This window comes from Phyllopteryx taeniolatus, chromosome 14 (assembly GCF_024500385.1).
Source record: "Phyllopteryx taeniolatus isolate TA_2022b chromosome 14, UOR_Ptae_1.2, whole genome shotgun sequence".
NCBI classification, from domain to species: domain Eukaryota; kingdom Metazoa; phylum Chordata; class Actinopteri; order Syngnathiformes; family Syngnathidae; genus Phyllopteryx; species Phyllopteryx taeniolatus.
In genome coordinates this window covers 26481404-26625582 of record NC_084515.1, presented here as the reverse complement: position 1 = coordinate 26625582, position 144179 = coordinate 26481404, and the positions used below count along the sequence as shown (strand labels likewise).

The window sequence follows — 144179 nt, the reverse complement described above, 5'->3', positions numbered from 1 at the left end:
AATTGTTCTGTTGTAAATCACAAAACTGGTTAAAAATACCAGGCACATAGCTTTAAAACACAATCAGCGTTTCGAAAAACTAGTGAAAATGGAGGCTTTTAGATTAATAAGAGCACTTTATCGCAATCGTGGGTTGAGGCGGCTAAGTTAGCCGTGTTCTCGAGAGGTGGTCTTTTACTAGGCGACGTGTGACGCAAGATTGCAAGACGTGTGATGTCAATCGCAGTAGAGCACTTGTGAGAGATCAGTGCACAATGAAGCTTAAAACCAGCAGGAAAAAAAACTGGGCGTGATGTAGGCAAGCTAAAGTTTATTATTTCACCAGCAGTGATCAAGAGGGAACACGTTAGCTGCTCATGACTCTGCATCAGTTTGGTGAGGATTACGGTCGCTAACGAGCTACAAGCGATCACCCCCCCAGACCCTCCGGCTGGAGCTTTGGTGTGGCCAACACAAACTGGAGCTGAACACGCTCATGACGGTAGAGATGATCGTGGACTTGAGGGAACATCTCTCGCCACAGCTGCCGCTCAAGCTGTCCAACTGCTCTGTGTCAACTGTCAAGACATTCAAATTCCTGGGAATTACTGTTTCTCAGGACCTGCTGTGGGAGACCAACATCACCTCCATCCTCTAAAAGGCCCAGCAGAGAATGTACTGACTGTGGCTTCTGAGGAAGCTCGGCCTACTAGTGGAGCTGTTGAGACAGTTCTACACAGCAGTCATTAGGTCGGTTCTGTGTTCATCCATCACAGTCTGGTTTGGTGCTGCCACAAAGAAGGACAAAATAAGACTGCAACGAACAGCCAAGGCTGCCGAAAAAATTATCGGTACCCACCTAGCCACTCTTGAGGACTTGCACAATGCCAGGACTTGCAATCAGGGGCACGCAAAATCCTCTTGGATCCTCCACATTCTGGTCACCACCTATTCCACCTCCTTCCGTCACTAAAACCAGAAGACGACATACAGCTTCTTCCCTCTTGCCATTAAGTTCTTAAACAGTTAACTTACAATTTCATTGCAACATGCTGCCAATTTTGCACCTCTGTCGGGACACTTTTACATTATTTGTACACTCATTGTTTTATCACGCTGCACTATTTGCATACTGTTGTTGGCCAACTGTGTTTGAGAATTCTCTGCACCATTTGCACAATCGTCACTGTACCAGATCAATGCACTATTAGTCACTTTAAATTGTTCTAAATTGCTTTCGCCATTGCCATGATATCAGTATCACTACATGAGTAGTACACTTTCATTGCTCAATGACTCTCCACACGTGGTTTTTAGAGTATGTCATAAATGTATATTTTGTCATAGTGGCTGTTTGTTGTCATACTAGAGTGACTCCGACTACTGGAGACAAATTCCTTGTGTGTCTTGTAACATACTTGGCCGATGAAGCTGATTCTGAATACAGGCATGTCAGAACTCCCATCATCAGAATGGGTTAAGCCTTCAAATCTAAACATCCATCCATCAATCCATTTTCTGAGCCGCTTCTCCTCACTAGGGTCGCAGGCGTGCTGGAGCCTATCCCAGCTATCATCGGGCAGGAGGCGGGGTACACCCTGAACTGATTGCCAGCCAATCGCAGGGCAGCCAATCGCAGGGCACATACACACAACCATTCGCACTCACATTCACACCTACGGGCAATTTAGAGTCACCAATTCATGCATGTTTTTGGGATGTGGGAGGAAACCGCAGTGCCCGAAGAAAACCCACGCAGGCACGGGTAGAACATGCAAACTCCATTGAACCCCGGTCCTCAGAACTGTGAGGCTGACGCGCTATCAAATCTAAACATTTTAACTAAAATTGATCCAATGTGTATTTATGATACATCACACTAAAATGTAAAACTATGATCATTTACAGTGGGTACGGAAAGTTTTGAGACCGCCTTAAATTTTTCACTCTGTTATATTGCAGCCATTTGTTAAAATCATTTAAGTAAATTTTTTTTCCTCATTAATGTTCACACAGCACCCCATATTAACAGAAGAAAATTGAATTGTTGAAATTTTTGCAGATTGATTAAAAAAGAAAAACTGAAATATCACGCAGCCATAAGTATTCAGACCCTTTGTCAGTATTTAGTAGAAGCACCCTTTTGAGCTAATACAGCCATGAGTCTTTTTGGGAATGATGCAACAAGTTTTTCACACCTGGATTTGGGAATCATCTGCCATTCCTCATTGCAGATCCTCTCCAGTTCTGTCAGGTTGGATGGTAAATGTTGGTGGGCAGCCATTTTTCCAAGATGCTCAATTGGGTTTAAGTCAGGGCTCTGGCCGGGCCATTCAAAAACAGTAAGGGAGTTGTTCTGAAGCCACTCCTTCGGTATTTTAGCTCTGTGCTTTGAGTCATTGTCTTTTTTTAAGGTGAACCTTTGGCTCAGTCTGAGGTTCTGAGTACTCTGGAGAAGGTTTTCGTCCATTATATCCTTGTACTTGGCCGCATTCATCTTTTCTTCGATTTCAACCAGTCTCCATGTCCCTGCAGCTGAAAACACACACACACACAGCATGATGCTGCCCCCACCATGCTTTACTGTTTGGGAATGTATTGGACAGGTGATGATCAGTGCCTGGTTTTCTCCACACATGCCACTTAGAATTAATGTCAACAATTTCTATATTGACAGAGAATCTTATTTCTCGCCATCTTGGAGTCCTTCAGGTGTTTTTTTTTTTTTTTAGCAAACTCCATTCGGGCTTTCATGTGTTTCACTGGAGCGGCTTCCATCGGGCCACTCTGCCATAAAGCCCCGACTGGTGGAGGGCTGCAGGGATGGTTGACTTTCTATAATTTCCCGACTGCATCTCTGGAGCTCAGCCACAGTGATCTTTGGGTTCTTCTCTACCTCTCTCACCAAGGCTCTTCTCCCCCAATTGCTCAGTTTGGCCAGACGGCCAGCTCTTGGAAGGGTTCTGGTCGTCCCAAACGTCTTCCATTTAAGGATTATGGAGGCCACTGTGCTCTTAAGTGCAGCAGAAATGTTTTTGTAACCTTGGCCAGATCTGTGCTTTGCCACAATTCTGTCTCTGAGCTCTTCAGGCAGTTCCTTTGACCCCATGATTCTCATTTGCACATGCACTGTGAGCTGTAAGGTCTTATATAAACAGGTGTGTGGCTTTCCTGATCAAGTCCAATCAGTATAATCAAACACAGCTGGACTCCAATGAAGGTGTAGAACCGTCTTAAGGATGATCAGAAGAAATGGACAGCACCCGAGTTAAATATGAGTGTCACAGCAAAGGGTCTGAATACTTGTGGCTGTGTGATATTTCAGTTTAGCTTTTTTAATAAATCAGCAAAAGTTTCAACAATTCAATTTTTTTCTGTCAATATGGGGTGCTGTGTGTACATTAACGAGGAAAAAAATTAACTTAAATGATTGAACAAATGGCTGCAATATAAGAGAGTGAAAAATTTAAGTGGGTCTGAAAGCTTTCCGTACCCACTGTACGTGTGCAAAACGTGGGTGTCTTATGCATCTATGATACTCTAAATACACCTCTGTCCACATTTATTTTGTAGTTTGTTTTCTATTTAAAGTTATATTGATGGAGCAATATTCACATTTTCACACTACCACGATATATCTATTTGACAGAAGTTACAAAGCAGTTACTCATACATGAGTACTTTTTAAAGTATATTTGAAGAAGGATACTTTTACATGGGTCACATTATTCTAAAGTAAGAGTCCATACTCCTAGGAGAGTACAATTCTTGACAGCTTTATTAACAACTTTACCAACAACTTAAACCAAGGTTCAAATTGAAAGTTAGAGCAGAGTTCCTCCATTGTTTTTCCCCAATCGTATTATCAAACCGGTTTAGATTGCTCAATTTTGGGGAGGCCAGTCAGAAGACTATTACAATAGTCAAGTCTACTTAAGATAAAAGTATGGATGAGCTTCTCCTGGTCTGCTTGACACATGCAAGCCTTCACTCTGGATATGTTCTTCAGATGGTAGAAGGCAATTTTAATAATTGATTTGATATGACTGTTGAAAGTCAGGTCGGGACTTCCGGCTACGTCATGGCCGAGTGAGGACAGTAAACCTTTCAGCTCTGACAGAATTATTAAATTAAGCCGTTTTGTGAAGGTTTCTTGATAAATGAACACCAGACTTAGCGAAAGAGATAACGCAAAGAGTATGCTGAATCCCAAAACATCCAAGAACAACGTAAAATAGGGGATGGAAAGCAAGGACTCAAGCAGCTAAAGATAACTGAAGCTACTACTCCATTGAAAACTAATGGGGAAGCTAACACTATGGCTAACTACGGGGCTAACGCTGAAAATAACGTGCTAGCGGAGCTACGAAAACGAAAATACCGAGTTATTCCAAGACTTAAAAACTTCATTCACCAGATTGGAGTATAAACTGACGGATTTTGCAACACGCACAAACAATTTGGACCACAGAATGACTGAAGCGGAATACAGATTGAGTGCCACGGAAGACCGACAAAATAAACACGAGAAGTTGCTAAGTTACCTGTTGCCAACCTTGCCAATAAATGTGACGATCTGAAAAATCGTCTACGTCGTAACAACATACGCTTGTATGGTATACCAGAGCAGTCTGAAAAGGATGACATGATAAACGTGGAAGAGGAAGTAACGCATGCCAACCGAAGATATCATAAATCAGAGGGCTCAATCATGGAAAGGAAATATCAATTCTAAATATGTATGCCCCAAATGAAGATGACGCAGCTTTTTTTTTTTTTTTTTTTTTTTTTTAAAGAAATCTCATAGGTGTTAACCTCATTTGTGGAAGGGACTCTCTTGATAGGTGGGGATTTTAACTCTGTGGTGAATCAACATTTAGATAAACAACCTTCAGATCAGGGCGCAATTTTAAGAAAAACAAGGACGTTGCAGTCTGATGAAAGAGATGGGCTTGGACAATATTATATTTCACCCCAAAGACATTGTTGACGCATTTTCCTCATATTATGAAACTTTATACAACTCACCAGAAGACATCAACAAATCAAACAAGATTCAAAGATTTTTGAAAGAAAAACATTACCCTCATTGACCGAAACCCAATCTAAAGGGTTAATAAAACAAATTTCCAAAAAGGAAATTGAGGAGACTTTTAAAAATTAAAAAAATAAGTCCCCCAGAGTGTAGGGCTACCCGTGTGGGTTTTATAAATACAAAGACGGAATTACCCCTTTATTTTGAAGAGTATTTAATCATGCTCTCTCTGAAAATGATCCAACTAAATCTTGGTCCCAAGCGATCATATGTGATCCACAAAGAGGGCAAAGATTCTGTAAATTTTTCCTCATACAGACCGATAAGTTTGTGTTGCGACATGAAAATTTTAACATCAATATTAGCCAAACGACTTCAGAAATGTATAAAACGTGCTTGGTATTGACCAAACAGGTTTTATTCCTGGACGCTTGGGAATCAATAATATTAGGAGAATATTGAACATAATGACAGCCGCTAAGAAAAAAAACAGACCCATCAATGCTTCTCAGCCTTGACGCTGAGAAGGCCTTTGATAGGGTCGATTGGTTGTTCCTACATCACACTTTGAAGAAATTCTGTTTTGATTCTACATTTATTAGATGGATTGGAACGTTGTACCTTAAGCCTACTTCCAAAGTTCGAGTAAATGGCTATATTTCTGAAGAATTCCAGTTGAAAAGAGGGACCAGACAGGTCTTTCAACTCAGCCCCCTGTGTCTTGTACCTTTATCAAGCATTGCAAATATGGATTCCTCCATCTATGTTTCAAAAATTGGATACAATTATTTCAACATTTGTATGGCAGGGGAAGAAACCTAGGATCCGGAAGAAACTACTATGCGGTTCTAGGAGGGAAGGTGGCCTAGGTTTACCTAATTTTAAATTGTATTTTTGGGCACCTCAGTTACGAGGATTAGTAGAATGGGTGGGGCAAGACGAGGAAACAAATTGGATAGAACTGGAGAACAATTCAAGCCCACTGATTCCCTTAAGAGACAGGAATATTCTTAGAACAAAAGAAATGGAAAGATCTTAAAATTGAAAATGAATGTATTGCCTGCACACTTAGCATATGGTCAATGTAAGGGAAAAAAATGGGAATGCCTTTAACAAGTTCCCGTGCTCTTCAAATTGCTAAATTGACTTCTGTCCAAATAAAATGGATTCCAGCTTTTTAGAACTCCATCTATCACATTTAATTTTGACAAAAATAAATCTAATTTGTGCTGGAGAAATTGCAATTATGTAGGAGACTACTCACATATTTTTTGGGACTGTCCCATTCTGATAACTTTTTGGCGGGGAGTTGTGGGTGAAATCCAAATCATGCTAAAATGCAATGTCATTGGAAATGGTACATTGTATATTGGGGGTTCCACTAAAAGAGGGTTTAAAAAAATAATAAGTTTAATTAATACAAATTCTATTGCTAGTGGCAAGAAAAATGATTACGAAGCATTGGCTCAAAGCTCAACCTCCCACACTTGAGCAATGGCGGGAGGGTTTGAAAAGGGTATATAATATGGAGAAAATTACAGCACAACTACACTTAAATTCTGAGCAATTTACTGACATTTGGGCACCAAAATCCAACCACTTTGGCTGATCAAATTAGATTAGGTGCTCGTGAATATTGAAAAGAAGAAAGAGTAAGGAAAAAAGGGGAAAAGCAGAAAAGAGAGGCAAAAAAGAAGGGAAGGAGAAAAGAAGAAAAGGAAAAAGGGAAGAAAAGAAGGGAAAAAAGAAAAATGGAGATAAAGGAATAAGTGAAAAAAGAAAAGAAGGAAAAAAAAGTGCATGTAAAGTATATAATTTATACGGTATTAGTACTGCAGAGTTTTTTGTTTTGTTTTGTTAATTCTCTTCCAACAGCTGCTTCCCTCTTGCGATCAACTTCTTAAACACCTAACCTATAATTCCATTACAACAAGCTGGCAATTTTTTTGACTTGAGTTCGTTGTCACATTTCTGTGGGGCCAATTATGTATTACTCGTGCACTCACTGTACTTGTCTCGCCATGCTGCACTATTTGCATGTACTGGCCACTCATGCCAGAGTAGCATCTGCTCCATTTGCACACTGTTGGAGGAGTATCTGTAACATTTGCACAACCAACATTGTCCCAGATTATCGCACTACTCGTCACTTTAAACCCCATACACTCCTTGAAGTCTCAGCGCCTCTTGCACAATGGTCATTGCACCGGTCTATTGCAATATTAGTCATTCGAACTGCTCTAAGTGCTAGAGGACTCTGCATCTTTTTACACAATTGTTTTTTGTCAATGTCAACTAGAGTGGCTCCAACTACCGGAGACAAATTCCTTGTGTGTTTTGGACATACTTAGCAAATAAAGATGATTCTGATTCATTCATTCATCCTCCATTCCGCTTACCCTCACTAGAGTCGCGGGCGTGCTGGAGCCTATCCCAGCTATCTTCGGGCGAGAGGCGGGTTACACCCCGAACTGGTCGCCAGCCAAGCGCAGGGCACATATCAACAAACAGCCATTTGCACTCACATTCACACCTATGGGCAATTTAGAGTTTTTTTCAATTAACCTACCATGCATGTTTTTGAGGTGTGTGAGGAAACCGGAGTCCCCGGAAAAAACCCATGCAGGCCCGGGGAGAACATGCAAACTCCACACAGGCCGGGATTTGAACCACGGTCCTCACAACTGTGAGGCAGATATGCTAACCAGTGGTTCACTGTGCTGCCGTCTCTTACATGTTCTGAAAAACTGAAATAAACATTGATTCAATAAATTTGTTCAAAAAAGAAAGGCAGGTCGCAATCTATCAGTCCACTAAGGTTTCAGACTTGGTCTGTGGTTTTTAAAGAAAGTAACTCCAGATATTTACCAAAAGGTCATTGCCATTCGATGATATTGAACACTTCCAATGGTTACAAAATAACTCCTTTCTTCCAGGTAGGACCTGAACCATTTAAGGACTGTTCTATTTAGTCCTACCCACATTTTCAACATGTTAAGCAGTGTATTATGATCTACCATATGAAAAGCCGCACTGAGATCCAACAAGACCAGAATTGACACCTTTCCCGAGTCAGTATTCAACCTTATCATTTAGCACTTTGATAAGAGCAGATTCTGTACTGTGATGAGTTCGAATACTTTGATTGAAATTTGTCAAAAAGTCCATTTAATTTCAAGAAATTGCTGAGTTGATGAAAAATAACTTCCTCAACAATCTTGACTATGGAAGGGAGATTTGAGATGGGTCTATAGCTTGCTAACATGGATGTGTCCAGCGTTCTATTTTTTAAAAGAGGCTTAATGGGAGTTACTTTAAGAGCTTTAGGAAAGTTGCTTGACTGAAGTGAGCAATTGATTATTTGCTGCAAATCAGCTAGCACAGACTTCACAATAACTTTGAAAAAGTCAGATGGTATTGAGTCAAGACAGCTTGTCGATGGTTTCAACTGCTGAACCGTTTTCTCTACAGTTTTTTGGTCAACTTTATCAAATTCTGACATGGTACTAGAGTTTTTCCTGGGTGGTTCAGATGTAGTATAATTTTATCATTTTGCTGATTTGTGCTGATATTTAACCTGATGGATTTTATTTTTTTATGAAAATAAGCAAATTCATTGCATTTATCTGCTGTTAAGAGTTCTGGAGCTATCTATTTTGGGGGGGTTGTGAGCTTGTCAACCACATCAAACAGTGTGTGAGTATTGTTGTTTTTACTGATCATTTTAGAAAAGTGTTGCTGTCTAGCCCTGACTAACTCTTGGTTAAAATTACAAAGACTTTGTCTGTAGAGCTCATAGTCAATTTGGAGTTTGGTTTTTCTCCACTTACGTTCTGCTTTCCTACACTTTCATTTTGAGGTATTTACCATCATTGTGCTCCTCCACAGCTAGGTCGCCTCAATATTGTCTTAATTTTAATAGGAGCAACAGCATTCATGACATTTAAAGATTTTCCAGGTGAAATTATCCAAAAGTTCAATTGTCTCAACATTCACAGTTTGTGGCACAGTTATGGTCTCCATAAACCTAGTGGCTGTACTCTCATTTATGTACCTTATCTTAATAGATAGAGAGGTTGTCTGAACTTTTGGAAGAATCTGTAAATAAAAAAATACACAAAAATGATCAGAAATAGCCATATCTTTAATGTCAACTGATAGAATTTCAACATCCTTAGAGATGACCATAAATCCATCTGCGCCTCGTGTCACCTTATCTCTTGTCCTCCGATTGTTTGGGAACAGCTACATCTTTTTGTCCTTCAGCCAGGTCAACAAAGCCAGTGTTTTCCTTTCGGGCCAACAACTTAACTCTTGTCTATTTAGACAGAAACCGTCTGCCTTGTAAAAATATGTCTGCGCTCCCAAAAATGATGGCAATTGTCAATGAAATTCACAGATAATGCAGTACAGCCATTTACTTAATTGACTGAGCCTACTGAAACGTTCATCTCCAACTCGTACCGTTGGGAGAGGTCCACTTACGAAAACCTCAGCATCCAAACATTGCACTTTTGTTAGGAGATCAGTGAAATCTCGCTTCAGTACCTCTTATTTGTTGCTTGACAACATCCAGGGCCCCTGTGTGTATAATGACATATTTCACAGTTGGGTGCCCATTAGTGATCTACAGGATTTTTTAGGGATATCTGACACCATGTCATTGGTAAAACACAGTACCATATTTTCACGACCATAAGGCGCACTTAAAAGTCTTGAATTTTCTCCAAAATGGACGGGGCACCTTATAATGTGGCGCGTCTTATGTGTGCACTGAGTTCCAAAATCTATAAATGTTGTGTGATGAGCACTCCGCTTGACTGACTGGGAGCATTTTCTGCCGACACGCTGCTTATATAGAGGAAAGGCGGACGTCACTGAGTACAGAATGCGGACGTAAAGTGGGAAGGGTGAGCGTAAAGCTGCAAGCTGTCAGTTACGCGGAGGAACATGGGGATCAAGCAGCTGCGAGAGAATTCAAGATCAACAAATCCATGGTTCGCAAGTGGAGGAAGCAGGAAAAAGAGCTTCGCCAAGTCAAGAAGACGAAGCTGAGTTTCCGCAGAAACAAGGCGAGAAGACCAACTCGAGCAATGGATTAATGAGCAAAGAACAGCCGGGAGAAGCTACTGTCACCATTCGACTGAGGGCAATAACTCTTGCAGAAGAAATGAAAATCGAACATTTTCAAGGAGGGCTGTCTTGGTGCTTTCGTTTTATGAAACGGCGTAATCTATCCATCCGGGCAAGGACTACCCTGGCGCAGCAACTTCCGGCGGATTACAAGGAAAAGCTGGCCATCTTCCGCTCCCACTGCAGTAAAAAGATTGCCCAACCACATCACCAACATGGACGAGGTGCCGCTCACTTTCGACATCCCAGTGAACCACACTGTAGAAGGGGACGACCATGGTAGAGATACGCACAACGAGGCACGAAAAGTCGGCTTTTACTGTTGTCAGGGTAATGGACAGAAATTGCCCCCTATGGTGATTTGTAAGAGGAAGACGCTGCCTAAAGAAATGTTTCCAGCCAAAGTCATCGTTAAGGCCAATCAAAAGGGCTGGATGGACGAGGAGAAAATGAGAGAGTGGATGAGTGAGGTGTGCGTAAAGAGACCGGATGTTTTTTCCACGCGTCACCGTCCCTGTTGACTCCATACGCCCCCATCTCACAGCCACTGAAAAACCAAGTGCAACTAAGACTGGGAGGCAACGCCAAGTGCGTTACGCCACCATATGTGAATGGATTGTGGCTGCTTGGGCTAAGGTATCTGCTTTGACTGTTGTCCGAGCTTTCAGCCCCCCGGCAACGAGACTGACTGCGACAATGACGAGAGGGAACCTGGCCCTATGGTCGTGAAAATACGGTACTTTGGTGGTGTTCTCACTGCAAAAACGTTTCACATCCTTGAGCGCTCCATCACCAACTATTAACGTTTTTTTCTTGTATGATTTAGTTTCATACCTTTCAGTGGTGGTCGAGGATCCTCTTTGTTGCACAAGTGGCTGTCTGTTAGGCACATTTCTCCTCACCATTTTGAGACATCGGTAGAGTGGTTTCATTACCGATTGTTCATTTACATCCACATACACATCAAGACAGTGGATTTTCGTTTCGAGGACCGACGCCCTCTGTAGCAGTATATGATAGTCCTCAGTGGGATAGAGAGGCATCTTGTTGCTGGTCTCATTGCTAATAGCAGGCCTGTGCTAACTAGCAGGCCACGCTCACGCATAAGGGGGTAAAAAAATAAATAATTGGATCATGGCAACAACTGACTCCATCGACAAAAAAAGTACATTCCCACAAGTTTAAAAATATCTAGGAGTCACTTCTTCCAGTTTCCTTGGAAGAAGAAATAGAAACAGAGGCGAAAGAAGCAGCAGCAAGGAGAAAAGCGTCTGCACTGTACGAGAGCAGGAAGAAAGAATGTACCATATTTGTAGTTTACAGTATTCTGCAGGCAATCCTTAAAATCTCTTTTGTACGTCCTCATCATATGTCCTGCCAGTTATGCCTTGTGTTTCTCACTCCATGTCTATTCTTTAGCTGCTACAGTCCCAGAGCAGAAGACAGTCACTCTGGATGTTGATGCTAATAATCGCCGGGGTCGAACTGAATGGTGCACCTGTTATTACCATGGCAACTTCTCCCTAAATTCTGCCTTTGAGATCAAACTTCATTGGATGGCTGTCACTGCTGCAGCCCTCTTTGAGATGGTAACTATGTTTTCTTCATGATGTTCTCTAGCATTTTCTATATTGTTGCTGTCCAATGTTTTTTTTTGTCCCCCACACTCCCCCCCCAAGAGCTGGACCTTTATCTGCTCAAACCATCACATTCATTATTATTATTATTATGCTTGATGTTTCTTTTCACAAAAAAACTTGTTTTCTCTTCTGTTTGTTTAAAAAAAAAAAAAAAAAAAAAAAAAAAGATTTTGGAGAAACCAACCCATATTCTATTGCCCATTACTAAGGAACGGAAAACAATAGAAACAAACTTTTTCCCCTGGTAAAAGAAGAGAGTGTACTCTTTCTTTTGGTAGTTTTGGTGCGTATATTGTACCAGAACACAACATTCTGTGGCACTTGAAAGTCACAATGCTCTGAAATGACTGGCAATATGGGGGAACTCCGGACAGTGAATGAGTTAATGATGGGAAAACAAGCATCTATTAACTTGATTATTGGAACCTGCCTTTGCATTATTTTCATTTACAGTATTTACTCAACTACTGGCTACCTGTGGGCATTCATTTACCGAACATTCAAGTACCTGATGTTTATTTGAAAGGAGGTGTTGCCTTTTATTTGTACAAATGCTTGAGTGTCAGCTAGACATGCTGATGTCCACACCCTAAAAACAAAGCCTGTAAAAGCCTCTATATTTGCGGAAACATGAACAAAACATAACACCATAATACACTTGAGGAAATTACAATGACTTCAATTCAATTAAACTGAAACACCACATCAAAATTATATTGTATTGCTAAAATGTAATCATAAGCAGTAGTTGTAATTAGAACTATTTCATGCACATCAGTGTTTTCAGACATCGATGCGGCACAACAATATTATTCAGCACCTGGATCATATACAAGTGTTTCAGTCTCTCAAATTGTACATTCTGTCATGGGTGTGTGTTCCAATTTTTGTCTTCCCCCTGTTTCATACACACCTGCTCCTGAGAGCATCTTCACCACCTGTGCCTCGTTTACCCTAATTACCCCTTGCATTTAACCTCGTGTCTCATTCTTTCTCGTCGCCAGTTCGTTGTACCTTTTCGTCGCGTTCCAGCATTCCTTGTTTCCACGTCAAAGACTCACAGTAAGACTAGACCCTGTTCCAATTATCAACCTCGCCTTTTTGCCTCACGTTTTTGGATACTGTTGCCTTTTTTGGATTGTCTGCCTGTGTACCGACCTCTGCCCGTATATTAAACCTCTCTTTTTGAAACTGTCCATTTGTTTTGGAGTTGTGCATTTTTTGGTCCTATCCTCTGTTCCGTTCATGACACATTCTACCATATCTTTGGCAGCTGGCAAGCATACTGTAGGTATTCAGCTAATCGTTAGCGGTAACAATGATACTTTTATACAGAGACCAGCCACAACATTGTGATGACCTGTACAGTATAATTTAATATAAGAGCTGTCTCAAAAAAAATTCCTTTGCAAAGGTAATGCTTTTAGAGAAGTATGAATTTAACAACATGTTTATAATTGAGGTTGTAGTTTGCAGTGGTCTAAAGTAGTTCTGCATCATTATGACAACTGTCTAATATTTTGGTTTCTCTAAATTCTAAGCTAGTTTGCTTCGTACCGGCTAATCCTCAGCTCCATCACAGCAAATAAACTACACTTGTTAGAAGTAACATTCTAAAAGAGGTTGAGGAGTAAATAAACATCTGTCATACTGAGCAAGTGAGAGTAGGACAGCTCCACTCCCCTCCGCAGTGGAACAGTGAGGCATGTTTCTTTGCAGACAATGCTCACAATTTTTTAAAGGCGAACTAAAAAGCCTTCTTTTTTTTTTGTTTTTTGCAGAATACGTTGTTTGTGCCAACACTAGTCTAAAGTATTCTGATTAATATTGCATTCATGGAATAAGAATTAAAACAGAATAATGTATCAATTTTTATCCAACTCAGGGAGCCGCCAGGTTGGGCTACATCCCCCCCTGTTGTTGAGTGAAATTAACGTCACTACTACCCTTGTGCATTGCGTCAGTTATATTCTGAACGTCACTTCACTAAACCCAGAAAACAGCTTAGTAGCTTATATACAGGGAGTTCCCGTTTATGTTGCGATAACTAGCATAACTAAAGGTTGACGATAGGGATGCACCCGAGTCCGAGTCTTTCAATTTAAGGATCTACTGATACGAGCCCCTATCTGATACAATCCATTAAAAAAAGAGTGTGCATCCAAATTTTCTCAAATTAATATTATCTGTAGCCTATGTCCATCCATCCATTTTCTTCCACTTATCCGAGGTCGGGTCGCGGGGGCAGTAGCTTTAGCAGGGACACCCAGACTTCCCTCTCCCCAGCCACTACATCCAGCTCTTCCGGGGGGATCCCTAGGCGTTCCCAGGCCAGCCGAAGGATGTAGTCTCTCCAGTGTGTCCTGGGTCGTCCCCGGGGTCTCCTCCCGGTGGGACGTGCTCGGAACACCTCACCGGGGAGGCGTCCGGGAGGCATCCGAATCAGATGACCCAGCCACCTCATCTGGCTCCTCTCGATGTGGAGGAGCAGCGGCTGTACTCTGAGATCCTCCCGGATGACTGAGCTTCTCAACCTATCTCTAAGGGAGAGCCCGGACACCCTGCGGTGGAAACTAATTTCAGCCACTTGTATCCGGGATCTTGTTCTTTCAGTCACGACCCACAGCTTGTGACGATAGGTGAGGGTAGGAACGTAGATCGACCGGTAAATCGAGAGTTTCGCCTTCCGGCTTAGCTCCTTCTTTACCACAACGGATCGATACAAAGTCTGCATCACTGCAGATGTTGCACCGATCCGTCTGTCGATCTCCCGTTCCATTCTTCCCTCATTCGTGAACAAGACCCCCAAGATACTTGAACTCCTCCACTTGGGGCAGGATCTCATCCCCGACCTGGAGAGGGCATGTGACCCTTTTCCGACTGAGGACCATGGTCTCAGATTTGGAGGTGCTGATTCTCATCCCAGCCGCTTCACACTCAGCTGTGAACTGCTCCAGTGAGAGTTGGAGGTCACGGCTTGATGAAGCCAACAGAACCACATCATCTGCAAAAAGCAGAGATGCAATACTGAGGCCACCAAACCGGACCCCCTCTATGCCTCGGCTGCACCGAGAAATTCTGTCCATAAAAGTTATGAAGAGAATCGGTGACAAAGGGCAGCCTTGGCGGAGTCCAACCCTCACCGGAAACGAGTCCGACTTACTACCGGATATGCGGACCAAACTCTGACTCCGGTCGTACAGGGACCGAATAGCCTGTATCAGGGGGTTCGGTACCCCATACTCCCGAAGCACCCCCCACAGGACACCCCAAGGGACACGGTCGAACGCCGTGTCCAAGTCCACAAAACACATGTAGACTGGTTGGGCGAACTGTGTAGAGCTGGTCCACTGTTCCACGGCCAGGATGAAAACCACACTGCTCCTCCTGAATCTGAGATTCAACTTCCCGACGGACCCTCCTCTCCAGCACTCCTGAAGAGACCTTACCAGGGAGGCTGAGGAGTGTGATCCCCCTGTAGTTGGAACACACCCTCCGGTCCCCCTTCTTAAAAAGGGGGACCACCACCCCAGTCTGCCAATCCAGAGGCACTGTCCCTGATGTTGCAGAGGTGTGTTAACCAGGACAGCCCTACAACATCCAGAGCCTTTAGGAACTCCGGGCGAATCTCATCCACTCCCGGGGCCTTGCCACCAAGGAGCTTTTTAACCACCTCGGTGACCTCAACCCCAGAGAGAGGAGAGCCCGCCTCAGAGAACCCAGATTCTACTCCCTCATGGGAAGAAGGCGTGTCGGTGGAATTGAGGAGGTCTTCGAAGTATTCTTCCCACCGGCTCACAACGTCCCGAGTCGAGGTCATCAGCGCCCCATCCCCACTATACACAGTGTTGATGGTGCACTGCTTCCCCCTCCTGAGACGCCGGATGGTGGACCAGAATTTCCTCGAAGCCATCCGGAAGTCTTTCTCCATGGCCTCACCGAACTCCTCCCAAGCCCGAGTTTTTGCTTCAGCGACCACCAAAGCTGCATTCCGCTTGGCCAGCCGGTACCCATCAGCTGCCTCAGGAGTCCCACAGGCCAAAAAGGCCCGATAGGACTCATTCTTCCGCTTGACGGCATGCCTCACTGTTGGTGTCCACCAACGGGTTCGGGGATAGCCGCCATGACAGACACCGACCACCTTACGGCCACAGTTCCGGTCGGCCGTCTCAGCAATGGAGGCGCGGAACATGGTCCACTCGGACTCGATGTCCCCTGCCTCCCTCGGAACATGAGCAAAGTTCTGTCGGAGGTGGGAGTTGAAACTCCTTCTCACGGGGGATTCGACCAGACGTTCCCAGCAGACCCTCACAATACGTTTGGGCCTGCCACGTCGGACCGGCTTCCCCCACCATCGGAGCCAACTCACCACCAGGTGGTGATCAGTTGACAACTCCGCCCCTCTCTTCACCCGAGTGTCCAAGACATGCGGTCGCAAGTCCGATGACACGACCACAAAATTGATCATCGAACTGCGACCTAGGGTGTCCTGGTGCCAAGTGCACGTGTGGACACCCATATGCTTGAACATGGTGTTCATTATGGACAAGCCGTGATGAGCACAGAAGTCCAATAACAGAACACCGCTTGGGTTCTGATCGGGGGTTCCGTTCCTCCCAATCACGCACTTCCAGGTCTCACTGTCATTGCCCACGTGAGCATTGAAGTCCCCCAGCAGAATGATGGAGTCCCCAGCGGGAGCGCTCTCCAGCACCCCCTCCAAAGACTCCAAAAAGGGTGGGTACTCTGAACTGCTGTTTGGTGCATAGGCACAAACAACAGTTAGGACCCGTCCCCCCACCCGAAGGCGGAGGGAGGCTACCCTCTCGTCCACAGGGGTGAACCCCAACGTACAGGCGCCGAGCCGGGGAGAAATAAGTATACCCACACCTGCTCGCCGCCTCTCACCGTGGGCAACTCCAGAGTGGAAGAGAGTCCAACACCTCTCGAGAGGACTGGTACCAGACCCCAAGCCATGTGTGGTGAGCCTGACTATATCCGGAACTTCTCAACCTCACACACCAGCTTGGGCTCCTTCCCTGCCAGAGAGGTGACATTCCATGTCCCTAGAGTGAGTTTCTGCAGCCCGGGATCGGATCGCCAAGGTCTCTGCCTTCGGCCAGCGCCCAGCTCGCACTGCACCCGACCCCTATGGCCCCTCCCACAGGTGGTGAGCCCATGGGAAGTGGGACCCACGTTACCCTTTAGGGCTGTTCCCGGCCGGGCCCCATGGGTGCAGGCCCGGCCACCAGGCACTCTCCTTCGAGCCCCACCTCCAGGCCTGGCTCCAGAGGGGGGCCCAGGTGACCCGAATCCGGGCAAGGGAAGCCTGAGTCCATAATTTGTCTTATTCATAAGGGGTCTTTGAGCTGTGCTTTGTCTGGTCCCTCACCTGCCATAGGTGACTCTACCAGGGGTGTGTAGCCTATGTATATAGTATATATACATACATATAAAATATATACGAAAAATATAATTTTTATTCAGATAGACAGATAAATAGACAGACACACACACACACGCATGCACGGAGCGTGTGTCTCTTTTAGGAAGACTTATACATGTACGAAAAAAAAACCTGAAAAGTTAAATTGTGTAATATAAAATAAAGCTATTACGGTTCCATTTTAGATCTTTGTACCTTTGGATTTTTTTGTCACTTTGTGACATTTAAAATGTCAGAAAATGAATAAAAACCGATCTTTTTCACACAATTTTGATTAGCTGAAAATCACGTGATTGCCCCAGATTTTTTATCACGTGATCAGACCGGGACAGCCCGAGTTGACGACATGATGCGTAGAACCCAACCTTGCTAAAAACAAATTTGGTTAGCATATAACCTAACAACACCTGAAAGGTGTCAAAATTGTATTTTCTTGGTAGTAGATACTGCAGTTGAGTGGAAGTGAAGTCCTCACAATATATGATCTACACCTAATTTTGTAGGCGTGTTCCTAAAAATATTGTGAAATTGTGGGTATGGCTTTTACAATTCAGAGCTACTAAGAGTTACTCTTTGCTTTCATTATCACTCGGGACCTGGTTTGACTTAAGGAGGCTGTAATGTCTCACATTAGTACTGTACCCTTTCAAGTCTGTTTTAATACTTTTTTTAGGTTCAAGGTTGGCACAGGAAAGCGGCATCCTGTGGTTACTTATTGGTTCCTGTTTTGGAGGGTCCATTCGCTTTGACGTCACACCTGTATGGAGATCCACTGAGAGCCCAACTCTTCATTACCCTTAATATTCAATGTCTGATGAAGAATGGTAGCGAAAACTTGTTCGAAGGTACAAAATCCCAATGTATGTGTTTTTTTTTTTCTTCATATCATTTCTACATCTATCATATTTGCTCATCAAACAGGTTTTGAACCAGAGACCTACTGGGAAAGGATGCAGCTCTTTCAAGAGGCCATATTGAACAGGTTTTTATGGCTATACTGTACTATCCTCCCAAATGTTTTCATGTTTGTTTTTTGTTTTTTCAGTCAAGCAGCAATAGCAGAAATTAACTTGCTACCTGTTCAAAGTCCAAAACCTGTATATGTGAAGGAGAATGTGAAGAACTATTATAAATGTTGGCCAGAACAAAATGGACAGTCAAGGTCCATTGGGTGGCTGTCGCTCAGTAGGAAGAGCAGTTCGTCCAGTGTCCAAAGGGTTGCCAGTTCGAATCTTGGTTCTGAGACGAAATGGTAACAGCGCTTTAGGTTGAATTAACAGTAGGTTTACCTGCTACTTCTAATGTTGTTTTTCAGCGTAGAAATAATACAAATTTTAAACACAAGATGGCGCCTACCAGTGTGGTCGCCTCGGTTATGCACTCGCTAGTATTGTTTTTGTGTTTTTCGTTCGTCTTTGGAAACATTACACGACTCACTCACAGAAGGGGAGACTTGCTAACCATCAAGGAGGCTACTCTGGACTTTCTTTCTCTTTTGCAAATCCGCTCAGTTTCGGGGGGGCCGAGTTACTCACCGGAGCAGTGACCACAGTCTTTGGCGCATGGAGACGAAGGCGACGCCACAGAGGGAAGCGAGCCGGCATCCAGGTGAAACTCCGCAAGAGAGGATACAGATTGGCGTTTCCGTCCATCCACCTCGCGATTGTACGCTCCCTACCCAACAAAATGGATGAGCTTCATCTTCTGATAAAGACCAGTAAAGACTTCGGACGTTCCGCCGCCATGTGCTTTACGGAGACTTGGCTTTGTGAGGCTGTACCCGATGGCACCGTCATGCTTCCAGGCTTTCATCTTCACCTAGCAGACCGCATCACGGAGTTAATGGGGAAAACAAAAGGCGGCGGGATATGCTTCTATATCAATGAAAAATGCTGTACGGACGTCACGTAGCTCAGCACACACTGCAGCGCGCATTTGGAGTCGCTGTTTTTTAACTGTAAGCCATTCTACTCGCCGCGTGAATTTGCATCATTCATTCTGGCTGGCGTGTACATTCCGCCTCAAGCTAACACGAATGCCGCACTGCTAATGCTCGCCGAACAAGAAAACGAAATTGAAAAAAACACCCAGACTCACCCCTCATTATTCTTGGGGTCTTTAACAAAGCTAAACTCAACCACGAACTCCCTAAATACAAGCAGCACATCGACTTTCCTACCAGGGAAAATAACATTTTAGACCACTGCTACACTACAGTAAAAAACACATACCGTGCAAAACCTCGTACAGCCCTGGGCTCGTCTGATCACTGCTTAATTCACTTAATACCGACGTACAGGCAAAAACTTAAATGCGCCAAGCCTACAGTGAAAACAGTGAAAAAGTGGACCAATGAAGCAAAGATGGAACTTCAAAGCTGTTTAGATTGCACAGACTGGAGTGTCTTTGAAAATTCAGCTGGCAACCTGGATGAATATACGGACACTGTTACATCCTATATCAGTTTCTGTGAAGGGGTGTGTGTACCAACAAAGTCATTTCGCACATTCAACAGCAACATGCCGTGGTTCACTGCCAGACTTAAACAGCTTCGCCAAGCTAAGGAGGACGCATATCAAAGCGGGGACAGGGCCCTGTATAATCGAGCTAGAAACCAGCTGACGAAAGAAATTAACATTGCAAAGAGGAACTATGCAGCAAAGTTGGAAAAACAGTTTAGCGCTAACGACTCTAAATCAGTCTGGCATGCATTCCAATCGCTGACAAATTACAAGCGACAATCCCCCCAAACCGAGAACAATAGCATACTGGCCAACGACTTGAACACCTTCTACTGCAGATTTGAAAAGGACACTTTCACACCCTTTTCTGCAGGCACTACGGTTTCCTCCCACATCCCAAAAACATGCATGAATTGGAGACTCTAAAAATTTCCCGTGAGTGTGAGTGCGAATGGTTGTTTGTTTGTATGTGCCCTGCGATTGGCTGGCAATCAGTTCAGGGTATACCCCGCCTCCTGCCCGATGATAGCTGGGATAGGCTCCAGCATTCCCGCGACCCTAGTGAGGAGAAGCGGCTAAGAAAATGGATGGATGGATGAAAACTTTCACACCCCGCACCACCGACCACTATCAGACCACCGACTTCTGCGTTAACCATCCGCGAACAGGATGTGAGACGCATCTTCAAACAACAAAAGATTAACAAAGCGACAGGCCAAGACCACGTGTCCCCATCCTGCCTAAAAGTCTGCGCGGACCAGCTCGCTCCAGTCTTCACACAAATCTTCAATAGATCTCTGGAACTGTGCGAAGTACCATCCTGTTTCAAACGCTCCACCATCATTCCAGTCCCCAAGAAACCTACAATCTCGGGTCTAAATGACTACAGGCCTGTCGCCTTGACATCTGTGCTCATGAAGTCCTTTGAACGTCTCGTGCTGGACCACCTCAAGAGCATCACAGGTCCCCTGCTGGACCCCCTGCAGTTTGCCTACCGAGCGAACAGTTCTGCGGATGATGCAGTCAACATTGGACTGCACTTCATCCTAGAACACCGCGACAGTGCAGGGACCTACGCAAGAATCCTGTTCGTGGACTTCAGCTCAGCGTTCAACACCACCATCCCTGAACTCCTTTCCTCCAAGCTTCTCCAGGTCAGCGTCTCACCTGCCATCTGCCAGTGGATTTACAGCTTGCTGACGAGCAGGACACAGCAGGTAAGGCTGGGGGAGGCCACCTCATCCACATGCAGCATCAGCACTGGGGCGCCCCAAGGTTGTGTTCTCTCTCCGCTGCTCTTCTCTCTCTACATGAACGGCTGCACCTCAACGCACCCTACTGTCAAACTCCTGAAGTTTGCAGATGACACCACTGTCATCGGCCTCATCAAGGATGGTGACGAGTCTACATATCAACAGGAAGTGGAGCGGCTGGAGCACGCTCAAGACTCAAGATGACCGTGGACTTCAGGAGGCATCCTTCGCCACAGCTGCCCCTCACGCTGTCCAGCTGCCTTGTGTCAAATGTCGAGACCTTCAAGTTCCTGGGAATTACAGTCTCTCAGGACCTGAAGTGGGCGATCAACATCAACTCCGTCCTCAAAAAGGCCCAGCAGAGGATGTACTTCCTGCGGCTTCTGAGAAAACACGGCCTGCCACAGGAGCTGCTGAGGCAGTTCTACACAGCGGTCATCGAATCAGTCCTGTGTTCTTCCATCACAGTTTGGTTTGGTGCTGCTACAAAAAAGGACAAACTCCGACTGCAACGGACAATCAAAACTGCTGACAGGATTGTTGGTACCCCCCCCTACCCTTCCTTTGCGCCCTTTGCACAATGGTCATTGCACCGGACTATTGCAATAGTAGTCATTCGAACTGCTCTAAGCGCTAGACGACTCTGCATCTTTTTGCACAAAAAAACAAATGTACCGGCATTACCAGATAACTAGCAACCCTTTATTGGTCAGTGACTGTTTTTTGTCAATGTCTTTGTCTCAAAAGTGTTCTCTGTCAATTGACTGACTGTTGTCGTACTAGAGCGGCTCCAATTACTGGAGACAAATTTCTTGTGTGTTTTTTGGACATACTTGGCAAATAAAGATGATTCTGATTCTGAAGAAACACACTTACTGTAATTGAACACAAAATACGTAATGCTCAAATGTTATCATATTTATTGCTTGCTGTAACAATGTGTGCCGTAGTGGTTACATAGTCTTTTAGTGGAAGTATGTCTGAGATGGAATTTTGTACCTCGGCCCAAGCGTGTTTATCAACCTTTTAGCTCTCGTGCTGTCATGGGAAAAACCTGCTAGAAGTTGTTTGCCTCACTTGCTTCTTGGTTCCTGGTGATTGTACATCAACTTCATGGCTTCAAGTTCTCATATTACTTGTATTCCCTGACTTGTAGATGACGCCAGTCAGAAAACAGTTTTTTGAATGTCCGTCATGATTCATCCTCAATGGTTTTTCATTACTGCAAAACCAAAATGTGTCCATACTTCTAATTTAAGCTTTGCGGGACGTTTTCGTTTCTTTTGCCCTGTCCTTCTGTGCGTAGGGGATCATGGGAGATGTGGTTTCCCACTCAGACCGGCCCACTCAATAGTGCCAGAAAAAAACTACACCGTTTGATACTCCCATGATCGCAGACAGGAAAACTTATTCAAGTAATGCTTAACGTCTTTATCATTAAAAGTGCGAAAAAAGACACGCATCCAAATACAGTAATGCATTCGTAGTTTCGAAACAATCGATTACCTTTTAAAACGATTTCAATCGATATACAGTCATTACAGTCAGTGGATGAGTTGATCGACTTTCCCTCGCTTGAGTTCATGGTTGAGTTTTGCTAAGACTCCCTAATGCTTAGCAAGTCTTCCCTCATGTCAGAAAGTGGCATAGGGTTGCCAAAGCCTGAGGAAAATGACAAAAACAAAGAAAGTAATAGAGAGCACAGAACCGAGGCGACCATCCGCCGCGGTGCCATCTTGGATTGCCAAGGATTACTACGAGAGACTAAAACGCTGGACTTTGTATACGAACATACACAGAGCATACAGAGCCTAGCCCTACTCCCGCCTAGTCTTCTCCCAGACTGCCATGCTCTTGTGAAACAGTCTAGTTCCACAGTTAGTAAACTCACTGTGTGATCCAGTGATGCAGCCTCTGTGACCCTGCAAAGCCGCAGGCCCAGCCAACATCCCAGGGCAGGTACTGAGGGACTGCCACTTCAACTAGGATCTGTCTCAACCTATATCAAGATTGCTCCCATTATCCCCATACCTAAAAGCTCAACGGTGACGGGTCTTAATGACAGTCACCCATCTGCCCATTACACAGAGTAATTCTTTTAAAGGCACTGTTTTTTTTATGTGCGCAATAAAGGCATTCAGATTTTGATGTACAGTGGACTCCTGCATATTTGCGGTACGGCACCCGTGGATTCACCGAGAAGATTTATTTTTTTTTTTTATTTTTTTTTTTGTCCATTTTTTTTGTGGAAAATGCTTGGTGGAGATATGACCCCACTTATTCAAAAATATTTTGGGTTTGAAAAAACAACTTTCTTTTCAATGCAATTGTTATGTTCGTCAATTATTCACAGATTTTCACTATTCGTGGTCAGGCCCGGTCCCTATCCACTGTATAGCCTTGAAACAGAAATCATATAATTTTCGTAACTTCCCAATTAAATGTCTAACATTACAACATAAATACTCTCACAGATTTGGGTTCGTACTCGACAAGTTTTCTGCTTCAGCTTTTAATTTCCCGTCGGAGAACAGACCCCAATACATCCACATAACAGGTTGGTCCCACAACGTAGACATACAGAATTTATGTATTTTCTTGAAAATGCAAAACTTCATTCTGCCCCTTTCAGGCACAGTCCTGCTACAACTGCCATACTTAAAAAAAAAGTATACCAGTGGGCAACAGCGTCGGCGCAGGAACTCCACCACATCCAACAGCCAGAGCTCAATGAGTGGTGAAGATCGGGTTGGCTACTATTGGTCCTACAACACCATGTTGACCAAAGCCTGGAGGACTGGTGTTCTGGGTGATGAGAGGCTGGCTGACCGCCTGCTCAAAGACTTCACAGACTACTGTGCAAATAAAGACAACAGACTGCTGAACTTTTGGAACAGTTGCCTGGAGAAAATTAATACCAGCGCCCCCTAAAGCAACAACTGTTGTTTCATGTTTCAGTGCTTGTGTGTGATATATAAATTTAATGCCTGATTGCTATATTTACTTGAATCACATCCATCTTTTCCAAATAGTCAATTATTTGGAATCACTGACAGATACCATTTGGCAAACATGTTTTCATTGTGGGCCATATTGCATTATGGTTGACCTCACTGACATTCTACCCTCCAATGTTTGCTCACTCAAAAACAAATGTGATGAGCTTTTCCTGCTTAGAAGATCATGCAGAGAATGGAGTTACAGCTCTTTATACATATTTCCGAGTCCTGGCTACATAACTACAAAAGGGTGTGCGGCTAGATAGAACTCTGTTCAGAGCAGACAAATACGACTAGCTAAGCAGCAGGGAAGGTGGACCATCCATCTACAGTGAACCCTGCCACTTTGGGGTTCACTATTTACAAACTCCCCTATTCATGTTTTTGTGATCTTTCTATAACACCCATACGATGCGACAAGTTGGCACCAAAAACCTGGCTATTAGGAAAATAGTAATTGGTGTCAAGGAAGTTTGTTAAAGTCTTCTGATACAGTTAATAGTTGTTGTTTTTTTATATTTTTATTATCAATGTAATCCAAGTACCATAATGTTAATGTCAGTTGGTTACTTTTAGATTACTCCAACACAAAATATGCTAAAAAAAAAAAGACAAAAGAAACTAGCCCCCTCCTTGAGCCGTCACTTTATCGTGGTGGAGGGGTTTGTGTGTGATCCAATGATCCCAGGAGCTAAGTTGTCTGGGACTTTATGCCCTTGGCAGGGTCACCCATGGCAGAAAGGGCCTAGGTGAGGGACCAGACACAGCCCGGCTCCAAAAACCCCAATGATGTTCAAAAATTCAGGAAGACGTTTTCCCTTGCCCAGACGCAGGTCACCGGGGCCCCTCTCTGGAGGCAGGGCTTGAAGGAGAGTGCCAGTGGCCGGGCCTGCACCCATGAGGCTCGGCCGGGCACAGCCAGAAAGGGTAGCGTGGGTCCCCCTTCCCATAGGCTCACCACCTGTGGGAGGGGCCATAGGGGTCGGGTGCAGTGTGACTTGGGCGGTGTACAAAGGCAAGGACCTTGGCGATCCGATCCCTGGCTACAGAAGCTCACTCTAGGGACATGGAATGTCACCTCTCTGGCAGGGAAGGAGCCCAAGCTGGTGTGTGAGGTTGAGAAGTTCCGGATATAGTCAGGCTCACCACACATGGCTTGGGCTCTGGTACCAGTCCTCTTGAGAGGGGTTGGACTCTCTTCCATTCTGGAGTTGCCCACGGTGAAGGGCGCTGAGCAGGTTTGGGTATACTTATTGCCCCCCGGTTCGGCACCTGTACATTGGGGTTCACCCAGGTGGACGAGAGAGTAGCCTCCCTCCGCCTTCGGGTGGTGGGGATGGGTACCGACTGTTGTTTGTGCCTGTGCACGAAACATCAGTTCAGAGTACCCACCCTTTTTGGAGTCCTTGGAGGAGGCGCTGGAGACCGCTCCCGCTGGGGACTCCATCCTTCTGCTGGTGGACTTTAATGCTCATGTGGGCAATGACATTGAGACCTAGTAGGGCATGATTGGGTGGAACGGCCCCCTGATCAGAAGCAGAGTGGTGTTCTGTTATTGGACTTCTGTGCTCACCAACAACATGTTCAAGCATAAGTGTGTCCAAAGGTGCACCGTGCACCAGGACGCCATAGGTTGCAGTTCAATGATCGACTTTGTAGTCGTGTGATCAGACTTGCGGCCGCATGTCTTGGACACTCGGGTAAAGAGAGGGGCGGAACTGTCAACTGATCACCACCTGGTGGTGAGTCGGCTCCGATAGTGGGGGAAGATGCTGGTCTGACCTGGCAGGCCCAAACATATTGTGAGGGTGTGCTGAGAACGTCTGGCAGAATCCCTTGTCAGAAGGAGTTTCAACTCCCACCTCCGGCAGAACTTCACCCACATCCCGGTGGAGGTGGGGGACATTGAGTCCAAGTGTTCCATGCCTCCATTGCTGAGACGGCCGACCGGAACTGTGGCCGTAAGGTGGTCGGTGTCTGTCGTGGCGGCTATCCCCGAACCCGTTGGTGGACAGCGGTGAGGGATGCCGTCAAGCTGAAGAAGGAGTCCTATCGGGCCTTTTTGGCCTGTGGGACTACTGAGGCAGCTGATGGGTAGTGGCTGGCCAAGCGAAATGCAGCTTTGGTGGTCGCTGAGGCAAAAACTCGGGCATGGGAGGAGTTCAGTGAGGTCATGGAGAACGACTTCCGGACGGCTTCGAGGAAATTCTGGTCCATCATCCGGCATCTGAGGAGGGGGAAGGACTGCACCATCAACACTGTGTATAGTGGGGGTGGGGCACTGGTGACCTCGACTCGGGACGTTGTGAGTCGGTGGGGAGAATACTTCAAAGACCTCTGGGATCTCTGAGGCAGGTTCTCCTATCTCTGGGTTTGAGGTCACCGAGGTGGTTAAAAAGCTCCTCGGTGGCAAGGCTCTAGGAGTCGAGATTCGCCCGGAGTTTGTAAAGGCTCTGGATGTTGTCGGGCTGTCCTGGTTGACATGTCTCTGCAACATTGCGTGGACATCGGGGACAGTGCCTCTGGATTGGCATAGTGGAGTGGTGGTCCCCAGGGTGTCTTCCAACTACAGGGGCTCAACACTCCTCAGCCTCCCTGGTAAGGTCTATTCAGAGGTGCCGGAGAGGAGGGTCCGTCGGGAAGTTGAATCTCAGATTCGGGAGGAGCAGTGTTGTTTTCGTCCTGGCCGTGGAACAGTGGACCTGCTCTACACCTTCGGCAGGGTCCTCGAGGGTGCATGGGAGTTTGCCCAACCAGTCTACATGTGTTTGTTGGATTTCGAGAAGGCGTTTGACCTTCCCTCAGGAAGTCCTGTGGGGGGTGCTTCGGGAGTATGGGGTACAGCCTGTATCATGGGGTTTGGTCCCTGTACAACCAGTGTCAGAGTTTGGCAGTAAGTCGGACTCGTTTCCAGTAAGAGTTGGACTCCGGTAAGAGTTGGACTCTGCCAAGGCTGCCCTTTGTCACCGATTCTGTTCATAATTTGTATGGACAATATTTAGGCGCAGCCAAGGCATAGAGGGGGTCCGGTTTGGTGGCCTCAGTTTTGCATCTTTGCTTTTTGCAGATGATGTGGTTCTGTTGGCTTCATCGAACTTTCACTGGAGCTGGTTCGCAGCCGAGTGTGAAGCGGCTGGGATGAGAATCAGCACCTCTATATCTGAAACCATGGTCCTAAGTCGGAAAAGGGTGGAGTGCTCTCTCAAGGTCGGGGATGAGATGCCTCCCCAAGTGGATGAGTTCAAGTATCTTGGGGTCTTGTTCACGAGTGAGGTAAGAATGGAACAGGACAGCGTCTGCAGTGATGCGGACTTTGTATCGATCCGTTGTGGTGAAGAAAGAGCTAAGCCGAAAGGCGAAGCTGTCAATTTCCCGGTCGATCTACGTTCCTACCCTCACCTATGGTCACGAGCTCTGGGTCGTGACCGAAAGAACAAGATCCCAGATACAAGTGGCCGAAATGAGTTTCCTCCGCACGGTCTCTGGACTCTCCCTCAGAGACTCTCCCTTGACAAGATGGCGCCTACCAGTGTGGTCGCCTCGGTTACGCGCTCTCTAGTATTGTTTTTGTTTTTGTGTTTTTCGTTCGTCTTTGGAGACATTACGCGACTCACTTACACAAGGGGAGACTGGCTATCCATCAAGGAGGCTACTCCGTACTTTCTTTCACCAACTTTCGCAAATCCGCTCAGTTTTTTCCCAGAGTTACTCACCAGAGCAGCGACGGCGTTCTTCTGCGCATGGAGGCGGAGGCGACGCCACAGAGGGAAGCGAGCCGGCATCCAGGTGAAGCTCCGCGAGAGAAGATACAGATTGCCGTTTCTGTCCATCCACCTTGCGGGGACAGGGCCTTGTATAATCGCTGACTAAAGAAATTAACATTGCAAAGAGGATCTATGCAGCAAAGTTGGAAAAACAGTTTAGCACTAATGACTCTTAAATCAGTCTGGCATGCATTCCAATCCCATACAAATTACAATCGACGATCCCCCAAGCTGGGAACAATAGCACACTACCCACGACTTTAATACCTCCTACTGCAGATTTGAAAAGGACACTTTAACACCCCACAGCCACCCAGCCGCACCACCGAACACAATCACACCACCGACTTCGGCGTTAACCATCCGCGAACAGGATGTGAAACGTATTTTCAAACAACAAAAGATTAACAAAGCGGCAGGCCCAGACTATGTGCCCCCATCCTGCCAATCGCAGGGCACATACAAACAAACAACCATCCGCACTCACATTCACACCTACGGGCAATTTAGAGTCATCAATTAACCTAACATGCATGTTTTTGGGATTGGGAGGAAACCGGAGTGCCTGGAGAAAACACACACAGGCACGGGGAGAACATGCAAACTCCACACAGGCAGGGACGGGGATTGAACCCCGGTCCTCAGAACTGTGAGGCAGACGCTCTAACCAGACGGTCAGTGCCGCCCAAAAAGATCCAAAATTGTATATTAAAAAAATCTAACGCATTTCCTATGCATTTTAGGATATGCCTTCTACTTAATTTTTGGTATATCTCGGGTTGGTACACATGCCTCCCAACTTTTGTAGTAGTAGGAAAAATCCATCCATCCATTTTATGAGCCGCTTCTCCTCACTAGGGTCGCGGGCGTGGTGGAGCCTATCCCAGCTATCATCGGGCAGGAGGCGGGGTTCACCCTGAACTGGTTGCCAGCCAATCACAGGGCACATACAAACAAACAACCATTCGCACTCACATTCACACCTACGGGCAATTTAGAGTCTCCAATTCATGCATGTTTTTGGGATGTGGGAGGAAACCGGAGTGCCCGGAGAAAACCCACGCAGGCACGGGGAGAACATGCAAACTCCACACAGGCGGGACCGGGGATTGAACACCAGTCCTCAGAACTGTGAGGCAGACGCTCTCTAAGCAATATATATCAAATCCCATTCACCAGCTCAAATAGCAACTTGCACGCCATTTATTCAAACTCCGAAGCGTTTTCTGACACCAAAAACATCCGGTACTGTTTTCAGGCCGTTATCCCGGGCATATAGAGCCGCTCTGGTCAGCTCTGCTGACCCGGAAGTAGAAAGTCACGACGCCACTCTGCCTTGATCACATCCGCCGGGCACACGCGTTAATTTATCTATTACTTAATTTATCTTCCAGAATATCATATGCATACCTATGTATACATACAATACGTATACCTTATATATTTATTTAATAAATATAATGGGTACCCTTTAAAGCGCTTCATAAATATTTACATATATATTCATATTTTGTTCATCAAAGATCTCGGGTTTACTTTATATTGTGTACACAATTTATACAACGTATCACACAGAATATTTATACAATTCACACTTAGTCCACGTTTTTTTCTACGATAGAGGCCTTTTCTATTATACTGGTTTGTCAGGAACCTTGTTCCCATGACTTCCGATTAACACAACAATAACAACACAACGTCCTAATAACTATTGACAATGAAACAACTGTACCACAAGTCTCCCAAATTTCACAATTTCCAATGTGCAGAATTCGTGATTTAATCAAACAAGTTTCTGGTCACCTTTTTCTGTCGGTGCACCGGGGAGATTGCAGTCCAATTGAATCCCTGTCCACTCCTCTGTCTTTTTATCTAATGCCCTTCCAGGATCACGTACGGGGTCACCATTTGAAGGAACGTTAATTTTATAATCACCTATTACTCATCGAGGTTACATGCGTGTTTGTTTTCGTGGAAGAACTACAATTATAACAACGTGTTAAAAGTCAACCAATTTATTCCTGACAGAGGAGTCTATACATTTTTCAGAGCTCTGGCTCAGCAGCTACACTTATCCTAGCCTCAGCAGAGACAGCGCAGACTGAACAAAGCTATCTGTTCTTGCCCCCGACTTATACAATGTTTGAAAAAGGAAGTATGGAATCGCTGTTGTCTGATTGGTCCATGGTCCCATCTGACGTCCTCATTGTCCTGCAAAATGATGGCCATTTGCAGTCTCCACAGTCTTGCATCTCATGTTTACAGTGGCTCCCCGCAGCCATTGTCTTCTCCGACATCTGGTCTCTGCTGGATCAGTATCCACCCTGCTGGGAGCTTTCCTGCATCACACCCCCACACCCTTATCTGATTTACATGTTACCTTCCCTGCAATAAAGTCCCTTGTTCACCCCCAGACTTGTCACACCCTGAAACTCTATATCACCTTCATTGGCAAATAAAGATGATTCTGATAAAAAAAAAAGAATACAATTATTTGCAAAAATATATTTAATTGAATATACACTACAAAGACAAGATATTTAATGTTCAAACTGATAAACTTTATTGTTTTTAGCAACTAATCATTAACTTAGAATTTTATGGCTGCAATATGTTCCAAAAAAGCTGGGACAGGTGGCAAAAAAGACTGAGAAAGTTGAGGAATGCTCATCAAACACCTGTTTGGAACATCCCACAGCTGAACAGGCTAATTGGGAACAGGTGGGTGCCATGATTGGGTATACAAGGAGCTTCCCTGAATTGCTCAGTCATTCACAAGCAAAGATGAGGTGAGGTTCACCTCTTTGTGAACAAGTGTGTGAGGAAAATAGTTGAACAGTTTAAGGACAATGTTCCTCAACGTACAATTGCAAGGAATTTAGGGATTTCATCATTTACGGTCCATAATATCATCAAAAGGTTCAGAGAATCTGGAGAAATCACTGCATGTAAGTGGCAAGGCCAAAAACCAACATCGAATGCTCGTGACCTTCGATCCCTCAGGCGGCACTGCATCAAAAACCGACATCATTGTGTAAAGGATATCACCACATGGGCTCAGGAACACTTCAGAAAACCAATGTCAGTAAATACAGTTCGGTTACAGTTATCAACAACACCCAGAAACGCCGCCGGCTTCTCTGGGTCCGAGCTCATCTAAGATGAACTGATGCAAAGTGGAAATGTGTTCTGTGGTCCAACGAGTCCACATTTCAAATTGTTTTTGGAAATTGTGGACATTGTGTCCTCCGGGCCAAAGAGGAAAAGAAGCATCCGGACTGTTATGGACGTAAAGTTCAAAAGCCAGCATCTCTGATGGTATGGGGCTGTGTTAGTGCCAATGGCATGGGTAACTTACACATCTGTGAAGGCACCATTAATGCTCAAAGGTACATACGGGTTTTGGAGAAACATATGCTGCCATCAAAGCAACGTCTTTTTCATGGACACCCCTGCTTACTTCAGCAAGACAATGCCAAACCACATTCTGCACGTGTTACAAAAGCGTGGCTTCGTAGTAAAAGAGTGCGGGTAGTAGACTGGCCTGACTGCAGTCCAGACCTGTCTCCCCTTGAAAATGTGTGGCGCATTATGAAGCGTAAAATACGGCAACGGAGACCCCGGACTGTTGAACAGTTGAAGCTGTACATGAAGCAAGAATGGGAAAGAATTACACCTACAAAGCTTCAACAATTAGGATCCTCAGTTCCCAAACGTTTATTGAATGTTGTTAAAAGAAAAGGTGATGTAACACAGTGGGAAACAAGACCCTGTCCCAGCTTTTTTGGAACGTGTTGCAGCCATAAAATTCTAAGTTAATGATTTTGCTAAAAACAATCAAGTTTCTCAGTTTGAACATTAAATATCTTGTCTTTGTAGTGTATTCAGTTGAATATAGGTTGAACATGATATGCAAATCATTGTATTCTGTTTTTATGTTTAACACAACATCCCAACTTCATTGGAATTGGGGTTGTAATCATTGAAATTATTCTTCATTATTATTAGGGCCCAAGCAGCGACCGCTGCGAGGTCTGTATTGTAATCGTAGATTATTATTATTATTCTTTTTGTCATTATTCTTACTCTCACAGTCCATCACATTTTTGAGTTCCTAAACATGTCCCGATGTGAACCAAACTTTGCACACACATCGGGCCTGGCGAAAAGTTTATTTTAAAGTTGTTATATGCGATCACTAAAAAATGGCTCTCTAGTGCACCCTAGAAATCTAAAAATCATTGGCCCGCTCATCACGTTTGACTTATGGGTACGAAAATTGGTAGGCACGGGATTTTTTTTTTAAATACCAGTTCGGCCCTTTCTTTTTTTTTTTTTTTTTTTTTCACCATTTTTCCACATTCACAGGGGTATATAAAATTTTAGTACTTGAGTGTCCTCCAAAACCCACTTCCGTTTGGGTTATTCCTCTCAGACCACATTTGCCACATTTTTCACCTACATGACTCAAAGAGTACCCACTTATAGATCAGATGGTAGTATACTGGCCATATGTCACAAGTTAATGATTATTTGCTCAAAACAAAGTTTATCAGTTTGAACATTAAATATCTTGTCTTTGTAGTGTATTCAATTAAATATAGGTTGAAAATGATTTGCAAATCATTGTATTCTGTTTTTATTTATGTTTAACACAACGTCCCAACTTCATTGGAATTGGGGTTGTACATCTCGGGGTGCTACACCTACCTACCAATTTTGGTAGCTGTAGGTGACACGTAGCGCGCGGGCCATTGATTGATTGATTTGTAGGGGCCGCTACAGAGCCATTTTTTAGTGACATAAAACAACTTAAAAATAGCAAATTTTTCGCCAGGGTTGATGTGTGTGCAAAGTTTGGTTCGAATTGTTCGAATGTTTAGACCCTAAAAAATACGATTGTTTGGGAATAATGATCCATCCCATTTTTTTCACCGTTTATCCTCACTAGGGTTGCGGACATGCTGGAGCCTATCCCAGCTATATTCGGGCGAGAGGCGGAGTACACCCTGAGCTGGTTGCCAACCAATTGCAGGGCACATAGAAAAAAACTATCACCCGCGCTCACATTCATACCTATGTGCAATTTAGAGTCTTTAATTAACCGACCATGCATGTTTTTTTTGGATGTGGGAGGAAACTGGAGTACCCAGAGAAAACCCAGGCAGGCACAGGGAGAACATGCAAACTCTACACAGGCGAGGCTGGATTTGAACCCGGGTCCTGAGAAATGTGAGGCTGATGTGCTAAGCAGTCGTTCACCGTGCCGCCCATTATTATTATTATCCATCCATCCATCCATTTTCTGAGCCATTTCTCCTCACTAGGGTCACGCTGGAGCCTATCCCAGCTATCATCGGGCAGGAGGCGAGGTACGCCCTGAACTGGTTGCCAGCCAATCACAGGGCACATACAAACAAACAACCATTCGCACTCACATTCACACCTACGGGCAATTTAGAGTCTTCAATTAACCTAGCATGAATGTTTTTTCTTTGGGATGTGGGAGGAAACCGGAATGCCCAGAGAAAACCCATGTAGGCACGGGGAGAACATGGAAACTCCACACAGGCGGGGCCGGGGATTGAACCCCGGTCCTCAGAACTGTGAGGCAGACGCTCTAACCAGTCGTACACCGTGCAGCCCTGTTGTTATTGTTATTATTATTATTATTATGGCAGCATGGGGGACGACTGGTTAGCTCATCTGCCTCACAGTTCTGTTTTTTAGTGTCTAAACACATGGAAGAACCTTTGAGTCGATATCTTAATCTAACCTGTGTTGTTATTAGTGGTCCCAGCACAAGGAATTAGCCTATAGCTTGTCTATGGAACTTAATAGTGATGGAACATCATATCACATGCATGTTGTTCAACTGATGTACGGAGTTGCTGAGTTAGCAGATTGAGGAAGGGTGGGCCTGGCCCCCTCCACCCGCAAGGGGGTGGGGGCAAGCCAGAGAGACGCCACCCACTCCCCGGGACCCAGGGCGGTCCCCCCACCCTAACCAAAGCGCCCTGACCAGTCCCAGAGGGAGGGGCAAGGGTACCTCACCCAACAACAAAGTATGAAACATGTCCTTTCTTTGTGCCAGTAGGTGGCGCTATTCGTAAGATAAATATTTGTTCCATTGATCCCTTTAAGTGTGGACTGTCATCAAGTGTGTGAAATTTTGAAAAGATATGAGCATCTGGAGTCAAGTTCCAAAAGCTTTTTATCTCACGGCGAATCATCAATATTCGCCACTCCGCTGTGGCCAGGACGAGAAGATGCCAGGGGGTTGCATAATAACATTAAGAGGAAAGCATTATTTCTTTTTGCAAAACAATTTAAATCAGACTTGTTTTTCTTTCAAGAATCTCACTCTACAGTGGATAATATTCACTTCTGGAGAGTACAATGGGGTAACGCCATATGGCTCTCACATGAAACAGAACGTTCAGCTGTGGTAGCAACGTTAAATAATACTTTTAAAGGAAATGTTATGATCACAGAATGTGATCCAAATGGCCACTTCATATGTCAAGAACACCACTCGCGTTCTGATTGGGGGGGCTGTCGTTCCTCCCAATGACGCCCTTCCAGGTGTCACTGTCATTGCCCACGTGAACATTGAAGTCCCTCAGCAGAACGATGGAGTCCCCAGCGGGAGCACTCTCCAGCACCCCCTCCAAAGACTCCAAAAAGGGTGGGTACTCTGAACTGGTGTTTGGTCCATAGGCACAAACAACAGTCAGGACCCGCGCCTCCCCCCGAAGGCGGAGGGAGGCTACCCTCTCATCCACCGGGGTTAACCCCAACATACAGGCGCCGAGCCGGGGGGCAATAAGTATACCCGCACCTGCTCGGCACCTCTCACCATGGGCAACTCCAGTGTGGAAAAGAGTCCAACCCCTCTCAAGAGGAGTGGTACCAGATCCCAAGCCGTGTCTGGAGGCGAGGCTGACTATATCTAGTCGGAACTTCTCAACCTCACACAAAAGCTCTGGCTCCTTCCCTGCCAGAGAGCTGACATTCCATGTCGTAGGGGCAGTTTCTGTAGCCGGGAATCGGATCGCCAAGGTTCCCGCCTTTGGCCACCACCCAGCTCACACTGCACCCGACCTCTATGGCCCCTCCCACAGGTAGTGAGCCCACGTTACCCTTTCGGGCTGTGCCCGGCCAGGCCCCATGGGTGCAGGCCCGGCCACCAGGCGCTCGCCTTCGAGCCCCACCTCCAGGCCTGGCTCCAGAGGGGGGCCCCGGTGACCTGCATCCGGGCAAGGGAAACCTGCATCCATTTGATTTATTCTTCATAGGGGTTTTTGGAGCTGTGTTTTGTCTGGTCCCTCACATAGGACCTGTTTGCCATGGGTGACCCTACCAGGAGCCTAAAGCCCCAGACAACTTAGCTCCTAGAGTCATTGGGACACACAAACCCCTCCACCATGATACGGCCATGTGACGGCTCAAGGAGAGGCTCAAGGAGAGGCTATTACTTCTTTAACCTTGAAAAACATCACTTCACCAACATTTGTAAGTTAAATATCAAGGGAGTTGTAACTGACAACCAGAGTAAAATAGCAGACTTTTGTTCCGAATTTTATAAAGACTTATCCGTCCATCCATCCATCCATTTTCTGAGCCTCTTCTCCTCACTAGGGTCGCGGGCGTGCTGGAGCCTATCCCAGCTATCATCGGGCAGGAGGCGGGGTACACCCTGAACTGGTTGCCAGCCAATCGCAGGGCACATACAAACAAACAACCATTCGCACTCACAGTCACACCTACGGGCAATTTAGAGTCTCCAATTAATGCATGTTTTTGGGATGTGGGAGGAAACCGGAGTGCCCGGAGAAAGCCCACGCAGGCACGGGGAGAACATGCGAACTCCACACAGGCAGGGCCGAGGATTGAACCCGGGTCCTCAGAACTGTGAGGCTGACGCTCTAACCAGTCGTCCACCGTGCCGCTATAAAGACTTATATAGTTCTAAATTTAAACAATCTGCAGCTGACAATTTTTTACGTTCTCTTTTTGTTAAAACACTGAAGAAGATAGAGATTACTGTGATAGACCTATATCTCCACAAGTAGTACAGAAAGCCATCAATCAACTGAAAAATAATAAATTGCCTGAACCTAATGAGCGAGTTGCTGATTTTTACAAATTGTTTGGTATTGAATTGACTCCTTTTTTGCATAAAGTCTTTGTAGAATGTATAACTTCCTACCACTTTAACCACTTTAACCACTTTTAATTACAGTATTAATTCCCAAACCCAACAAGGACAATCTGCTTCTTGACAATTGGCGACCGATCTCACTGTTAAATAATGATTACTAATTATTAGCACATTTATTGGTGACAAGATTCAAAATGGTACTGGTCTCTATTATAGATGAAACCCAATCAGGTTTCATGAACAATAGACATATTGCAAATAATGTCAGACTAGTTTTAGACATTCTGGATTATCCAGAGATGGTGGAGGATGGAAGGATTCATACTTTTTGTGGATTTCTACAAAGCTTTTATATTATCTCAGCTATCAAAAGTTTGTAACACAAAAGTACTAGCTCAGTCAAACTAATGGGTGGTATGTCTGCTAGATTTATTGTATCAAGAGGCATTAGACAAGGGTGCCCTGCGTCACCATACTTGTTTCGATTTGTGCCTCAGATTTTGGCTGTTCACCTTAAAACAAGTAATGCGATCGGCATTAACATTGAAGGCAGAGAAATTACAATTACCCAGCTGGCAGAAGACACCACGCTCTTTTAATAAATGAAAACCAAATTTCTACTGCAATTAATACAATTTCTGAGTTCTCCAACGCTTCGGGCTTAAACCTGAACATTAATAAATGCGAGATTCTAGCTATTAAGGATTGTGGAAAATCCTCAATTTGTGCAATCCCTATTAAGGAAGAGGTTGTTTACTTATCACAATTATCAAAGATCAACAAAGAAGAGTGTCACTTAATTTCAATCCTATTTTTCAAAGAACGGGAATAAATTTAAACTTTCGCTTAGAGGCAGTTTTACTTAGGCAGAAGGAATATCACGCTTAACATATGCATCTTTATCTCTGTATTTAGACAATAAACTTCTTACGCGGATTGACACGCTTCTGCTTAATTTCTTATGGAAAAATAGAACACACCATGTGACGAAATCTGTTTTAATGAATAAATATGAAAATGGTGGGCTTGATTATCTAGATTTCCACACATTAAACAGTACCTTTTAAGATAAACTGGTTAAAATATATTTTTTTTTTAATCCTCAAGCAATTTGGTATGTTATTCCCTTTCATATCCTATCAAAATTGGGTGGATTAATTTCTTTTTGGTCTGTAATTATAATATTGAAAAGATACCTGTAAAAATGTCAGCTTTTCACCGTCAAGCCTTCCTCTCATGGTCCCTGATCTTCAAACACAATTTTTCACCCCATACATATTGTATATGGAACAACAAGGACATTCTGTTTAAACACAAATCCTTCTTTATTAAGGAGTAGTTTAATAATAACATTGTTCATGTGGCTCAACAATTCAACAGGGATGGTCTTCTGTATTCTTATAAAGAGTTCTTAGCTGAATATAATATCCCGGTCACTCCTGTAGTCTTTGCCAGGGTTTTTTGGGAGAAGAAGAAGAAGAAGAAGAATCACCTTTTATTGTCATGAACATGCATGCATGTACATGAAATTTGTTCTCTGCATTTAACCCATCACGGTGAACACATACACGTTAGTGGAACACACTGGAGCAGGGGGCAGCTGAAGCACCCGGGGAACTAGTAATCATAGTAGAAAAAACAAAAGTAATTAGACTCTGGCTGAAAAGGGATATTATTATAGTTCCATATGTGATATTTTACTGGAATACATATATAAACCTCATTGACTGGAAAGAAAAAACTGGCTCTTACCCAGCCGCTCTTTGCTATCCAATAAACTTAAAGAAATCTCATTCAAAATTATTCATAAATTCTATCCATCTAATGATCATATTGTTAAAAGATACAAAATAGATATTAATGTGAAATGTACTTTTTTTCTCTGTACATGTTGAAACAGTTACTCATTTATTTTGGCACTGTCGCATTGTCCGAACAATGTGGATTCAGATCTGTTACTTTATTGCTCTCAATATTTATAATTATTTTAAGTTGTATTGGAGGGATGTAATGTACAGGGCTCACTGATTGTAAGTATAATAACGTGATATCGAACAAAACCTTTATAAATAATCTCATTATACTGATGGCAAAATGTTGCATTCATAAATGTAATTTACTCATAAGAAACAATTTTTTTGGTGCTTTGCACGGTGAGTTTAGGCCAGTGGTTGGCAAACTACGGCCCGCGGGCCACATCCGGCCCGTTGATCATTTCAATCCGGGAAGCCAGATTGGTACAGAATTGCCCAAATCATATCACAATCATGACTTTATTCATTTGATCTTGTCCTGTAATGGCGAGTGGTTCAACCAGGTTGTCCTGTAATGCCCAGTGGTTCCACCAGGTTGTCCTGTTATGCCCAGTGGTTCCACCAGGTAGCGCAGTAGGTGCAGTAATACATTGACTTGACTTTGGCTTTTCTGATTTTACTCTGCTACTGCTCTAAACCCTTCTTCAACCATGAGTGGGCCAAAGAAAATAAACATCGACAGTAAGTGCCGAGTGTTTAATATAGAATGGACTACTAAATACTTTTTCACCGAAGTCTGGTCAAAGGCTGTATGTCTAATTTGTTGAGAAACCACTACGGTTTTAAAGGAATATAACATCTGTCGTCATTTTTCTACCAAGCATGCTGATTATGCTAGCAGCCAATCAACGCAGGAACTGATGGCTACGGCTCAGCGGTTAGAATCAAGCTTGCAGTCTCAGCAAAACACCTTTGTCTGACAAACTGCCATCCAAAATTCAGTCATACAAGATCGTGAAACAGCGCCACAGGAGCTGCAGATGGAACTGATTGATCTCCAATGTGATACTGTCTTAAAAGAGACAGAGTTCAACTCTCAAACTGGATGAGTTTTATGCTTCATTGAGCACCGACAAATTTCCAAAAATCCGGAAGATGGTACAGAGGATGCTGGTGGTGTTTGGCTCTACATAAGTGTGTGCACAGACTTTTTGTAAGCATCTGGTCCTGGCTTGGCCCGCCTGTCAAATGTTAAAAGTCAATGTGGCTCCTGAGCGAAAACGCTTGTCCACCCCTGGCTTAGGCTGTATATCCTTTCTCTTAAATCCTCTCATACCCAAACAGCTATTCAGATTGTAAATATTTGTGACAGTTTAATATACTTGTATAAGATCCCTCTGGTGTACAATGTAAGTATGATGCACGGATTTGCTTGGGTACGTTGATGTGACCCCATTTGTTACTGAAATAAAGTTTGAAAAAAGGAGGAGAAGAAGAAAAAGAAGAAAAAAAAGAAGTAGACGAAGAAGAAGAAAAAGAAGACGCAAAAGAAGAAGAAGAAGAAGAAAAAGACGAAGAAGAAGAAGAAACAAAAGATGAAGAAAAAAGAAGAAGAATAGGAGCCAGTAGCTGTCTCCTTGACGGCCATATTTTCAGGGGCAGCGGTCCAATCAAAGACAATAGATGCACATTGAAATTGAATAGTCCATCCATCCATTTTTCGTACCACTTATCCTCACGTGGGTCGTAAATCGTAACTTGCTAATTTCTCAACCGATTTTCGTGGCGTTTACGTTTTTGTAATTGTCAAAGCGTGTGCTATCAATGCTGAACATTAAAAAAGCCAATAAAACATTTGTTTTTTGTTTACCGGTAAAACGTTACTCCCCAGTTCCCTTTTCATAATTCTACGGCCTTGTACGCAACGCAGCACGGTGTGCCGGCATCGTTGGTCTTTTCGTTTTCTTGCCGTCCACACATGGAATTCGCTGACGTATTTGACCTTCCTAGCTTAGTGTCGCCGGAGGCACGAAATTGCAAAGGGGCTTGTCGTTTCTATCTATGTTCATATCTATGAAGGCATGCCTTGGATTTTATTTTGCAGCCGCTAACCAAGAGATTTCCGCGGGTTTGCCGTGTTCAACAGAGAGAAACGAATACATTCATGGTCCATTGGAACCGTTTAGTCTCACACTTTCGAAACAGGTAGGCATTAGACGCAATTTATATTGATCCTCCATACGTAGAGTACCGTGTGGTTTGACTTGCCGTTGAGCTCTGCTAACGCTGTCATATTAGTTACACTTACGTTTAGAGCACAGTAAATACGAATGTTGCTAAATCCAGAAAAACGGCCGTCATTTCCCCCCCCCTATTATTTTTTTTAACCCGAAAATAGGGTACGTGAATTTAGCGGAGGTCAACCAAAATCGCTTTTTCTCTTTGTTTAGTGCAAGGTAAATACTTATTTTCAAAGTACGTTGTTGGGGAATCCCTTTACGACCTCGTTTTTTCATTTTTCAATTCGGTTTGGATTTTCTGTCATTCTGACAAAGATGAAAATGTTGAAAATCACACGTTCAGAGGATTCGGGGGTGATAAAAAGCTATTATTAGTCTTGTTTTCTGTTACGTTTGAAGTAATGACCATCGTTTGGCTCTCAGTTTGATCATAAAAATACGATGCTCAGAACCGCCACCGAAAACATGACATTTATAGTAAGAAACATCCGGGCATTTTCCTACCAAAGATTCAAAGTTTCGCTCTCACATTTCCTGATGATTTACATTGATTTCTAGGCAGGAAAAAATGGCACATTTTCGACGTAAAAAGTGGCATATAATCCTTGCCTATCCGATTCTAACAAACTAGGGCTCATTTTATGTGTGTAATACTCCTCTTTCCAATGACATAGTCTATTTGGATGTAAAGGTATTTAGAAAATTTTAGTAACATATGTTAGGTGTTGTTTCACTTGACTGTATGCCACACACAACTGTTGGACGGACTCAAAGCCAGCTTCATTTGTGATCCATCAAAAAAAAAAAAAAAAGGCAAAATAACTTAATTCTTCACAAGGATATGGGAGCATTCGCAAAGCGTCATCGCGACATAATTCTGCCGCAAGCTGCATTAACATTGGTTGGTAGAAGTTCCATTCACTTCTTTAAAATTGGGTAAGAAACCTCGTTTTCGTGGGTTTGAGTTAGTTAAGTTAGTTTAATATTTACCACCAAAGATTCAGAATATTAATGTTTATCTTCAACTAAAAAGCTTGAATTTGAGAAAATTGTATAGTTATAAAGTCCTTAAGATTCTTCCTGAGATTATCAAATAAGTGACTCAATTTAACATTTACTGTAATTGATAAGAACAATCAATGTTTAACTATAGTTTACCATTTAATCTACTTTTATACTCTCATTTTAGTGATGAAAAGTTACTCGTGTCACTCTCCACTTTATCTCTATACTCAGCTGACAGCGGTGCTACAGCTTCTACGTTATACACCATTCTTAAAAGATGTGAAGTTATATCAATGTCAACATTCTATTGTGATTGAAGGTTTTTTCTTTTTACAATTAATCCATCCATCCATTTTGTGAGCCGCTTATCCTCACAAGGGTCGCGGGAGTGGAGTGCTGGAGCCTATCCCAGCTATCATCGGGCAGGAGGTGGGGTACACCCTGAACTGGTTGCCAGCCAATCGCAGGGCACATAGAAACAAACAACCATTCACACTCTCACCTACGGGAAATTCATAGTAAAATAAAGATTTGTTCATATCAATTCATCATAAGATTAAAGGTTTCTTTATACTCGCGCGGGGGGTGACTGCGCTGACGTCATTGCGGCTATCCCGTGCGCAATTTGCCTTTATACTTGTGCGTAACCCACGTGCGCAGTTTTGAAAATGTACTGCTGTTCTCCTCCAAGTCGGGGGTTTCGCTAGTGCTGGTATTGCTGAGGACACCACAGGGTGGCGTTTCCTCTGCATTTTTTGGCTATTTCCGGGAGCTGCTTTTACTTTCCGGAACAAGGAACAAAGCAACAACAATGGCGACCGTGGAACAGTGTCTGCTATAACAAATGGACCTACATGACCAGATGATACGTTTAATTATACTGCAAAAGAAAGAAGATCAAGAAGGCGGTGGTGTAGGTGGTATGTGGAACCAAGGGGAACGCTGAGTACGTCATCACAACATGTGACTAAAACGGACCAATCACGAGAGATGATCTCCGCTGCATTCTACGCGCAGCAACTATTTTTGCCGTGTGCACGTCAAGTGGCGCATAGGGGCTGCGTGGCCCAATGCGTCAGTCATGTGATGCAATGCGGGCGCCTTTGGCCGCGCGGGAGTACAAAGAGGCCTTTAGGGAGAGGAAGTGGAGGAGTTATTTGTTGGCTATATCCAATATTCTGTTGGTCATGCTATAGAATAATGAGTTTGTCTTTAATAAATAATACTGGAAAAAATCTTACTTTCGAAAAATTGGATGCTAAATAGCCATTGCAATATTTGTTTAAAAGAAGAAAAAAAAACCTCACAAGATTTCTCCCACCCCCTACCCCCTCATATTGTTCTGCCCTACTCCTGATTGATGACTGGGATGTTTTAATGGGCCCACATCATTAAGGCTTATTGGTTTCCCTCCCAGTAGCGAGGACCGGCTAAGCATGGCTAAAGGTTTAGCCACATTAACACGTGATGTTGTGGCTAACTACACACAAGTGTTGCTAGGAGGTTTTTATACTGTTTACCCACATAGGCTAAGAGGTTTCATGACCCAGTGCCAACCCTGCAAATCCGTCCACTGGGCTGACAAAGGGGATGCTTTTGATCAACAACTTTTAATTTCGGTCCACACAAAAGATTTAATGAAAGTCTACAAGTCTTGTGACGTAAAGGAGTGTGAGTCATTCAATTGCTGATGAGAAAATGATCACACAGCGGATCTTCATATGTGACGTGTAATTGCATATTTTAAGGCTCATATCCATTTGTAAATTTTATACGATAGTAGGCTTACTTAAGCGGTAAAAAGTCACCAAAAGTATCAGAGGCATCAAGTAATTAAAAGAGATGGAAGTTATTAGCTAATGTGAGATTTATCTTTCGTTTGTGCCAAATCTAATTAAATATGAACAATGTGACATCTAATATAACAATATTACAGTCCCCTCCAAATGTATTGGAACGGCAAGGTCAATGCCTTTGTTTTTGTTGTATATTGAAGACATTTGGGTTTTGGATCAAAAGATGAATAAGAAACAAGAGTTCAGAATTCCAGCTTTCATTTCATGGTATGTACATCTAGATGTGAGAAACAACTCAGGACGGCGCACCGTTTGTTTGAAGCCACCCACTTTTCTAGTCAGCAAAACTATTGGAACAGACATTATGAAATTAACTTAAAGTGAATAACAATATTTGGTGGCATAACACTCACTTGCAGTAACTGCATCAAGCCTGCGACCCATTGACTTCACCAGACTGGTGGATTCTTCATTTGTAATGCTTTTCCAGGCCTTTACTGCAGCCTCTTTCAGTTCTTCTTTGTTTCTGAGGGTTTCTCCCTTCAGTCTCCTCTTCAGGAGGTAAAATGCATGCTCTATTGCAGGGGTGTCAAACTCATTTTTGTCACGGGCCACATCATAGTTATCACTTCCCTCGGAGGGGAGGCGTCCGGGAGGCATCCGAATCAGATGCCCCAGCCACCTCATCTGGCTCCTCGGTGTGAAGGAGCAACGGCTCTACTCTGAGATCCTCCCGGATAACCGAGCTTCTCACCCTATCTCTTAAGAGAGAGCCCGGACACCCTGTGGAGGAAACTCATTTCGGCCGCTTGTATCCGGGATCTCGTTCTTTCGGTCACGACCCACAGCTCGTGACCATAGGTGAGGGTAGGAACGTAGATCGACCGGTAAATCGAGAGCTTCGCCTTTCGGCTTAGCTCCTTCTTTACCACAACGGATCGATACAAAGTCCGCATCACTGCAGACGCTGCACCGATCCGCTTGTCGATCTCCCGTTCTGTTCTTCCCTCACTCGTGAACAAGACCCCAAGATACTTGAACTCCTCCACGTGGGGCAGGATCTCATCCCCGACCTGGAGAGGGCACGCCACCCTTTTGCGACTGAGGACCATGGTCTCAGATTTGGAGGTGCTGATTCTCATCCCAGCCGCTTCACACTCGGCTGCGAACTGCTCCAATGAGAGTTGGAGGTCTCTTGAGTTGGAGCTTGATGAAGCCAACAGAACCACATCATCTGCAAAAAGCAGAGATGCAATACTGAGGCCACCAAACCGGACCCCCTCTACGCCTCGGCTGCGCCTAGAAATTCTGTCCATAAAAGTTATGAACAGAATCAATGACAAAGGGCAGCCTTGGCGGAGTCCAACCCTCACCGGAAACGAGTCTGACTTACTACCGGATATGTGGACCGAACAGCCCGTTTCAGGGGGTTCGGTACCCCATACTCCCGAAGCACCCCCCACAGGACCACCCGAGGGACACGGTCGAACGCCTTCTCCAAGTCCATGTAGACTGGTTGGGCGAACTCCCATGCACCCTCGAGGACCCTCCCAAGGGTGTAGAGCTGGTCCACTGTTCCACGGCCAGGACGAAAACCACACTGCTCCTCCTGAATCTGGGATTCAACTTCCCGACGGACCCTCCTCTCCAGCACCCCTGAATAGACCTTACCAGGGAGGCTGAGGAGTGTGATCCCCCTGAAGTTGGAACACACCCACCCTCAACCCCAGAGATAGGAGAGCCCACCTCAGAGAACCCAGACTCTGCTCCCTCATGAGAAGGCGTGTCGGTGGAATTGAGGAGGTCTTCGAAGTATTCTCCCCACCGGCTCACAACGTCCCGAGTCGAGGTCAGCAGCGCCCCATCTCCACTATACACAGTGTTGATGGTGCACTGCTTTCCCCTCCTGAGACGTCGGATGGTGGACCAGAATTTCCTCGAAGCCGTCCGGAAGTCTTTCTCCATGGCCTCACCAAACTCCTCCCATGCCCGAGTTTTTGCTTCAGCGACCACCAAAGCTGCATTCCGCTTGGCCAGCCGGTACCCATCAGCTGCCTCAGGAGTCCCACAGGCCAAAAAGGCCCGATAGGACTCCTTCTTCAGCTTGACGGCATCCCTCACCACTGGTGTCCACCAACGGGTTCGGGGATTGCCGCCACGACAGGCACCGACCACCTTACGGCCACAACTCCGGTCAGCCGCCTCAGCAATGGAGGCGCGGAACATGGTCCACTCGGACTCGATGTCCCCCGCCTCCCTCGGAACATGAGAAAAGTTTTGTCGGAAGTGGGAGTTGAAACTCCTTCTCACGGGGGATTCCACCAGACGTTCCCAGCAGACCCTCACAATACATTTGGGCCTGCCACGACGGACCGGCATCTTCCCCCACCATCGGAGCTAACTCACCACCAGGTGGTGATCAGTTGACAGCTCCGCCCCTCTCTCTACCCGAGTGTCCAAGACATGCGGCCGCAAGTCCGATGACACGACCACAAAGTCGATCATCGAACATGGTGTTCGTTATGGACAATCCGTGACGAAGTCCAATAACAGAACACCGCTCAGTTGATCTGTAGCCGGGTATCAGATCGCCAAGGTCCCCGCCTTCGGCTACCGCCCAGCTCGCATTGCACCCGACCCCTATGGCCCCTCCCACAGGTGGTGAGCCCATGGGAAGGGGGACCCACATTACCCTTTCGGGCTGTGCCCGGCCGGGCCCCATGGGTGCAGGCCTGGCGCTCGCCTTCGAGCCCCACCTCCAGGCCTGGCTCCAGAGGGGGGACCCAGTGACCCGCGTCCGTGCAAGGGAAAACGTAATCCAATCATTTTACTCATCATAGGGGTCTTTGGAGCCGTGCTTTGTCTGGTCCCTCACCTAGGACCTGTTTGCCATGGGTGACCCTGCCAGGGGCGTGAAGCCCCAGACAACTTAACTCCTAGGATCATTGGGACACATAAACCCCTCCACCACGATAAGGTGACGGCTCAAGGAGGGGACATGTTTTTCAACTATTATAATTCTTTTAAAAGGGGGATTGGTAACAAAAAAATGCTTGCACATATCTCAATGGTATTACACCAGAACACAAGCAATTTTGATTTGCTTTCGCGGGCCACATAAAACGATGTGGCGGGCCGGATCTGGCCCCCGGGCCACCAGTTTGACACCTGTGCTATTGGGTTAAGGTGCGGCGATTAACTTGGCCAGTCTAAGACCTTCCAATTTTTCCCCCTGAAGTCCTTTGTTGTGTTGCCAGTGTGTTTTGGGTCATTGTCTTGATGCATGATGAAGCGTCTCCCAATTCGTTTGGATGCATTTTTCTGTAAACTGCCAGACAAAATGGTATAGTAGACTTCAGAATTCATTCTGCTGCTACCATTCTGAGTTTGATCATCAATAAAGACTAGTAAGCTCGTTCCAGAAGCAGCCATACATTGACATTACCTCCATCCATGCTTTACAGATGAGTTTGTGTGTTTTGGATCATAAGCAGATCCTTTCTTTCTCCATACGCCTTTCCATCACTTTGGTAGAGGTTAATCTTGGTCTCATCAGTCCATAAAACTTTGTTCCAAAACTTTTGTGGCTCATCTCTGTACTTCTTTGCAAAATCCAATCTGGTCTTGCGATTCTTTTTGCTGATTAGTGGTTTGCATCTGGTGGTATGGGCTGTATATTTCTTCTCTTGAAGTCTTCTTTGAACAGTGGATTGGGATACCTTCAACCCTGCCCTGTAGAGGTTGGCAGTGATGTCACTGCCTGTTGTCTTTTGGTGTTTCTTCACAGCTCTCACAATGTTTCTGTCATCAACTGCTGTTGATACCTTTGGCCGACCTGTTGCTCAGTACACCAGTAGTTTCTTTCATTTTCAGGACATTCCAAATTGTTGTATTGCCTCTGCGCAATGTTTGTGCAATAGCTCTGATCGATTTTCCCTCTTCTCTCAGCTTCTAAATGGTTTACTTTTCTCCCATAGACAGCTCTCTGGTCTTAATGTTTGCCTAACAGCAAATGCAGTTCTCACATGTGAAACCCAAAGCCAAAAACGCTGTTGTCATAGTACTCCTTGAACACTGGCAGCTCGACCCATTCCACACATCCACCATCCACACACAGATGTAATTGTGAATATTGCGAATATGCGCCTGAGGTTCCGCCTGTGCGCTCAGGAGCTGCTTTGGGTAAGTAACAGGAGTTAACGAGACCAGAAAAAAACTTCCACCACTTCTGCTGTTAAGAAGTAACTGTACTTTTACTCCGTTACAATGATCTAAATGTCGCTCGCTACTTTTAATGATCAATTATTGCTTATTTAACAACTATTTCATGTGTGAGACTATGACTTCGACTTCCCCATTGGGCACTGTTTCTGTCAATCCAATTTAAGCGCTAGTGACGTTTAAATGTAGTTCACCAATCAAACGACACAAGAAAGTCACATGACCTCACAGAACGTCTTCCATTGAGTTTCCCAGGCATATAGGTATTCATTCTAGATAAGCCTGCCCCGCTGATCTCCATGCGTACGTGAGGGCCATGTAGGGAAGGTTGTCATTACCATGAAGGCAACAGCGCGCTACTCGTGTTTCCATTTAGACGAACAAAAACAATAGCTTTAATGTATTGTCGTATTTGGCTGGCACTGTGTGCCCAAACGTGGACATTTCAGCTCACTTATAACTTGAGAAAACACCGTGCAGTAAATTGCAGATGTTTTTTTTGTAGTTTTGACTGTGTATACAGAGACACTCACACGCGCGCACACACATCAGAAGTTGCCATTCATATTTTATTTTGTAATTTAAAAAAATATTTTCTTAAATTTAAAAAAGCAAAACTTAAAGCGGTATCTGTCAAATTTTATAATTATAACTTTTAACTATGAATATGCGCTGCATGTACGCGGTAACTCTTTTAAGCGGAGAAACTCAACTCTATGTATCCGGTTTTAAATATATAGCAATTTTAAAATAACATCAGATGCATTCATTTAATGCCTGTTGGCCATGTTAATTGAACCTGTCTTACCTGGTAAAGAACAGTATGTCTGCCTGAGGAAGCAAAACAATACGTCAATGTCTCAGGCTGCTGCTGCCTCAGCTGGTGAATTTCCTCTCGGAGTAGGGATGTCATGATCACATTTTTTAGCGCCGATTTTGAGAAACTGCCGACACCGCGTCACAATCTAATACCTCAGCAGTGTATTAAGATGAAAACAGCTTCTTCTTCTTTTCCTTTCGGCTTGTCCTATTAGGGGTCGCCACAGCGTGCCATCCTTTTCCATGTAAGCCTATCTCTTTCATCCTCCTCTCTTACACCAACTGCCCTTTTTTCTTCATTCACTAAATCTATAAACCTTCGGTTTGGTCTTCTTCTAGCTCTCTTGCCTGGCAGCTCCATCTTCATCACCCTTCTACCAATATACTCACTCTCTCTCCTCTGGATGTGTCCAAGCCATCAAAGTCTGATCTCTCTAACTTTGTCTCCTAAGCATCTAACCTTGGCCGTCCCTCTGATAAGGTCGTTTCTAATTTTATCCAACCTTGTCACTCGTAGAGAGAACCTCAACATCTTCATTTCCGGCATCTCAAGCTCTGCTTCCTGTTGTCTCTTCAGTGCCACTGACTCTAATCCGAACATCATGGCTGGCCTCATCACTGTGTTATAAATTTTGCCCTTCATCCTAGCAGAGACTCTTCTGTCACAAACTCCTGACACCTTTCCCACCCGTTCCAACCTGCTTGGACTCGTTTTTGCATTTTCTTACCACACGCACCATTGCTCTGGACTGTTGACCCTAAGTACAACCCTAATTCCAATGAAGTTGGGACGTTGTGTTAAACAAATAAAAACAGAATACAATGATTTTCAAATCATGTTCAACCTATATTGAATTGAATACACTACAAAGACAAGACATTTAATGTTCAAACTGATAAACTTTATAGTTTTTGGCAAATAATCATTAACTTAGAATTTTATGGCTACAACAAGTTCCAAAAAAGCTGGGACATGTGGCAAAAAGACTGAGAAAGTTGAGGAATGCTCATCAAACACCTGTTTGGAACATCCCACAGGTGAACAGGCTAATTGGGAACAGGTGGGTGCCATGATTGGGTATAAAAGGAGCTTCCCTGAATTGTTCACTCATTCACAAGCAAAGATGGGGCGAGGTTCACCTCTTTGTGAACAAGTGCGTGAGAAAATAGTCGAACAGTTTAAGGACAATGTTCCTCAACGAACAATTGCAAGGAATTTAGGGATTTCATGATCTACGGTCCATAATATCATCAAAAGGTTCAGAGAATCTGGAGAAATCACTGCGTGTTAGCGACAAGGCCGAAAACCAACATTGAATGCCCGTGACCTTCGATCCCTCAGGCGGCACTGCATCAAAAAACAACATCAATGTGTAAAGGATTATCACCACATGGGCTCAGGAACACTTCAGAAAACCAATGTCAGTAAATACAGTTCGGCGCTACATCCGTAGGTGCAACTTGAAACTCTACAATGCAAAGCAAAAGCCATTTATCAACAACACCCAGAAACACCGCCGGCTTCTCTGGGCCCGAGCTCATCTAAGATGGACTGATGCAAAGTGGAAAAGTGTTCTGTGGTCCATCGAGTCCACATTTCAAATTGTTTTTGGAAATTGTGGATGTCGTGTCCTCCGGGCCAAAGAGGAAAAGAAGCATCCGGACTGTTATGGATGGAAAGTTCAAAAGCCAGCATCTGTGATGGTATGGGGCTGTGTTAGACAACGGCATGGGTAACTTTCACATCTGTGAAGGCACCATTAATGCTGAAAGGTACATACAGGTTTTGGAGAAACACATGCTGGTATCCAAGCAATGTCTTTTTCATGGACGACCCCACTTATTTTAGCAAGACATTGCCAAACCACATTCTGCACGTGTTACAACAGCGTGGCTTCGTATTAAAAGAGTGTGGGTACTAGACTGCCCTGCCTGCCTGCACTGCAGTCCAGACCTGTCTCCCATTGAAAAGGTGTGGCGCATTATGAAGCGTAAAATACGACAACGGAGACCCCGGACTGTTGAACAGCTGAAGCTGTACATCAAGCAAGAATGGGAAAGAATTCCACCTACAAAGCTTCAACAATTAGTATCCTCAGTTCCCAAACGTTTATTGAATGTTGTTAACAGAAAAGGTGATGTAACACAGTGGTAAACATGACCCTGTCCCAGCTTTTTTGGAACGTGTTGCAGAAAAAAATGCTAAGTTAATGATTATTTGCTAAAATCAATAAAGTTTATTGGTTTGAACATTAAATATCTTGTCTTTGTAGTGTATTCAATTAAATATATGTTGAACATGATTTGCAAATCATTGTATTCTGTTTTTATTTATGTTTAACACAACCTCCCAACTTCATTGGAATTGGGGTTGTATTTAAAGTCCTCCACCCTCGCTATCTCTTCTCCCTGTAGCCTCAGTCTTTCCCCTGCACCCCTCTTTATGCACCTACATTCTGTCTTAGTTTGACTAATCTTCATTTTGCTCCTTTCCAGTGCATGCCTCCTCCTTTCTAAGTGTTCCTCCACCTGCTCCCTGCTTTCACTGCAGATCACCATGTCATCTGCGAACATCATGGTCCACAGGGTCTCCAGTCTCACCTAATCTGTCAGCCTATCATCACCACTGCAAACAGGAAGGGCCTCAGGACTGATCTCTGATGCAGTCCCACCTCCACCTTAAACTCCTCTCTGTCACACCTCACCACTGTTCTGCCCTAATACATGCGTTGTACTATTCTAACATACTTCTCTGCCACTCCAGACTTCTGCATGCAGTACCACAGTTCCTCTTTGGGTACTGTGTCATAGGCTTTCTCTAGATCTACAAAGACACAATGGAGATCCTTCTGACCTCTGTATTTCTCCATCAACACCCTCAAGGCAAATAATGCATCTGTGGTACTCTTTCGAGGCATGAAACCATCCTGTTGCTCGCAAATACTTCTGTCTTGAGTGTAGCCTCCACTACTCTTTCCCATAACTTTATTGTGTGGCTCATCAACGTTATTCCTCTATAGTTCCCACAGCTCTGCACATCACTCTTGTTCTTAAAAATGGACACCCGCCCACTTTTCCTCCATTCTTCAGGCATTCCTCCTGCTAGAATACTGTTGAACAAGCTGGTCAAAAACTCCATAGCCACCTCTCCTCGATGCTTCCATACCTCCACAGGAATGTCATCAGGACCAACGACCTTTCCATTTTTCATCTTTTGTGCCTTTCTAATTTCCCCCGTAATTATCATTGCTACTTCCTGTTCCACCACACTTGCCTCTTCTTCTTTCTCTCTGATTTTCCTCACTCATTATCTCCTCAAAGTATTCTTTCCATCTATCCAGCACACCACTGGCATGAGTCAACACATTTCCATCTCTATCCTTAATCACTCTAATCTGCTGCACATCCTCCCCATCTCTCGTCTGACCAACCTCTATAGATCTTTTTCTCCTTTGTGTGTCCAACCTGCCATACTTGTCATCATATGCCTCTTGTTTGTCATTTGCCGCCTTCGCCCTACGTCGCACCGCCATGTATTCCTTTCTACATAGTCCTTTCAGTGTCCCACTTCTTCTGAGCTAACCTCTTTCCTTGTATGATTTCCTGTACTTTGAGATTCCACCATCAAGTCTCCTCCCCTTTCCTACCAGAAGATACACCAAGTACTCTCCTGCCTGTCTCTCTGATCACCTTGGCTGTAGTGGTCCAGTCCGTCTGGAAACTCCTCCTGTCCACCGAGAGCCTGTCTCACCTGTTCCTGAATATTCGCAGAACACTCTTCCTTTATCAGTTTCCACCACATGGTTCGCTGCTCTGCCTTTGTCTTCTTAAAGGTCAGATGAAAAAGATGTTATGGGGTCAGTTAAAATTCATATTTGCATTGTTTATATGTTATGTAATATATGCACTGTCACGAGCAACGTGTTGGAACATGAGGAGGAGGAGGATTTTGATGTACAGGAGCACCCCGCTGAACTTGGCATCGTCAAACCGTACATGTTTGAGCTGATCAGGAGGTCAGAACCTGACAGTGGCGACGACGAGCAGCCAAGTAGCAGCTCTACAACAGAAAAGGAGAGTGGCCACTGGCTCGACGTGACGGCAATGCCTGCAGAAGAGACGTCACAATACCGCGCAGAGCGGACTGGAAATACAGACTGGTATGTTTGTGCAGCCCATAAATCCATAATTTAGTTGCTCCGGCATCCTCACTTGTCGATAGAAACATAGTCATGAACAGACGCAATATGAGCAGTTGGCCGTTCGTGTGTGATTCATAACGCGTTGGTTCATCCATCAGTCTCTGTACCGCTTACATTTATTTGTTGTGAAATAATCGATTATAGCCGGCACGGTGGGCGACTGGTTCGCACATCTGCCTCACAGTTCTGGGGACCAGGGTTCAAATCCTGGCCCCGCCTGTGTGGAGTTTGCGTGTTCTCCCTGTACCAGGGTGGGTTTTCTCTGGGCACTCCGGTTTGCTCCCACATCCCAAAAACGTGCGTGGTAGGTTGATTGGAGACTCTAAAATTGCCCGTAGGTGTGAATGTGAGTGCGAATGGTTGTTTGTTTCATGTGCCCTGCGATTGGCTGGCGACCGGTTCAGGGTGTACCCTGCCCCCCCGCCCGAAGATAGCTGGGATAGGCTCCAGCACGCCCGGGACCCTAGTGAGGATAAGCGGTAAAGGAATTGGATGGATAATCAATTATTTTATTGTACATGCACTTACATCTTTTTGTTGTGATATGATAGATTATTTTATTGTACGTGCATTATGTATTTGGTCAGTGTTCTTCCGGTTTCTTGGCGAGAACACTCTTGAAAAAGAGACAGTGGTCTCAGTGGGGTTTAATTTCTGGTTAAATAAAGGCATTGATTGTTTGGTTATTGTCACTGTTACAGTAACAATGAAAATCCATTTGGGATCCCTTCATAAATAGCACTGAAGTAAATGTTTTATAAAAAAAAATCATGAGTGAACTACGAAAAACACACAGCGATGCACAAGGAAATTATTAAGTTGGAGGATGTCTATCGTGAGATCCTGAGCAGAAATGCCAGAAAACAATGTCATCGGGAACAAGTGAAATGTGAAAAGTAACATTCATGTTAATGGTCTGATTAATTAATTAGTTAATTCCAAATCATTTCCATTGCAGGTGTTCCTGTGGAGAATGCCATCAACAGCCAACAGGGGTGGAGAGTGTCTGTTGTCAGCAGTAGCAGAAAAGTTGACTGTTGGAATGAGCTGCATCATTGAACATGAAGGATTTGAAGCCAACTGTCTTCATCAGTATGTGCTGGAAACCAGCTTCTGGGAGTACATCCAGACAAATTGGTGATGAAGACCCAGTAAATGAGTTAATTTTTCAGAGAGAAGACGAGGTAGACCAGTGGTTCTCAAACTATTTTACACCAAGTACCACCGTTAAAAAAAATACTTGCCTCTCCAAGTACCACTTTAATGACCAGCATTAAAACACAGTAGCATAGTAATCCTATGTGTTCATCAAATAAACAAGGCAGGTTTTATTCCTAAAGAGTATTTTTAATATTACTGTAATAGTCAAACATTATGGACAGTTACACCATCAACACTGCACTTGAAAATAAGAAAATGGAAAAAGTGCATTTCACTGACTTGTTTTTCTTTATGTTTTTTAACATTCAGGATCTACAGGTACATTGCATACAGACAATTCACACGATAGATCTATCATATCCTTGGGAAGAAAAACAGAAGAGGTCTGCCATCCTGTGTTGTTAGTAGAATACGTGCTCAGTGGGAGAGTGAGAACTGCAATTACTGTGGATTTAAATATCCAAAAGTCTAATTAAACTAGAACTTTGTTGAACCTGGTGTGTTCTTTTTTTTCCACATACCACCTGCATCTTGTCAACCCTGTCATATTTCTCAACAACATTTCGTGGCGCAGATATCTCGCTTGCATCAACCCCAGCTGCCTCCAAGGTTGGAAATTTCTGTCTCCTTTGCATTACTTCATCCAGCAGTGTCTGGACATAGTCTAGAACAAAAATGTTTAGACAAATCTGAAGGAGCAAGTATTGTTATTAAACACATACAACGCTGACCTTACTTACCGTAGGTAATTGGCACCTTGACCTCCTTTGCCACTGGCTTACCATCCTTCCCTTTTGGATAAGCGATGCTCCACTATAGCTCCCCAGCCTTCCTTCGCGTTTGCATTGTTTGCAATGTAATGCTGACAGAAGCAACCTAAAATACAAACAACCAGGAGAAACAATAAACAGACAATAAAAATATTTTGCAATAATTGATTCTAAAAATATTCAATAGTGACAGCTGTATAGGCGTTTAGAGTCGCGACAAATTTAGCACATTTCCTTTGCTCCTCAAACACATGAGGAATGTACATTGTGGCTGTGTGGAACTGTATATTTAGTTTAACCCCTAATGTACAGTAACTTGTTTTCTATGTCCTGTGTGAGAAATGGGAGGCCTTTGGAGCGAAGTACAGCACTACTTTATGGTAGGCTTCAAGGCTTGATGTTTGTTGAATAGGCGATAAGTTGCCAATGTCTTTGAGCAGCATCTTATTATTTACTATGATTAGCAGTTCCTTATGTGCTTTTGATCCTGGAACACATCAATGGACAGAATTAAGAGAAGTAGCATCTCTGAATCATCTTTCAATAAGCTTATTTGATTCACTTTACCTTTTTATGTGTTATTCTCTTTCCTCTACCAGTTCATCATGCAGACATTCTATAAATGTGTCACCATGGCCCTTGTGAACATTCATGACATGGTTGGCGATTGACATCCACTTCTGCCGACATTCCTCACTGTTCCCTTTGCTTGATGCTGCTGACCAATAAATGTGATTGGTGATGGACTGCGACCTTTTTAAACACCGCCTCACAACCAGCCTTTTTTGAAAGGGCCAGCAGCTGATTCTTGATTCCTGAAAAGAAAATCATTATCAGTCCAATGGGTCAAATACCTTTGTCTGATTAGTCCTTCAATACAAAAAAACTGAAACATAAAAGTGACAAACTCAGAGGTAAGACTACCTTTTGCCACATGCCAAACGTCAAACCAGTGGCAAAGGTCCTTATGGGTTTCCCTCAGAAATTTCTTAATTTGAGAGTGGCGGTCTGTCACAATGTTTTTCATAGTGACACCTTTCCTCTGTAACAAGGCAAGGCACCTCTTCAAGCCCTCCAACTCCATGGCATGGGAGTTCTTCACCTCTGTAACCTGAAATGGGAATTATTTGCACAATATATGAATACACAAAACATTTGGCCTGACTACTAGATCTCGAGAAATGTCATTGCAAAGATTATTTACCTGTACCAATTGGGTGTCCAAGATCTGTGAGTCTTTAAGGTTCATAACAGTGTATGAACCATATTTGGCCGTGTGCCCAGGAGAACAGCATCGTGCATCACCACCAACTGTTAGCTGTTTTCCCTGAACTACTTCCAGAAGGGAAGATTGTTGACGTTCCCGCATGAGGTTGACGGTTGGAAGCAGGTAAGCATTCTGAATATGACGGAATGTCCTCTTTGAAAAAGTCATTATATTCACACTTTTGAGCATATTTATTGCTTTCACTGAACTGCAGCCGCTAAAAAGGATGGCACTGGCACCGCCACCCAGCAAGTTACTTAGAGCCATACAACCAGACATTGGTTGGCTGTACCATTCTTTGATGTGACCATGTCTGCATGTTGTTTTGAACATGGCAAGGCTTCCTCTAATATTATTAATAGCCACCAGGCATGTGCTGGAACAGACAGCACAGATTGCCAGGAGTGCTTGCAGGCACGATTTAAAAAAAAACAACAAACTTGGGCATTCGAATAGGGTTTCCATCAACGATGCACTCCTTCTCCTGCAAGGAAATCCTGTAAAAATCAAATGTGATGTGTGAATAATTTTGCCTTGCCCCAGTTCTACAGTATAACAAAAAACAAGAGCTGTATCTGTAACTTACAACGGTGAAAAAAATAGTATATTTACAATATACACAAAAAACTTTCTACTTTCTAGTTGTATTTGCAAGCTTCCCTCATTACTGACCATTCTTCTTCAGTGTCGTAGTCATCATCATCATCATCAGATTGGTCCTTATCACCAGGAGAATAGTCCTCATCTTCGACATCTCTTTTTTAATATGGAATCATCCAGCTCTGTTCTCATGTCTGACAGGTCTGACAGCAATGTGCACTGCACACCAGCATGCACACATGAAGGACGTACAGCTTCTGCCCAGTTATTTTGTGTCATCTTGGAAACTGCTCCCACAGCTGGGTCACACTGAACCTTTTTTTTTTCCCCCCCACTTTTTTTTTTCCCCCACCACCATGGCTCTCCTTTTGTCTTCTTAATCTTCCTCTCCACCACCAGAGTCATTTTACACACCACCGTCCTATGCTGTCTGGCCACACTCTCCCCAACTACTACTTTACAGTCAGTAATCTCCTGCAGATTACATCTGCACAAACTGTAATCCACCTGCATGTTTCTACCTCCGCTCTTGTAGGTCACCCTATGTGCCTGCCTCTTCTGGAAGAAAGTGTTCACAAAGGCTATTTCCATCCTTTTTGCAAAGTTCACCACCAGCTGCCCCTCGAGGTTCCTTTCCTGGATGCCGAAGTACCCTTCACTTCTTCATCACCCGTTTCCTTCACCAACATGTCCATTAAAATGTCCATTAAAATATGCACGAATCACAACTCTCTATGGGCTGCTCAGAACTACTTCGTCCAGCTCCTTCCAAAATTTCCAAAATATATATATATATATATATATATATATATATTATATAATATATAAATGTGTATGTATATATATATATATGTATTATATATATATATACATAATATATATATATATGTGTGTATATATGTATATATATATATATGTGGGACGTGCCTGGAACACCTCACCAGGGAGGAGTCCAGGAGGCATCCTAATCAGATGCCCGAGCCACCTCATCTGGCTCCTCTCAATGTGAAGAAGCAGTGGCTCTACTCTGAGCCCCTCCCGGCTGACAGATCTTCTCACCCTATCTCTAAGGGAGAGCGCGGACACCCTGGGGAGGAAACTCATTTCCGCCGCTTATATTATATCTTATATCTTCTTCTTTCGTTCATGACCCATAGCTCGTGACCATAGATGAGGGTAGGAACGTAGATGGACCGGGAAATTGACAGCTTCGCCTTTCGGCTTAGCTCCTTCTTCACCACAACGGACTGATACAAAGTCCTCATGACTGCAGACGCTGCACCGATCCGCTTGTCGATCTCCTGTTCCACTCTTCCCTCACTCGTCAACAAGACCCTAAGATACTTGAACTCCTCCACTTGGGGCAGGATCTCATCCCCGACCTGGAGAGGGGACTCCACCCTTTTCCGACTGAGGACCATGGTCTCAGATTTGGAGGTGCTGATTCTCATCCCAGCCGTTTCATACTCGTCTGCGAACCGCTCCAGTGAGAGTTGGAGATCACGATTTGATGAAGCCAACAGAACCACATCATCTGCAAAAAGCAGAGAATCAACCACCAAAAGGGACCCCCACTACGCCTCTTCTGTGCCTAGAAATCCTGTCCATAAAAGTTAGGAACCGAATCGGTGACAAAGGGCAGCGTTGGCGGAGTCCAACCCTCACCGGAAACGAGTCCGACTTACTGCCAGCAATGCGGACCAAACTCTGAAATTGGTCGTACAGGGACTGAACAGCCCGTATCAGGGGGTTCGGTACCCCATAATCCCGATGCACCCACCACAGGACTCCCTGAGGGACACGGTCGAACGCCTTCTCCAAGTCCACAAAACACATGTAGACTGGTTGGGTGAACTCCCATGCACCCTCGAGGACCCTGCCGAGGTTGTAGAGCTGATCCACTGTTCCACGGCCAGGACGCAAATCACACTGTTCCTCCTGAATCTGAGATTCAACTTCCCGACGGACCTTCTTCTCCAGCACTCCTGGATAGACCTTACCAGGGAGGCTGAGGAGTGTGATCACCCTGTAGTTGGAACACACCCTACGGTTCCCCTTCTTAAAAAGGGGGACAACGACCCCAGTCTGCCAATCCAGAGGCACTGTCCAAGATCTCCACGCGATGTTGCAGAAGTGTGTCAACCAGGACGGCCCCACAAATCCAGAGCCTTTAGGAACTCCGGGCGAATCTCATCCACCGAGGAGCTTTTTAACCACCTCGATGACCTCAACCCCAAAGATAGGAGAGCCCGCCTCAGAGACCTCAGACTCTGCTTCCTTATGGGAAGGCGTGTTGGTGGAATTGAGGATCTCTTCAAAGTATTCTCCCCATCGACTCACAACGTCCCGAGTCGAGGTCAGCAGCACCCATCCCCACTATACACAGTGTTGACGGTGCACTGCTTCCCTCTCCTGAGACACCTGATGGTGGACCAGAATTTCCTCAAAGCCATCCGGAAGTCTTTCTCCATGGCCTCACCGAACTCCTCCCACCCCCAAGTTTTTGCTGCAGCGACCACCAAAGATGCATTCCGCTTGGCCAGCCGGTACCCATCGGCTGCCTCAGGAGTCCCACAGGACAAAAAGATAGGACTCCTCCTTCAGCTTGACGGCATACCTCACCACTGGTGTCCACCAACTGGTTCGGGGCTTGCCGGCACGACAGGCACCGACCACCTTATGGCCACAGCTCCGGTTGGCCGTCTCAGCAATGTAGGCGCAGAACAAGGTCCACTCAGACTTCCGGCGTTCCTCCCATTCACACCTTTCCAGGTCTCAGTGTCATTGCCCACATGAGCATTAAAGTCCCCCAGCAGAAGGATGGAGTCCCCAGTGGGCGCGCTCACCAGCATCTCCTCCAAGGTCTTCAAAAAGGGTGGGTACTCTGAACTGCTGTTTCGAGCATAGACACAAACAACACTCAGGACCCGTCCTCCCATGCGAAGGCAGAGGGAAGCTACCCTCTCGTCCACCGGGGTGAACCACAATGTACAGGTGCTGAGCCGGGGGGTAATAATTATACCCACACCTGCTCGGCGCCTCTCACCGTGGGCAACTCCAGAGTGGAAGAGAGTCCAACCCCTCTCAAGAGGACTGGTACCAGAGCCCAAGCCATGTGTGGAGGTGAGCTCAAACTCACACACCAGCTCGGGCTCCTTCCCTGCCAGAGAGGTTACATTCCACGTCCCAAGAGGTAGCTTCAGTAGCTGGGGATCGGATCGCCAAGGTCCCTGCCTTCGGCCACCGCCCAGCTCGCACTGCACCGGACCCCTATGGCCCCTCCCACAGGTGGTTAGCCAATGGGAAGGGGGAGCCACGTTACCCTTTCGGGCTGTGCCCGGCCGGGCCCCATGGGTGCGGGCCCGGCCACCAGGTGCTTGCCTTTGAGCAGCAGCCAGAGGCATAAAGCCCCAGACAACTTAGCTCCTAGGGTCATTGGGACACAAACCCCTCCACCACGATAAGGTGAGGGCTCAAGGAGGGGCATACAGATGTATGATGTATAATATCTGCCAATTTCTTTTTTTTTTTTTAAGTGCACAATAGTAAGTATTTTGTGCTATTTAAAAGTTTCAAAAATATTCCAGACACAATTTTCAGAATGTTCCTGAGAGTTGATGATAGGGATTGGCATCTCTGAATGTGCTAGGGACACATTACAGCTGTTGGGCAGTAGGTTGCGGCACGGTACCCGACTGGTTAGCACGTCCGCCTCACAGTTTTGAGGACCAGGGTTCAAATGGCCTCGCCTGTGTGGAGTTTGCATGTTCTCCCTGTACCTGTGTAGGTTTTCTCCAGGTACTCCGGTTTCCTCCCACATCCCAAAAACATACATGGTAGGTATATCAAAGACTCTAAATTGCTCTTAGGTGTGAATGATTATGTGACCTGCGATTGGATGACAACCATTCCAGGGTGTACCGCAGTTAGCTGGGATAGGCTCCAGCATACCCGCGACCCTTGTGAGGATAAGCAGTGTAGAAAATGTATGGATGGGCAGTCGGTGAGCGTATATCCATACTGGCAACATGAGTCAGGCACGCTGAGCCGTCACTGGGCAGTTAAGTGAATCAAAACATGCAATATGATGTTTCACCTTCACGGGGCGCTAGGCTTGCGATAGCCTCTGAAGTTTACAGTCCCCTCCAAAAGTATTGGAACAGCAAGGTTAATTCCTTTGTTTTTGTTGTACACTGAAGACATTTGGGTTTTACATCAAAAGATGAATATGAGACAAAAGTTCTGAATTCCAGCCTTTATTTCATGGTATTTACATCTAGATGTGTTAACGAACAGAGCAGCTTTTGTTTGAAGTCTCTCACTTTTCAAGTGAGCAAAAGTATTGGAACAGACATTAAATTAACTTAAAGTGAATTAGATTTAATATTTGGTTACTTGCAATAACTGCATCAAGCCTGCGACCCATTGACTTCACCAGATTGTTGCAGTCTTCATTGGAAATGCTTTTCCAGGCCTTTCCTGCAGCCTCTTTCAGTTCTTGTTTGTTTCTGGGGGTTTCTCCCTTCAGTGTCCACCAAGTAAAATGCATGCATGCTCTTGGGTTAAGGTCCGGTGATTGACTCGGCCAGTCTAAGACCTTCCACTTTTTCCCCCTGATGAAGTCCTTTGTTGTGTTGGCAGTGTGTTTTGGGTCATTGTCTTGTTGGATGATGAAGTGCGGTATAATTTGCAGTAGCGCCTACTGCAAATTTTCAAAGCACCAGCCCTAGCTGTACGTTTCACCTAGGTCTACCAAAATTGGGGTGCTTAGGGAACAGTCCAAGACCTACGAAAAAAGTCTCTTGGAGCAATGCCCTTAACCCCACAGGAAGTCCTTTGCTTTCCAATTCTGACCCATTTTTCGTCTTTTACATGCGTCATATTTTATCGAACGCCTCCTAGAGATTTGCCGTGACATCAAAAGCTGTTGTAACTTAACTCCAGATCGTCTTATCTTCTAAATTTCACACACTTGCGAGTCCACACTGAAAGGAATCTATGGGGAAAAGAATGTAGTCTTACTAATAATGCCACCTACTGCACAAGGACATGTGATGTTTCATACTTTGTTGTTCTCCTAAATAGCGGGTTAATCCTATCACAGTTTCTGTTCAATTTAAAAAACAAAAACAAAGGCTCAGTTGTGCCCCCTTCAAATTTTCAGAAAAGCACCCCTGGCGCTACGTTTCACCAAGAGCTACCAAATTTGGGAGGCATATATAACAGCCCAAGACCTACAAAAAATTAAAATAAAATCAAATGTTTATTTATTTTTTTCATTTTTTTTTTTTAAGTCTCTTGGAGCCACACCATGAACCCAAAAGGAAGTCCACCATTTTTAATTTACTTTCACTTTTTACCTAATTTTTCACCTTTTATTGAGGTCACATTTTAACATACTCCTCCTAGAGATTTAATCCAATAGACTTCAAACTTTGATTCTCATCTAAAGATAGGGAAGATGAAAAGTTAAAAGCTTTTCATTCCATGCCAACGCTGTTGCTGTGGTGACATGCTGTTTCACTGCACTGTTTGCCAAGATGTATGTATGTATGCAAACTCATGAAACTTTGAATACACCAAGCCTGGCAAACCTTTTAATATTTTACAATTATTTGTGAAAATCTTAAAAGTAGCTCAGTTGCGCTCCGTACATATTTTCAAAAAAGCAGGCCTGGCTGTACAATTCACCCAATTTTTCACCTTTTATAGGGGTCACATTTTGACAAACTCCTCTTAGAGAATTGAATCCGATAGACTTCAAACTTTGGGTGTCTCTTCTTAAAGATATTGAAGATAAAAAGTTATTAAAATATTTTCATTCAGTGTAACGCTGTTGTGACATGCTGTTTTCCGTGCTGTTTGCCAAGAAAACAACTCTGTTTGAGGTGTAATTATGCAAGCAATCTCATGAAACTTTGCACATACAACAAGCATTGTGAACATTTTAATATTTTACAGGTTGTGCAATTTAAAAAAAAATGGCTCAGTAGCGCCTCCTACAAATTTTCAAAAAAGCAGCCTCGAGTATATGTTTCAGGGGTGTTCAAATTCATTTTTGTCTCAGGCCACATAGTAGTTATGATTTCCCTCAGAGGGCCATTAGAACAGTGAAACCATATAAATGTTTAATCACCAAATCATATTATTACCATTACACAACAAAGTGAGGGATAACTAGTTTTGAAATCCGAAGACAAGGATAATAGTTTGTTCAAGTATTGTTTAAGTTACTGTAGAAGAAGGGTTTGGTAACAGAAAAATGCAATATCTCAACATTATTGTTTATTATTATGACAATTTGGAATTTGGGTACAGATTTTAGCAGAAATCACAGAAGTTGCCGAAAATGATTTGCTTTTGCAGGCCACATAAAATAATGTGGCGGGCCTTGAGTTTGACACCTATGACCTAGGGCTACTAAAATTGGGAAGCATACACTCCCCTCCAAAAGTATTAGAACGACAAGGTCAATTCCTTTGTTATTGTTGTATACTGAAGACATTTGAGTTTCAGATCAAAAGATGAATATGAGACAAAAGTTCAGAATATGAGACAAAAGTTCAGAAGTCCAGCTTTTATTTCATGGTATTAACACCTAGATATGTTAAACTACTCAGGACAAAGCACCTTTTCTTTGAACCCACCCACTTTTCAAGTGAGCAGAAGTATTGGAACAGACATTATTAAATTAACTTGAAGTGAATAACATTCAATATTTGGTGGCCTAACCCTTACTTGCAATAACTCCATCAAGCATGTGACCCATTGACTTCAGACTACTGCATTCTTCATTTGATATACTTTTCCAGGCCTTTACTGCAGCCTCTTTTAGATTTTGTTTGTTTCTGGGTGTTTCTCCCTTCAGTCTCCTCTTCAGGGGGTAAAATGCTGATGAAGTCCTTTGTTGTGTTGGCAGTGTGTTTTGGGTCATTGTCTTGTTGCATAATGAAGCTTCTGACGATTAGTTTAGATGCATTTTTCTGTAAATTGCCAGAAAAAAAATAGTTTGTATCAGAATTCATTCTGCTGCTGCATGAGTTACATCATCAATAAAGACGAGTGAGTCTGTTCCAGAATAAGCCATACCAGCCCGAGTCATGACATTACCTCCACCCTGCTTCACAGATGAGCTTGTGTGTTTTGGATCATAAGCAGATCCTTTCTTCTCCATACTTTGGCCTTTTCATCACTTTGGTAGAGTTTTAATCTTGGTCCCATCAGTCCATAAAACTTTTTTGCAAAACCTTTGTGGCTCATCTCTGTACTTCTTTGCAAAACCCAATCTGGCCTTCCGATTCTTTTTGCTGATGAGTGGTTTGGATCTTGTGGTATTGGCCTATATATTTCTTCTCTCGAAGTCTTCTTCGAACAGTGGATTGTGATACCTTCACCCCTTCCCTGTGGAAGTTGGCATGATTTTACTGACTGTTGTATTTGGGTATATCTTCACAGCTCTCACAATGTTTCTATCATCTACTACTGTTGATATCCTGCCAACCTGCTCAATTTCTGTTGCTCAGTATACCAGTAATTTATTTATTTTTCAGGACATTCCAAATTGTTGAATTGGCTATGCCCAATGTTTTTGCAATCGCTGTGATCGATTTTCCCTCTTCTCGCAGCTTCAAAATGGTTTGCTTTTCTCCCATAGCTCTCCGGTCTTCATGTTTGCGTAACAGTAAATGCCGTTTTCACAGGTGAAACCCAATGCCAAAAACAAGGACTATCTAATGTTTAAGCAATCAATCTAAAAGGCAACACGTGAGCAACTAGGAACACCCATAAGTTAATTTAATCATGTCTGTTCCAATACTTTCGCTCACCTGAAAAGTGGGTGGCTACAAACAAAAGTATAATACCTTGAAATAAAAGCTGGAATTGTGAACTTTTGTCTCATATTCATCTTTTGATCTGAAACCCAACAAAAACAGGAATTGATTGACCTTGCTGTTCCAATATTTTTGGAGGGGACTGTATGTGCCAGCACTGGTCAAAACATGGTCAAGACTCTTAAATTGCCCGTAGGTGTGAATGTGAATAGTTGTTAGTTTATATGTGCCCTGTGATTGGCTGGCTGTCTCCCGAAGATTGCTCGGATAGGCTCCAGCACGCCCGCAACCCTAGTGAGGATAAGCGGTACAGAAAATGGATGGATGGATGATTATGGGATGGTGGTGTTGTTCCTGCTGCTTTTGTCTGCAGTCACATCATTAATGAGTACAACGGAACCATTTCCATGGGCTGCTATATGGGCACCTTGCCATGACACAGGCTGTCACAAAAACTATTTTTTAATTTTCCCAAAAAGTATCATGATAAACGATAGTTGTTTTTTTGAATGCCATGCCAATGCCAATCATGAAAAATAAGGCATGCCCTTATTATTTTTTATTTTAATTTGCTTTTAAATCAGTGATGATGTTATTATTAGGGCCCTAGGAGCGACCGCTGCAACGGACCTATTGTAATCGCAAGAGTTCTTCATTAGTAGAGACCGCTGCAAGAGTCCTATTGTACAACCCCAATTCCAATGAAGTTGGGACATTGTGTTAAACATAAATAAAAACAGAATACAATGATTTGCAAATCACATTCAACCTATATTTAATTGAATACACTACAAAGACAATATATTTCATGTTCAAACTGATAAACTTTATTGTTTTTAGCAAATAATCATTAACTTAGAATTTTATGGCTGTAAAACGTTCCAAAAAAGTTGGGACAGGTGGCAAAAAAGACAGAAAGTTGTGGAATGCTCATCAAACACCTGTTTGGAACATCCCACAGGTGAACAGGCTAATTGGGAACAGGTGGGTGCCATGATTGGGTATAAAAGGAGCTTCCCTGAATTGCTCACTCATTCACAAGCAAAGATGGGGCGAGGTTCACCTCTTTGTGAACAAGTGCTTGATAAAATAGGCGAACAGTTTAAGGACAATGTTCCACAACGTACAATTGCAAGGAATTTAGGGATTTCATCATCTACGGTCCATAATATCATCAAAAGGTTCAAAGAATCTGGAAAAATCACTGCATGTAAGCGGCAAGGCCGAAAACCAACATTGAATGCCCGTGACCTTCGATCCCTCAGGCGGCACTGCATCAAAAACTGACATCAATGTGTAAAGGATATCACCACATGGGCTCAGGAACATTTCAGAAAACCAATGTCAGTAAATACAGTTCGGCGCTACATCCGTAAGTGCAACTTGAAACTCTACTATGCAAAGCAAAAGCCATTTATCAACAACACCCAGGAATGCCGCCGGCTTCTCTGGGCCCGAGCTCATCTAAGATGGACTGATGCAAAGTGGAAAAGTGTTCTGTGGTCCGACAAGTCCACATTTCAAATTGTTTTTGGAAATTGTAGACGTGTCCTCCTTCCAAGGAGGAAAAGAACCATCCGGACTGTTATGGACGCAAAGTTCAAAAGCCAGCATCTGTGATGGTATGGGGCTGTGTTAGCACCAATGGCATGGGCAACTTACACATCTGTGAAGGCACCATTAATCCTGAAAGGTATATACAGGTTTTGGAGAAACATACGCTGCCATCCAAGCAACTTCTTTTTCATGGATGCCCCTGCTTATTTCAGCAAGACAATGCCAAACAACATTCTACACGTGTTACAACAGCGTAGCTTCATCTTCTTCTTTTTGTCATTATTCTTATTCTCACAGTCCATCACATTTTTGAGGGCCAATACATGTTCCGATTTGAACTAAACTGGGCCTGGCAAAACATTTATTTTAAAGTTGTTATATGCGATCACTAAAAAATAGCTATCTAGTGCCCCCTAGAAATCTAAAAATCATTGGCCCCCACATCACGTTTGACTTATGGCTTCGGAAATTGGTAGGCACGTGATTTTTAAAAAAAATACCAGTTTGGCCCTTTTTTGACCATTTTTCCACATTCACAGGGGTATATAAAATTTTAGTACTCAATTGTCCTCCAAAACCCTCTTCTGTTTGGGTGCATAACTCATTTTACCCGTTATTCCTCTCAGACCACATTTGCCACATTTTTCACCTACATCACTCAAAGAGTAACCACTTACATATCAGATGGTAGTATACTGGCCATATGTTACACAGTGACTACACTGAGCAAAACCTTTAAGCGCCCTTTGTATAAGTCAGTGTTGGGAAAGTTTATTTTCTACATAACTAGCTAAAAAAAAAAAAAAGTTCAGTTCACCGTTCCAAAAATAAACTACTTCTGTTCATCGTTCAAAATTTTGAACCAAGTTCACTGTTCCAAAAATTTTACTGCCAGCTTCAGCTTTCAGCCTACAGTCTCAAAAACATGAGGAAAAATGTGTTGCTTGAATGGTCTTTTTATTTTTTAAATGACAAATTAAAACAAAAATGGGGCTTTTGTCCTGATGTACACTTAACGCGTTTCTGACAAGTTCCATGACATCAGAGCGTCTTGCAACCCTTGTGCAATGAGCTCTCATGTACAATCATCAGTAAAAATGCTTCTTTGAAGGCACAAACTTTTCAACTCCTCGTCGATGTAATGTACTGTTAAACTGAGATAAGATCATAGGTTCTGCTGGACCACAGATCTGTGATTGCGGCGAAGTGGGTCACATTTGCCACTTTTTTCCCGACTGAAATGTACAGGTCTGGGAAAAAAAATGCAACCTGGCAAATCATATTTTGGGTCAAGCGTCCTAATGAGATATTTGAATCCTGGCTTTACCACAACACTAACCGGGACCATGTCTTGGGGTGATGTGTTTTGTCACTGCAGCCGTGATCTCGCTCAATTTTGGACTTTTGTCAAATGGGACTAAATTTGCAAACGAAGAAGCTGTGGTCATTTTCTTTGGTGCTACTTCTCTCGTCATTTCATACATATCACATTTCATACATATCATTTCATACATATCACATGTGCATTGAAGGCCTTCAGAGCCTTCTTGGCTGGCCTAAACTCTATTAAAAGCACTGACCGACATGTACAAACGTATTACATTATTAATTACTAATTGTTATTTATTATATATAATATAACCATAAATATATAATATGTATTAATTTATTTCAAACAGTCTTTTGTTTTCTTAGCATTTGTATTGGCTGCCCAGCTTCCAGTCGTGTAGATAATTTTTTTGGGAGGTCCAATAAGATTCCAGCTTCTATGTGTTGCCATGTCAATATAATCTGCCCAGTGCCTTCAATGTCATAAATGCTGAACTATGCCACATACACACAGTGGTAATGGTTGTTTATTTTTTCAAACAATCAGATTTCAGAGTCAATAAACAGGGCTACCTGGAAGGCTCCAAGTGATGTCGGCATTTCCCCGTCCTCGATTGGTTGCTTAGAGCAAAACTGCCCAAAATGGCTGAAGGAACAGGACGAGAAATCAACTTGTTGACCTATATTATATATATATAAAAAAAGTGGACATTGTGAGGATAGGTCGACCAATACCATTGCTCGTTGTCTTGTTTTTACTCACTAAAGGCTTTACAGTAGTTTGCACTTTCAGAGCACTCCACAATGAGCCACTATATTATACAGTGAGTTTACAGATATGAACAGAAGGAAAATGGGGTAGATTTGATCTGTAAATCAGCATCTCTGGTGAGTGCGATATTTTTTGTAATGTTATTAGACAAATACATTGATTGAGAGCTGCTCAGGCCGGCTATACGCTGCAGCAAGTCAAATTCGCCACTTCCTCAATTGTCTCTTAAGACCTAAAATCCTGTCTGCAGTGAGACTGTACATGGCCACAAGTCATTTGTTAATCTTTATCATTTGAATGTTGCCGTGTGCCCTCACTGTTGTAGCGAACCGGACAGCTCAGCCACCACACCAGCCTGCCGGCGGCTAGATTGGCCGCCCGCGCGCCGGTACACCGGTTTTGGAGCCCGTCCTACTCGCTACAACAGTGTCCCATGAGGGCCCTCACAATGGAGACACTTTTGGAGAACAGTTTATTACATGCGCTAGCTAATGAGCTTACCAGTACGGCGTCAGCTCGTCCATTGTCACCACCTTAAATGGTTTTGTCGTGTGTGCGTCCACATAACAAAGCATTTGGGAAAGTTAACCGTTTAATAGATATTGCGACAGTCAGTTTATGACTGCGTGTGACTGCGTGTGTGCGTGATCCCCAAAGAGCACAGACACGTCCGTGATTGACACCTGAAAGTTCCACATGGCGCACTCAGTGGACATGCCCACACAGCCCTCCAGGCTGGAGGGTAGGGTCGATTTTCATGGTTTTGAACCTTATTTTCTATACTTGCTATTTTATTCATTCAGATTTGGTAAACCTGTTAACAACACTTTTGGTGTGTCAAATTTACAGGACATTTTTGGTTGTTTACTGGGTCTTTAAATATAAGAACATCATTCAGGCAGGCAAGGCATGTTTTGCCCAGCTGTGATTGGCGCTCACTTAGATTTTATTCATAATTGACATTTAGCAGTAGACATTTAATATTTAACATATCTTTATTTAACACTATTATTTGCATATTTGTATCGTTTATTTGTACACCAAAATGTGACAGTCTATATGAATATAAATAGAAAAACAATTTGATATTTGCTCAGTCAACAGAAAGACATTTTGTCCAGGAGCAGTGACGGTATTTGCATGATATGCCCTGTCTTCAACACATTTGGAAGACAAAATAATATTCAATTAGACTGCATAGGGGAGCAAACTTTTTCTGCTCATGGGCTGCATTGGATTTTTGAAATGACATCAGGTCATTTGTAGAAATAGTGTAACAGAAAGTTTATTCCAATAATAAAACCATAATAAATATTTCAATAAATCAATCAAGCTATAATGTAATTTAATAAAGGAATAAAAACTAAAACAAAAATAAACACAATCTTTACCAATAAGAGAATAATCCTTTCCCATTTATGTGAATATTTCTAATAAATTTTATCATGATTACTGTAGCAAACATTGAAAGTGAAAATGTTAGATGTATATGGTAGTGTTTGCTCGAGGTTTACATTGGGTATTTTGACAGCTGCCCGAGCAGATGAAATGTGCTCATACAGCGCTGTCAAATGTTACGGAACGCCTGTATTTTGTTAAGGAAATCACTGAACGCTGACTCGTACCGGCTGTAATTGCTAAATGTTCCGGATGTTGGGGGCGGGAAACAGTGTCCGACATTACCGACCAGTTCAGCGCTGTGTCAGGCCACCATGATGCTTCAGACGCTGGCCAGTACAAATTTCATAAAGTTATTCAATGAAATAAACACTATATTATGAGGGGAAAACATTCAGGATCAGTCGCCCAACCTCCCTACTTTCTGCTGTTCGGGTACTAAGGGGAATCCTTGGTACATGCTATTATATTATGCCCCCTGGCTACCGAGCTGCAGTGGCAGAAGTTTTCTTTGTCATGAACGGAACAAAGGACAGGACCCAAAATGCACGACTCCAATTCAAATGGACAGTTTAAAAAAGAGAGGTTTAAAAAACGGGCAGAGGTCGGTACACAGGCAGGCAATCCGCAAAGGCAACACTATCCAAAAACGTGAGTCAAAAAGGCAAGGTCAATAATCAGCATTCAACTTACTATGAGTCCGTGACGTGGAAACAAGGAATGCTGGAACGTGACAACAAGGTACAACGAACTGGCGATCAGAAAGAATGAGACACGAGGTTAAATGCATGGGGTAATTAGGGTACAAGGCACAGGTGGGGAAGATGCTCTCAGGAGCAGGTGTGTCCGAGACAAGGGAACACAACAACCAGAACACACACCCATGACACTCTTTGTGTCCGGTGCAATGCATTGTGAGTCACTAATCATTGCCTCCATGGTAGCGAATCAGCAACACTTCTGACAAGTATCATTGTCTCTTTAGCGTATATTGGTTTGGATAAAAACATAATTAATTTAGGAGAAAAGAATAAGCCGGAAGCGATGGCTGCATGATTTTAAGTTTCAGCATTAAAATCTAATTATTTTATCTTGTAAAAGGGGCACCATGTCTCTATTTAGATGTGTAAAACTTCAGGACAAAGTGAAGAAAACCTCAGTCTCGTAATCTGAAGGTTGCTACAGGAATTAGATAAGAGTTCTCGAAAACAAGAGGTCTTTTGTCGAACCCAAACACACACAACTGATACAGGTAGTGGATTTTAATAGAACATTTAATGAAATGTACAGGGGAACAATGCAGGGAAAAGAAAAACAAAGGACTAACGAACATTGGCAAAGAAGATTGAACTTGTGCTGTGAGGGTGGAAAGAGCCTGCGCGGTGACAATGCATAGCGCTGGGAATTCCTCTTGCCGTTAATTTAAACCGAAATATGCACCAATCTGTACTTCAGTAGACCGGAAGTTGGACTTACGTTGCGTGGAACACAATTTGGGCAGGCTGGTCGATCTTCCGAATGTTTGGCCGGTCCGGTCCGTATGGGCAACAGGTGGATTTGACGGAAAAAGGAGGAAGAAAACAAAAGAAGAAGCAAGAAAAAGAGTTCCAAGCACTGGGCGGCCGAAGCCCGGGTGTCGCTGTTCGCAAGGCGGTCGGAGCAGGCGTCCGCCGCACGTTTCTCTCCCGAGCTTTGCCGTAAGCTGCCCAGGCACCCGCAGGGGTAGCTCGGGGCGGTGGCAGGGTGCCCTGCGAAGGGGAAGGGTCTGATGTGTCCTCGTGTTGAGAGGTGGGGCTGGTATCTTGAGCCCTGCACACGGGGTCTTCTGAAGCCTGGGAGTCCAGGTTTCTGGGTTAGCTAATTGATTTAAAGTCTGGGTTAGGAGTCAGGATTCCTAGTCTCCGCTTTGTTGAGTTCCTTTGGACTGGCTGGTAATTCATTTCGCGTCCGTGTGAGATCAACCAGGCATCCCTGTGGCCGTCTGTCTCGGCGGGGGAGCGGAGACAGGGAATGCAGTCCCAGTCCGAGGTTGGGGTCATGGTGCCATCTGGTGAGAGCATGTCCTTTACGTATCCCCCCTTTGCCGGCTCGATGCCGGATCTCGGCGACGTCTCTTTGGAAGATGGCACAGGTTGGCATGAACACAACAATGCATTTACCAAAGTACAACATTAGTGCGTATCACCCCCCCTTATGGCTATAACAATTGTCTATGACAACTTCTTACTTAAGGTGTGCCTGTATGTGCATATAGGTGTCGGTGTCAGGATTGACGTGTGTGGATATTGGGATGGCAGTTTATATTGGGATGGCAGTGAGAACAGTAATTCTGGGCAGGGGAGAAGCTAACTTTAAGGGTAAACATTAACTAGGTGTAGAGTTCTCAGTTCTGTCTTTGCCTGTCAGCTCCAACCTCATCATCCTTCTACCACTCTCTCTATCACTCTCTCTCCTGTGTCCAAACCATCGAAGTCTACTCTCTCCAACTTTGCCTCCAAAACATCTAACTGTGGCCATCCCTCTGATGATCTTATTTCTAATCCTATCCAACCTGGTCACCCCGAGAGAGAAGCTCAACATTTTCATTTACGGCACCTCCAGCTCTGCTTCCTGTTGTCTCTTCAGAGCCACTGTCTCTAATCTTGCATCATGGCTTGGCCTTACCACTGTCTTTAAACTTTGCCTTTCATCCTAGCAGAGACTCTTCTGTCACATAACACACCTGACACCTTCCTTCACCCGTTCCAACCTGCTTGGTCCTGTTTATTTACTTCCTTACTACACAATTGCTCTGTACTGTTGCCCCCAGGTATTCAGAGTAGTCCTCCACCCTCGCTCTCTCTTTTCCCTGTAGCCTCACTCTTCTCCCTCCACTCTTCTCATTCATGCACATATATTCTGTCTTACTTCAGTTAATCTTCATTCCTCTCCTTTCCTCTCCAGTGGATGCCTCCACCTGCTTCCTGCTTTCCCTGCAGATCACAATGTCATCTGCAACCATCATGGTCCATGGGGATCTGTGGTGATATGCTGGCTGTTCTAAGTAGTCTTTTCTGTAAACCTCTGCTCCAAGCTCAACAAAGCCCTCCTTCCTGGGCCTGTCTTGGGTCTGTGTGCATTCTGCACAATTTAAAAAAATCCTTAAAATGTAAAGCAATAATCAAATTATAAAATGAACCAAAAAAAACAAAACATGGTTATATAATGAAGATATAATGCATCCACTAAATTTAATGCTGTGTCACATACTGTACAGCCAGGATTTAAACTGAGGCATTTTGAGCCACTTTGTGTCAAATGCAGTCATTCTTTGTTTATTGTCCGCTGATGCAGTCATGAACGCAAAGGAGAAAATAAATTAGGACCAGCCTTGTGTTAAGTGCTAATAGTCTTACCTGTTGCTTCCGAACTAGCAGACTCTACAGCATGCTAGTGTGTGTCCTCAGGACGAGGCTTTTTCGTTATTCGCTTGAAATAATTTTCAATATTTATCTGTGTGAATGAGATGTCATTCACTCACCTGACGAGCAGAACCGCTTCATGCAATACGAATATAGCATGAGTTACTACTGTCTTTGTACATGTTTAGCTTCTAGCTACGTTAACAGAGAGACAGCGTAATATAACATGTATTCGACCTGTTAGAACTTCTGTCCTTGTTTGGCAACATATTTGTAGCAGTTTTTGTTTTTGTTTCATCTGTTGGTGTCCCTTGCGATTCGCCCTGGCGGCGATGCTCGTAGTTGGGTGCACGTTTCGTCTTGAACCTCTTCTTCTCTGGCAGACCAAGCTGCGCGTCCCGGCGGAGGTAACACATACCTACTGACCGGCGAGTAATGACACGCTACATTCACAGCGAGGACGAACAGCTAGCGGGAACATCTATTAGTGGCGGCAAAAATTCACGTGTGGTGCCCAGCCACAAATAAATGTATATGTGGGAAACCCTGTACTGATTTGCCTGCTGTTTTGCTCTTCAAAGTAGTGATGGGCACGGCAGTTCTTTTGAGTGTACTGAATCATTCGAATCATCCATCCATTTTCTGAGCCGCTTCTCCTCACTAGGGTCGCGGGCGTGCTGGAGCCTATCCCAGCTATCATCGGGCAGGAGGCGGGGTACACCCTTTTTTGCATTCCACCGCGGTGGACAACATCGCTAACACCATCCCCCGCCAGCCGGGCTTTCTGCTCACTCACCCTACTGTTATTGTCATCTGATTAGTGGAAAGCGTCTTTTGAGTGTCTTGAGAGGCGCTATATAAGCTAAATGTATTATTATTATTATCCATCCATCCATCCATTTTCTGAGCCTCTTCTCCTCACTAGGGTCGCGGGCGTGCTGGAGTCTATCACAGCTATCATCGGGCAGGAGGCGGGGTTCACCCTGAACTGGTTGCCAGCCAATCGCAAGGCACATACAAACAAACAACCATTCTCACTCACATACACACCTATGGGCAATTTAGATTTGTCAATTAACCTACCATGCATGTTTTTGGGATGTGGGAGGAAACCGGAGTGCCCGGAGAAAACCCACGCAGGCACGGGGAGAACATGCAAACTCCACACACGCGGGACCGGGGATTGAACCCCACTCCTCAGAACTGTGAGGCAGACACTCTAACCAGTCGTCCACCTTGCCACTATTATTATTATTATTATAATATTAAATAAATCTCTTTAATCATCGCATTAGCGACACAGAAGGAATGATATGTATGTGTATGTATATACATTTATTATTAGTTTACATTTATTTTAACTTTGTGTGCTTGTTTTTATGTGCTTGACTGACTAAAAAATTTGCCGTTAGCTTGAAGCTGCAAGTGAAAGCTATCCCCGCAAGGACGTCAGGACTTGCGGTTAAAACCACTGCGTAGTATGTTGTTCCTTGTGCAAACGAATCACTCATCGTACTAGTACATCACTCCTTAGCGGATCACAAATGAAGAAGTTCAACTGATTGCGAACGATAAGTTCAACGAACTAATCACTCTCCAGTTCCTCAGTACACCAGTTCACTGAACGAATCACTCTTCAGTTCTTTAGTACACCAGTTCAATGAACGAATCACTCAGTTCACTTAAGTCCCTCCCCTGAACGAATCACTCTTCAGTTCTTCAATTCTTCAGTTACTCAGTACACCAGTACACCGGTTTACTGAACGAATCCCTCTTCAGTTCTCCAGTACACCAGTTCACTGAACGAATCACTCAGTTCACTTAAGTCCCTCCCCCGTTTGCACGGCGCTGCCTGACGCTGGCTGCTCATTGGTCATTCGCCAAAGTGAGTGACAACGCTGGCGAATTGCAAATCACATGGCCTTACGTTTAATGAAGTCCCACCCCCGCCTGCACGCTGGCTGCTCAGTGGTCATTCGCCGAAGATTCAGAAGTGAGTGACAGAACGCTTCAACAGTTCCGTTTCCCCTCCCAGCCGACTCGCTCGCCTCACGGCGGTGGGCGGCGGCCAAGCTAAAAGAATGAATCATTTCATAAACTGATTCAGTTCAGTTCGTTAACTAAAAAGATTTGTTATTCTGAACAAAACGTTCATGAACGAAACAACAGTACTTCAAAGTTGGCTAATCTCCACTGTAACGTGCTTCCAGCCAGACCTATGTGACAAGTGTACTGTACCACCCAATCACTTTTTTTGTTGGTTTGCAAATTTATGTAATGATAGCTTAGCAGTTAACATGGCATCTCCGGCTGTCTCTCGTCTTATCCTCTGCCCGTCCTTAGTGATAACGATACTTGTCTAAAAGTGTTGCTTATTCGCTGTGATGGGTGCGATGATTTGTGACCTGTGCTGTGTTGACAACGGACATGAGGTGCACATTCGCCTCTGTGGCTCAGCATTGTATTTTGTCATGTTAGCTGTAGTGCGTAGGTAGCTGGGGGGGCATGCGACTCCCCTTAGGACCTGAAACAGTAGAAAGCAGCGATGTTGACAATAGGGACGCTCCAGTATGGGATAACCGAGCCAGTAAGATAAAAGTGCAGTTAGGTGCAACAGGACAAGACACACATAGTCCTCAGAGTCATTTGCCAGAAGTATGTCATAGAAAACTTTTAATAAAGCTAACTCTGTGCTATGTAGCATTTTAAAACCAGAGTGGCAGATCTCCAGGACATCATGTTTATCCAAGAATGCCTTCAACTGCATGTGCAGACTTTTCTCCAGGATTTTTGACATGAGAGGTAACTTTGAAATGGGTCCAAAAGCCAGATGACAGACTGCTATTAATAATACCCAAAACCGACTTCTCTCTACTAGGGAAAAAACCCTTAACAAAGTGAGGAGAAACAAAGTCATAAGGGACCATATTCTCCCATTGGTGCGTAAGTCTGTATTTTACGCGCCTGGCTTGCGCGCTTTCGAGGTGCGCGGATTCTCCGGTTATGACTTCTGACACACCCAGCGCGCATACCTGGCTAGTTTGTGTGTAACGGCTTGAGAGGCGTGACTCATTGAAGTCTGCAGGAGGGTAGAGTTCCCTGAATGTAGAGCTTTCCTGAGAAATGGTAGTGCCATTCCAGCACCACACACGCCGGCGTGTCACTTAAATGGATTTTACGACCGACGATGACCAAATATGAACAAAATGATTCCAAACCTTAACGCACCATCGCGCCATCAAGATGACTGTTCTTTTGAGCGGCGCTTGCAGACAAACTCAAACAAATGCAGCATATTTGAAACGGAAGTGCTGCTCGGAGCTCGTGGATGAATATTAATTAACTAATATGACAAAATATGTCGATGTTCGGCTATCAATTGGTCTAATGTGGTAGGGACACAGTATGGCCGTTGGGCAGTCGGTGAGTGTATATGTCCAGGTGTCCGTCAGCATGCTGATTCAGCCGCTGGGCCGGCAGCAGCCGTTGGATGCTCGAAGCACGGGAGGGAATCACAATGTGCAATATGACTATAGACATACTACAGCCTCTGGAGCGTGCATGAGGAAATGCGCTTAAGCCTTTGGCAGAATACGCGCAAGGCCATATATGAGAGGGAACGCCCACACTCTAGGGTTACTCCACCCAAAGTGCGCACATGACCAGAAGGTGTGCAAATGATAGAACTAAGTAGACGGCAGTATGGGCGCAAACAGAAAAGCGCAGAGCTGTGCGCCTTTTCTAACTTAAGCATACGGGAGAAAATCGCCCAGGGAGAATAAGGGGGCAGCGGTATCCAAGTGGTTAAGACTGCCTGCCACCTAGTGGCAGAGCAAGGATATTTTCTGTGGGGTGGCCGGCAGGTGGCCAGAAAATGAGTGGGTGGCCATGAAAGCGCTGACAGGGTTGACCGCTACGCAAATTGAAAAATTCAACTCTGGACTTTTGCCCTGAGAAATCCTTCGCAACTGGACCCTTCTTAATTTTAATTGACGATTACTACTTTAGGCGGCACGGTGTCCGACTGGTTAGAGCGTCAGCCTCACAGTTCTGAGGTGCGGGGTTCAATCCCCGTCCCCGCCTGTGTGGAGTTTGCATGTTCTCCCCGTGCCTGCGTGGGTTTTCTACGGGCACTCCGGTTTCCTCCCACATCCCAAAAACATGCATTAATTGGAGACTCTAAATTGCCCGTAGGCATGACTGTGAGTGCGAATGGTTGTTTGTTTCTATGTGCCCTGCGATTGGCTGGCAACCAGTTCAGGGTGTACCCCGCCTCCTGCCCGATGACAGCTGGGATAGGCTCCAGCACGCCCGCGACCCTAGTGAGGAGAAGCGGCTCAGAAAATGGATGGATGGATGGATTACTACTTTAATCCTGAGGTGGCAGCAATGCACTAAACATGCCCAGCTAGCTGGAAATCAAGAAGAAGAAGAAGAGACGAAGCAGTAAAGTGACGTCATGTTGAATGGATACTGATACTGAAATAAAGTGACTAAAAAAGGAATTGAAAGACTGATTCTTGAGAATGCCAGACCGACCAAACCTGACTGTCCGGAACAGGTAGCTCATACAGCCATGGCTGGCTCTCTGTAAAACTACTTGCATGATCGTTCATGCAACTGAGCTAGCTGCTAATGCTAACGTAAACAAGACTCGTGAAGCACTTTCTACCTCGTCCGCAATCAGAAAACTACAATCTAGTTGTCTCCCTGCCCTGTTCACGGAGTACGTTTAGCTGGAGGGGTAACTTCTTCCCAACCCGTCCTTGCATGGTAAATAAGTAGAACGGCGTGATTCTCTTTTTAGCCTCCAATTGGGATATTGATTGTGCATTCCCGTAATTCATTGCGTAATAAAGATGCTTATCTTTGTTGTTAATGTGTTTTCATGTTACCAGTAGTTTGTTGAACATGTGCCTTACCTGTCAGATTTACGGTTATGATGATGTTGAACTTTTATGCTTTTACTGTCATTATCCAACTTGGACTGTAGGTTGTGTCATAAAGTGACCTCCCAGTCAATTCAATTGGATATTTATAGCAATAGGGCTTTGCATTTTAATAGCAAATATATTTTTTTTAGATTATAGGGATGTTATGACAAAATAGTCTATATTCTTTTATTATATTATCCCATAGTTCCTGTTATTTTTATGATTTCAATAGTTCTTTGTTCTTGTGTGACTCTTTCAAATGGACCTAGTCGCTGAATTGTTTTTTTCCTGCCTTCCCTCATCCTGTCTCAATGGCTCTACCAGCCTCCCTTTTCTCTCAAGGACAAGATAACTGTGTGAAAAGGCCTTTCTTACTTGACTCACTCCCATTTGAGTTTAACTGTGCGTTGCGCTTCCGTGTTGTTCAGAGACGGGGAGAAGCGCAAAGCAACTGCAGGTTCATCTCTGACTGTCTCTTTGCAAAGATTTCATTAAAATGACAAAAGACAAGATTGTTTCCTGATTTAATTCCAAAATATTGGACAAGACTGTGTGGTGGTCATGTTTCTTGTCATAACAACACCCCGTTTTAGCTGTTTTATATTGGTAATGAAAGTCATTCTGTCCAAAACTGAAAATATACTTTTCGGCCATCTTTGTCCGAAATATTTCAGTGGCTGAAATCTAGGTGCATTACTAGTTTAAACCCCAACAATAACTTACACCGTCACTTGATGGACAGTCTTATTTCACATATCATTTTACTTCACTGTGTTGTTTATGTTAGGCCCCTTTGCTATGGCTCAAGACTTAATAGAAGAGGGAGGCATTTTTTTTGACGAACTCAGCAAACTACGAGCACTAGAACCAGATGTCAGCCAAAAGACCTCAGAACTCAAGGATGACTGCAGAGAATTTGTCGACAGTAAGAACTGTTTTGTTCTTGACACAAATGTTGATTAATTCCCCCATCCACTGAAAACATTAATATTCCATCTTTTACAGAAATTGGACAGTTTCAGGAAAAAGTTGGATGTCTAATTGAGCTTGTTGATCAGTTGTCAAAAGAGACGGAGACAGAAAAGTTCAAGGTAAAGTTGTGCCTTTTTTTCCTCTTGATGTAGACCGCCATCAACTCTGCAAGTGCCACTGGTGTCATGGAATCTCTAATTTTAGGCCATTGGAGCAAGAAACCTGCTGAAGTTGGTGGCAAAGCAAAGAGAGACACTGCAGCAGCAGCTTCAAGCTCTCATTGCAGAGAAGAAGACGCAACTTGAAAGGTAAATGACAAGTAATACTTCATATTAGAACAAAATCACTAGCATAAGTAGTTCTGAGCAAGGTTATTATAGTCATGGGTGCACATAATTTCCCCCCGGTTCTCAGAAGAGCATAAGAGATTGTTGCAGTGGTCAATAAGGGCGCTACAGGCACCGCCCTACGGGTCAGTAGTAGTCTAATAATGAAAATGAAATATTATAATAAAAATACTACAAATTACATTATTGATTTTTAGATGAGTAGGGTAAGTAGTATACTGTTAATTAGTCAAATTCATTTGTGTACATTGCCATTGTCTCATGATGTCACTTCCAGTTTGGGCGCTTAGCCCATCCATCCATCCATCCATTTTCTGAGCCGCTTCTCCTCACTAGGGTCGCGGGCGTGCTGGAGCCTATCCCAGCTGTCATCGGGCAGGAGGCGGGGTACACCCTGAACTGGTTGCCAGCCAATCGCAGGGCACATAGAAACTAACAACCATTCGCACTCACAGTCATGCCTACGGGCAATTTAGAGTCTCCAATTAATGCATGTTTTTGGGATGTGGGAGGAAACCGGAGTGCCCGGAGAAAACCCACGCAGGCACGGGGAGAACATGCAAACTCCACACAGGCGGGGACGGGGATTGAACCCCGCACCTCAGAACTGTGAGGCTGACGCTCTAACCAGTCGGCCACCGTGCCTGGCGCTTAGCCATTGTGCTCAAATGTTTACGGTGTTGTTAAACCGGGACACACGGGGTGTGGTCATGTACAAGGCATAAGATATTGTCGAGGTACTGCTTTAAATTCCAGCACCTGCAGCCAAAAAGTTCAATATTACCGATAAAGAGTGACTGTTAAAGGGACACTGTAGAACATTTTCAGTTGTTTACTGGCCAAAAGCGATGTCTGTGTTCATATATGTGTTACCATTGGTGTATAATGATCTCTGCTAATAATGTGATACATTCTCATAAGCAAAGAATTTGATTTATATATACTGTACAAAAGAGTGGTGACCCAGTAGGGGAGCGCCATGACAGTCTGGTATCTCGAAACGACAGCCGCCATATGGGACAAGCAGCACCAAATGCGGGATAACAACACTGTTCCCTGTGATTAAGTGCAGAGATTGGGACACTGGAGGAGAAGATGAGCTTATTACCATAACCTGGCAAATCTGCACTACTGTAGCAGCATAATGGAGGATCATGGATATGCAATGGAGACAGTTAACACCATCAATGAGAAAGCGAAAAAAGCAACTTAAGCAGCAGAACATTCAAAAGAAGAAAAACATTGGGCTAACCGCCCCAGGTGGAAGGAGCTCATTACAGAAAAGGATTTTAAAAGGGACGCTGAAGTTGCCAGCTTTGTCCTCAAAAAGGATTTGGAAATGTGTTGACATGCCGCGTTGCATCACCATTTCGGGCAGTATGGGTCTCTTGTTTACAACTGAAGACGTGCTTGGTCGCAGTTTTGCTTATTACCTTCATATTTTGCCATTCGAATTTAAGTATGGTGAGACGTTACTCTGTTACATGGTGCGGCAGCTCGTCACATGATCGTAAAAGGGAAAAAATCGACAACGGACTACATTTTTACGGCTTTCCTAATTGGCAGTGGCAAGAAAGAGGGAATAGAGGAAGATACAGTCAACAAGATTAATTTTCACCGTGTCCACCGATTGGGAGGCCCTCGTCCAGGAAATCGACCACGTCCCATCATTGCAAAATTTTAACACTTTCAGTAAAAAGTGTTTGTAAAATCCAAAGGTCGGGACCTCAAAGGGACTTCGTTTGGACTGAACGACCAGTTCCCCAAGGAAATCAACGGAAGGCGTACAATTGTGTACCCTTTGATGAAGGGTTACCGCGACAAAGGCAAACGAGCGTGGTGAGTTGTCGACAAGCAATATGTCGACGGCCAACTGTTTCGTGATGCCAACGTCACGCCCTGGCTCTTCTAGATAAGTACTTCTTGTGATCTGTTGTCGTTATGAATTGTCAAAAGTGTATTGTATTTTGTTTTATTCTTTCCACTTTTGCTTAGATAAACAAAAACGGAATCACGCATGCCACCAGCATGAATCTATACTCCTATCTCTCTGCTTTCCTGCTCTGCTTGTTTCCACACACACTAAACACACAAGACGCTCAAAACTCATCTTGCGCACCACAAACCACCACTGCACACCATATTATGTTCAGTGTTTGTTCGTTGCCCTTTTGTGTACCCTGGCTTTGCAGAATCAGAATCAGAATCATCTTTATTTTCCAAGTATGTCCAGAAAACACACAAGGAATTTGTCTCCAGTAGTTGGAACCGCCCTAGTACAACAACAGTCAGTCATTTGACAGAGAACACTTTTGAGACATAAAGACATTGATAAAAAACAATCACTGAGCAATAAGGGGTTAATAGTTATCTGGTAATGCCAGTACATTTATTTATTTTTTTTGACAATTGTGCAAAAGATGCAGAGTCCTCTAGCACTTACAGCAGTTCGAATGACTAATATTGCAATAGTGCGGTGCAATGACCATTGTGCAAAGGTCGCCGAGACTTCAAGGAGCATATGCAGTTTAAAGTGACGAGTAGCGCGATAATCTGGTACAATGTTGGTTGTGCAAATGTTGCAGATACTCCTCAATCATTGTGCAAATGGAGCAGATGCTACTCTGGCATGAGTGGCCAGTATTGGTCAACAACAGATATGCAAATAGTGCAGCGTGGCGACACTACTACAGTGAGTGCACGAGTAATATATAATTGGCCCCACAGAAATGTGAAATGAACTCAAGTCAAACAATTGCCAGCATGTTTTAATGGAATTGTAGGTTAGCTGTTTAAGAAGTGATTGCAAGAGGGAAGAAGCTGTTGGAATGTCTGCTAGTTCTAGTTTGCATTGATCGGTAGCGCCTACCTGAGGGAAGGAGCTCGAAGAGCTGGTGATCGGGATGCGGAGGGTCAGAGAGGATTTTCATGCTCTTGTCTTAGTTCTAGCAGCGTGCAAGTCCTCAAGGGTGGGTAAGTGGGTACCGACAATCCTTTCAGCAGTTTTGATTGTCCGTTGCAGTCGGAGTTTGTCCTTTTTTGTAGCAGCACCAAACCAGACTGTGATGGAAGAACACAGGACTGATTCGATGACCGCTGTGTACAACTGCCTCAGCATTTTGATTTTGATTCTTTCGTGAGGAAGGAATGGGATGAGTTTGTGAAATTCAACGACTCCCTAACCATATCCCCATCTCTGTTGTGGGAAACCGGGAAAGCTGTTTTGTGAGGTTGAATCATATCATATTCTTTGTATAAGAAAAGAACAAGAACAAAAATTGAAAAAAAGGAATTGAGGAAAAAATTAAACACCTCACAGAAGAATATGCAATTAATCCGACAGATCCGCTTAGAAACCGACTTCAAAAGGCAAAACATCAATTAGACGTTATCAAAAAGAACTGATTTTCGACAACAGTTAAGATACACTAACTTTGAGTAGAATAACAAATCGGGAAAATTCCTTGCGAACCAACTTCAGCGCAATAAAGAAAAGTCATTAATTACAGGCATTCAAGATTCAAACGGCAACTGTACACAGTCACCGCTAGAAATAAATGAATTTGTTTGCAATTTTTATAGCAGTTTATACGCTTCTTCGAACAACCCAGATCAAAAAGAAATTGAAACTTTTATTAAGGATCTAAACATCCCTCAATTAAATACACAAATTAAAGACAGCCTTGATGTTCCTTTAACCATCACAGAATTACATAACGCATTAAAAAATATCCAATCGGGACAGGCGCCTGGCCCGGACGGAATCCCTGTTGAATTCATTAAACATTTTTGGCCAATACTAGCACCTTTTAGAACAGTCAAGGAGATATACGATAAAGGTAGAGTTAGTAGCCATATTAACACAGCTTCAGGTAAAGACCCCACTCTCCCGGCGAATTATCGGCCCTTATCACAGATTAATGTAGATATCAAGATCTCGAAAGCCCTCCCAGCGAGATTTGAAAAGGTACTTCCGTCGATAATCCACTATGACCAAGACAGGGTTCATTAAAGGTAGAAGTTCCACAAATAATGTCAGACGTCTGTTGATTTAAAACTCTAAACGCAATCATCATATCACTTGACGCAGAGAAAGCTTTCGATAAAGTTAACCGGGTTTTCCTGTTTGCAGTACTTCGCAAATTTGGCTTTGGAGATTCATTTATACATTGGATAGCAACATTATACAATTCGCGACAGTCACCACAAATAGGATTACTTCACAAAGTTTTACATTACAAAGAAAAACCAGACAAGGATTTCCACTCTCACCAATGCTATTTGCAATATTTATCCAACCTCTAGCTGCCGCTATTCGTCAGAATGCTAATATTAAAGGTATCTGCTCACTAGTGACAGAACACAAAATCAATCTATATGCTGATGATATTCTTCTTTACTACAGGAACCCAAGTATTCTCTTCAGGCAGTCTTCAATCTCATTAAAACATTTTCATAAATATCAGACTACTCTATTAACTGTACAAAATCAACAATACTCCCAATAACCGCAAACTCATGGACTCCTGCAGATCAAATCCCAGATTACCCTATTCCTATAGGAAACATTTAAGTATTTAGGTATCAATATTTCATCAAAACTCACAGAGCTAACCAATCTAAATTACACATCACTTCTGGAAAAAAATCTCAGCTGACTTAAGACGCAGGAGTAACTTGCCTATATCATGACTGGGAAGAATAGCTACAATAAAAATGAAAAACCTTACCTCAAATAAATTATTTATTTTCAATAATTCCAGTTAAGACCACATTTAAATGGTTTCAAACCTTAGATTCTGCTGGAATAAATCTTTATTCCAAAAAAATAAGAAAAATATAATGTCTATCCACTCTTCAGAGAAGTAAACAGGAGGGAGGCCTAAATGCTCCCAACTTTAAACACTATTATTGAGCTAACCAATTAAAATACCTCATCAAATGGTTACACAACAATGAGGAGTGGGATTCTATACTAGAATTGCAACAAATGGACTGCAACAACATCAAACTTTCAAACCTCCCATTTATTTCTACTAGTCTTTAACGGCATAAATGCTTTAAGAATCCAATAATTGCATCCACCTTAATAGCTAGGTGGCACAATTTAGAATCTACAGGATCTCAATTAGCTCCCAGTATGCTCTCCCCGATCTGTCATAATCCATATTTCGAAATTAATAATATACCCCTTACCATCCATCTATCTTCTGCTGCGTATCCGAGGTCGGGTCGCGGGGGCAGTAGCTTTAGCAGTGACGCCCAGACTTCCCTTTCCCCAGCCACTTCATCCATCTCTTCCGGGGGGATCCCGAGGCGTTCCCAGGCCAGCCGAAGGATGTAGTCTCTCCAGCGTGTCCTGGGTTGTCCCCGGGGTCTCCTCCCAGTGGGATGTGCCCGGAACACCTCACCAGGAAGGCGTCCGGGAGGCATCCGAATCAGATGCCCCAGCCACCTCATCTAGCTCCTCTCGATGTGAAGGAGCAATGGCTCTACTCTGAGATCCTCCCGGATGACCGAGCTTCTCACCCTATCTCTAAGGGAGAGCCCGGACACCCTGCGGAGGAAACTCATTTCGGCCGCTTGTATCCGGGATCTCGTTCTTTCGGTCACGACCCACAGCTCGTGACCATAGGTGAGGGTAGGAATGTAGATTCTCATCCCATCCCAGATTCTCATCCCAGCCGCTTCACACTCGGCTGTGAACTGCTCCAATGAGAGTTGGAGGTCAAGGTTTGATGAAGCCAACAGAACCACATCATCTGCAAAAAGCAGAGATGCAATACTGAGGCCACCAAACCGTACCCCCTCTGCGCCTCGGCTGCGCCTAGAAATTCTGTCCATAAAATTTATGAACAGAATTGGTGACAAAGGGCAGCCTTGGCGGAGTCCAACCCTCACCGGAAACGAGTCCGACTTATTGCCGGATATGCGGACCAAACTCTGACTCCTGTCGTACAGCCGGACAGCCTGTGTCAGGGGGTTCGGTACCCCATACTCCCGAAGCACCCGCCACAGGATCCCCCGAGGGACACGCTCGAACGCCTTCTCCAAGTCCACAAAACACATGTCGACTGGTTGGGCGAACTCCCATGAACCCTCGAGGACCCTGCCAAGGGTGTAGAGCTGGTCCACTGTTCCACGGCCAGGACGAAAACCACACTGCTCCTCCTGAATCTGGGATTCAGCTTCCCGACGAACCCTCCTCTCCAGCACCCCTGAATAGACCTTACCAGGGAGGCTGAGGAGTGTGATCCCCCCGTAGATGGAACACACCCTCCGGTCCCCCTTCTTAAAAAGGGGGACCACCACCCCAGTCTGCCAATCCAGACGCACTGTCCCCGATGTCCACGCGATGTTGCAGAGGCGTGTCAACCAGGACAGCCCGACAACATCCAGACCCTTGAGGAACTGCGGGCGAATCTCATCCACCCCCGGGGCCCTGCCACCGAGAAGCTTTTTAACCACCTCGGTGACCTCAACCCCAGAGATAGGAGACCCCGCCTCAGAGAACCCAGACTCTGCTCGCTCATGGGAAGGCGTGTCGGTGGAATTGAGGAGGTCTTCGAAGTATTCTCCCCACCAGCTCACAACGTCCCGAGTCGAGGTCAGCAGCGCCCCATCCCCACTATACACAGTGTTGATGGTGCACTGAATATATGCTGAGGTGGGTAGTAACATGCGACATTTTACTCAAGTAACATTTTCCATAAACTGTACTTGTCAGAGTACTTTAAATGACCATACTTTTTACTTTTACTTGAGTATTTATTTGAAGAAGGATAGATACTTTTACTCCCTTACAATGATCGACATGCCATTCGCTCCTTTTATTTATTCATTCTTGCGTGTGTGTGTCTGTTTTTAGACTCCATCTTCGACTTCCACATAGCGGGCCCGTTGCGCCAATCAAACGGGATCACTGTCATTTGACTCCAATTCACCAATCAGACGACACAAGGCAGTCACATGACCGGACAAGTAGCCTTTCACGAGCCATCCATCCATCCATTTTATGAGCCGCTTCTCCTCACTAGGGTTGCGGGCGTGCTGGAGCCTATCCCAGCTATCATCGGGCAGGAGGCGGGGTACACCCTGAACTGGTTGCCAGCCAATCGCAAGGCACATACAAACAAACAACCATTCGCACTCACATTCACACCTACAGGCAATTTAGAGTCTTCAATTAACCTACCATGCATGTTTTTGTGGGAGGAAACCGGAGTGCCCGGAAAACTCACGCAAGCACGGGGAGAACATGCAAACTCCACACAGGCGGGGCCGGGGATTGAACGACGGTCCTCAGAACTGTGAGGCAGATGCTCTAACCAGTCGTGCACCGTGCCGCCTAGCCTTTACGAGTCAATCAAAATTACTAATTTTTCACCAATCAGATGACCGCACACACAGCCTTCGTGAGCCAATCAAAATGACTAATTTTTGGGGGGGAAACAGTCGCGCGGCTGTTTTTTGATGGGCACGGCAGTTCTTTTGAGTTTACTGACTCATGTGAATCAGTTCATTAAAAAGATTCGTTTCGCCAAATCGTTCAGTTCTTTTTCACAAAATCATTCAAGTGCTTCCTCATTCAGTTACTGATCCATCCCTTAGGTTCACGGTCACTCAACACGTTCACCGAAGGACTATGTTGTTGTCATGTATTGTAAACTAGCAAAGGCGGGGAGATTATTTCATAAAAAAAATCTTTCTTGCGCTCTCAGCAAGCTGTTGAACACCCGACTTCGGTTGTGAGTCGTGAACATGCGTGCAGCAGGCTCAGCGACCGACCATCCTTCGGTGTCCTCTGACGTCCAGCTCGGCTCTCGCCGGCCGGCGTGACTTTTCTGCATTCCACCGCGGTGGACAGCATCGCTGACACCAGCCCCCGCCAGCCGGGCTTTCTGCTCACTCACCGTACTGTTGTTGTCATCTGATTAGTGGAACGCGTCTTTGAGTGAAAAGCGCTATATAAGTTTCATGTATTATTATTATTATTATTATGAAATAAAAAGCTTTAATAATCACATTAGACACACGGAGGGAATGATACTTATCTGTACGTATATATATTTCTTGTTAATTTACATTTATTTTAAATGTGTGCTTGTTTTCATGTGCTTGACTGACAAAACATTAGCCGTTAGCTTGAAGAAACGGCTGCTAGTGAAAGCTATCCCCGCGAGGACGTCAGGACTTGCGGTTAAAATCACTCGAGTACGTTCACTGCGTAGTACGTCGTTCCTTGTGCAAAGGAATCACTCATCCTACTCGTACATCTCTCCTTCGCGGCTCACAAATGAAGAAGTTCAACGAACTAATCACTCTTCAGTTCCTCAGTACACCAGTTCACTGAACGAATCACTCAGTTCACTTAAGTCCCTACCCTGAACTAATCACTCTTCAGTTCTTCAGTTCCTCAGTAAACCAGTTCACTGAACGAATCACTCAGTTCACTTACGTCCCTCCCCGCCTGCTCGGCGCTGCCGGACGCTGGCTGCTCATTGGTCATTCTCCGAAGTGAGTGACAATGCTGGTGAATTGCAAATCACATGGCAGTACGTTTAATGAAGTCCCGCCCCCGACTGCACGCTGGCTGCTCATTGGTCATTCGCCGAAGATTCAGAAGTGAGCGACACAACGCTTTAACAGTTCCGTTTCCTCTCCCAGCCGACTCGCTCGCCTCACGGCGGCCAAGCTAAAGGAAAGAATCATTTCATAAACCGATTCGGTTCAGTTCGTTCACTAAAAAGATTTGTTCTTCTGAACGAAACGTACGCGAACGTAACAACACGAGCGACTGTTTATTTTACAGACTCCAAAAAACAACAGCTTTATCATGCAGCTCTTAAATTGTGACTGCCCAAACTTGGATTTTTCAGCCCACGTTTAACTTGAGAAAACACCTTGCGGTATGTTGCAGACGTTTCTTTTGTTATTTTGACAGTGGATATGGCAACATTAGCACTATCCCGATGGTGTCACACACGCACACACAATCACTCAGTCTGTTCAGCAAACAGCTCCTTCATGAAGTCATTTAAGCGATTAAACCAAATAGCGTTTCTGTAGGGCCCAATGTATGTGTTGTTGGTTTTTGGGCAGTTAAGAATTGAAATGGTGGCAGGTGTGTGTCGACTCCCATATATTAGTTTTTTATTTCATTTTATTTGATGATCATGCTCTGATTAAAAAATAATAATAATAAAATCAGAAGTTACTCACAAGTTACTCTTTACTTGAGTAGTTTTTTCATTGAGTACTTTCTTACTCTTACTCAAGTAAATATTTGGATGGGTTCATATTTCTATGAACCCATAGATCACCGTGCGTGACTCCCAGAGATGCAGTCGTGAGATGGGAGAAAGTTCTAGAAAGTCAGCCGTCACTGCCGCCCTCCGCCAGTCAGGGATTTATGGCATAGTGGCCCAACGGAAGCCTCTCCTCAGTGGAAAACACATGAAAGCCCGCATGGAGTTTGCTAAAAAACACCTGAAGGACTCCAAGATGGTGGGAAATAAGATTCTCTGGTCTGATGAGACCAAGATAGAAATTGTTGGCCTTAATTCTAAGTGGCATGTGGGGAGAAAACCAGGCACTGCTCATCACTTGTCCAATAGAGTCCCAACAGTGAAGCAAGGTGGTGGCAGCATCATGCTGTGGGTGTGCTTTGCAGGGACAGGGAGACAGGTTGCAATCTAAGAAAAGATGAATGCGGCCAAGTACAGGGATATCCTGGACGAAAACCTTCTCCAGAGTGCTCAGAACCTCAGACTGGGCCGAAGGTTCACCTTAAAAAAAGACAATGACCCTTAGCACACAGCTAAAATACCAAAGGAGTGGCTTCAGAACAACTCCGTGACTGTTTTTGACTCGCCCAGCCAGAGCCCTGACAAACCCAATTGAGCATCTCTGGCGAGACCTGAAAATGGCTGTCCACCATCTAATCCGACAGAACTGGAGAGGATCTGCAAGGAGGAATGGCAGATGATCCCCAAATCCAGGTGCGAAAACTTGTTGCATCATTCCCAAAAAGACTCATGGCTGTATTAGCTCAAAAGGGTGCTTCGACTAAATACTGAGCAAAGGGTCTGAATACTGTGATATTTCAGTTTGTCTTTTTTAATAAATCTGCAAAAATTTCAACAGTTCTGTTTTTTTTCTGTCGATATGGGGTGCTGTGTGTACATTAATGTGGAAAAAAAATTACTTAAATGATTTTAGCAAATGGCTGCAATATAAAAAAGAGTGACAAATATAAGGGGGTCTGAATACTTTCCGTACCCACTGTATGTTACGGTAAATTACTTATATAGCCTGTATTCATTTATTGTTTCTAAGCAGGTGGCCTGTTTTCCGTACCCACTGTATGTACACGTATATACACACACATATGTCTCATACATCCTCTCGTAGGTTCCCATGCCATCGAGGTGTTCTAGGATGAAGTGCAGTTCCATGTTGACTGCATCATCCACAGACCTGTTTGCTCGGTAGGCAAACTGCAGCGGGTCTAGCAGGGGACCTGTGACGCTCTTGAGGTTGTCCAGCATGAGGTGTTCAAAGGACTTCATGACCACAGATGTCAGGGCGACAGGCCTGTAGTCATTCAGACCTGAGATTACAGGTTTCTTGGGGACTGGGATGATGGTGGAGCGTTTGAAACAGGATGGTACTTCACACAGTTCCAGAGATCTATTGAAGATCTGTGTGAAGACTGGAGCGAGCTGGTCCGCGCAGACTTTGAGGACAAGGTCTGGGCCTGCCGCTTTGTTGTTCTTCTGTTGTATGAAGATGCATCTCACATCCTGTTCGTGGATGGTCAACGTAGAAATCAGAGGTGTGATGGTGGTCGGTGGTGCGGCTGGGTGGGTGTGGGATGTGAAAGCGTCCTTTTCAAATCTGCAGTAGAAGGTGTTAAAGTCGATGGCTAGTCTTTTATTGTTCTCAGCTTGGGGGGATCGTCGCTTGTAATTGCTTAGCCATTGTAATCCATTCCAAACTGATTTAGAGTCATTAGCGGAAAACTGTTTTTCTAACTTTACTGCATAGTTTCTCTTTGCAATGTTAATTTCTGGTTTCTAGCATGATTATACAGGACCCTATCCCCTCTTCGATATGCACCCTCTTTAGCCTGGCGAAGTTGCTTAAGTTTGGCAGTGAACCACAGTTTGCTGTTATTGAACATGCAAAATGACTTTGTTGGTACACACACCTTTTCACAGAAACTGATATAGGATGCGACAGTGTCCATATATTCATCCAGGCTGCCAGCTGTATTTTCAAAGACACTCCAGTCTGTGCAGTCTAGACAGTTTGCTTCGTTGGTCCACTTTTTCACTGTTGCACATTTAAGTTCTTTCCTGTATGTTGGTATTAAGTGAATTAAGCAGTGATCAGACGGGCTCAGAGCTGCACAAGGTATAGCACGGTATGCGTTATTGAGCATTCTATAGCAGTGGTCTAAATTGTTATTTTCCCTGGTAGGACAGTCGATGTGCTGCTTGTATTTAGGGAGTTTGTGGTTGAGTTCCACTTTGTTAAAGTCCCCAAGACTAATGAGGGGTGAGTCTGGGTTTTTTTTTTTTTTCAGTTTCGTTTACTTGTTCAGTGAGCGTTAGCTTGAGGTGGAATGTAAACACTGGCGAGAATGAAAGATGCGAACTCACGAGGTGAGTAAGAATGGCTTACAGTTCAAAAACACCGGCTCTAAATCCGGGCTGCAGTGTGTGCTGAGCTCCGTGACGTCAGTACACCATTTTTCGTTGATCTAGAAGCATATCCACCAGCCTTTTGTTTTCCCCAATAACTCCATGATGCAGTTTGCCCGGTGAAGATCGAAGCCCGGAAGCATTACGGCGCCATCGGGGACACCCTCACAATGCCAAGTCTCTGTAAAGCACAGGGCAGTGGAACGTCCGAAGTCTCTACTGGTCTTTGTCAGAGGATGAAACTCGTCCATTTTGTTGGGTAGAGAGCGTAGATTCGCAAGGTGGATCGACGGGAATGGCAATCTGTATCCTCTCTTGCGGAGCTTAACTTGGATGCCAGCGTTCTTCCCCCTTCGTCGCCAACGTCTCCATGCGCCTTAGACCACAGCCGCCCCCCGGTGAATAACAGGGGGGGGGGACTGAGCGGATTTGCGAAAGTTGGTGAAAAAAAGTCCGGGGTAGACTCCCTGATGTTTAGCAAGTCTTAAATACTGGGAGAAGTTAGTCTGGTCGGATGAGAGCACAATTGAATTGCTATAATGCACACCATATTTTGTGGAGAAATGGCACTGCACATCACCCTAAAAAGCACCATACCAACAGTGAAGTTCGGAGGTGGGAACATGATGGTGTGGGTGTGCTTTTCAGGAAATGTTACAAGTAAACTTCACAATAGAAAGAAGGATGAATGTACCGAGATGTTATTGACAAAAATCTGCTTCCATCTACGAGGATGATGAAAATGAAATGAGGGTGGACATTTCAGCAGGATAATGATCCAAAACATACTGCCAAGGAAACTCTCAATTGGTTTCAGAGGGAAAAAAAATAAAGCAGCTAGCATGGCCCAGTCACCCGACTTGAATCAAAAATCTATTGAAAGAACTGAAACTTGAGGTCCATAAAAGAACCCTACAGAACCTTCAAGATTTGAAAACTGCTTGTGTGGAGGACATTTTGTACACCAGAAAACACATTGAAAAGCAAAACTGCAAATCAGGTTTACCATAGAGACAGTCGCGAAGACTAAAGACGGCATTGGCATATATGACACAACACGCTTACGTCACCAATGCGTGGACGTGGAAGTGAAGCGTTAAACTCAGAAGCGCCAAGACAGCGGTTGCAGAATGCGATGCCAAATTGAGAAGAGAGAGAGAAAAAAAGACAAATGGCAAAAGTTTCGTTGCATTTCATAGTGAAATGCAAGGTGAGCACCTGTTAGTTGTAACACGGACCTTTCTATCCGCCACGTCGCGTTACCCGAGAGACGAAGGTGAAGCGCAAATCAGTGAGCTTAAAGTGGGTCTACTTTCCTAACATAATGTTAGCACTACAGGCTGCGAAGTGTCTCTTTTAATTATGAGTACCGGCGAATGTGGCTTTTTTTTTTTACTTTTTAAAATGTTTTTACTATGACAAGGAGAGTATAACGCAACCATAACAGTACATACAGTGTGCTTTTTGCTCAGTATAGTCAATGTGTGACAAATGGCCCAAATGATGATCCGTAAGTGGCAAAACTTTGAGTCAAGTCGGTGAAAGACGTCGCAAATGTGCCCAGAGAGGGAGAAGAGTAAAATGGATCATCATCATCAGAGAGCCTTACACAGTTGTGCTGATATGTTTGATTGCCAGGGGAGAATTTGTAAGATGTGTAAAAGTCTTCATTATGCTGTAGTATCATTATATATGTGGCATAAAAAAACATAACGATACTATTGTTTATCGTGAAAGTTTTGAGGAAAATACATTGTCCTAAAAAGATTTGCTATCGTGGCAGTCCTAAAGAAATATAATATATTGATAGAGAGAGCAATGGGTAACACAAAAATATTGTACAAAGAGGATAAAATATTAGACTAAGAGAAACAACTGTAATAAAAATCTGCAATATAGTTGAACCGTGAAGCAAGAATCGCAACATAGCGCAGGATTACTGTATCTGTATTCCGTGATAATAAGTTGTTGGTACTCATTGTTCCAGGGTTGGGACTTATTGTTTCCATGACATGTGAACTTACATAGTCACGTGTAAAATGATCGATGGTAGTGTAACTATTTCAATTACTTTCTCAAATTAATATAACTGGTACATTTTGATTACTTAATTTTGAGAAAATGTCTCAACTGTTAACCCTTTTCATATTTTCCAACCTGATAGTGTTAATTTTTTTTAGCACTACTAAAGTTGAGGAGACAATATTATAAAAGACGACATGCACAAGATTGAAATTCAGTAACTTTTGCACAATGCACTTACTGTAACATTTTACACTGCCTTCTATAAAACTTCATACTCAATCAAAGCAAATTAAATTAAGCACTTTCTCTGTAAAATCAAACTGCCAACAGAACAACACAAAGCTAAAAGATGTCCAGAGGCTATACATCAATCATGTGGATATTATCATATAAAACCGAGTTAAATGATGGCATTAATGTTCCATAAGTGAGTCAAACAATTATAAAGATGAAACTGTTCAAAACGCAATGTTTTTTTTATGTTCAAAAGTAAACTGTACGTTGAGTCTAACCTTTCCAAAAACTAATAGATTGTACCGCAAGGTGGCACTTTGAGGTAATATTTAAGGGAAGGGAGAAGAGATAGCAAGGGTGGAGGACTTGGGGTCAACAGTCCAGAGCAATGGTTAGTGTGGTAAGGAAGTGAAGAAACGGGTCCAAGCAGATTGGAACGGGTGGTGGAAGATGTCACGTGTGTTGTGTGACAGAAGAGTCTTTGCTAGGATGAAGGGCAAAGTTTATAAAACAGTGATGAGCCCAGCCATGATGTACGGATTTGAGACAGTGGCACTGAAGAGACAACAGGAAGCAGAGCTGGAGGTGGTGGAAATTAAGATGTTGAGGTTCTCTCTAGGAGTGAACAGGTTGGATAGATTAGAAATGACCTCATCAGAGAGACAGCCAAGGTTAGATGTTTTGGAGACAAAATTAGAGAGAGCAGACTTCGATGGTTTGGACATGTCCAGAGGACAGATAGTGAGTATACTGGTAGAAGGGTGATGAGGATTGAGCTGCCAGGCAAGAGAGGTAGAGGAAGACCGAAGAGAAGGTTGATGGATGTAGTGAGGGAAGACATGAGGACAGTTGGTGTGAGAGAGGAAGGTGGAGGAGCTAGGCTTACATGGAAAAGGATGACACGCTGTGGCGACCCCTAATGGGACAAGTCGAAAGGTAAAAAAAGAAGATCATAATAATTAAAAAAGTTAAAAATAAACAGAGGGCGTATTTCAAACTCCGCTGTTGCACAGCAAAACTGTTCTAGCGAAAAGGCATAAAGATCCACCGTTCTACAAGGCCATGCAGCTGAACAGGACAGGTTTAAATTTAAAAAAAAATAAAACATGGGGGAAATGAAATGCCAGTATTTTGAGGAAAATAAGTGACCCATTCAGCAACATATTGAGGGAAAAAAGAACTATAAACTTGTGTCGTTTGGTTCTCAGACCGGCCCGCTCAATATCCATCCATCCATTTTCTGAGCCGCTTCTCCTCACTAGTGTCACGGGCCCTGACCAATAGAGTCAGTAAATACACTACAACACTACACCATGAGTAATTTGTTGCACCACCTCTGGCTTTTTTGACAGCATGCAGTCTCTGAGGCATGGACTTTACCAGTGACAAAAAGTATTCTTCATCAATATGGCTCAACTTCCTCTGATTACTGTTACCAGCTCAGCTTTGCAGGATGGAGCCTTGTCATTGACCCATCTTTCATTTCCACCACAGATTTCCGATTGGTTTGATCCGGACTATTTGCATATTGACATTACATGTCTTTCTTAAAGGAAGGTGTTTACGGTTTTTGCTCTATGCCAAGATGCATCTTGAAAAATGATGTAATCGCCAAACATCCTTACAACCGATGGGACCAGAAAAGTGTCCAAAATCTCTATGTAAACTTGTGCATTTATTGAGGATGTAATGACTGGCATCTTCCCTGTACCTTTCCTAACATGCTGCCCCATATCATCAATGACTGTGGAAATTTGCATATTTTCTTTAGCCAGGCATCTTCATAAATCTCATTGGAATGGCACCAAACAAAAGTTCCAGCATCATCACCTTGCCTCATGCATATTAGCGATTCATCACTGAATGTTACTTTCATCCAGTCATCCACAGCCCACTGTAGCCTTGTGTGTTTCTGTTTAGGTGTTAAGACGGCTTTCGTTTGGCTTTTCTGTATGTACCTTGGAGCAAAAAAGCATTTAGTCAGCCACCATTTGGGCAAGTTCTGCCACTTAAAAAGATGAGAGAGGCCTGTAATTTTCCATCCATCCATCCATCCATTTTCTACCGCTTATCCGAGGTCGGGTCGTGGGGGCAGTAGCTTTAGCAGGGACGCCCAGACTTCCCTCTCCCCAGCCACTTCATCCATCTCTTCCGGGGGGATCCCAAGGCGTTCCCAGGCTAGCCGAAGGATGTAGTCTCTCCAGCGTGTCCTGGGTCGTCCCCGGGGTCTCCTCCCGTAATTTTCAGCTTAGGTATACCTCACCTGTGAGAGACAAAATCAGAAAAAAAAATTCCAGAAAATCACATTGTCTCATTATGAAACAATTTATTAGCAAATTATGGTGGAAAATATTTGGTCAATAACAAAAGTTCGTCTCAATACTTTGTTATATACCCTTTGCTGCCAATGACAGAGGTCAAAGTTTTCACATACTGTTGCTGGTATTTTGGCCCATTCCTCCATGCAGATCTCCTCGAGAGCAGTGATGTTTTGGGGCTGCCTCTGGGCAAAACAGACTTTCAACTCCCTCCAAAGATTTTCTATGGGATTGAGATCTGGAGACTGGCTAGGCCACTCCAGGACCTTGAAATGCTTTTTACGAAGCCACTCCTTCATTGTCCGGGCGGTGTGTTTGGGATCATTGTCATGCTGAAAGACCCAACCACGTTTAATCTTCAATGCCCTTGCTCATGGAAGGAGGTTTTCACTCAAAATCTCACGATAAATGGCCCCCATTCATTCTTTCCTTTACACGGAGCAGTCATCCTGGTCCCTTTGCAGAAAAGCAGCCCCAAAGCATGATGTTTCCATCCCCATGTTTCACAGTAGGTATGGTGTTCTTTGGATGCAACACAGCATTCTTTCTCCTCCAAACATGACAAGTTGAGTTTTTCCAAAAAGTTAAATTTTGGTTTCATCTGACGATATGACGTTCTCCCAATCCTCTTCTGGATCATCCAAATGCTCTCAAGCAAACTTCAGACGGGCCTGGACATATACTGGCTTAAGCAAGGGGACACATCTTGCACTGCACGATTTGAGTCCCTGACGGCGTAGTATGTTACTTTATTGCTTTGGGATTTTTGATCACCGTTCTTGTGATCTTATAGACCCCATGGGGTGAGATCTTGCGTGGAGCCCCAGATCGAGGGAGATTGTCAGTGATCTTGTATGTCTTCCATTTTCTAATAATTGCTCCCACAGTTGATTTCTTCACACCAAGCTGCTTACCTATTGCAGATTCAGTCTTCCCAGCCTGGTGCAGGTCTAAATTTTTTATCTGATGTCCTTTGACAGCTCTTTGGTCTTGGCCATAGTGGAGATTGGAGTGTGACTGTTTGAGGTTGTGGACAGGTGTCTCTTATACTGTTAACGAGTTCATCCATCCATCAATCCATTTTCTGAGCCGCTTCTCCTCACTTGGGTCGCAGGCGTGCTGGAGCCTATCCCAGCTATCATCGGGCAGGAGGCGGGGTACACCCTGAACTGGTTGCCAGCCAATCACAGGGCACATACAAACAAACAACCATTCATTCGCACTCACATTCATACCTACGGGCAATTTAGAGTCTCCCAATTCATGCATGTTTTTGGGATGTGGGAGGAAACCGGAGTGCCCAGAGAAAACCCACGCTGGCACGGGGAGAACATGCAAACTCCACACAGGCGGGGCCGGGCATTGACCCCCGGTCCTCAGAACTGTGAGGCTGACGCTCTAACCAATCGGCCACCATGCCGTGTTAACGAGTTCAAACAGGTGCCATTAATACAGGTAACGAGTGGAGGACAGAGGAGCCTCTTAAAAAAGAGATTACAGGTCTGTGAGAGCCAGAAATCTTGCTTGTTTGTAGGTGACCAAATACTTATTTTCCACCATAATTTGGTAATAAATGATTTAAAAATCAGACAATGGGATTTTCTGGACTTTTTTTTTCTTTCTCATTTTGTCTCACGTAGGTGCGGTAGACCTATGATGAAAATTACAGACCTCTCTCATCTTTTTAAGTGGGAGAACTTACACAATTGGTGGCTGACTAAATACTTTGCCCCACTGTAAATCCCATTTCCTTTAGACAGTTTCTTAAAGTTCGGTCACAGATGTTGACTCCAGTTTCCGTCCATTCGTCCCTCATTCTTTTTGTTGTGCATGTTCTATTTTCAAGAAATATCTACCAGGACACTCCCCTTTTGACTGGGAACAACCATTATCTTTTCAGCATTCTGTCATGTTTTACCTTCTTGAAGAAGTTTTATAAATCTCTCCTTTGTTTCAACTGACATCTATCATGCAGGAGCCATGATTCATGTCAATCCACTTGGTGCAACAGCTTACTAAGGTTTGACCACTGTTATTGAACTGCTGACTAATTAGCAAATTCAGTCTGATTTAGGCGTTTATTTTAGAACTGAAAATTACAAGGTGATTCCGTGATGTCTTCCTCAGAATTGAGCGATTCTATATTTTATCCTCTACTTGCTGTAAAAAAAAAATAAATAAAAAAAAAAAAAAAAAAAAAGTGACTTGACTACTAAAATTTTCTTTTTCTTTTTGTGTTTCTTAAAGCCAGGAGTGTGATATTTTGAATAAAATAGTTTTTTGGAACATCCGTCATTTGCCTTTTTTCTCCAATCTTAAGTATTTAACTGATCATCCTCCAGGAGTGGTGGTTCCATATTTTTTGCCAGGGGTTGAACTTGGCATGAAAATTCAGTGGAACCTCGGGTTATGAGCGACCCGGGTTACGTACAATTCAGGTTATGTCAAAAGTTTCCGTAGAAAAATTACCTCTAGTTACGTATTATTTTTGTTTTTCGAACGGTCTTGGTATGGAGGAACAAAAGGGCCTATGTTGTGCTTCTACTTGCGGTGCGTGACGATCATTGATTCCATACATAACACATTGCTGCAAGCTGAAAACCAGTTGTCTGCTCGCAACCACATCGTAGCTGGAAATCTGTTGCGTTTGTGGCGGAAGTTCCACATCTGCATCCTCGATCATCCAATCACAAATCTTGTAGTGTTTGGAATTGACGTGGTAAAAGAAGTCCGAAAATCATTTTATTTTCATCCAAAAAATGTATTTAAAAATTTACAAAATGTATGTTTTTTTTATTGAATTGTAGCATCTCTTTAATTACGACAAAAAATGGTTAATGTTGGCATAATCGGGTCAGAAACGCTCTCCGCGCATGCATTCGCTCAGCAGAGGTTCCGCCTCTGCACATTCAGCCAAATTCAGCCGACCACCAGCCGACCATAAATTTGCACTACTGTCATTCTTCATGAATGAACAGGGATGTTATCGTTGCACTGAACCTTTTTATTTTTTTTATTTTTATTATTTTTTTTAATTTTTTTTAAAAAGGGCTAAACAGTTAAAAATTAGAATGGCTCTTGAAAGGAAGCGCTTGATGAGCGGAAACATTTGTGCTGTGCCTGTCGTTCAACCGTCATTGACTGTGTCTCACGCAATGCAACTGAAAAGGTATTGTAGGTATGTTTGTATGTTTGTCGTTGTGTTTTTGGTCTTTATTAGACTGACAAAAAATGAAAAAGCGCTTGCTGGTGATAGCGTTAGCAAGGCAATAATAATTAAAAAAAAGATAAAATGAATCAAATGATCAAAAGAAATGTGCATCAAATTGGCCAGCAAAGCAATTCATCTTTTAAATGACAACGTGATATTTTTTTTCTGAACAGAAAAAGACAACTTACCCTGAATTGGTTTCTTGTGCCAAAATCAACCAATGAATTAGAAAAGGCAAAAGAAAAAAAAAAACACCTCAATCAGAATTTCCCCGTGTTACGATGGAAGAAAATGCTTCTACATTGAGGAGCCGCAGTCCTCCTTTCCCTTCCTAAGTTAGTTAATGGGCAATAAACTTTTATCGTGTTTCTTGAGTGTTTTTTCTTTAGTGGGTGTTCACTTATTTCTATATTGCACCTTTATTTTTAACCATACACATTGATTTAAAAAAAGTTAAATATAACTTAATTTTGTGGCTTTAATGGATTAATTGAATTATGATACCTTTCAATGGGAACAATTACCTTGATTTAAGAACGTTTGGGTTTACAAGCAGGGTAATGGATTGAATTATGTTTGTAACCCGAGGTTCCACTGTAACTTGAAGTCTATCAGCACTAATAACTTGCTCACTACAGTAAATTTAAATACAGGTTAACTTCAGTATATCTCTGTGTTCAACTAAAGATAGTATCTTTCCTTTTGAAGCTATCATTAACTGTTAGACCAATAAAGCAGAGTGAAAAAGAAATATGTGCTGGTTTTCACGTTTCTCTGTGTGTATATATATATACAGTGGGTAGGGAAAGTATTCAGACGCCCTTCAATTTTTCACTCTTTGTTATATTGCAGCCATTTGCTAAAATCATTTTTTATTTTTTTCCCTCATTAATGTATACAGAGCACCCCATATTGACAGATTTTTTTTTGCAGATTTATTAAAAAAGAAAAACTGAAATATCACACAGCCATAAGTATTCAGACCCTTTGCTCAGTATTTAGTAGAAGCACCCTTTTGAACTAATACAGCCATGAGTCTTTTTCTTGGGAATGATGCAACAAGATTTTCACACCTGGATTTGGGGATCCTCTGCCATTCCTCCTTACAGAATATATTGTTATTTTAGCTGTGTGCTTAGGGTCATTGTCTTGTTGGAAGGTGAACCTTTGGCCCAGTCTGAGGTCCTGAGCACTCTGGAGAAGGTTTTCGTCCAGGACATCCCTGTACTTGGCCACATTCATCTTTCCTTCGATTGCAACCCGTCATACTGTCCTTGCAGCTACTCTGCCATAAAGCCCCGACTGGTGGAGGGCTGCAGTGATGGTTGACGTTCTAGAACTTTTGCCCATCTCCCGACTGGATCTCTGGAGCTCAGCCAAAGTGATCTTTGGGTTGGCATGGCAGTCCCCTTGGAGTTTGCCAAAAGACACTTTAAGGATTCTCAGACCTGCAGAAATAAAATTATCTGGTCTGATGAAACCAAAATTACTTTTTGGCCTGAATTGCAAGCATTTCATTTGCACTGACAAGGGGCTGGATTGTTGTGATTATTGATAGATTTTACGTGTTGCCTTGGCTTTCCATGCCTTTTTGCACCTCCCTTTCTTCATATGTTCAATACTTTTCGCGTCATTTCACATTTTTACACACAACTTAATTTAGGCCAGTAGTACCTTCGGAAGTATATTGAGTGAGAAAACTGGTGACGTATTCTTATTTCAGCCGCTGTGCGTATATATATATATATATATATATATATATATATATATATAATGCAAAAGAATATCAACTGGTTCAGTCCTAATTGATGGCCTACAAAAAGGTCTCATTGCCAAGGTATGAGTCATGATGGGTAAGAGCAGAGAGCTGTCTCAAGACCATGGCAAACTAATTGTTGCAAGACATAACGATGGCATTGGTTACAGGTGCATATCTAAGCTTCTGAACGTTCCAGTGAGCACGGTTGGGGCCATAATACGTACGTGGAAAGCCAATCATACCATCATAAATTTGCCTCAATCAGGTGCTACTCGCAAGATTTCTGACTGAGGAGTGCAAAGAATAACCAGAAGAGTTGTCCAAAAGCCAAAGACCACCTGTGGAGAGCTTCAAAAAGACCTGGAATTAGCAGGAGCTGTTGTCACAAGGAAAACAGTGAGTAATGTACTCCGCCGCCATGGCCTGTATACATACTCATCACGCAAGACCCCATTGCTGAAAAAAAGCTTGTCAAAGCCTTGTTTAAAGTTTGCTGAACAACCTTTGGACAAGCCAGTTAAATACTGGGAGAATATAGCCTGGACGGATGAGAGCAAAATTGAACTGTTCGGATACCATAATGCACACTACGTTTGGAGGAGAAATGGCACTGCACATCACCTTAAAACACCATACCAACAGTTAAGTTCGGAGCTGGGAAGATTATTTTGTGGGGCTGTGTTGGATCTATCTCACCCAACACCTATAAAAAAATAGACACAAAGGAATGAAGACGCTGTTTTTTTTTTGCTCATGAGGAGAACGTGGGAGATGGTTCAATTTCATTCTCCTATCACGCTCTAAACAATCTCCCCCGTTGCTCCTGTATTTATTTGAAATAGGGAGATATCTAAGTTACAAGACATAACATATTAAGTTACAAGACATAACACACTAAGGGGAGGGTTTCAAGGTGAAGACATGAGACCAACACCCGGCCACGTGTCCTTGGTCAAGGCGCCCTTCTCTGACGATTCCCTCAGTCGTCTTCCCGAAGGCGAGACATCTTCCTTTCCCCCACAGTCAGCAAGCAACCATCAAAATCGTCCATAATACTAATACTAATACTAACTTCTACAATTTATTTAACAGGCTGCTTTCCAGCAAATTGTACCGGTAAACTTCACATTATTGAAGGAACGATGAATGGGCAAATGTACAGAGACATTCTTGACAAAGAAAAACTGCTGCCATCTACGAGGATGAAACGAAAGTGGATATTACAGGCGGCATGGGGGACGACTGGTTAGAGCGTCTGCCTCACAGTTCTGAGGACCGGGGTTCAATCCCCGGCCCCGCCTGTGTGGAGTTTGCATGTTCTCCCCGTGCCTACATGGGTTTTCTCCGGACACTCCAGTTTCCTCTCACATCCCCAAAACATGCATAAATTGCCCGTAGGTGTGAATGTGAGTGTAAATGGTTGTTTGTTTGTATGTGCCCTGCGATTGGCTGGCAACCAATTCAGGGTGTACCCCGCCTCCTGCCCGATGATAGCTCCAGCACACCTTCTACCCTAGTGAGGAGAAGCGGCTCAGAAGATGGATGGATGGATGATTGGATATTTCAGCAGGATAAAGATCCAAAATATACTGAGTTTCCTTAACTCTCAATTGGTTTCAAAGAAAAAAAATAAAGCAGCTAGAATGGCCCAGCCAATCACCTCACTTGAATCCAATCGAAAATGTATGGAAAGAACTGTAACTCAAGATTCATAAAAGAAGCCCACGGAACCTTCAAGATTTGAAGACTGCCTGTGTGGAAGAATGGGCCAAAATCACACCAGGCGTCCTGAACCTCCATACATCCATCCATCCATTTCGGTCGGGTCGCGGGGGCAGTAGCTTTAGCAGGGACGCCCAGACTTCCCTCTCCCCAGCCACTTCATCCAGGTCTTCCGGGGGGATCCCGAGCTTCTCACCCTATCTTTAAGGGAGAGCCCGGACACCCTGCGGAGGAAACTCATTTCGGCTGTTTGTATCCGGTTTCTTGTTCTTTTGGTCACGACCCACAGCTCATGACCATAGGTGAGGATAGGAACGTAGCTCGACCGGTAAATCGAGAGCTTCGCCTTTCGGCTTAGCTCCTTTTTTACCACAACGGATCGATACAAAGTCCGCATCACTGCAGACGCTGCATCGATCTGCGTGTCGATCTCCCGTTCCATTCTTCCCTCACTCGTGAACAAGACCCCAAGATCCTTGAACTCCTCCACTTGGGGCAGGATCTCATCCCCGACCTGGAGAGTACACGCCACCCTTTTCCAACTGAGGACCATGGTCTCAGATTTGCGAACTGCTCCAATGCGAATTGGAGGTCACGGCTTGATGAAGCCAAATGAAACACATCATCATCCACAGGACCCCCGAGGGACGCGGTCGAACTCCTTCTCCAAGTCCACAAAACACATGTAGATTGGTTGGGCGAGCTCCCATGCACCCTCGAGGACCCTGCCAAGGGTGTCGAGCTGGTCCACTGTTCCACGGCCAGGATGAAAACCACACTGCTCCTCCTGAATCTGAGATTCAACTTCCCGACGGACCCTCCTCTCCAGCACCCCTGAATATACCTTACCAGGGAGGCTGAGGAGTGTGATCCCCCTGTAGTTGGAACACACCCTCCGGTCCCCCTTCTTAAAAAGGGGGACCACCACCCCAGCCTGCCAATCCAGAGGCACTGTCCCCGATGTCCACGCGATGTTGCAGAGGCGTGTTAACCAGGACAGCCCTACAACATCCAGAGCCTTGAGGAACCCCCGGGGCCTTGCCACCGAGGAGCTTTTTAACCACCTCGGTGACCTCAACCCCAGAGATAGGAGAGTCCGCCTCAGAGAACCCAGACTCTGCTCCCTCATGGGAATGCATGTCGGTGAAATTGAGGAGGTCTTTGAAGTATTCTCCCCACCGGGTCACAACGTCCTAAGTCGAGGTCAGCAGCGCCCCATCCCCACTATACAGAGTGTTGATGGTGCACTGCTTCCCCCTCCTGAGACGCCGGATGGTGGACCAGAATTTCCTTGAAGCCATCCGGAAGTCTTTCTCCATGGCCTCACCGAACTCTTCCCAAGCCCGAGTTTTTGCTTCAGCGACCACCAAAGCAGCATTCCGCTTGGCCAGCCGGTACCCATCAGCTGCCTCAGGAGTCCTACAGGCCGAAAAGGCCCGATAGGACTCCTTCTTCAGCTTGACGGCATCCCTCACCGTTGATGTCTACCAACAGGTTCGGGGATTGCCGCCACGACAGGCACCAACCACCTTATGGCCGCAGCTCCGGTCGGCCGCCTCAGCAATTGAGGCGCGGAACATGGTCCACTCGGACTCGATGTCCCCCGCCTCCCCCGGAACATGAGCAAAGTTCTGTCGGAGGAGGGAGTTGAAACTCCTTCTGACAGGGGATTCCGCCAGACGTTCCCAGCAGACCCTCCCAATATGTTTGGGCCTGCCATGTCGGACCGGCATCTTCCCCCACCATCGGAACCAACTCACCACCAGGTGGTGATCAGTTGACAGCTCCGCCCCTCTCTTCACCCGAGTGTCCAAGACATGCGGCCACAAGTCCGTTGACACGACCACAAAGTCGATCATCAAACTGCGACCTTGGGTGTCCTGGTGCCAATTGCACATGTGGACACCCTTATGCTTGGACATGGTGTTCGTTATGGACAATCAGTGATGAGCACAGAAGTCTAGTAACAGAACACCGCTCGGGTTCTGATCGTGGGGGGGCCGTTCGTCCCAATCACGCCCTTCCAGGTCTCACTTTCATTGGCTATTGAAGTCCCCCAGCAGAACAATGGAGTCCCCAGCGGGAGCGCTCTCCAGCACCCCCTTCAAGGACTCCAAAAAGGGTGGATACTCTGAACTGCTGTTTGGTGCATAAGCACAAACAACACTCAGGACCCGTCCCCCACCCGAAGGCGGAGGGAGGCTACCCTCCCATCCCAGGGGTGAACCCCGACGTACAGGCGCCGAGCCGGGGAGTATAAGTATACCCACACCTGCTCAGCGCCTCTCATCGTGGGCAACTCCAGAGTGGAAGAGAGTCCAACCCCTCTCGAAAGGACTGGTACCAGAGCCCAAGCTGTGCGTGGAGGCGAGTCCGACTATATCTTGAACTTCTTGACCTCACACACCAGCTCGGGCTCCTTCCCTGCCAGAGAGGTGACATTCCACGTCCCGAGAGCCAGCTTCTGTAACCGGGGATCGGATCGCCAAGGTCCCCGCCTTCGGCCACCGCCTTTGGCCACTGCCCAGCTCGCACTGCACGCGACCCCTATGGCCCCTCCCACAGGTGGTGAGCCCATGGGAAGGGGGACCCACGTTACCCTTTCGGGCTGTGCCCGGCCGGGCCCCATGGGTGCAGGCCCGGCCACAGGCGCTCGCCTTCGACCCCCACCTCCAGGCCTGGCTTCAGACGGGGACCCCGGTGACCTGTGTCCGGGCAAGGGAAACCTGAGTCAATTTTTTGTCATCATCATAAGGGGTCTTTGAACCTGTCATTGCAAATAAAGGCTTTCGTTTAAAGTTATAAATAAATACCAGTTGGCGTATTCAATTCCCTGTGTCATTTCACATTATTACACACAACTGAATTTCTGACCTTATTTGTTCTACATTCTTTGTATGTATGGATTACATAACGTCTGGTGATATTTTGATATCAATAGCACCTTTGCAAATATATTTAGCGAGAAAAATGGTGACGTTAAATACTTATTTCATCGTTGTATATACAGACCTTTTCCAAAAAATTTTAATATCATGTAAAAGTTTATTTCCATAATTCCATTCAAAAAGTTTAACTTTCATAGACTGGCGAACAATTTGAATTCTGTTGAGTTAGATTTGTATGCTGATTAAAACTAAAATTGGCATCCTGATTCCAAAATTGCAGTCAGTTTTTTTCTATCACGTCAAGTTTTTTTCCAGATAAGCAAAATTCCACTGATTAGCTGTAGTAAGCTTGCCAGCTGATTACGATTGGACTCATCTACAGCTACGTGCGAACTTGTTTGTGCAATCACAATTGAGACAGTGCTGTGAGAGGTGTGTGCACCTCCCAATAGGTCAGTACTATCAATATCTGCCAACAGAAAGACTAACATTGTAGGAATTAAGAAGATCCACCCCCCCAAGCTGAGAACACTAGCCAACGACTTGAATACCTTCTACTGCAGATTTGAAAAGGACACTTTCACACCCCACACCCAACCCAGCCACACCACCGACCACAATCACACCTCTGACTTCTGCGTTAACCATCCACGAACAGGATGTGAGACGCATCTTCAAACCACAAAAGATTAACAAAGCGGCAGGCCCAGACCGTGTGCCCCCATCCTGCCTCAAAGTCTGCTCAGACCAGCTCACTCCAGTCTTCACACAGCTCTTCAATAGATCTGTGGAACTGTCCGAAGTACCATCCTGTTTCAAACACTCCACCATCATTCCAGTCCCCAAGAAACCTGCAATCTCGGGTCTAAATGACTACAGGCCTGTCGCCTTGACATCTGTGGTTATGAAGTCCTTTGAACATCTCGTGCTGGACCACCTCAAGAGCGTCACAGGTCCCCTGCTGGACCCCCTGCAGTTTTACTTCCGATCGAACAGGTCTGCGGATGATGCAGTCAACATGGGACTGCACTTCATCCTAGAACACCTCGACAGTGCAGGGACCTTCGCGAGGATCCTGTTCGTGGACTTCAGCTCAGCGTTCAACACCATCATCCCTGAACTCCTTTCCTCCAAGTTTCTCCAGCTCAGCGTCTCGCCTGCCATCTGTCAATGGATTTACAGTTTTATGACAGGCAGGACACAGCAGGTGAGGCTAGGAGAGACCACCTCATCCACACGCAGCATCAGCACTGGGGCGCCCCAAGGTTGTGTCCTCCCTCCGCTGCTCTTCTCTCTCTACACGAACGACTGCACCTCGACGCACCCGGCTGTCAAACTCCTGAAGTTTGCAGATGACACCACTGTCATCGGCCTGATCAAGAACGGTGACGAGTCTGTATATCGACAGGAAGTGGAGCGGCTGGATCTGTGGTGCGACCGACACAACCTGGAGCTGAACACGCTCAAGACTGTAGAGATGATCGTGGACTTCAGGAGGCATCCTTCGCCACAGCTGCCCCTCACGCTGTCCACTGATTAGCTGTAGTAAGACTTGCCAGCTCATTACGATTGGACTCATCTACAGCTACGTGGCAACTTGTTTGTGCAATCACAATTGAGACAGTGCAGTGAGAGGTGTGTGCACCTCCCAATAGGTCAGTAGTATCAATATCTGCAAACATTAAGAAGATCCCCCCCCAAGCTGAGAATTATCAGAGTGGAATGAGGTGGGAGTGGAATGAGGTGGGAGCCACAGCTTCAAAAACCACGTCATTCAGACGCATCTGGGAGATTGGCTACGACTGTCGGGTTCCTCGGGTCAAGCCACTTCTGAGCCTGAGCCAACATAGGAAGCGTCTCAACTGGGCCAAGGAAAAGAAGGCCAGTGGTCCAAGGTCCTCTTTTCCAATGAAATTAAAGTGTGCCTTTCATTTGGGAATCAAGGTCCGAGGGTTTGGAGGAAGACGGGTGAGGATTAGACCCCAAGCTGCTTAAGGTCCAGTGTGAAATATCCACAGTCAGTCATGATTTGGGGTGCAATGTCCAGTGCAGGTGTTCGAAAATCTGGTTTCTTAAATCCAAGGTCAGCGCAACAGTCTACCAGAATGTTTTAGAGGACTTCATGATTCCTTCTGCTGAGGATCTGTATGGAGATGCAGATTTCATCTTCCAGCAGGACCTGGCCCCTGCCCATACCGCCAGAAGCACCAAAACCTGGTTTGATGCCCATGCCATCACAGTGCTTGACTGGCCGGCCAACTCGCCGGATCTAAACCCCATTAAGAATCTATGGGGTATTATCAAGAGGAAAATAATGTGCACCAGAGCCCAAACAAAGAAGAACTGACAGCAAGCATCAAGGAAATCTGGGCTTCCATAGGCTGATTGTCTCAGTGCCATGGCATTGAATGAACGGTGAATTAAAGCAAAGGGATGCCCAACAAAGTATTGACGATTAACATATCGTTTTGAAAGTACCATATTTTGATTGATTTAATGTGACCCTAATTTCTTTTTTTTTTTTCTACAAAAGCTGATAAGTAAATGCTGATTTCTTCACAGTATTCTATTTTTTTTAATTCCTGATTTTGTGGGTTTTATTAGCTGGAAGCTGACATTATGTAAATATAAATAAATACTTGAAATTGTTTTCATTGTGGGCTCTGAATCTATAATCTATGAAAGTTTAACTTTTTGAATGGAATTATGGAAGTAAACTTTTCCATGATATTGTATTTCTTAGGAAAGGGTGTGTGTGTGTGTATATACAGTGGGTACGGAAAGTTTTCAGACGCTCTTAATTTTTTCACTCTTTTGTTATATTGCAACCATTTTTTAAAATCATTTAAGTAAATTGTTTTCCTCATTAATGTACACACAGCACCCCATATTGGCAGAAAAAAAACAGAAATGTTGAAATGTTTGCTGATTTATTAAAAAAGAAAAACTGAACTATCACACAGCCATAAGTATTCAGACCTGCTGCTATGGGACTCATATATTTAACTCGGGTGCTGTCCATTTCTTCTGATCATCCTTAAAATGGTTCTGCACCTTCATTGGAGTGTGGCTGTGTTTGATTATATTGATTGGACTTGATTAGGAAAGCCACACCCCTGTCAATATAAGCTCTTACAGCTCACAGTGCATGTCAGAGCAAATGAGAATCAGAGACAGAATTGTGGCAAGGCACAGATCTGGCCAAGGTTACAAAAAAGATTCTGCTGCACTTAAGGTTCCTAAGAGCACAGTGGCCTCCATAATCCTGAAATGGAAGACGTTTGGAACGACCAGAACCCTTCCTAGAGCTGGCCGTCCGGCCAAACTGAGCAATTGGGGGAGAAGAGCCTTGGTGAGAGAGGTAAAGAAGAACCCAGATCACTGTGCCTGAGCTCCAGAGATGTAGTCGGGAGATGGGCGAAGGTTCTAGAAAGTCAACCATCACACCAGCCCTCCACCAGTCGGGGCTTTATGGCAGAGTAGCTCGACGGAAGCCTCTCCTCAGTGCAAGACACATGAAAGCCGCATGGAGTTTGCTAAAAAAAAAAACACCTGAAGGACTCCAAGATGGGAAGAAATAAGAATCTCTGGTCTGATGAGACCAAGATAGAAATTGTTGGCCTTAATACTAAGTGGCATGTGTGGCAAAAACCAGGCACTGCTCATCACCTGTCCCATACAGTCCCAACAGTGAAGCATGGTGGTGGAAACATCATGCTGTGGGGGTGTTTTTCAGCTGCAGGGAAAGGACGACCTGTTGCAATCGAAGAAAAGATGAATGTGGCCAAGTTCAGCGATATCCTGGATGAAAACCTTCAGAGTGCTCAGAACCTCAGACTGCGCCAAAGGTTCGCCTTAAAAAAAGACTGACCCGAAGCACACAGCTAAAATACCGAAGCAGTGGCTTCGGAACAACTCACTGACTGTTTTTGAATGGCCCAGCCAGAGCTCTGACTTCAAACCAATTGAGCATCTCTGGAAAGACCTGAAAATGATTGCCCAACAACGTTCACCATCCAACCTGACAGAACTAGAGAGGATCTGCAAGGAGGAATGGCAGATGATCCCCAAATCAAAGTGTGAAAAACTTCTTACATCATTCCCGAAAAGACTCATGGCTGTATTAGCTCAAAAGGGTGCTTCTACTAAATACTGAGCAAAAGGTCTGAATACTTGTGGCTGTGTGATATTTAAATTTTTCTTTAACAAGTCTGCAAAAATTTCAACAATTCAGTCTTTTTTCTTCTGTGTCAATATGGGGTGCTGTGTGTACATTAATGTAGAAAAAATGAACTTAAATGATTTTCGAAAATGGCTGCAATATAAAAAAGAGTGAAAAATTTAAGGGGATCTGAAAACTTTTCGTACCCACTGTATCTGTCTATCGCCAGGTTAAAAAAAATCGCAATGTAATTTTTTTCTCCCCATTGTGCAGCCCAATTGTTTAGCCACATTGGCTAAGCAGGTTTTATCACCCAGTGCCCACTCTGATTATATTCTGACGCTCAGCATCACTGTTGCACTATCATCAGACTTCCTTTTTATATCAAGAAAACGTATCATTTTACAATTTTTTTAAAAATGTAATGAGATTGTCACGACTAAATATATCCTTGTTTCAGGTATCGGATCGAATGTGATGCCTTGTCTAAAGTGGAATCTGAGCAGAATGAGTTTATCAACCAGTTTATTTTGCAGTAAGTATGTCCTTTTGTGCACTCTACTGTCATATTTCGAGATTGCCTACATCAAATATCACATCAAAAATCTCAAACTATAATATATGAATGAACAGGCAACATCTCACCGAAAGGAAGATGCCAAACAAGTACTCTCACATAAACAAAAACACACAACTTGCATTGAACCCAAGACTGTCTGCCGAACGTTTTATTTATATTCATATTCTAACCTTTATTGACTGATATAGGAAAGGATGAATATTGACTACACACTATTATCCCATTCTTTGGCACCATTGATTCCTATTATAAATTAGACTTTACACTGATCTAATCGCGTGATTGGTATCGGCCGTTGTGTACCGAACTAAAAGCTAGTTTATTTTTAGAGTTGTCACGTGTCTTGTGATGTAGTACTGTAACCGCCAATAAAGTTGTATTTCAATCTTGTTGGTGAAAAAACATTCGGCGGTGTGGGACTTTTTTGCGGTGCCTCAGACAGACAACCCGTAATGCCTGGTTCAGACTACAAGACAAATTTGGTCTTTCTCTCAAATTTGTCAGACTACTGCAATAAAATCTTGTATTCCAATACCACCGCATCCCGTCTTTTACCAACACTGGGCTTTATCTTGTCAAATCAAGCGCCACCGGATACACTTGTTACCATGGTGACGGCAACAACAATAGATTCCACAAATTTATTGTGTGGGGGGGAAAATAATAAAACAAGAAAAAAAATGTACGGTGGTCATCACCCATGCTCGGGAGAGGACGTTCATTCACCAATTGCTTGAGGTATGTTCACATACTTTTAATACGATACGGCTCGTAAGCAAGCAACAAAACGTTCTGTAGCCTCGTTCTGTTGAATCGTGCTCTCAAGTTTCGGTGTGTGTAATTCAATTACAATAAATAATTTAATTAGACTAAGTTAGCACCCATTATTTCTGTCATGTTATAATGTTGGTTTGACCTGACTGAAAACTTAAAACTTATGTCAGTGGCCAGTCCTTGAATGCCCCCTAGAGGTCATTGTTTTACCTTTTGTCTAAAATGCTAGAGAATAGTTTTGAAGTTTCTCAATATACAGTACACACGTATATACAATAAATGAGCAAGTCATTTAAATAAATTGCTCCATCTTGTGATTGGATCGGTGGTCAGTTATAGGATTTTTAAACTCTGTAATCGATGATCTCCCCCAAAAATCCTGATGGTGTCACACCCATTATAAATCACATTTTTCAATATACTGTAGACCTGGGCCCTGAAAAAAAAAAAAAAAAAAAAAAAAGGCATTTGAATTTACTTAATTTGAATATGTACATCGGTTGCACATGATTAAAATGTGTTGAAATGACATAATTTAACCATCTTCTAAAGAAAATTAAGATTTTTTTCAGTGTCCTCTCCTGTGTATTAAAATAATAAATTGAGTAATCAAAAAGGACTCAAAAGTTTTTGATATGTGCTTCTATTTGAATTCAAAAGATTTATTACAAATACCATAAATACATTTACGCATGAACCTTTATCTCACAGGGGTGAGTGTAGGTTACTGTATGAACATATTTATGAGTTATACGAATACATGGAAATAACCTTGTGGGGTGATCAGTCAGCCACGTGCTCCCAGAAACCCTGAGAGAGTAGTGTCATCCATGATTACAGCGACTCTCTCCTCGAACGGGGTGAGGGCCTTCGCGCCGGTTCTTCCGCCTGTTTTGGCCACACTTTGGCGGTGGGCAGCTGTCCTTCGCTTCAAATCCACCTTAATGTTTGACCACTTCTTTTTAACGTTACCCTATGTGAGTTGTTCCGACTCCACAGCATTGACAGCCGCACACGCGCTGTCACTCCTCTTTCGTGAGTTGTTAACGCCAAAGGACAGCGTGCCAAAAGATGATTTTCTTGCGCACATCCACTTCATTGAGCAACTTCACATTCAGAAAAATTATTGTCCTTCATTACCTTACTCATTGTCCTTTTTTCCTGATCATGCAGAGATCGGGATCTCAGGTGCAGGTTTCATTTAAATATGATATGCATATTTAAATGTTGGCGTGGACAGGGAGGGGTCGGCTACTCCAACATGTGCACTCAATTCCACGTTGATTGGAATGTGCGAAGGAAATGTGCTTGGATTCATGCGTACGCACAGATTCATACAGATTCTGGATATTTTTGTGTGTACGACGTTTTCTGGATTTGAGCGTACGGCAGTCACTGATGGTGTAGTGGTAGACTCGCCTGACTTTGATGCAGGCAGCGTGGGTTCAGTTCCCACTCAGTGACGGTGTGAGTGTGAATGGTTGTCCGTGTCTATATGTGCCCTGCGACTGACTGGCGACCAGTTCAGGGTGTAGTCCGCCTTTCGCCCGAAGTCAGCTGGGATAGGCTCCAGCGTCCCGTGACCCTAACCAGGATAAGCGGTGTTGAAAATGGATGGAGCGTACGCCATGTTTTAGTAGGAAATCCAAGCAAATCTTAGTACATGAGGAACCTGATGTGTTATAATGCTTTTCCTATGAATACTGAATGAATCCAACCATTGGGGTGTGTTTGGTTTGTATTTACACCCCTAACCCACCAAATGGAACCAAAGACCAAACCATTATTTTTTTTGCAAATCCAAGCTGTTTATCTCCTGTTTCTAATAACTTGGGAATTACGGCATGGTTTTAAAGTTTAACTTGTTCAAAACGTCGGTGAGTTATGTCCTTACCTCTGTTCGAAAGGAACAGAGTCCCTATGTCACGTGCTAAAAAACAAAGGCGAAGAGGAGATCTGTGTATCGCCAATTGATTCCTATTCCTTACATTCCCCGGATGTCTGTCACAGATATATATATATATATATATATATATATACATATACATATATATATATATATATATATATATATATATATATATATATATATACATATATATATATATATATATATATATATATATACACATATATATATATATATATATATACATATATATGCATGCTTGCCTCGCTTCTGCTTCCTCCTTCGCTGTTCGTGGCGCGTTGCAGAAGTGGGGGTCGGAGTTGTTGTAGGCAGCCATACCAGACTGCAGTTCCATAGCTCGTCAATGAGAGTAGACTTTTAACTCCGTAAAAGTAGTTCTGCCTGTGTCGATCAGAAACCTACGACTGTATCTGTATCAGAGTGGACTTGGTGCGTGAGAGTTAACTGTTGCGATAAACCCGTATTTTAAGTAGAACTCCTGATATAGTGTTGTTTCGTTCGCGAACGTTTCGTTAAAAAGAACAAATCTTTTCAGTAAACTTAATGAACTGAATTAGTTTATGAAATTATTTCGTTCTTTGAGCTCTCCCGCCGTTAGTCAGCCCGCTCGGACCAGAAAGAGAAGCGTTCGAGCCAGGTGGGACCGGAAACGGAAGCGTTCTGTGCAGTCTCGACGTGTCAATTGAGACGTGCAGCTGGTGTGGCGGACAAGATCTGGTCAATTTTCAAAATAAAACACATTGACACGCGAATTGCAATACAACAGAAATTGTATAAATTGGTCATTCTTTCTCTGCGGCCTGGTAACAAATGCCTCACGACCCGGTACCGGTCTGCGGACCTAATCAGAAATAGGAACAGTGACTATGGCAGACACACTAAAACTGAAAGAAGTTGCATTCAAATCACTGGGCTTACATATATGTTGTTTTAACTTCATAACAATCTTATATGGTCGTCATAGACCATCATAGACTCATGGGCCACTGGCCCGTGGGACGAATAATCTTCAGGAACAGTGACTATGGCAGACACACTAAAACTGAAAGAAGTTGCATTCAAATCACTGGGCTTACATATATGTTGTTTTAACTTCATAACAATCTTATATGGTCGTCATAGACTACATGGGCCACTGGCCCATGGGACGAATAATCTTCAGCTCTGACAGTAAAGGGAGAACATATTATATATATATATATATATATATATATATATATATATATATATATATATATATATATAATAAAAAAAACCTCTGTACCTCACTTTTGTCACTGTACAAGTTGGGTTTTTGGTAGGATCTCGATGGAGAAAATTGGAAGGCAAATAGTGTGTGCCCAAGTCTTTGTCCTTTTCAAGCAAGTTACAACCAATCTGACAGCCAATCACAGTCTGTCAGCAAAAGTCAGCTTCACCTCCCTATTTAAGGCTTTGTCAATGACTGAACCATTTTCAGTCTTGTCTTACATAATTAACAAATGTGTTGGCTGTGTGATTGCCTGTCGCACCACAAACAAGAATTTTGTAACAGTGTAGAAGATATTCATTATTGTGTTGTTGCCAAATCGAATGGAAATAGTAATGAGAAGAACAGATCACAGCACAAGTGTCTGTCCATATGGTATTGTACAGTTTCCATGTCTGGCTGGTCTTCAAGCATCACAGCTAAGAATCGTCCATCCATCCATTTTCTGAGCCGCTTCTCCACACTGGGGTCGCCGGGCGTGCTGGAGCCTATCCCAGCTATCATCGGGCAGGTGGCGGGGTACACCCTGAACTGGTTGCCAGCCAATCGCAGGGCACATACAAACAAACAACCATTCGCACTCACATTCACACCTACGGGCAATTTAGAGTTGTCAATTAACCTACCATGCATGTTTTTGGGATGTGGGAGGAAACCGGAGTGCCCGGAGAAAACCCACGCAGGCACGGGGAGAACATGCAAACTCCACAAGGTGGGACCGGGGATTGAACCCCGCTCCTCAGAACTGTGAGGCAGACGCTCTAACCAAGTCGTCCACCATGCCGCCAGCTAAGAATCAGAATACTAAATTACCCTATTCATGGTTTTGCATCTTCATTATGGGATACTGACTGTATACTGATGAAAACATTTGACTAATTGATTTTAGTACATGGTTAAAAAATAATGGATATGAATAGAATTGAATCAGGGCTGGACATTTTCTCTGTGTGTCTGCATAATAATTAAATGACTGCCTTGCAGGTGGAGTATGCATTGTCAGAGTATGCAGAGCTTTAATTTGTTCAAATTTTTCTCTTTTCAGTTGATGAAAGAACCCAACCAGGATGAGGCGTTCAAAATACTGAGTCTCATTATTCAGGTGGAAGAGTGGTCGCCTCACAAGTTTAGGTTCAATTCCTCGTTGACCTTCAGTCCTTTTTAAGTATGCCTGAGTAAAGTTCTAAAGTCTGGAGCCCATGGACATCAGCAAATTTTGGGTTTCCTCCCTTTTGATACCTTGCACTTCACTCTATCTATCTATCTATCTATCTATCTATCGATCTATCGATCTATCGATCTATCTATCTATCTATCTATCTATCTATCTATCTATCTATCTATCTATCTATCTATCTATCTATCTATCTATCTATCTATCTATCTCAATCTCTCTCTCTCTCGCTGTCTGTCTGTGTATCTATACATGTATCTACACATCTATCTGTACATCATCGACATCTATACATTATGTATAAATACAGAAAATTCCACATTTTAACTGCTGACAGAAGTCACAAGATCAATTCTGTAACACACACATCGTCAATGAACACCTTCTCCACACTGTCTCTGCATTCAGGTTGACCTTGGTTTCCATCTAAAGAATCTGAGATCCAGAGCAAGGAAGACATTTTTAGATTAGTTATCCAGGTCTTGAATGTCACCAGTAGTTGTGGCCCTCTGTAATTACATTCATTAAGGCGTAAACACATTTTCAAATCTAATAAATTTTGTCCATTTTAAATTGACCTATTGACTTCTGAGTTGATTGAATTTGATTTTTATTATTATTATTTGTCTGTTTTTATGGACTACTGTACATTTCTTAAAAATATGTTTTTTTTAAATTATTTATTAATTTACAGCAGGTGGGCATCTATATTTGTCTACTGGAATCTATCCATTTACTATAACCGACATATATTCGTCAATGGAGGATCTGATGCTGCTCGTCAATGAATTTCAGTTTGTAAGCAACTGTACTGATGAACATGAGCCAGTAGAAGGCAACAATGCAACACTTTCCATTTTAAATCAGCCCAGATTTTGAGTACGCCTGAGAGATTATGAGGGAGAAAATGGTCTCAGGTTAGAAGTCAGACAAGTTTAGGAATTTTACACTCGACAGAGTATGTGTTGTGATTGTAACAAAGTACAACTGAGATTTTGGATGAAAAACGAAGATCGCATGTAAAAAAAAAAAATAAACACTAAGCTACGAGCAACTACAAATGGGCCCTCGCACCCCTGGCCACATTGGGGCACTGGCACACTTGGGGATCCATTGAAAATGAATGGAAATACCATGAATAAATTCTCAGTCCCACAAAAACAGCAAACCAAGTTTGTGGAAGGTGTTTTGTAATGAGAATAATAGCACTTTACAGTATTGTACTTACATACAGGAATAAGATAAACCACTGAGGCCATCACTGAACAGACTATTTATGGACTATTTACTGATGAGTGGTTTTCTGAAGGCAATTGAATGCACTGGATTGTATTTAGGGGTACCAGAGTGCAGAGGTCTGAATACAAATGCACACCACACTTTTCAGATTTATATTTGCTTGAAATTTTAGAAAACTCTATAATTTGGCAGCATGGGGGGGCATGTATGGGCCATGTCCCCCACTAATGAATTGTGCTCTGCCACAGATCCTTGGAGAGTAGCTTTTTCGTTTCAATCTTTTTATATAATTTAATCAAAGTCTAATTAAAATAAAAATAAGAAAACCAGTGTTTGTCATATAGCATGGTCACTTCCTGTCCAAGTACAGATTGCGTGTCTTACCAGTGAGCTGACTGCTTTCAAACTAGCCCACTGAAGCCCAGCATTTGGCGCTTCCACAGCAGTAGCCTATGAAGTAATTAATTCTCTACTTTAAGAAAGGTGTTTTCGGACCACAAGCGCACAACGTTCAATAAAATAAATGGTTTAGCTGGCATTTTAGGGACATGACGTGACAGTAGAACACCGTCGTCAGCCTGTCACATATAGAATGCCCAGTATGCTGACTGATGTGTGTAATTTAACCAATATTCACCATTGAAAACGTTTTTTAAAACGCTTAATGTTGTATGTGCGTGCGTGTGTGGCCACTGTGGCATATACCTGTTTTAATGTTGTGTGTGACTGTGCGTGCGCCCGCCATGGCGAACCTCTTTTATGGGGCTTTAATGAGTGCGTGTGTGTGTGTGTGTGTGTACGCAGGCACGCACGTGTGTACCGTGTGGCATACGTATTTTCTAGGCTTCAATGTGTGTGTGTGCGTATGTGGTCGCTTCAAAAACCGCCTTGCCGACCAAATGCCCACCCATCGGACGTGCTCTGGCGTCGACACTGTTTTGATTCCACTTCACAATTATGTGCTACTTTGTGAAATTAAATGTATCAAGTAAAAACATGCTATTTTATATCAAATTGGCATACCCTGACGTAGATAATGAACAATCGACATCGGAAATGGTGGTCTGGACCCAATCAGTGGCTTTTACGCACTTTCTAATCATGGGACACATATTTTTCTGTTGATGGTTAGCTCCGACAACCAATGTGATGTGTGGCCAATTCATTCACAGGACATTCGTGCTGTCTCCTACCACCTTAGCTCGGTGTCCTGAAATGTTTCTTAGCTAGAAAAAACATCAGCTAAACCCCTACCTAAAACAAAAACACTGAGCTATGGTTAATTGTAGCAAAAATGGGGAGACTTCTAGTAATGTAAATGCGTATGCGCCAAAATTACGTCACGATAACATTTGGTGAACGTTTTCATAGGTCGAGTCCTTAATGAGCGGGTTGGCTCGTTGTGCCGCGATATGTCAGCGCGTCCGCCATGTTGGATGTGGTAGGTTTCAAGCGAAATAAATGGGCCGCACTTCATAGTTATCATGAACGTACATAAAGTATAGTATATTCCTCTTCTTCACCCCCTCATACACAGAGACAGAACGTTATATCTGGGAAACACCAAAAACAAAGTACATAACTTATGATGATTTGAAAAACTTCATTATATCTATTGAATGTTTACTGCTCCCAATGTATGTAGCACTGCTGGTATGTGCAGTATATGCTTGGGATAATTTGGAATTAAATCGTATGCATGTATGATTTCATGAATGTTTACTGCTCCAAGTAACACTGATGTTAAATATTGAGATATCAATATTAAAAACACATTCACTGCCGTTGACGGCTTTAGAAGTCAAATATCCATGTTAACTGGGAAGGCTGGCAGTGAATGACATTTATTAAATATTTAATCTGTGTCATTAAACAACCTAAAATGTAGATGTGATGTTGATTTTCTGAATAAAGAACACTGACCGTTTACATGAAAACAAAACAAAAAAACATGGCAACCTGACACAAGTGTGCCACTCAAACACAACCTCGGCTACAACAGTGCTAACTGTGCACATAAACGTAATCAAAAGATTCTACCGGATTAAAAAAATATTTGAAAAAAGGACTATAGGTAGAACAAAGGCAGAGGTCCTTGCTCCAAAAGCAGTGGTATAGTGCAACTGCTTTGTGATAGATCATACTGTATCTCATTGACGATCTTAACTGATTCCAAGTTGTGAGCATGTGGCACTTTTTTAAAGCTTTTTTTTTACTCATAGTACATAAATTATTAATGCATGTAATTAAGGATTTAATCAGCCGAAGTCACATCACTTTATATACAACAGCGTTGCATGATAAAGAATGTGTTCATTAATAAAAAAAGCATTTCAAGTTGCATGAATAATTGCTTTCTTGATCACACCTTTAGTGAAAAAATTGGCACAAATAAAAATATAACAATAATGCATGACACAGTCACATCCTGGTGGTTGAAAGCTACTTGTGTGACAGAAGTGTAGCTGCCATTCTGCGCCTATGGATCCACCGACCACCACGAAACATCCAACCGCATCCGTTCATATAAGATTGCTATGGGCGCCCCTTCCCACTGGGGTCATGGCCCCGAAATGTGGTGGTGGGCGTCCCTTATTTTCATTTCTGAAAGGTGGCAACCCTGGCTGGAACAGGCTCCAGCACTCCCAAGACCATCAAGAGGATAAGTGGTGTTGAAAATAGATGGAAGGATGTGAAGAATTGAAATGGTTTTATAAAGTGTAGTTTATCTGAATTCCAGAGGTTTCACATTCTTTTTCCTCCCACTGTGTATCAAATTGTATTATTGCTTGCTGAGATTGGGGATTTGTCGTTGTACTTTAGTTGACGCGCGCGCACACGCGAGCGTACGTGCGTGTGCGTGCCTCGCTGCTCATGAGCTGCAATTTGACAAACCCGATCTATGGCAACGGAGCGTAGCCGGGGGAGTAACGCAGCTTGCTTTGCAGATTTGAGCAGTGGACTTGAGGAAGCGCTTTCCTTCATGTAAATGGTTTGAATTTGGGCGGACGTCATGCCGACCATACTGAACCATTGCAGAGTGCCAGATACACGCATTTAGGACAATCGAAGCCGAAACGCAGGACCACCGTCAGGATCAAGTGAGCATTTTGCCAGGCGCGAGACAAGATTTTGCAGGAAAACGAGAGAATTTTGCCAATATAAACCCGGGTATCAAGTACAGCGCCTTGTCTCTTGGCAACGGGAGAGATCAGCAGCAGTTCGAAATGACCACCCTGGAACGTCTGAAATTCGGAAAGGAGGCAAAGGACAGCGTTACGCTGCTGCCATGTTTTTATTTTGTAGAGGTTAGTATCTTATCTATCTATCTCTCTCTCTCTCTCTCTCTCTCTCTCTCTCTCTCTCTCTCTCTATATATATATATATATATATATATATACATCCAGCCAGCCTTCTGTTTGTAGCAATTCAAACGTTCACTTTTACAGACTGCTAGATATGTAGTAAATAATTACTGATGTGATACAATTAGTGTAGCAATGTGTTAAAGAGGGAAAGCAAATATATATATAGAGAGAGAGAGAGAGAGAGAGAGAGAGAGAGCGCGAGAGAGAGAGAGAGAGAGAGAGAAGAGTGCGAATGGTTGCCTGTGAAAAAAAAAATACAAGACTGATTCTTGAGAACACTGACTAAACCAGACTGATATGTACAGGAAGCCCAGACAGCGCACGGCCGGCCTGCCGTCTATTTGTATGATCGCTCACAAAGCTAGGTGACACGCAAATCAGTGGTTGTTGTTGTTGTTTTTTTTTTTTTTTTTTTTTTTCCTCAATAATTAACATCCTGTGGCGGCACGGTGGGCGACTGGTTAGAGCGCCAGCCTCACAGTTCTGAGGACCCGGGTTCAATCCCCGGCCCCGCCTGTGTGGAGTTTGCATGTTCTCCCCGTGCCTGCGTGGGTTTTCTCCGGGCACTCCGGTTTCCTCCCACATCCCAAAAACATGCATTAATTGGAGACTCCAAATTGCCCGTAGGCATGACTGTGAGTGCGAATATTTGTTTGTTTCTATGTGCCCTGCGATTGGCTGGCAACCAGTTCAGGGTGTACCCTGCCTCCTGCCCGATGACAGCTGGGATAGGCTCCAGCATGCCCGCGACCCTAGTGAGGAGAAGTGGCTCAGAAAATGGATGGATGGATGGATGTTTTAAATAAACCATTACTTTAGGTAGTGTGTGAAAGAATGACCACTTGGACAATTCCTCTACCAGAGTGTGTTCAACAGGGTGTTAACTGTAAAAACATAATAGGAACTAACGACAGATTAGCAAAAAAAAGGTTTGGGACACATTGACCTAATAAGTTATCATTAAAACCTTCAGCATTATGTAGTCATTTATCATATTTTCTTGTAGTAAAACAATTAGTTGTATGTATAGCTACACAAAGACAAAGCTACAAAGTGTTGGTTATTCAGTGCTTTGGTCAAAGGAGGAAGTGTTTTCAATTCAATGGATTCAAGTCCAAGTGAAGTCAGGAGTCATGGCTGTTCAAGTCCAAGTCAAGTTGCAAGGCTTTTAACATAATGTCGAGTGTAAAGTCATTAAATTCATGACTCAAGTTTGGGTCGATTCCCAGTCATTTGATTTGAGTCCACGTGTGTGTGTGTGTGTGTGTGTGTGTATATATATATATATAAAACCTCTGCACGGAAGTGGCAAGGCTGAAAAACAACACTGAATGAACGTGACCTTAGATACCTCAGTCGGCACTGCATTTAAAACCTGCATCATTGCGTAAAGGATATTGCCACATGGGCTCAGGAACACTACAGAAAACCATTGTCCGTTAACACATCCATCTCTACATCTACAAATGCAAATTAAAACTCTACCATGCAAAGCGAAAGCCATAACACCGAGAAATGCTGCTGACTTTTCTGGGCCCAAGCTCATCTGAGATGGACTGACACAAAGTGGAAATTGTGCTGTGGTCTCATTAGTCCACATTTCAAATTGTTTTGAAAAATCATGGATGTTATGTCCTCCGGGCCAAAGAAGAACAGGACCATCCGGACTGTTATCAGCGCAAAGTTCAAAAGCCAGCATCTGTGATGGTATCGGAGTATGTTAGTCTTCATGACATGGGTATCTTACACATCTGTGAAGGCACCATTAAAACTGAAAGGTACATACAGCTTTTGGAGCAACATATGATTCCATCCAAGCACGGTCATTTTCAGGGACATCCCAAGCCACATTCTGCACGTGTTACAACAGTGTGGCTTCATAGTAAAAGAGTTTTAGTCCAGACCTGCCTCCCATTGAAAATGTGTGGCGCATTATTAAGCGCAAAATACTAAGTTGATAATAAGTAATACTTCAAGCAAGAATTGGAAAGAATTTCACCAACGAAGCTTCAACAATTAGCGTTTTCAGTTCCCAAACGCTTGTTGGGTGATGTTAAAATGAAAGGTGATGTAACACAGTGGTAAACATGCACCTGTCCCAGCTTTTTTGGAATGTGTTGCAGGCATCAAATTCAAAATGAGTGAATATTTGAAAAAAAATAAAAATACATTGTATCAGTTATACATAATTAAATCAGTCAAAATTCATTCATTTCATCCAGTAACAGTGAGATAAGGATAAGACAATCAAAGCAAAATAAAAATAAGAAAAACAATCTTGATCATTTGCATATACTGTAGCACATCACTTCCTGTCCATAGTAATATATTAAATGTCTTTGTGGTGTAGTCAATTTAATATACAGTAGGTTGAAAAGGATTTTCAAATCATTGTATTACGTTTTTATTTAGATTTTACACGTCCCAACTTCATTGGAATTGGGGTTTGTACATTAGTTTGACTATGAAAAATCTGAATGCATAGTACAAGTTTCTTAAAACATCTTATTGTCTACATCAAGAGAGAGAAAACAGGGACTTCCCAATAGCCTCTTTTGTTTTGGTAGAGTCATTTTACCAATAGGCGGCACGGTAGCCGACTGGTTAGAGCGTCAGCCTCACAGTTCTGAGGACCCGGGTTCAATCCCCGGCCCCACCTGTGTGGAGTTTGCATGTTCTCCCCGTTCCTGCGTTTTCCTCCCACATCCCAAAAACATGCATTAATTGGGGACTCTAAATTGCCCGTAGGTGTGAATGTGAGTGCGAATGTTGTTTGTTTGTATGTGCCCTGCGATTGGCTGGTAACCAGTTCAGGGTGTACCCCGCCTCCTGGCCGATGACGGCTGGGATGGGCTCCAGCACGCCCGCGACCCTAGTGAGGAGAAGTGGCTCAGAAAATGGATGGATGGATAATAAACACGGCACGGTGGACGACTGGTTAGAGCATCAGCCTCATAGTTCTGAGGACCGGGGTTCAATCCCTGGCCGCGCCTGTGTGGAGTTTGCATGTTCTCCCCGTGCCTGCGTGGGTTTTTTCCGGGCACTCCGGTTTCCTCCCACATCCCAAAAACATGCATGAATTGGAGACTCGAAATTGCCCCTAGGTGTGAGTGCGAATGGTTGTTTGTTTGTATGTGCCCTGCGATTGGCTGGCAACCAGTTCAGGGTGTATCCCGCCTCCTGCCCGATGATAGCTGGGATAGGCTCCAGCACGCCCGCGACCCTAGTGAGGAGAAGTGGCTCAGAAAATGGATGGATGGATAAATAATAAACGAGTCTTTGATTGTAAGTATCTGCCGATACCATTACCGAATCCCGATACGATAAATATAACTACCAAAACTCGACTTTAAATATTTAAAAACCAAAAAATTTATTAGTAACAGTAAAATAATAATATTACAAAATCAAAATAAAATACAATATATATTGAGCAAATAGACATATTTTTGGTAATCCTAATAGACCTGATCTTCGCGATAAAATATTAATTTAACTCGTTTTTCACAGATTAGGAAGAATATATGCCGGTGAGTATTGTTATATAACCTGTCTGTATGTGTTACTATGGAGTTTGTGTATATATATTCCTTCATTGAAGGTAATTCCCACTCGTGATCAAATGGAGTTTGCATGTTCTCCATGTGCCTGGGTTTTCTCCGGGCACTCCGGTTTCCTCCCACATCCCACATAGGATTAAGATGGCAATTTCTAAAATCATGATGCGTGTTTTGTATTTAAATATAAAATGTGTGTAATTGTTTTTGTTGCGTGTTTAGTTTAACAGTAAACAACACCCTGGGTATCATTAAACAGTTTAAAGCACGCTTAGGGAGGGCAGAGACTGTGTTTGTGTGTGTCATGCACAAACAAACATGCAGTCTGCATGTCACTTTCAGTCACTGACCATATACCTGTGCTAAAAATAGAAAGGTTACATTGTTTAATATAGGCACGGTGGACGACTGGTTAGCACATCTGCCTCACAGTTCTGGGGACTGGGGTTCAAATCCCGGACCCGCCTGTGTGGAGTTTGCATGTTCTCCCTGTGCCTGGGTGGGTTTTCTCCGGGCACATCCCAAAAACATGCGTGGTAGATTGACAACTCTAAATTGCCCGTAGGTGTGAATGTGTGTGTGAATGGTTGTTTGTTTGTATGTGCCCTGCGATTGGCAGGCAACCAGTTCAGGGTGTACCCCGCCTCGTGCCCGATGATAGCTGCCCGCAACCCTAGTGAGGAGAAGCGGCTCAGAAAATGGATGGATGGGTGGATACTGTAAGTGCTGAAAACATATGCAAAGACATAATAATATAGTGCTGAATTGTTGAGATATAGCTGAAGCATCGTTTTCACTGTTTGCATGTTCCTGATTTTGTGGGCGGGGCTAAAACACCGGGGGTGGGGGGTATACTTTCTAGTGTGAGTTCCCTCCCTCACTATATAAGGACAAAGTGACATCGTTTCATTTGACTATGCTGCTCAGTTGTGACTTAGCTGTGCTAAGCTTCCATAACAACACCCATTTACCACTCCAACGTGCAGTTAGCAAGCTAACTATGGCGACACCATGTCAATTTACAGAACAGCTCGGTGATATTTTTTAAGCTCCCAAAAAATGAGTAAATAAAAAAACGATGGATTAACTTTGTGAAGACACACACAGATGGCGAGCTGAACATCAACACCACCACCTGACTCTGTAGTGTGTATTTTACGACGGCTAGTTTTGTAAACTTTCACCAGAGACAACATGGCTTTGTGAGTCACTTGATACTAGTGAATAAAAAAGCGATGGATTGACTTTTTGAAGAAACACGCAGATGGTGAGCTGAACATCAACACCACCACCTGACACTGCAGTGCGCATTTTATGACGGATATTTTTGTAAACTTTCACAAGAGACAACATGGCTTTGTGAGTCACTTGATACTAGTGAATGAAAAAAGCGATGGATTGAATTTTTGAAGACACTCGCAGATGGCGAGCTGAACATCAACACCACCACCTGACTCTGCAGTGCTCATTTTACGACGGATAGTTTTGTAAACTTTCACCAGAGACAACATGGCTTTGTGGGTAACTTGATACTCGTGAATGTGGCAGTGCCGACTGTTTAACTACCTGAGCTTCCTCCTACCATCCCGCTGTCATTAGGTGTCGTGTTCGACTGTAACATTATGTCATCAACAACGAGGGTAAATTGACTTTGTGCTTATTTTTATGATTATAGTCCACAATAACCATTCCGTTTGTAAGTTGAGCCTCCTAATATGATTTTATATTGTATAAGCTATCACGCCTCAGTATGTTTGATTCCTTTTGGTGCATCCATTTGACACGCCCACAGCGTCTGAGAGCTGAGAGATGGCCCTTATTATTCACGTTTTGTAGCCTGATTTTATGTACTTAGTGATTTTTTTTTTTATTATTCATTCAAATTTGGCAAGCTTGTTAACATTACTCTTCTCTGCGGTGTGTCGAATTTACATGACATTTTTTGTTTAGTGCCACTTTAAAGAACACCCATCCTTTGGAATTGTTTGAACTTGTGCATCACTCTTATCGCAACTTAAAGTCTGCCATAGCTTTGTTGATAGAACCCACTGACGGAGCAAATGGTGGTGGCCCACTCAAATACACGCTTTTTATAACAGTAAAGGCAAAATTGCATTACGTTAAAGATATAGACAGCTCCATGAAGATCGTGTGATTTCCACAATTGATGTTTCCCTTCAAACTGCGGATACAAGTGCATAAATGATCCTAACTACTCATTAAACCCATTGCACTCTTGTATTTATACAATCGTACAGCGGTAAAGACAACCATGGTGACAACCATTCCCACTCACATTCACACCTAGGGGCAATGCCACCGTGCCGCTATCTCAGAAATAATACCATTTATTTTGCTGTCTGCTATTGTGTGAATGCAAAATGGCTGTCGCATCATGGGACTTTAGCTCACAGATCCTTCTGGTGTATTGCAACAACATAATGAGACTCTCTCCAGTGGCATTAACAGAAAAGACAGTTTGAATGACAAAGAACCAAGAAAAGGAACTCTGAAACACAAAGATGCATTTGCATTAGTCCATCCATTTTCAACACCCCTTATCCTGGTTAGGGTCGCTGGAGCCTATCGCAGCAAAAGGCGGTCTACACCCTGAACTGGTCGCCAGCCATTCGCAGGGCACATAGACACGGACAACCGTGCGCACTCACATTCACACCGTCACTGAGTGGGAACTGAACCCACGCTGCCTGCACCAAAGTCAGGCGAGTGTACCACTCCACCATCAGTGACGTATTTGCGTTAGTTTTCATGGAAAAATCATATGAACCAACAGGAGAAAAATCTCACAAAATTTTTTTATTAGCATCTTCAGAAAACATGCAAATCACGAAACTATTTGGGACACATAACGGTAAAGACATTTTGGCAATAAAAGTTTGAAAAATATTACTTTAGAATTTTTTATTTTCTTAGAAACATTTATTACCTTTTGAATGATAACAGCTGCCAATGATTCAAATCATCCATCCATCCATTTTCTGTACCGCTTATCCTCACGCTGGTCGCGGGCATGCCCAGCTATCTTTGGGCGAGAGGCGGGGTACACACTGAACTGGTCGCCAGCCAATCGCAGAGCACATGAATACAAACAACCATTCAAACTCACATTCATACCTACGGGCAATTTATACTCGTCAATCAACCTACCACACATGTTTTTGGGATGTGGGAGGAAACCGGAGTACCCAGAGAAAACCCACACAGGCACGGGGAGAACATGCAAACTCCACACAGGCGGGACCAGGATTTCAACCCCGGTCCTCAGAACTGTGAGGCAGATGTGCTAATCAGTCATTCACCGCTCCACCAGTTCAAATCCTGATTTTCAAAATGAAATTCGGGTACATATTTACTGTTACTTGACCAAGTTACTCTACACTAAAATGACCCATATACAGAATATGTTATTTCCCTTTCATCTTAACCATATACAGGGGTCACAACAGCGAATCATCCTTTTTCATCCCTCCCTGTCCTTTGCAAAGCAAAGCAAATTTGTTTATATAGCGCATTTCATCCATCCATCCATCCATTTTCCGAGCTGCTTCTCCTCACTAGGGTCGCGGGCGTGCTGGAGCCTATCCCAGCTGTCATCGGGCAGGAGGCGGGGTACAGCCTGAACTGGTTGCCAGCCAATCGCAGGGCACATAGGAACAAACAACCATTTGCACTCACAGTCATGCCTACGGGCAAGTTAGAGTCTCCAATTCATGCATGTTTTTGGGATGTGGGAGGAAACCGGAGTGCCCGGAGAAAACCCACGCAGGCACGGGGAGAACATGCAAACTCCAACCAGGCGGGGCCGGGGATTGAACCCGGGTCCTCAGAACTGTGAGGCTGACGCTCTAACCAGTCGGCCACTGTGCCGCCTAGCGCATTTCATACACAAGGTAACTCAATGTGCTTTACATGATTAAAAGCATTTAAAAACAACAGAAAAAAACAGCTTCTAAACATTTAAAACAAAGAGAAAAATATAAAATTAAAACAGCATACTGTGCAAGAAATATCATTTAAAAGTGGAAAAGCTCTAAAATTCATGAGGGAAAAGATTTTTTAACCTGGTCTTAAAAAACATGCACACTTGGAGCTGACATTACTTCTGTTGGCAACTTATTCCATTTGCGTGTAGCATAATAGCTAAATGCTGCTTCACCATGTTTGCTTTGAACTCTGTGCTCCACTATTGGACCTGAGTCTGTCGATCTCAGAGCCCTACTGAGTTTATATTCCATTAGCATTCCGTTCATGTATTCAGGACCTAAACCGTTTGGTGATTTATAGACCAGTAGCAGGACTTTAAAATCTATTTTAAAGCTGACTGGAAGCCAGTGTTAAGACTTTAGAATTGGAGTAATATGCTCAGACCTCTTTGTTCTTGTCCGGACCCGAGCTGCAGTATTCTGAATGAACTACTTGAGATAAAAGCATGGATGAGCTTCTCCTGGTCTGCTTGACACATGCAAGCCTTCACTCTGGATTCTTCAGATGGTAGAAAGCAGTTTTAGTAATTGACTTGATATGACTGTTGAAAGTCAGCTCGGAATCTATCCTATCATAACAACAAGGATTCAGACTTTTTAAAGAGAGTGACTTCAGGTATTTACTAACTCTTTTCTTTATTGCCAAAAACAATTATCTCAGTTTTATTGTGGTTTAATTGAAGAAAATGTTGGCTCATCCAGTTATTTATCTGTTTCAGACAGTGACACAACACCACAATTGAACTGTAGTCATCTGGAGACACTGCTAGATATAACTGTGTCTCATCTGCTTAGCTATGTTAGTCAAAATTAAAGTTATGAAAAATTTGACCCAAGGGTAGCATATACAGGCTGAACGGGAGTGGTCCAAGAACTGACCCTTGAGGGACCCCATAGGTAATTGCCATTCGATGAGATTGAACACTTCCAATGGTTACAAAATAACTCCTTTCCTCCAGGTAGGACCTGAACCATTTAAGGACTGTTCCTTTCGTCCTGCCCACGTTTCCAACCTGTTCAGGAGTATATTATGATCTACCGTATCAAAAGCCGCACTGAGGTCCAACAAGACCAGAATTGACACCTTTCCCGACCACCTTTTCAACCTTATATCATTTAGCAGTTTGATAAGAGCAGATTCTGTACAGTGATGAGTTTGGAAACCTGATTAAAATTTGTCAAAAAGTCAATTTAAATTCAATAAATTGCTCAGTTGATTAAAAATAACTTTCTCAACAATCTTGGCTATGAAAGGGAGATTTTATATTTGCATATACAGTATTGCTCTAACTCCAGCTATCTTTCCTTGTCACATCCATAAATCTCCTCCTTTGTCTTCTTTTATTTATACAGCTTAAAAAAAAATTGACGACTGCAAAAAGTTTTTCTGGTTTTGCTCTTTGTAGCTACAGTATAGTTCATGTTCGAATAAAATTATGAGTTTTTCATTTATGAACTACTAACATCACTGACAAATTCAAAATACAAATATTGTCAATCAGAGCATTTATTTCCAGAAAATAACAAATTGTCCATCCATCCATCCATCCATCCATTTACTACCACTTATCCGAGGTCAGGTCACGGGGGCAGTAGCTTTAGCAGGGACGCCCTGACTTCCCTCGCCCCAGCCACTTCATCCATCTCTTCCAGGGGGATCCCGAGGCGTTCCCAGGCCAGCCGAAGGATGTAGTCTCTCCAGCGTGTCCTGGGTCGTCCCCGGGAGGCGAGCGAGGCGAGGCGTCCGGGAGGCATCCGAATCAGATGCCCCAGCCACCACATCTAGCTCCTTTCAATGTGGAGGAGCAGTGGCTCTACTCTGAGATCCTCCCGGATGACCGAGCTTCTCACCCTATCTTTAAGGGAGAGCCCGGACACCCTGCGGAGGAAACTCATTTCGGCTCCTTGTATCCGGGTTTCTTGTTCTTTTGGTCACGACCCACAGCTCGTGACCATAGGTGAGGGTAGGAACGTAGATCGACCGGTAAATCAAGAGCTTCGCCTTTCGGCTTAGCTCCTTCTTTCCCACAACGAATCGATACAAAATCTGCATCACTGCAGATGCTGCACCGATCTGCCTGTTCTCCCGTTCCAAGACCCCAAGATACTTGAGCTCCTCCACTTGGGGCAGGATCTCATCCCCGACCCATGGTCTCAGATTTGGAGGTGCTGCTTCTCATCCCAGCCGCTTCACACTCAGCTGTGAACTGCTCCAGTGAGAGTTGGAGGTCACGGCTTGATGAAGCCAACAGAACCACATCATCTGCAAAAAGCAGAGATGCAATACTGAGGCCACCAAACCGGAACCCCTTTGCGCCTCGGCTGCGCCTAGAAATTCTGTCCATAAAAGTTATGAACAGAATCGGGGACGAAGGGCAGCCTTGGCGGAGTCCAACCCTCACTGGAAATGAGTCCGACTTACTGCCGGATATGCGGACCAAACTCTGACTCCGGTCGTACAGGGATGACAGCTCGTATCAGGGGGTTTGGTACCCCATACTCCCGAAGCACCCCCCACAGGACCCCTCGAGGGACACGGTCGAACACCTTCTCCAAGTCCACAAAACACATGTAGACTGGTTGGGCGAACTCCAATGCACCCTCGAGGACCCTGCCAAAGGTGTAGAGCTGGTCCACTGTTCCACGGCCAGGACAAAAACCACACTGCTCCTCCTGAATCAGAGATTCAACTTCCCGACGGACCCTCCTCTCCAGCACCCCTGAATAGACCTTACCAGGGAGGCTGAGGAGTGTGATCCTCATCTAGTTGGAACACACCCTCCAATCCCGTTTCTTAAAAAAGGGGACCACCACCCAGAGGCACTGTCCCCGATGTCCATGCAATGTTGCAGAGGCGTGTCAACCAGGACAGCCCCACAACATCCAGAGCCTTTAGGAACTCCGGGCGAATCTCATCCACCGAGGAGCTTTTTAACCACCTCGGTGACCTCAACCCCAGAGATAGGAGAGCCCGCCTCAGAGAACCCAGACTCTTCTTCCTCGTGGGAAGGCGTGTCGGAGGAATTGAGGAGGTATTTGAAGTATTCTCCCCACCGACTCACAACATCCAGAGTCGAGGTCAGCAGTGCCCCATCCCCACTATACACAGTGTTGATGGTGCACTGCTTCCTCCTCCTGAGACGTCGGATGGTGGACCAGAATTTCCTCGAAGCCGTCCGGAAGTCTTTCTCCATGGCCTCACCGAACTCCTCCCATGTTCAAGTTTTTGCTTCAGCGACCACCAAAGCTGCATTCCGCTTGGCTAGCCGGTACCCATCAGCTGCCTCAGGAGTCCCACAGGCCAAAAAGGCCTGATAGGACTCCTTCTTCAGCTTGACGGCATGCCTCACCGTTGGTGTCACCCAACGGGTTGGGGGATTGCCACCACGACAGGCACCAACCACCTTACGGCCACAGCTCCGGTCGGCCGCCTCAGCAATGGAGACGCGGAACATGGTCCACTCGGCCTCGATGTCCCCCGCCTCCCCCGGAACATGAGCAAAGTTCTGTCGGAGGTGGGAGTCGAAACTCCTTCTGACAGGGGATTCCGCCAGACGTTCCCAGCAGACCCTCACAATACATTTGGGCCTGCCACGTCGGACCGGCATCTTCCCCCACCATCGGAGCCAACTCACCACCAGGTGGTGACCAGTTGACAGCTCCACCCCTCTCTTCACCCGAGTGTCCAAGACATGCGGCCGCAAGTCCGATGACACGACCACAAAGTCGATCATCGAACTGCGACCTAGGGTGTCCTGATGCCAAGTGCATGTGTGGACACCCTTATGCTTGAACATGGTGTTCGTTATGGACAATCCGTGATGAGCACAGAAGTTTAATAACAGAACACTGCTCGGGGTGGCCGTTCGGGGGGGGCCGTTCCTCCCAATCACGCCCTTCCAGGTCTCACTGTCATTGCCCACGTGAGCATTGAAGTCCCCCAGCAGAACGATGGAGTCCCCGGCGGGAGCGCTCTCCAGCACCCCGTCCAAGGACTCCAAAAAGGGTGGGTACTCTGAACTGCTGTTTGGTGCATAGGCACAAAAAACAGTCAGGACCCGTCCCCCCACCCGAAGGCGGAGGGAGGCTACCCTCTCATCCACTGGGGTGAACCCCAATGTACAGGCGCCGAGGCGGGGAGCAATAAGTATACCCAGACCTGCTCGGCGCCTCTCACCGTGGAAGAGAGTCCAACCCCTCTCGAGAGGACTGGTACCAGAGCCAAAGCTGTGCATGGAGATAAGTCCGACTATATCTACTCGGAACTTCTCGACCTCACACACCAGGTCAGGCTCCTTCCCTGCCAGAGAGGTGAGATTCCACGTCCCGAGAGCCAGCTTCTGTAGCCGGGGATCGGATCGCCAAGGTCCCCGCCTTCGGCCAACGCCCAGCTCGCACCGCCCGGCCGGCCCCGATGGGTGCAGGCCACCAGGCGCTCGCCTTCGAGCCCCACCTCCAGGCCTGGCTCCAGAGAGGGGCCCCGGTGACCCGCGTCCGGGAAACCTGAGTCCATTTTTTTCAAAACCATGAAACTTGAATAGCTGGTTTATCATCAACTCGGCAGTTTCTTTAGCTGAGTGGAGTTTCGTCAGTGCAATGAAGTGTGCCATCTTAGAGAACCTGTCAACAACTGTGAGAATGGTGGTATTTCCTTTGGAGGCCGGTAAGTCGACGGAAATGTCTGACCAAGGACGTTGTGGCATTGGCAGGGGTCGCAATTCCCCAGAAGGACGTTGACGAGAGGGCTTGTTAGCAGCACATACCTGGCAAGCATTGACGTAATGGATAACATCGCGTCTAACATTAGGCCACCAAAAGCGCTGTTCGACCACAGATTACGTTTTGGCAATGCATGGGTGAAATACAGTCCTCTTCGTGTGAGCCCAGTGGATAACTCTTCCCCTTAAGGTCGGGACCACATAAAGCCTGTTTTCAGGGCAATCTTCAGGGCTAAGAGTGTTCTTCAGAGCCTCTTTTACTGCAGTTTCAATGTCCCAAACAAAGGCAGAAATGAAACATGACTTGGGCAAAATGGTTTTAGGGTCGGACAAAGAATTCTCTACGCAGAAAATACGCGATAAAGCATCTGGCTTACCATTTTTAGAACCAGGTCGGTAGGATAATGTGAAGTTAAATCTTGTGACGAATAGAGCCCATCTAACCTGCCTAGCATTTAATCTTTTAGCGGACTTGAGATACGCAAGGTTCTTGTGATCTGTCCATACTAAAAACGGGGTCTGAGCCCCTTCCAGGCAGAGCCTCCACTCCACCAAAGCCACCTTGGCAGCCAGCAGTTCACGGTCACCTATGTCGTAATTTCTCTTGGCTGGAGTCAGTTTTGTAGAGAGATAAGCACAAGGATGTAAGTTACCATCCTTGAGACATTTCTGGGAGGACACTGCTCCTATTCCGGCATCAACCTCTCCATAAAACTGCTGTTTGGGATCTGGTAAAGTGAGGATGGGAGCGGAGGTAAAGCTCGATTTTAGTTTCTGAAAAGTTAACTGACAAAGCGGGTTCCACACAAAGGGTCTGTGTGGCGAGCTAAGATCATCCAGAGGTGAGGCTATTGAACTGAAATTTCTAATGAACTTTCTGTAGAAATTTGCGAACCCTAAGAACCTTTGTACGTCCTTGGGTTATGTGGGAGGGAGCCAATTAGTCACGGCATCAACTTTGCAAGGGTCCATTTTGATTTCACCTGGAGCCAGCACGAAACCTAGAAAAGAAACGGAGGCCTTGTGGAACTCACATTTCTCAGCCTTGACATAAAGTTCATTCTGCAGTAACTGCTGCAACACAGAGTGGACATGAATGATGTGAGTCTCCTCATCCGGGGAGAATATCAAAATATCGTCCAAATATACAAAAACGTACACATTCAACATGTCACGCAAGACATCATTGATAAAGTTCTGGAAAACAGCTGGAGCGTTAGTTAGTACAAAAGGCATTACCAAATACTCATAATCTCCCGTTGATGTGTTGAATGCTGTTTTCCATTTATCCCCCACCCTTATCCTGACTAGATCATACGCATTTCTCAAGTCTAGTTTGGTGAAAACCTTGGCTCCCTCCAGGAACTCAAAGGCGGTGGAGATGAGAGGAAGAGGGTGCCTGTTTTTCACAGTTATTTCATTGAGACCCCGGTAATCGATACAGTCTTGTCCTTCTTGTCCACAAAGAAAAATCCTGCTCCCGCAGGGGATGAAAATGGGTGAATGATCCCGACTGCCAATGATTCTTCCATATACTCCTTCATGGCCTTGTGTACCTGAATGAGAGAACAACCTCCCCCGTGGAGGTGTGGTTCCAGGCAACAAGTCAACTGCACAATCATAAGGTCTGTGGGTGAAGGGATTGGGCTTTGGACTTGGAAAAAACGTCTTTAATGTCATGGTAACAGGTCAAGATCCCCAGATGGGGTCTCTGGAATATCATTTGAAACATAACTCTGAACATTACATGGAGGCTTGAAACAGTTCTGGGCGCAATTGCTGCCCCATGACATAACATGCTCAGAGGACCAGTCAATGTGGGGGTTATGTAATTTTAACCAAGGGTTCCCTAAAATAAGGTCATAATTTATAGCGTCATAAACATGAAAACTAATGCGTTCTGAGTGAGAATCAGGAAATGTTAATGTGAGTGTTTGGGTGCGGTGAGTGATCTTGCCCATAAAACTGCCGTCTGCAGCATAAGCGTTGCGGTGGCGTCTTACTTGAAAGGTACTAAGGTGCATACGTCTAACGAGGAGGGAGTTGAGTAAATTTGCGTCAGAACCATAGTCAATCAATACAGATGTATGAATCTCTTGATCTGGAGAGCATAGTGTTACTTTAGGAAGAACATGGGTAGAGTCTTCCTTAATGATATTTAGACTCACCGCTCCCGTTCCCTTGTTACCGGCACCGGCAACTTTGACGTGACAGTTGCTCACGGAATGACCCAACTGCTCGCAGTAGAAGCACCGCCGTTCCCTCAGCCGGCGTTGACGTTCTTCAGGGGAGAGACGGAACCTGCCCAGTTGCATGGGTTCATCCGTGGTGACGCTAGCCAGTGGATTGAGACTGGCAACACTACCATAATGGCCAACCTATGAGGCTAAGTTAGAACTTCAAGATTGTTTAGACTGCATAAATTGGAGTGTCTTTGAAACTTCAACTGGCAGCATAGACGGACTGTGTTTCTGTGTGTGTGTGTGCGCGTATTTGTGTGTGTGTGTGCGTGTGTGTGTGTGTACCAACAAATATATTCCGCACGTTCAATAACAATAAGCCGTGGTTCACTGGCAAACTTCAGCACCTTTGCCAGGCTAAAGAGGACGCCTATCGAAATGGGGATAGAGCCCTGTATAATTGCGCTAGAAACCAGCTGACAGAAGGAATTAACATTGCAAATAGAAATTATGCAGAAAAGATGGAATAATAGTTTACCGCTAACGACTCTAAGTCACTCTGGCGTGGATTACAATCGCTAACCAACTACAAGCGACCATCCCCCCTAGCAGAGAACAATAAAGAGCTGACAACTTCAACACCTTCTACTGCAGATATGAAAAGGACACTTACACACCCCACATCCACAAACAGGATATCTTCAAACAGCAAAAGATCAACAAGGTTGACAGGCCCAGACCTTGTATCCCCATCCTGCCTCAAAGTCTCAAAGGACCAGCTCCCTCCAGTCTTCACAGAGATCTTCAGTAGATCTCTGGAACTGTGTGAAGTACCATCCTGTTTCAAACGCTCCACCATCATCCCAGTCCCCAAGAAACCTGCAATTTTGAGTCTGAATGACTACAGGCCTGTCGCCCTGACATCTGTGGTCATGAAGTCCTTTGAAAGCCTCGTGCTGGACCACCTCAAGAGCGTCACGGGACCCCAACCGAGCAAACAGGTCTGTGGATGACGCAGTCAACATGGGACTACAGTTCATCCGAGAACACCTCGATGGTGTGGGGAACCAAGCAAGGATCCTGTTCGTGGACTTCAGCTCTGCGTTCAACACCATCATCTCCGAACTCTTCTCCTCCAAGCTTCTCCAGCTCAGCGTCTCGCCTGCCATCTACCAGTGGATTTACAGCTTCCTGATGGGCAGGACACAGCAGGTAAGGCTGGGGGAGATTACCTCATCCACACTCATCACCAGCACTGGGGCGCCCCAAGGATGTGTCCTATCTACGCTGCCCTTCTCTCTACACAAACGACTGCACCTCAACACACCCACCTGTCAAACTCCTGAAGTTTGCAGACGACACAGTCATCAGCCTCATCAAAGACGGTGACAAGTCTGCATATCGACAGGAAGTGGAGCGGCTGTAGAGAGGATCGTGGACTTCAGGAGGCATCCTTCGCCACAGCTGCCCCTTACGCTGCCTAACTGCCCTGTGGCAACCGTCAAGACCTTCAAGTTCCTAGGAATTAAAGTCTCTCAGGACCTGAAGAGGGAGACCAACAGCAACTCCATCCTCAAAAAGGCCCAGTAGAGGATGTACTTCCTGCGGCTTCTGAGGAGCCTCAACAGCTCCTGTGGCGACAGGAGCTGTTGAGGCAGTTCTACACAGCAATCATTGAATTAGTCCTGTGTTCATCCATTACAGTCTGGTTTGGTGCTGCCACAAAAAAGGACAAACTACGACTACAACTGACAATCAAAACTGCTTTAAAAAATTGTCGGTACCCCCTTACCTACCCTCGAGACCTTGCACGTGGCCAGAACTAAGACAAGAGCATGCAAAATCCTATTGGACCCTCCACATCCTCGTCACCACCACTTCCAGCTCCTTCCCTCAGGTAGGCGCTATCGAACATCCATCCATCCATCCATTTTCTGAGCCGCTTCTCCTCACTAGGGTCGCGGGCGTGCTGGAGCCTATCCCAGCTGTCATCGGGCAGGAGGCGGGGTACACCCTGAACTGGTTGCCAGCCAATCGCAGGGCACATAGGAACAAACAACCATTCGCACTCACAGTCATGCCTACGGGCAATTTAGAGTCTCCAATTCATGCATGTTTTTGGGATGTGGGAGGAAACCGGAGTACCCGGAGAAAACCCACGCAGGCACGGGGAGAACATGCAAACTCCACACAGGCGGGGCCGGGGATTGAACCCGGGTCCTCAGAACTGTGAGGCTGACGCTCTAACCAGTCGGCCACCGTGCCGCCCGCTATCGAACAATGCAAACTAAAACAAGCAGACATTCCAACTGCTTCTTCCCTCTTGCCATTCTTAAACAGTTAACTTACAATTTCATTGTAACATGCTGCCAATTTTGTCTCAAGATTGTTGGCACATCTATGTCGGGCCAATTATACATTATTCGTGCATTCACTGTAGTAGTCTCGCCACCCTGCACTTTTTGCATATCTGTTGTTGACCAATACTGGCCTCTCATGTGCTTGGGAAGTCTCTGCGCCATTTGCACGATGGTCACTGTACCAGATTATTGCTCTGTTTGTCTTTTCAAACTGCTCTAAAATGCTAGAGGAGTCCATCATTTGCACAATGGTAAAAAAAAAATGTATCGGTATTACCAAATTATCAGTAACCTTTCATTGTTCAGTGACTCTCTGTGCTGTGTGCTTATGTTTTTATGTCTCAAAAGTATTTTCTGTCAAATGGCTGTCTGTTGTTGTACTCGAGCGGCTCCAACTACCGGAGACAAATTCCTTGTGTGTTTTTGACATTCTTGGCAAATAAATGATTCTGATTCTGATTATAATAATTAAAAAAAATACAGAGGCCAAGGTTTTAGTCCTAAAAAGCACAGTTTACTTAATTTCAATACAACTGAACTGTACTTATAAAAATGTACTGTACTTCAGAATTGAAAAATGTACTGTACATGAAAAGTAAAAAAAAAAAAAAATACTGTACTGGATAAAAAAAAAACTGTATGCTGTTGCTTGGATCTTGAATCGTCGCTTGCTTCATTTTCATGTTTGGTTGTAATTTTTGTAAATTTAAATTGTACCTAATTCTGTGATTCTTTCGCATACCTCTAGAGAAAGCCTGCGTACCACTAGTCATACTTGTGCCACACTTTGAGAATCACTGCTTTGAACCAGTTTTCAACTATTGTTCAGTTGAATATGAAAAGTTATATATTACTAGGTGAAAAAAGTTCCAAAACAATGTGCTTTTTGTTGATCTCAATTGAATTAAACTCTAAAATCTCTACAGCTCTGTATATTGACAAATATTGATTTATAAAAACACACTGCTTCATAGTATTATGATAGAGTGAAAGTGCATTGTGTTAAGGTTGTGGAGATCAGCCTGAAGCAGCATGTACTGTATATACAGTAGAAATGTGATGATATAAACGGGTGCCTTCTGGCTTTTCTCAAAAGTATTTCATAGTCTGATCAGCTATCACAGTTGCTCTCATTTATTTGTCCTTGCATGGTTGATTTTTCTGTTGCTTCTCTCTTTTGTCTTTCAGTTGCTATGTGTCCGCAGTTTATATCTCACTCTGTCATATCATACTACCCACTAACCGGCTGCTAGGCAACAAAGCAGAATGAAGGTTTATTTTTGTATCCATGCACTCCAGACTAGAACGGTTGAAACAGGAAAATATCAGAGAGATATAGATGTAATGTACCATAAAACAGAGATTCCGTCAAGGGTTTGTGTGCAGCGATTAGAACTTTGTTTCTTTTTCAAGAGTTTTTTTGTGACAAAATTAATTATATAACCTTTTAATGTCTTCTTTTATGGTTCCATGACTTGGTTACACTTCCAGTGTAACTTTGCAAAGAGAGCCATCCGCTGTTTGTGCCTGAATACCAGTGTACCAGTGCACTAGTGTACTAGCTAGTGTGTACTTATGGAATATTACTGGATGTGACAAACTGAAGGTCTTCTTCATCTATATTTTTGCCACTCTGGCTCTGAGTGTGGTTGGAAAGCGGGTGAGTAGGATCTCGGCCTGCTCTGCTCCTCTCTTCACAGTCTCCCCCCTCCTCTTTCACAGCCCCCCCCCGCCCACCCCTCCTCGTCCTCTTCTCATCCCCCCGTCTCTCTCTCTCTCGCTTTCTCTCTCTCCCTCTGTCTTTCACTCTCTTGCTGTACATACTATATAAATAGGTTTTTATAATAAACCCCACAAAGACAAGATTGCTTTCTTAATTAAAAAAAGAGGAATTTCCAACACAGGTGATATGTACCGTATTTTCTCATGACCATAAGGCACACTTAAAAGTTTTAAATTTTCTCCAGAATGGAAGGGGCGCCTTATAATGCGGCGCCCCTTATGTCTGCACCGAGTTCCAAAATCTATAAATGTATTTGTGTGATGAGCGCTCCGCTTGACTGACTGACACGCTGCTTATACAGAGGAAAAGCGGACGTGACTGAGGACAGCATGCGGCCGTTAAAGGGAGAAGGATGCGTGTGAAGGAGGATGCTAAACGCACGCCCCCAGTAGGTATATAGCGCCGGTATGTGCATTGTGAAAAACAACATCAGTTTGGCTAAGGACCCCCGAAAATGGCACCTACGAAGAGACACGCTTACGAAGCACAGTTTAAACTGCAAGCTATCAGTTATGCGGAGGAACATTGGAATCGAGCAGCGGCAAGAGAATTCAAGATCAACGAATCCATGGTTCGCAAGTGGAGGAAGCAGGAAAACGAGCTTCGCCAAGTCAAGAAGATGAAGTTGAGTTTCCGCGGAAACAAGGCGAGGTGGCCCGAGTTGGAAGACCAACTCGAGCAATGGATTAATGAGCAAAGAACAGCTGGGAGAAGCGTCTCTACAGTCACCATTCAACTGAGTGCAATACCTCGGAGCTTTCCATCATTCCGGGAGGCTTGACGAAGGAACTCCAACCGCTGGACATCGGTGTAAACAGGGTGTTCAAAGTGAAGTTGCGAGCGGCGTGCGAGCGATGGATGACAAATGCCGAACACATCTTTACTAAGACTAGGAGGCAGCGCCGGGCGAGTTACGCCACAATTTGTGAATGGATTGTGGATGCTTGGGCTCACGTGTCTGCTTGCACTGTTGTTCGAGCTTTCATAAAAGCCGGCATCATTTCGGAGAAGCCGCACGGCAACGAGACAGACTCCGACAATGACGAGAGGGAACCTGGCGTGTTTGATGGAGAACTTGCCCAGCTGTTCATTTTGGATACAGAACATGAGGACTTTGATGGATTTGTGGATAAGGATTGATAAAAAAATAACGTGAGTACATTGTTAAATACTTCAAAAAAGTACAGCCGAACTCAGTTTTGCTCCCGCTGCCTTTTTAAAAACATTGTTTTAGCGTGCATGCATGCTACCGTATGTTTTACCATGCCTGCGCCCAATAATACGGTGCGCCTTATGGTCGTGAAAATACGGTACTGTATTTATATTTATTTATATTATACTGCTTTAGGCATGGCTTCCCAAAAAGAGATGGCTCTTTCGGCTCCCATGAGGCTACTCAATTTTGTTGTTGCTTCAATTAATTTATCACTAAATTATGTGTAAAATGAATTACTTATTAGAAAAATACATTACATTGTATATGTAAACTGCGATTGGTTGGTGACTAGTTCAGGGTGTACCCCACCTCTCGCCTGAAGATAGCTGGGATAGGCTCCAGCACGCCTGCAACCCTAGTGAGGATAAGCGGAACGGAAGTTGAATGAATGTATAAGTCATATTTATATTGGTTTATTCATTCACGTAGTCAAAATGCTACAAAAAAAACCTGTAAAATACAAACACAAAGGACCATCAAAAGGTGTAATTATTTTGTGTTTTGTTGAACCAAGACCAGCAACAGTTAGAGGACACACACTTGCGTGTTCATTAACAGAGGTTCACTTGTTTCTTTTCTCTTCTAACTGAAGTAATGGGTGAACATTATGCATATGGCTAATGCAGTTTGTTTGTGGAGCCTGCCCAACATTTAATTTTAATTTTATAAGGTCTGCACTCTGCCTTCAAACTACACTATATTGCTAAAAGTATTTGCACACCTGCCTTGACTCAGATATGAATTTGAGTGACATCCCATTCTTAATCCATAGGGTTTAGTATGACACCAGTTCATACCCTCCAATTATAACATCTTAAACTCTTCTGGGAAGGCTTTCCACAAGGTTCAAGAGTGTGTTTACAGGAATTTATTACCATTTTTCCAGAATCACATTTGTGAGGCAACAGACTGATGTTAGAAGAGAAGGCCTGGCTCTCAGTCTCCGCTCTTATTCATCAAAAAATGTTCTATAGGGTGGAGGTCAGGATTGTGCAGGACAGTCAAGTTCATCCACGTCAAATCTTTCATCCATGTCTTTATGGACCTTAATTTGTGCACTGATACACAAGTCATGTTGGCACAAGAAGGGGCCATCTCCAAACTGTTCCCACAGAGGTGGAAATGTCCAAAATATTACCCCCTAAGCCCCAGTGAAAGTAGATTTTGGACAGTCAAACCATTTGGGGATTGCTCCTTTCAGTTCCAACATGTCTATGCACCAGTGCACAAAGCAAGGTCCATAAAGAAATGGATGAGAGAATTTGGTATGGATGAACTTGACTGGTCTGCATAGAGTCCTGCCCTCAACCCGAAGAACATCTTTGGGTTGATTTAGAGTGGACAGTGAGCCAGGCCTTCTCCCCCAACATCAGTGTGTGCCCTCACAAATATGCTCCTGGAAGAATGGGCAAAATTTTGAATAAACTCACTCCTAAACCCTGTTGAAAGCCTTCCCACAAGAGCTGAAGCTGTTATAGCTGCAAACACCATTATATTAAATCATACGGATTTAGAATGGATATCACTTAAAATCGTATGTGAGTGAAGCCAGGTGAGCAAATACTGGCAATATCCATCCATCCATTTTCTGAGCCGCTTCTCCTCACTAGGGTCGCGGGCGTGCTGGAGCCTATCCCAGCTGTCATCGGGCAGGAGGCGGGGTACACCCTGAACTGGTTGCCAGCCAATCGCAGGGCACATAGAAACTAACAACCATTCGCACTCACAGTCATGCCTACGGGCAATTTAGAGTCTCCAATTAATGCATGTTTTTGGGATGTGGGAGGAAACCGGAGTGCCCGGAGAAAACCCACGCAGGCACGGGGAGAACATGCAAACTCCACACAGGCGGGGACGGGGATTGAACCCCGCACCTCAGAACTGTGAGGCTGATGCTCTAAGCAGTCGGCCACCGTGCCGCCTTATGGCAATATATTGTATCCATTAACTTTAAAATGTCTCCACATTTTATGTTTTCTGACACTCATTTTTCAACCTTAGCTGCATGTAATCTCTTAGTTATACCCTAGCAATGCTCTCTTGCTCTATTTTGTCTCTCCCTCACTCCAGTTTGTGTGGTCACTGTCTCTGTGACCTCCCCCTTCCCACTTCTGTTTAGTGTGGAAAAGACACCGCCACACATCTTGACCAATCACATCCTGCTTCAACAGAAAATAGACGAGAAAAAACAACAAACTGGATCCCAATCAGGAGCCGGGCTCCATCATTCACATCAAAGAGCCAGCTCTAAGAACTGCCTGAAGGAGTCCTTTTGGGTCTTTTTGTTCTGTGAGAACTGATGAATACCGGGTAGCCAAGCAGAACGCAACTTTGGTGGTCGCTGAGTCAAAAATAGATGGGTAGAGAAATGGAATAAGGTTTATTTCAAAGGAAGAGTTAGCTAAGAATATCTTCGATGTGAAAAGAGTATCAGATCGAGTGATGAGGGTGAAACTTGAAATTAAGGGTGTTATGTGTAATGTGATTAGCGGCGATGCCCCACAGGTAGGATGTGACCGAGAGATGAAAGAGAAATTCTTGGAGGAACTAGATTAAGTAGTTCTGAGCATCCCAGACAGCGAGAGAAAGTTGTGATTGGTGCAGATTGTAATAGACATGTTGGTGAAGGAAACAGATGATGAAGAAGTGATGAGTAAGTTTGGCATCCAGGAAAGGAACTTGGAGGGACAGATAAAGTTATGGGAAAGAGTAGTGGAGGCTAGATTCAGGACAGAAGTGAGTATTTGCGAGCAACAGTATGGTGTCATGCCTAGAAAGAGTACCACAGATGCATTGCATCTTTTCCATCTTAATGGAAAAGTACAGAGAAGGTCAGAAGGAGCTACACTGTGTCTTTGTAGATCGAGAGCAAGCCAGAGTACCCAGAGAGGACCTGTGGTACTGCATGCGGAATTCTGGAGTGGGAGAGAAGTATGTTAGAATAATACAGGACATGTATGAAGGCAGCAAAGTAGTGGTAAGGTGTGCTGTAGGTCTGACAGAGGAATTTAAGTTGGAGGGGTGATTGACAGCCCTGAGCCCCTTCCTGTTTGCAGTGGTGATGGATAGGCTGACAGATGATGTTAGACTGGAGCCCCCGTGGACCATGATGTTCGCAGATAACATTGTGATCTGTAGTGAAAGCAGGGAGCAGGTGGAGGAACAGTTAGAAAGGTGGAGGCATGCACTGGAAAGGAGAGGAATGATTAGCCGAAGTAAGAATACATGCGCATGAATGAGAGGGGTGGAGGGGGAAGAGTGATGCCACAGTGAGAAGAGATAGCGACCGTGGAGGACTTTAAATACTTGGGGTCAACAGTCCAGAGCAATGGTGAGTGTGGTAAGGGAGTGAAGAAACGGATCAAAGCAAGTTGGAACAGGTGGAGGAAGGTGTCAGGTGTACTGTGTGACAGAAGAATCTCTGCTAGGATGAAGGGCAAAGTTTATAAGACAGTGGTTAGGCCAGCCATGATGTACGGATTACAGACAGTGGCACTGACGAGACATCAGGAAGCAGAGCTGGAGGTGGTGGAAATGAAAATGTTGAGGTTCGCTCTTGGAGAGACTAGGTTGGATAAAATTAGAAATGAGCTCATCAGAGGGACGGCCAAGGTTAAATGTTTTGGAGACAAGGTTAGAGAGAGCAGACTTTGATGGTTTGGACACGTCCAGAGGAGAGAGAGTGAGTATATTGGTAGAAGGAAAAAGATGAATATTTCTTCTAAGTTTGCTGTAATATTTGGTATATACGGTAGTGTAACCGTGTAATAATTTGTTTAGGGAAAAAAAAAGGACTCACACACGTTCACTAACATGGGTCATTGCCATTGTTTTTTTTAAAACATTTTTTCGACTTATCTTTCTCGATGGTAATTCCTTTTCATCCCACTTACTGAATGGTCACTCCCACCTCCCTGCCCCCACCATACACATATGCAGACCCTTTCCCAAAAATGTGATTATCATGGAAAGGTTTATTTATTTCCGTAATTCCATTCAAAAAGTTGTCAGATTTCGCTTATCCGCAGGACTAATCGGGAGAAATGTCCTGACCGACTCTCCGTTTAAAGGGTCAAGCCTCCCCTTCTGATTCCTTGCCGTCTCCAACGACGTACGCGCAAGAAGACGGGAGCTTTTAAGCCGGTGTCGAGATGAATTCGCCTAGGCGTGCTAACTGCCTTTAGTTTTATGGAGCCAATCCGATCTGCTCTCACTTATCACCCCTTGTTGAGTAACCGCACCGAGTGAAAGGGTAATAATGTGAGTACTCCGTTTTTACAGCAGCTTCATCCCTATAAATCGTTTTGCACTTGTTATTGACCTAGTAAATGTAACAATCCTTGTTAGGACCGTACGGATTTGTTTTCGTATTAAGCCGAAGAGATATAGATGAGTTTGTTTTTGAGATAGTGTTACGACCCGGTGTTATTGGTATCGTCGACGTTCAATCACTTATAAGAGGTTGAGTGATAAAAATGAGACAACTCTCATTATAAGAATGACAAAGATAGAATAAAATTAAGCAAAGTTTTTATTTCAGTGATTACTTAAGGTTAAAATAAAAATATGACAGTAAGGGTTTGTAATATAGAGTAAACAATAAAATAATAACAAAAATGAAAAGAAGTAGAAGTAGTTTAAAAGTAATAAATCATAAAACAAGTATTACCTTTTGAGTGAGCTTTAAGGAGTGATCAAGTCCTACGGAGCCATAATGCCAATTAATAATAAGATAATTTGGAATATAAGAATCCCTGGACAGCTGACTAGCTCTCTTCCCTATCCACGCAATGTCAATGGCGGTTCTATTAGTTACCTTATTATAATAATATTTTAGTCTTACCCAATTAAAGAGGAAAATTCAAAAATAAAGTGCTTATCCAAGTAGCCTGATGAATTCCTCCTGCCAGCATGTCCCTTGTCATTGCGAGAGAAAAGAGCGTGTGTCTCCCTACCCTTGAAAGGATAAGAGAGCCCCGTTTATCAGCGTGTGAGGCTTTTATAACCTTGGCTTCAAACCTCCCCTTTCTCTAGAATAATCCTTTTGTTTACATATTGTTTACATATAGTTTACATATACTAGCTCCTCGCTAGTACCTTTTATCACCACTTCAGAGTGTCCTGACTTGACCTGAGTGGGAAGCACCTGTTTCCACTTCAGAGTGTCCTGACGTGACCTGAGTGGAAGTATCTTTCACTTTCACTTCAGCGTTATCCTGACTTGACCTCTTATTTGCTCACCCAAATAGGTTCTCAGTAAATACATTCAACTACAAGCACATTTCATCTGTCTTGTAGGTTCTCAGTAAATACACTCAACTACAAGCACATTTCATGTCTTGTAGGTTCTCAGTAAATACATTCAATTACAAGCACATTTCATATGTCTTGAACTCAACCAATACATTTCATCACACCATGTTAATCTCTAAGCAATCTGCAATACATGTGTATATGTTAAATGTCAAATAAATGTATATACGTTCATGTGAATACAATTCTCTCATGCATTCAACAGGTTCGTTCTTTTCTTTGTAGTACATCTTGTGCTGCGTTGCCTGAGAGAGACAATCTTACACAGGTTACAGTTTTTGCATAAAAGCTGTTCCAAAGCATTGTATAATAGTAATACAAAAGTAAGAATAATGTATAACAGCCTTACTAGGCTTGATGTACTTTTTATCAATGATTTTCAAAAGAACATCCAAGTTATAACATCAAAGAGAACATCAAATTTATCTCAAGGATATAAAATCAAACAATTGGTT

The 144179-nt window shown here is 44.0% G+C and overlaps 4 protein-coding genes across 27 annotated transcripts in view; 3 read left to right on the top strand and 1 right to left on the bottom strand.

Annotated features, from left to right (window-relative positions):
- depdc5 (DEP domain containing 5, GATOR1 subcomplex subunit) overlaps window positions 1-23947 on the top strand; it is a 238272-nt gene extending 214325 nt beyond the window's left edge. For all 17 annotated transcript variants that reach the window (XM_061796516.1, XM_061796515.1, XM_061796514.1 and 14 more), the window contains 5 exons: window positions 11567-11736; window positions 17907-18078; window positions 18155-18215; window positions 23423-23505; window positions 23581-23947. In XM_061796516.1, the coding sequence (XP_061652500.1) occupies window positions 11567-11736; window positions 17907-18078; window positions 18155-18215; window positions 23423-23505; window positions 23581-23879 (785 nt within the window). In that variant the 3' untranslated portion in view covers window positions 23880-23947. The remainder of the gene's footprint in view (window positions 1-11566; window positions 11737-17906; window positions 18079-18154; window positions 18216-23422; window positions 23506-23580) is intronic.
- Window positions 23948-39527: 15580 nt separating this feature from the next.
- On the top strand, window positions 39528-114563 carry LOC133488552 (intraflagellar transport protein 20 homolog). Of its 6 annotated transcripts, none has more exons than XM_061796533.1 (7): window positions 39591-39834; window positions 55128-55233; window positions 77721-77858; window positions 77939-78024; window positions 78110-78213; window positions 108740-108814; window positions 113858-114563. In XM_061796533.1, the coding sequence occupies exons 3-7, from the start codon at window positions 77732-77734 to the stop codon at window positions 113859-113861; spliced, it is 396 nt and encodes a 131-aa protein (XP_061652517.1). In that variant the 5' UTR covers window positions 39591-39834; window positions 55128-55233; window positions 77721-77731; the 3' UTR covers window positions 113862-114563. The 6 variants fall into 6 exon arrangements, 3 of the variants coding, with proteins under 3 accessions (XP_061652517.1, XP_061652516.1, XP_061652518.1); XR_009791684.1 differs by lacking the exon at window positions 39591-39834 and adding an exon at window positions 99773-99903; XM_061796532.1 differs by lacking the exon at window positions 55128-55233 and having other exon boundaries at window positions 39599-39834.
- LOC133488553 (uncharacterized) lies at window positions 53598-56246 on the bottom strand. 2 transcript variants are annotated; one of them, XR_009791686.1, is made up of 6 exons: window positions 55783-56246; window positions 55048-55607; window positions 54768-54954; window positions 54411-54658; window positions 53814-53949; window positions 53598-53737 (listed from the first exon to the last, which is right to left on the bottom strand). XR_009791686.1 is itself a non-coding variant. In XM_061796535.1 (4 exons), exons 1-4 carry the CDS (start codon window positions 55862-55864, stop codon window positions 54537-54539), a joined length of 951 nt encoding a protein of 316 aa, XP_061652519.1. In that variant the 5' UTR covers window positions 55865-56246; the 3' UTR covers window positions 54113-54536. The 2 variants fall into 2 exon arrangements, 1 of the variants encoding a protein (XP_061652519.1); XM_061796535.1 differs by lacking the exons at window positions 53598-53737; window positions 53814-53949 and having other exon boundaries at window positions 54113-54658.
- Window positions 114564-117960: 3397 nt separating the features above from the next.
- LOC133489214 (phospholipid phosphatase-related protein type 4-like) overlaps window positions 117961-144179 on the top strand; it is a 206143-nt gene continuing 179924 nt past the window's right edge. For both annotated transcript variants that reach the window (XM_061798087.1, XM_061798086.1), the window contains exon 1: window positions 117961-118533. In XM_061798087.1, the coding sequence (XP_061654071.1) occupies window positions 118453-118533 (81 nt within the window). In that variant the 5' untranslated portion in view covers window positions 117961-118452. The remainder of the gene's footprint in view (window positions 118534-144179) is intronic.

What these genes read in the sequence shown, in the direction of transcription:
- LOC133488552 (XM_061796533.1), top strand. Translation starts at nt 77,732, where the DNA reads ATGGCTCAAGACTTAATAGAAGAGGGAGGCATTTTTTTTGACGAACTC. An exon ending in CGGAGACAGAAAAGTTCAAG is followed by an intron (nt 78,025 to 78,109) that starts GTAAAGTTGTGC and finishes CTCTAATTTTAG; the next exon opens with GCCATTGGAGCAAGAAACCT. An exon ending in AAGAAGACGCAACTTGAAAG is followed by an intron (nt 78,214 to 108,739) that starts GTAAATGACAAG and finishes TCCTTGTTTCAG; the next exon opens with GTATCGGATCGAATGTGATG.
- LOC133488553 (XM_061796535.1), bottom strand. Translation starts at nt 55,864, where the DNA reads ATGTCGAAGATGAGGACTATTCTCCTGGTGATAAGGACCAATCTGATG. An exon ending in TACGACACTGAAGAAGAATG is followed by an intron (nt 55,608 to 55,782) that starts GTCAGTAATGAG and finishes TGATTTTTACAG; the next exon opens with GATTTCCTTGCAGGAGAAGG. An exon ending in TGGACACCCAATTGGTACAG is followed by an intron (nt 54,955 to 55,047) that starts GTAAATAATCTT and finishes TTCCCATTTCAG; the next exon opens with GTTACAGAGGTGAAGAACTC.